The sequence below is a fragment of the Nelumbo nucifera genome, chromosome 1 (genome assembly GCF_055504915.1).
Source record: "Nelumbo nucifera cultivar China Antique chromosome 1, China Antique-T2T, whole genome shotgun sequence".
Taxonomy (NCBI): domain Eukaryota; kingdom Viridiplantae; phylum Streptophyta; class Magnoliopsida; order Proteales; family Nelumbonaceae; genus Nelumbo; species Nelumbo nucifera.
Window position 1 is genome coordinate 98,311,736 of NC_142649.1, and position 139,790 is coordinate 98,451,525.

The following is a 139,790-nucleotide window of genomic DNA, read 5'->3' on the forward strand; positions in this document are numbered from 1 at the left end:
AAAAAGTATGGACAGACCCAATGCAGATTTCTGAATTCAACTGTAGATTTATAATCATTCAAAATGTTAAAAACCTCCACTTTATACATCAATGCGCTCTGGTGAATTGACATCAATTCCACACTCGCATTCACCCCAGGTGGTTTTGCGCATATGTTTGCTAACAAGGCCGCTCTTTTGGTGGCAAAATTTGCTCTATCTCTATGATGCATACCTGGTCAAGAACTTATTTTCTCACAACCCCATCCCCTCTTGCAAGATTAGCAATCAAGTTCACTTAAGTTTTGGTTTTAATTAATTTATTTGTTGGGTGGGTTTCTTCTAGCTGTTCCTTTTCTGTTTATTTTTTCTCATTATCTTTCTTTCTTATGAATGAATGATTGTTAAGGTGCTTTAAATCCCCATATACAATAGGCCCCTATATATATAATTCTCTCAGGAAATAAACTCCTTATAGTTAACAATGTTTTATAAATAAATAGCCCCTAAAATCTAAAAAGGCTTTGAAGAATTAACATATTTAATACTATATATATAATTAATATACATGCATATAATAAAAAATGTTTCAGTTTAATCTATGCTAGAAGAGATAATTATAGAAGAAACCATTGGAAAAACTATGATAGCCATTAAATACATAAAATACCATTATAGACTTGTATGCCCTTGAAAATATACACATTATAGCCGCATAAAAGGAGTAAATTACTTATACCTTGTCTAGGGTTTTGGTCAAGTTTACCCATTTACTCTTATACCCCTTTAAGTGACAAAGAAACTATAGGAGATTTATTAATAGAAGAGATGGAATCAAGACAGAACTATGTATTTTACCAAAATATCTTCAATAACAAAACATTAATCTTGCCTCCAAAGTAAATATTTCAAAATTGATAAAAGTACCCCCAATCTATAAATACTAAATATAACTTTACCATATCAAAATTTTCTTTAACTCATTTCTGGATTCCACCCTAACGTTACGGTAGAAAAAACTATCTTGTCAAAAAATATAAGTGAAATTATTTTTATAGTTCAGCAGCGCTATGCATTCACTAATATTAGCTGCACATTAAATCCAAATTCCAACCAATGACATTAAATTCTACTTAATTTTCATTGCTTCACATTTCAAAAAGTATATTTCCATGTTTAATAAGGTGTACTAACCATCATGTTTAATCAATCACATCTTTTGCTGCATTCATGATGCAATAGATGTACCATACTAAAATTGATGAGAAGTTAGTGGAGAGATGGAAGAAGTTACTCAGTCCCAAACTATAACGAACCTGAAGGGAGGTATCAGTATTTGACCAAAACTCCAGGAGATTTACAAGTAATTTACCCTAAAGAGGTTCAAAGTTAACACTCTTATATGATTATCTTATAAAAGAGTTCAAAAATAGGAAGAAAAAAACTAAGTAGTTCAATATCACTCACTATTCTCATCTCTTGATTTATGCTGGTTTTAGGCTACTCTTAAGTAACAAGAATTTTGGTCATTACTCAATATCATTGTTTAAAGAGTGATTGAGTGAGAAGAGATTCTTTTTCGTTTAGGATATATTTGGGTTGACAGAAAATAAGAGAGAAACAGAAGGTTGAAATGTTAACTTTTCCCTCCATTTCTATTTTTCTCTTATTTACTTTCAAAGCAAAACATGACCTCAAGGAGTGGTAATTTATTGTTACTTGCCCTTTTATGGCTGTAGAAAAAAGAAAAAAAAAAACATAACATTTAAACATAATTAATGAAAACTAATAACTAACGAAGTATCTTTTTCCACGGTAGTTGTTAGTTATTACTTAATAGAGGGGCTCCATATAATGAGGTAAAAGGCAGTTGGAAGATGTGAATCTTTAATGATATAAAAAAAAGAGGTGATCTTTAACAGGCTTATTTCATCCGAATGAAGCTGTGGGCCGAGAGGCCCGAGACATGTTGCCTAATGATCAGCCCAATCGGTTTCCAGCTTGGTGTGGCTCAGTGGCTCCGCTGTCCGGGTCCAGTCGACACTCGATCCGGCTCATTCGGGTTTGTTCAGTTCTTGTTTATTATAAAAGAAAAAAAATCAACCTCGATAGTGGCGAAATTTAATATCAACTTGTTGAAGTTTTATAATTTGTAAAATCTAGAAAGGGGTCTACTTAACGCCAAAGCTCTAAAATAGATACATCCCAATTAATCCAAGCTAAAGAACAAGGGTAAGATGGTTAATCCGAAAAATAAAAAATTCTGGTTAATCTAATTAATCAATCCAGTATTTTTTATGAAAAACCAAAAGTATCAGTTTTGGTTAATATATATATATCAAACAGTCGAAAAATCAATAATTTTGGTTTGCGGTTTTCAAAAACCAGTGCTATTGGTCAAGGTTTTAAAAACTAATATGGAACTGGAGTAGTTCTAGCTAGCGGTTTTTAAGTCAATGGTTTGACCATCCGGTTCAAACGAATGGCTCCATCCAAATAAAAAAAATGAAAAGTTGATTAAAATAAAAATGGCCAAAACCCATTGAATTGGTCCAGTGGGTTAACGGTTTGACCATCTGGGTCAGCGAGTTGTTCACTAATTCAATGGCTTTTGGCCAAGGGTCATGTTTGAGGTAAAACGAAACTGGTTACCTAGATGGTTCCCGTGTCAAACAATCCGACTGTTTGAGTCAATGAGGGTTCTAGGGATGTCAATTTTCCCCATCCCTGACGGGGACTTAACTTCCTCGACCCCATCAGGTCGGGATCGAGGATGGGGATTGAGGTCCCTGCCCCACCCCGACCCCGATTATATATATATATATATATATATATATATATATATATATTAAATGTTATTAATATTAAACATATTATATATATTGAAACATATTTAAAATATTATTTATAATAAATAAATTTAATTTAAAAAAATTTCAAAAATTTGGATCCTCATAGGAAACCTATCTCCCTCGAGGGATCGAGGATGAAGGACAAATTTTATCAGGAATCAGGGATGGGATTGATTAATTTCAGAATGGGGGTTAATTTTATCCCCGGCCCAAACCCGCCCTTGCCATTCCTAAAAGGTTCACAAAAACTACGTTTTAATAAATAAGCCCACGGTTTGATGAGCACCCTTGGATAACCCTAACATAAAGGAACCCGTATGGCTGCAAAACCCTAACCCGCTTTGCAGGTGGGTCCTGTTCCGGGAAACTACTTTATCCTAGTCCTACTACTGTAACCCTACCTAGATCGGTAAAATGAAATAGATCGCGATAGGATGGTGCCCGGTGGTGGATAGCGACGATGACAGGACGATGGGAATCAGGAGAGAGAGATATTACCTCTCTTGTTAAAATTGAGAATGCATAGGCATCTCCGACCTCCGGAATCGTTGCACTGGATCAGATACGGATCCCAATCCGAATAAGTATAAGATCCTATACGAGGAGTTGAATCAAAACCGAAAAATCATATTTTAATTTTAAGCGTATCAGCAGAGTCGAAGTTGAGACCGATATTTACTCTTTTTCTTTTTTACCGAATAGAGTGAAGACAAAACGAATAAGAGTGGCGCATTTGCTGCTCCCATAATAGACTCCTCATTTATTAAAAAGTTGCGAGCTCTAGATCTCCCGAATCTCTCCTTCAATGTCACTCTCGCTCTCTCCTCTCATTTTCTGTGGTTCCGAGTTTCCAAGAACGAATAGCAGCTTCTTTTTTCGGAAGCTTCAAAATTTTTTCTTTCTGCAGCCAAACAATTAATATAACACAAAGTCTTTGAGATTGGTCTTACTCTTGGGCTCAAACCCATTCAATTTCAGCCTGAATCTACCATTTATTTCTTGTCTTTTGAGTTTTGACTCTCCTCCTCTTCGACAATATAGGAATTTGTATGAAGTGGGAAATTTAGGTTAGTGGGCCTTCGGAAAAAGAGTTTCTGCAGGCTCTCTTCAAGAGTGTTAAGCGTTTGACTCACTGTAAAGTAGGGTTTCAAACGTGTAAAGTCGGAACTTGAAAGGAGTAAAGACTTGTGCTTTTGAGAATGAAATTGGTTTTAGCATTCTGGGTTTTGGTGGGTTTTATCGGGTGGTGTTGGTGGAAGAAGAAGAAGAAGAAGAAGGAGAAGGAGCAATTAGAAAACCAGTCCGGGATTCCCAAAGGGACTTTAGGGTGGCCTTTAATAGGAGAGACCTTGAATTTCATCGCCTCCGGCTACACTTCTCGACCTGTTAGCTTCATGGAAAAGCGCAAATCTCTGTGAGTTCTTCTTCTTCCTCTCAACTTTGAAGTTTATAGGAGAGACTGCTTTAATCTTGTATGTTGGTTTTTCTCTTTCACTTCTTCTTCTTCTTACTAACTTAAGAGATACCTAGGATACAAAAAAATTGATAAATAGGAGAAAAAAAAGAAAAAGAAACACCAGCTATCTTTCTTTTCTGCAGGTGGAAAATTCTGCCTCTGGAAAAGGATAATTTCTTTCTCCTTGCTTCCTTCAATTTAAGAAGAAAGAGTGCCAAGTAGCAGTCTCCCACGTGAACCTCCGTGAATAAAAGATTTCCCACTTACGTCTCCCTCTTCACTTTTTTTTTTTGTTCCAAAAGTTGGTTATATTACGTGTTCTTTGATTTTACATTCAAAACCACAGCTTTTGGCTCAGATTTTCTCCATTTCAGTGACGGGATCTTCTTTCTGGTTTATCATATGGGGATTTTGTTGTTGCTTTTTAATTTTGTATGGTTTTGTAACTCTATAGTTTTCACTACTTCTCATTATCATCATCTCTCTTTCTCTTCAATTCTCAGATACGGTAATGTGTTCAAATCTCACATATTAGGAATGCCCATCATAATCTCGACCGATCCAGACGTGAACAAGGTAATTCTACAGAACAATGGAAGCATCTTCGTCCCTTTCTACCCCAAATCGATCACAGAACTACTGGGAAAATCTTCTATACTTCAAATGAATGGTAATCTACAAAAGAGAGTGCATGGGTTGATCGGAGGCTTCTTTAGATCACCTCAACTCAAAGTTCGAATCACACGAGAGATAGAGAATGCTGTCAACAAAGCCATGGAGGCTTGGAGGGATGGAGATCTCGTTTACATGCAGGAAGAAACCAGAAACGTGGGTTTCTCTTCATTTCTGTTCATTTTCACTGTTTTCTTTCAAATCTTGATCAAACTTTTCTTCTATGTATCTCAGATTACGTTTCAAGTATTGGTTAGGGTGTTGATGAGCGTTGGCCCAGGTGAAGATTTACAGTTTCTGAAGAGAGAATTCGGAGAATTCATTAAAGGATTGGTCTGCTTACCGATTAAGCTACCGGGAACCAGGCTATATAAATCACTGAAGGTAATTGTTAAGATCTCCATTGTGTTGGTGACTGGTGAATTCTCTGTATACTGATTCTACTCTTCCTTTTTTTTTTCTAATTATAGGCTAAGGAGAGGCTGTTGAAGATGGTGAAGAGGATTGTGGAGGAGAGGAAAATGAGAATGGAGAGTATAGATGAGAGAGGTCCTCTCATGGACGCAATAGATGTTTTATTGTGTGACGCAGGAGAAACAGAAGACAAACAACATCTACCGTTGGATTTCATCAGTGGGAATATCATAGAGATGATGATCCCAGGAGAGGACTCGGTGCCCATGCTGATGACACTGGCAGTCAATTATCTCAGCGAGTCTCCCCTCGCTTTAAAGCAGTTAGTGGTAATACTAATACATCACGTTTGCTTTACTAAACTGACGGTTAAGAAATAGATTCCTTCGGGTCCATCTGATCCAAGGGTTCTGTGTGCCACGTGTACGTTCCCAAGAGACACATTGAATTTTTTTGTTATTTATTAAAACGCCCAATAAATCTATACTATAGTTTGGATTTTACTAAAACACCTCGTAGTTGGCAATCAATTTACTTAATCAAACCTCAATTAGATAACAGTGGAAAATAATAATTTTGACCCTAATTTCTATTTGATAAATTTAATGAAAAAACAAAAATGAAAACATTAATTTTGCCCTTAATAAGACACAAACAACCATGTTACTTGGTTGTATTTGCTCAATTTTGTATTTTATATATAAGAATTAAAGGTAATTTTGAAATAAATAATCATATATTTGAAACTCAGTTTAAGTGATCATATTAGTAGTTTAAAAAACAATTATTGATAAAAAGTCGATTAAATAAATTGATTGTAAAGGTGTTTTAAAAAATCTATAAAAATATAAAGGGTATTCTAATAAAAAACCCTTTTCTTAAGTTTTGACTTTTAATTATGGACGTACTACCATGCTATTCTTCCAATAAAAGAAGAACATACACACGAGTGAGATGGAAAAAGATGTGAAGGGGCCCGCCCCTATTTAAGTATGGGTGCGGTGCGTTCCCCACCGCCGTGCGATCTTGATTGGACGGTTGTCAGATGTAAGGACCACCTCTTTATAGTCTACACTATTCTCCTATCCTATGGACCACTAGCTGTCGATTTCATTTATTAACGGAAAAGTTTAATCTCACATTGAAGTATTGAACATTCACGTGGCTCCACTTACAAATCGATCCGGAACGTTCATCATGTGGTCCCTCTGTTACGATGATAAATGGTTGGCCCACTAGTCTTAGGGTTCAGATCTATCCAAAGGCAGTGGGCCCGGGCACGTGTGAAGGCGTAGTGAACAGTGAAGGAACGTTCACGTCAACTAAAATGCATCAATCTTTTTAGGTTTCATATCCCAAAAAATAAACAAAAAAAAGTTTTTAGATAATTATTATATATCGTTTTTTTTCTGATGCCTTTTGTTGTGTACTGGCTTACTATACCTTCTTTACGCAAGGAGGTATAACTGAATAGTAATTAACATGGAATCGGAATGTACTTTCTTCAGGATGGTTGTTTGTCGTTATGGGTTGCTATACACCCTCCAATCTTCCTTGAGCCGTACACGTGGCTAATCAGACCGTCTGAATCTAGGTATCTACACTGTCCGACCAGTGTACGAGCCCTTAGGTGGATCGTCGGCCAAGGATCATAACTAAATCTTTCTGGGACCGACAGGGCGATGCTCAACCCGATCCGAAATATTCATAGTCGGGTCATCACCATTAACTATATACTCTATAGGCTATAGGCTATACCGCTATAGCTTGCCTTATGATTGGGCCTCCACTATGGTCCGGGTTAGAGATCCTCTGGATCTCTGATTGGGCCTTTACTTCCACGTCGGCCTGGATGTATAGCTCCTCTGTCTTGATTTAAGATGGTGCTCTACCCTACTGCAATTGTATGATTTGGCCTTATTTCATGATTTTTTTTTTATTTGCTCTGTTTGTGTTTGGTGGTAGGAGGAGAACATGGAGTTGAAAAGACAGAAGACACAATTAGGTGAAGATTATGCTTGGACGGATTACATGTCGTTGCCATTCACTCAAAACGTGAGATGAACGAGATGGAACTATATAGTTCAGAGATCCAGTAGATATTATTCGTTTCTTTGTTCACTATTGTTATTAATTGAACTGTGTCTCTTCTGTCTTGTCTTTATCTTCTCAATAGGTGATTAATGAAACCCTTAGAATGGCAAACATCATTAATGGTGTTTGGAGAAAAGTTCTCAGAGATATAGAAATCAAGGGTATGTTCTTTGTAGTGAGTTATTGAACTCCCCCACCCCACCCCACCCCACTCACTTCTTTTAATAGAAATGAACAGAACTTCATTTATGTTATCTGGGCTCTTTTGCAGGTTATTTTATTCCAAAGGGGTGGTGTGTACTGGCTTCCTTTATTTCTGTTCACATGAATGAAGAGAATTATGAGAACACTAACCAATTTGATCCTTGGCGATGGCAGGTAAGTTTTAGTGCAAGGGGACTAGAAGAGAATTGTGCCAAATTATTAGAATTAATTATTACTAGTGTAAGGGAATATGCTATGCACTTATGCAAGTAAAAATGGTATTTGGATTTAACTTTTATGACTAGTATGGAACCCAAGACAAGCATATGCTTTTATATAGTATAAATTTGTATGTGTATTTGTGCTAATCTAATCTTTCAGAAAAACAAAAAAAGCAGTAGACCTAGAACTAAATGGCCGAGTTGTTGAATATTAGTTTAAAAAATAAGAAGAATATCACCATCATTATCATCATTGTCTGAACCTGTCCCAACTTCAGTGCCATATCTATTGTTAAAATTATGGGTACTTGAATCAGTTCTTATTACTTCCATCTCATTCCTTTTTGTCTATTCCAACCTCTACTAGCCAATTAATTCATTCATCAAAATTGCTCTTGCTCAGATAGAACCCCTTGTGCACTTTTTATGTCAATTTGCCAAGGTTGGTGGTCAAAAGTTACTTGGACAATGGTGGGCTTTAATCTCATGACTCTCTCCTTTTAAGTATTGCAAGCATGAAGGTTCGGTTCATGCAGCAGCCCAAAAATGGTTAATACACATACAGCCTAGATGACAATGATGGCAACAATACCGTCAATTCACTTGTGGGCATTTATTGGTTGGCTTTATTGGGCAGAGGGTGATCCTAAGAGCTAGTTGAACATTAATAATAACGAAGCCCATTCCTCAACTTGACACCCAAAGGAACACTCTTGAGGAAAAGTTGGAGGCAAACATGGGTTTCTCTTTCTAAATCATGATATGACTTTTTAGTTCTAGTACAATTTTGCTTTATGCATGATCCAGGACAAAGATTGTGAAAACCACAAACACAAACATGAAGAAAAGAAGGCAGAATCTTGAAAAGTAAAGATTGTGCTTCACTAAGAATGAAACAAATGGCTTAAATGCATCCAATCCTTGGAGGTGTAGAATTGGGAGAGAAGCTGCCCACCAGAATTTGGTATTGTGTTAGATTAGATAGATGGCTTTAGACAGTAGAGTAGGCACTGCCTAATTGCAGTGGTGAGAGGTCATGTCACCCCCTTAGCTTGGCTCCTAACCAATTGAGGTGGAAAGATCATGCCATATTCTCAACTAGTCATGTTAACTGTTAATGCTGGGCCCTGAATTTCACAATCATCCATCATCTCTCACCATAAAAATAAGTTGAGAAGCACCCAAAAGAAATTAACCAGTGAGTGGAACTGCACATGCAATGAACTTGAGGTCTTTGTTTTTAAATGTTGCTTACTTTGTATCTGTACCAGTTAAATACATTGCACTTCTACATCCACATTGAGGAGCATGTGGCAAGTCTTCTTTTGGCATTAGGTAGTGATTATAAAATAGGATGGCCATGGTCTTTTTGAGTGATTGTATCCAAATCATCTTTTTGCTTTTTTAACTGTTTTCTTTTTTTTTTTTTGTAAAATATGAAAATGTTTACGGGTTTTAACTGTTCAGTCCACCCTAGAAATCTTAGTTCCACCTTAGGGGTAGAATGATTCCTGACCGTGGATTGATGCCAAATCCATGGGTAGGATGAGAATTATAGGGGAGCTACTAATAGACTAGGAGGTGACTGTAATTTCAGATTTCTGAGTACAGTCTACTGCTGTACAGGTTTTTCTTGTCTTTATTTATTTCCTTTTAAAAATCTCCTTTGTTATGACAGAGAAAAGGAGGAAACATCAACAATAATTACTGTTTTACACCGTTTGGAGGAGGGCAGCGGTTGTGCCCTGGTCTTGAACTCTCTAGGCTCGAAGTCTCCATTTTCCTTCATCATCTTGTCACCCGTTTCAGGTAATAAAAACAATTGCCCATAAACTTGTTTTTAAATTTCACTTAAAATTTCCAACATTTCGGAATATATATTTACCTGGACTTATTTTAGTCAGAATTTTATAATATTTCAATTGGAATTTAAGAATATTAACTAGTTTTTCACAGTTTCTAATTAATATTCAAGAAATGAATGGTTGTATCTTTTTTATTTTATTATTGGAATTCAAAATTTTCCTTTTATTCCTTTGGGGAAAGATGAAATTACTAGAACCCCATCTCATTTGATGGATAATCGAGTTTGAAACGAGTATGAGTAGTTAATTGAGTTGAAAATCGAGTTTTGTAGTACTCGACTTTAGTGGCTCATGAGCCTAATCGAGTAATTAATAAAATATTATTTTATTTATCATACACTCAATATATTATGCTAATTAATATTTTATGATTCTTTTCACTTAGGGTTGCCTTTTTGCATTTTATTAGTTCTTCGCTTCATTCTTCACTCTACCCCGGCCCTCTATCCTTTGAGCTAACGCTGCTAATCTTCACCTTCCCACTAAAGCCTCTCTCTCTCTCTCTCTATATATATATATCCGCAACTCATTTGTCACTCTCACAGTCACACATGCCAAACTCTAGCAACGACTTCCCTATTTCACCACTCCCTCTTCTCTTTGGCGTATGCCAAGATGTCAAGCCAAGTTGATACTTGAATATGCTGAGTATCTTATTGAGCCAAGTTTGAATAGGAAAAATAAAACTCAATTAAGTTCGACTTTGAGTCTCAAAAGTAAGAGTTGGATCAAATTTGAGTAGTGCAATATATCAACTCAACTCGGCTGGATTACACCCTGGGCCCTTTTTTTGTGTCCAAAACCTGCTAGATACCATTATCCTTTCATAAAAAAATAAAAAACGAAAAGGGTGCAATTTGTTTAAATCTTTGAATTGTCTGAATTGATTGTTTGATGTAAGGTTGGATGTCTGGGTCGAAGAGGCTCAATTATCAAATCTAGTAGGCATTGGATGGGAAGTTTGCCTAGTTAGGTTTGTGTTTTGGGTCTGATGGTACAACCATGGTTTTTTATTTTTCTGAAACTTGATGAAATTTCTATTTTGAAGATCCTAAAAATTTGAACAAATTTAAGCAAATTTGTTAAAATTTCAATGTATTTCGGTCGAAATTTTTGTCCATATTCAAGTACATGAGGCCCTTTCATCTACCAAAAGAAAAGATTGGAGAAATCAATCTGGGTTATTTGTTTTTGCTGAGCTAACCACAAAGCTTGAGCTAGAGTGCAATTAATGTCTGACCAAATGTAAAATGTTGTCAGATTCTGTGGCTAAGCTCCAAAAGATTGAGGCTAGTAGAGATTGGTACGAATTAATAAATGTGTATATCAAAAAAGTTTGGTACGAAGTGTTGGGTTGGGATTCAGTGCCATCAACCAATGCAGCCATGGTATTGGATAATGTGTGGATATATATGTATCTCTCTATCTCATACCCATTCCGCTTATATCTCAACGTAATCCCATGAGAAGTTGTCTTTTTATATTGGTCTGATCCTCTTCGTGTTGCTTGCATGCAGATGGGTGGCTGAGGAAGATTACATCGTCCACTTTCCGACAGTGAAGATGAAAAGGAAACTGCCTGTCTTTGTCACACCCATCTCATCTTAAGAGTTCAACTGCATCTCTTTGCTTTTGCCTATAAATATATAAAGAGAGAGAAAGATGATAAAAGGAATTGAAGATGAAGAGCAGCCATGGTTGGGGTCCACTTGAGAACTGGTGGACTGGACCTCATTTCATGGAGTGGATGTAATGTAAATCAGGAGAAGCTTCCATGGTGAAGCCTGTCAATTGAATTGTGGGTCCATAAACATAAACAAAGTACATGGATAATAAATAAGTAGATCCATGAGTAAATAGATTTGCTTTTTATTTCTTTGCAAAACGGTAGCTCTTGTGTCGCTGTCCTTCGTATTGGCAACGTCCTTTTTAACCTTCCAGCTATAGAGAGGGAGAGAGAGTTTGATTTTAAGAACACTCCCAAAGTCCCATCTGGGTCTCGTCCCCATCTCTGGGTTGGTTTGGTTTTGATGGGACAATGCGTGGAGATAACCAGCACCACCCATGTCTATGATGCCAACCTCCAAAAGTCTGTTTGTACAGGTTGTCCATTGTAACTACTAATTCCTCCCCCTCCCCCCCCCCCCCCCCCTACTCTAGGATTCATCACTCATCAGGCGGCCGGGTTGAGGTAATTGTTATTGCACAACCAAAGTCATTCCTGCTTGCGGTGCTACAGCCAGGACAATGATGATTGCAAGTTGCAACCCTCTAAAGGGAGAAATGGACAGATGGAATACTACTACTCCCTTCTGCTTTCTGCTTTCATTAGAGATGCTGCTTTAGAAAAGAAAATATCTTTGAGCCCCCACATTATATATGAAGTTTATAAATTATATTGCCCTTCATCACATCAAAGGGCTATTGCCTTTTAGTTTGATTCAAGGTTCAAAATATCGCAATGTATCAGTTCATATATAATTTGATCCAAGGTTAAAAGTATCACAATATATCAATTCATATATATCGACTTTTAGGGTCACCCGTGCATGCTCTATTATCATATCCACCGTGATTTGGATGCCTGGTTGAACACTCTCAATATGGATACTTTGAGCCTTCGTTTGATCAAAGAACCCATTTGGATGGGCTTCTGTGTGAGGCACAGTTTGGAACGTGAGAAGCCGTGTCCTGAAAGCCCCTCCCAAATGGACACAAAGACTAAGTGCATCGTGACACAAACGTTTGTTTGATTGATGAGAATTGTTTTCTCTGATGGGTACCAAAAGCCTAAAGCGGAGTATCTCTTGGTATCTCAATGGTTAGGTTAGTCGTTCGTTCTCAGCACAGCTTAGTAGAGACACCAATGGGGACATAGCAAAATGAACCAGGCCCACTGGCCATACTGCGGATTGGAGGCCTCAATCTTGTGTCTCCATTCTAGAAACAATGCTGAGTTACCATCTCAAGTTCTCAACTGCTAGGTTATTGGCCTTGACTTGAGGCCCTTGAGTTATTTGAATGGTGCAAAACCAAAGCACAGTGCTTCAAAAAAAAAAAAAATTGAGTAGAGCAAATCAGCATATGGGATTTTATAACCCTTTGAATTTGAATGACAATGAGTTAATTTTTACAGGGTGCCATGAGCCATCCATGGCCGAAACGACATGACATATTTGATGAGGTAACCATTTTTGTAAGGTTACAGCGTACTGCACTATGACCATGGAAAGTGTACCGAAGCCAATCCAAATGTTTGGTCCAGCCCACGCCTAAACCTCAAGTAGATATAATGAAAGAATTGTCCAAACCCAAAGACTACTAGGAAAATGAATGGTTTCTTCAAAAATGATAGTCAATTTGAAAACAAATCATTCTCCTAATTTTGATGGTGGTTAGTTAACTTGATAAACACCAAATGGCTGATAAATATCTGTTTACTTCAAGATTTTAATCCCAACAAATCCTCTAATTTGTGAGATGACTAGTGGAAAAGTAGGAATGTCATCTTCTTACAATTTCTGTTGAATCACTCAAATAATTAAGTCTGCGTTTGTTTAAAATGTAAATGAGAACCGGGATAAACCTTACACCCCAGTTCGATTTTGCAGGCATTTGGTAGGGGTGTTAATATACTTCATCAATCGGTGTAAAACTTTACTTTTCTCTGTTCAACGGTTACCTTGCGTCTCCTCTGTCCAACGGCCTCCCCTGTTCTCTCTCTAAGATTCAACATTATCAGTGAGCGGTGAGACCCAACTCCGTAAGATTCACTGCATAAGATTACTGCCGGTGTACACATTGAAGCATTGCGTAAGATTCACTACGTTGTAAGATTCACTGTGTAAGCATTGCTTGGATGGGGTCATTCAATGCTTACGCCTGGCAGTAAGCATTGATGAGCGGTGAAAGCAGAAGCTGTTGCTCTGTCGATACCCAGTTTTTATGCGAAAAAACTTCTCTGGTGTGTTGGGTCTCACTGTCTCTAGTGTGTTTTCCGCCGAGACCCAATTTGTTCACCTTTAATCAAATAGTTTTTTAATTTACACCTTAGACAGCCAAACATGATCGGTGTAAATTTTCAAAATCAACCGGTCCCGATTTCCATCGATCACTAAATTGGTTCACATTTTTCCATCGTGTAAAATTTGAATTTACACCTTACACAAATGCAGCCTAAGGCGAAAAGTAAAATAGCAAATTGGATCAGCATAAGAGCCATAACTGCCGCATAGCCTAGAGGTCCAACCACCGGGCAGGGGATAAGGTCATACAAACGAGTGACCTACCCGTGGAAACCTGCTATAAGTTGAAGCAATTACACAAATCATGAGGCTCATGAAATGCATTTCCTTCACAACTTTGATGCCAACATTGCCAAGCAGAATACTAGTGCTTCATTTAAGTCATAATTATGCATGATTTAGAACTCAGCTGAAATCAGGAACACAACTTTATGTTCTGTTCAGCAATGAATCTGAATTTGCAGAGTGCAATTTAGATGGGGAATAAATAGGAAAGCTTAGTTCGATTTGATCTAGGGAATGCTGATGTGGAGAACACAGGGGCATCTAGGACCCTGCCATAACCATTACAGGATCTACCTGTAAAAGGACAATGCTTTCCAATCACTTTTGCTGAAATTTCTTAGGTTGAGGCAAGATTACAAGAAACTCACAAGAACATTTCACAGAATACAGCAGGGACTCCTTGTAAATGCTAATCAAGCAGTATTTGCATCCTTTTCTCTTCATTTTTATCTTTTCTTTTCTTTTAATTATTGATGGTGACTAATCTAATGCAGCTCCACCTAATGTTTGAAGATCCCATGCTATTATATGTGCTAAATCTGGCAATTTCTGAACTACTGAATTCAAATGAGATGGTCCAGGGACCAAATTAAACCTATTTCAGAAATTGAAGATACCTAACAAAACAAACTACAATCTTTAGTCTTAAGGAGGCCAGGAATCACCTATATTTCAGTTCTAATGGGAACTGAAATACTGACTTGTGACAAGTTTAATTAAGGAGGCCAGGAATCACCTATATGGAACAAAATAAAATGATAAATGTATACACATTCTATAATAAATAGTTAAACTTAAATATTATCTAATTGTATATTAAGTATAAAATATGAATCTACAAATTAAATCAATAAATAATTAAATAACTGGTGATAAAAAAAATAATTAAATAACTTACAGCTGATTTTAGAAAAAAATTAAAAGATTTCCCAGCAACCTCCTTGGAGCAAAAGTAAAACCAGTGTTGCATGGACATGGACATGGACATGGGGATCAAAATCTGATTAAATCAATAAATAATTAAATAACTGCTGATCGAAAAAATAATTAAATAACTTACAGCTGATTTTAGAAAAAAAATTAAAAGATTTCCCAGCAACCTCCTTGGAGCAAAAGTAAAACCAGTGTTGCATGGACATGGACATGGACATGGGGATCAAAATCTGATGTGTCTGGAAATCTGACTCAGCAAAGATGAAATCACAAGGACTTGCAGACATGTCTATAGAAAAGTATAAACTGTTAAGAAAGTTTGGAAAGGAAAGAAAAGAAGAAAAATTATTGGATTAGAACTGTGCTGCAACTCTTAGTTTTGAAGCACTAAGTTTCTTAAATTTGTTTTTTCTCTTTATATTCCAGCCTTCCTGGATGGTAACAATTCCACCAGCTAGTGAACATTTCCAGTCTTAAGGACCCAGTAACAGCCTGTAAGAACAAGACAAATGAAGAAAATCATCCACTGTACCAGAGGTTGGCGCTTTGCTTCCTTTACCATTAAAAGGGAACCATTTCAACAAACTGGTACCATATGGAGAAGTCATATGTTACTGCACATAAATGCATGCTCACGATAATTACAAGTCTTGTGTCTAACTAATTAATCACCAAAGATGTAACAAGTTCTTGCAAGAGCCTAAATACCCAACAAAGAAAAAACACATGGATCTCATGAAAAAAAATCGAGAAGTTGGTTTTCACATTCAATCAAGACAAAAAAAATGGTAGTAGGAATGTAGGATCACCAGGAAGTATCTATCAATCCATGGTTCTTTTCTTCTCCTCCTCAAGTTTCTGCAGCTCTGCTAACCTCTGAGCCCATGCTCTTTCTCTTGCTACCGCAGCCATCTTACGCTCTATCTTCTTAATATTTTTCTTCCTTTTGGCTTCTTGCAACTGCGCTTTTCTTTTCTTTGCTTCCGACTATCATGTGGACAATACAGTTCCAATGAAAACATGTAAAATTGAAACCAAGTGAGAATGGAGTGTGTAGGAAAATGGTATACTTACCAATAAATAAGGAAAATGCTTGCATTGGAAAGAAAGAAAGCAAAGAGAAACATAATGGAACACAAATAAGGGTATCAATAGTATGCTTGAAAGCGGAGTTCGGGTAATCAAAATTTTCTGGTAGTATTGGTAGTATTAATTTAACAGAAAATGCAGGTCTGAATATGATAAGTGAAGCATCCCGATCTAAGTGGTTCAAAAAACAAAAGGTAAGTTATGGATTACCACCCTGTACTTGGGGGTAATGACACTTAGCCCCCCGAATTTTCATTTGCAACAAAGACTCCCTAATCTTTCAGACCCCAACAATTTGCCCCCTTCATTAGCATTCCATCAGTTAACCTTGAAAAAGATTATCATGTAACTGTCAAGTGCTTGTTAAACACTTCTAAATCCCCAAACTATCATTCCCTTAATTTATAGGACCATTTTGCCCTTTTCTTACAATTTGTTTTATTAGGGTTTAGAAGCAAAGTGGGTGAGAAAGAGAGAGTGTCATTTGCTCTGCTAATTTTTGTCATTTTGAAATGTTGTCCTCTTGCCCATACGAATCTTGAAAGGGCATTTTAGTAAATTAACTTCCTCCAACAATCCAGTTAACAGAGAGGGCGCAAAGTGTTTGAATCTGAAAGTTTAGGGGGATTTTTGTTGCAATTGAAAATTCGGGGGGATAAATGTCACTAACCCCAAAGTACAGGGTGGTAAACTGGTAATCTGTAATTTACATAAACAACAAAAGCCAGTTATTTACCAGGTAATTAGGTAAACAATTAGGGAATCCAAATACACAAGCCTGAAAGAGTGAAGGCATGATACTAAACCTCACAGACCTTCATTACAGAAAATTCATGGAAACAATTTACAAAAAAAATAAAAAAAAGAAAAAACAAAAAAAGGACAGGGAAGGGATCAAATAATGCCGAGGTTATTTTATCAGCAATGAAACAGGAATTTTATTAATATTTAACACCGGGAAAAAGTACAAAACCTTATGGTACATCCCTCCTGATTACTCTTCAACCAGTTTGTGACTACCTTGGAATCCCCTCCAATGATAACATTTGTACAGTTCAAAGAATCTGTTTTTCTTAAACCAGTTAGCACTGCCATGAGCTCTGCCCTAGTGGAGTCTCCTGCGCCAACTGGTCCTGAAAATAAAGCAATTATATTCTCTGCACTGTTCCTCATCAATCCCCTGGCATCCCTGGATTGCCTAGGCTGCATCCACCTAAATTCAGCTTATAGAAGGAACATGGTGGAGGTCTCAAAACAGCATATTATTTCTTTTTCCAGTAGAAGACTAAGCCACTATTTTCCACCTTCTGCGGTTATCATGAATGGAGAATTGAACAAACAAATCTGACGTTTTGACCCAATGAACAACCTTGATTATGATAATGACCTTGAAACTGTTTTCCTTATCCTTAAATTTCTTTCTGCTCAAGCACACTGCAAAACTGCTGCCCTTGTACATCTCCATGGGATTTTACCCCTATTTATTGCCCTAGAGGATGCCACCTACAACTTGTGAATAATTCGATTAAACCTAGTTCAGTCCTAGGTCTGAAGTAAGTAAGAAAAGAAGAAGAAGAAGAAGAAGAAGAAGAAGAAGAAGAAGAAGAGAGAGAGAGAGAGAGAGAGAGAGAGAGAGAGAAGGAGAAAGGGTTCGGTTTGAGAAGAAGAAAAGTCACCTCTCTCAGTCGACCCACTTTGTATTTATACTCTTTGTATTAGATTACAAAAGACAAAGTTGTCCCTCATTAAGTATGGGACACACAACTTAAACCCAGACAAAGTAGACAACTTAACCTTAATTAGATAGTCAAAAAACTTACCTACCCTTGTACTGTCAATTCTAACACTCCCCTTCAAGCTAGAGAGTATATATCATATAGTCCCAGCTTGTCACATATGCAATTCACTCTTCCCCGACTCAGCCCTTTTGTAAACAGATATGCCCACTGGTTTCCTGAACTTGCATGAGCTATATTTATCACATAATTGATCACCTTTTTTCTTACAAAGTGGCAGTCAACTTCAATATGCTTTGTTCTCTCATGAAAGACTGGATTAGAAGAAATGTGGACAGTAGCTTGATTATCACAATACAACCTCATGGGCCTGTCAATTGAAAACCCAATTTCCTGCAAAAGATTTTTTATCCACACTAGTTCACATGTAATATGAGCCATAGCCCTGTACTTGGCTTTTGCACTACTTCTTGACACCACTTTGTTTCTTGCTCTTCCAAGTTACCAGATTGCCACCAAGGAAGGTACAATACCCTGTGGTGGATCCCCGGTCAGACACAAATCTGGCCCAGTCAGCATCTGTATACCCTTCTATCTCAAGAGTTCCTCCACTTTTGCATAAACTGACTCACCATGCTTACAACAAAGGATATATCTGGCTGGGTAATAGTCAGGTAGTTCAATTTTCCCACCAACCTCCTATACCTTCTAGGGCCATCAAACTCTTCACCAGCATCAATACTCAACTTAACATTCGGTTCCATGGGTGTTTCAACTGGTTTGGCACCCAACAACCCTGTTTCTTCAAGTAATTCAAGAACATACTTCCTTTGGCACAAGTTAATTCCATGCCTTAACCTTGTAACTTCAACTCTCAGGAAATATTTTAGTTTACCCAAATCTTTTGTGTGGAAGTGATCTTGTAGAAAGTTTTTCAACCTGTCAATCCCATTGTTGTCACTACTAGTTATGACAATATCACCCACATACAACACTAACAAGATTTTCCTAGCTTTTGATTCACAGTTGAACACAAAATGGTCTACTTGACACTGTTTCATGCCAAAGTTCTTCACTGAATCTGCCAAACCATGCACATGGAGATTGATGCAATCCATAAATTGCCTTCTTAAGTCGGCAAACTTTACCATCCTCCCCCTGAGCAACAAACCCTAGTGGTTGCTCCATATATACTTCCTCAACTAGATCACCATGTAAGAAGGCACTTTTTATGTCAAGCTGAAAGAGAGGCCAATCATACATTGTTGCTAAAGAAATCAACACCCGAACTGAACCAATCTTAGCCACAGGAGAAAATGACTCCGTATAGTCAGCACTATATAATTGAGAATAGCCTTTGGCCACTAACCTGACTTTCAACCGTTCCACACTACTATCTGGACGATATTTTACTGTGTAGACCCACTTACATCCAACGACATGCTTACCAGGAGGGAGAGTGGTAAGTTCCCATGTGTGGTTGTGTGCCAGAGCAAACAATTCCTCTTCCATTGCTTGTCGCCACCCTGGAGAGCAATAGAAACATAATGAGAAATAGGATGACATGTATAACTACGTTTACCTTTCCACAATGCAATAGGAAGATCAATGTCAGAAGGAGGAGGTGCAACCACAGGATCTGTCGACTCGGGCTGAACTGGAGGAAGGGCCGATGTTCTTCTGTGAGTATACACTTGTGTAATTGGTGGCCTCTCAATATTAACCTGCACTGGAGAAAACAGTGACTGAGATAGAACAAGAACCATAGGAAGAGGGTCCTCAATTGGGATTGGAAGTGAAAACATAGGAGCAAGAGGAGGGACATCAACATTCGAGAAGAATGGAACCGACTCAAACAAAGTGGCATCAGAACACACAAAGGACCGATGAGAGCTGAGGTTATAACACTTATACCCTTTCTAGGTTCTGGAGTAACCAAGGAAGATGCATTTTGTAACACGTGCATTTAACTTGTCTAGTCCAGGCCCTAAATTTTGAACAAAACAAAAACAATCAAAGACTCTAGGAGTAAGAGGGAATGGAGAAAGAGTACGAAACAAGATTGAGAAAGGAGATTGACTTCCAAGGATGGACATGGGCATCCAATTGATGAGAAAACATGATATAAGGACAACATCACTCCAAAAACGCTTTGGAACATTCATATGAAGCATAATTGACTGAGCAATTACAAGTGAGTGTCGGTTTTTCCGTTTAGCCACACCATTTTGTTGTGGGGTATAAGAACAAGAAGTTTGGTGATATACCCCATGGTGCTCAAAGTATTGCTGAAATGTTCCAAAGCGTTTTTGGAGTGATGTTGTCCTTATATCATGTTTTCTCATCAATCGGATGCCCATGTTCATCCTTGGAAGTCAATTTCCTTTCTCAATCTTGTTTCGTACTCTTTCTCCATTCCCTCTTACTCCTAGAGTCTTTGGTTGTGTTTGTTTTGTTCAAAATTTAGGGCCTGGACTAGACAAGTTAAATGCACGTGTTACAAAATGCATCTTTATGAAACATAATTGATTGAGCAATTACAAGTGAGTGTCGGTTTTTCCGTTTAGCCACACCATTTTGTTGTAGGGTATAAGAACAAAAAGTTTGGTGAATTACCCCATGGTGCTCAAAGTATTGCTGAGGTGTAATCTTTTGCATTATCCGAGTGAAGAATTTTAATATGAACTCCAAATTGGGTACGGATTTCAGCATAAAATTTTTGAAAGATAGAGAACAATTCACTTCTGTCTTTCATAAGATATAGCCATGTCATCCCTGAAAAGTCATTAACAAAAATTACAAAATGCTTATAACCATTGTATGACACTACTTTGTTTGGATCGCAAACATCTGAATGGACTAAAGAGAAAAGACTCAAAACACAACTATCAACTCTAGGACTAAAAGAGACTCTTTGGTGTTTCCCAAGCTACGAATCACAATCCAACGATGGAACTTAAAGACGGGATTAATAACTTCAAAGCCTTGAGCGACGGATGACCAAGCCTATAGTGCCACTGGAGAGGAATAAGAGAGGACTGAAGAGCTACTTTCGGACCACCACCATCAAGATAATACAATTCACCTGCCTCATACCCTCCACCAATCTTCATCCCCGTCTTAAGATCCTGAAAAACACAAGATCAAAAGGGAACTTGGTTAATCTACTAACAGACATAAGATCAAAAGGGAACTTAGGTATAAGACAGAGGATAAAGATAAGAAGGTAAAATCAACATCACCAACACCACAAATGGGAGAGGTAGAACCATTACCATTAGCAATGGTAACTGTTTGGGATGTAGAAGACTGAGAAAGTGAAAAAAACATATCTAGAATCCCAGTCATATGATCAGAGGCTTCAGAGTCAATGATCCAGTGTGAAGGTTTGGAAGCCAAGCAAACCATACCTGAATGTGCAAGAGTAGTTGTGTTTTGCTGAGAGGATGTCTAAAGAAACTTCTCATATACTTCACGTGGGACACTCACCATTTCCTTCCTAGAAGCACCAGTAGATGTGGAGGGAGTCTAATCAGCTTGCTCGTTCTCACTAACTGTACCACCACCACTAGTCATAGCATGATTTAGCCCAAGTGTTGGGTGGACCATGTAAGTCAAAACAAAAGTTAATAGTATGTCCCTCTAATCCACGGTATGTGCATTTCCTAGTACCAATACTTCTTCCTCTACCATGACCTCCCCTTGACTCTCGACCTCCACTGCGGCCACCAGTACAATTAAACATAGGACCACCTCGGGTCCCTGGAAATCCACGACCACCTCCACCACCTCTATTTCCACGACCTCCCCCTCTTGTCACCACAAAACCAAACCTTTCCAAGAGAGAGGAAGACTCTATAGGGTCAATGGAAATCCTCCGAAGTCGGGCAAACACTTCCACAAGAGAGGGGAGAGTAGATCCACCCAATATTTGTGCTCGAAAAGGTTCATATTCAAGTTTTAAGCCCACTAAAAACCTTGTCACATCAAGTTGCTCTCGTTGTTGCTGCTAAATCTGAACACCTGGAGTTAGAGGGTGATACACATTAAGCTCATTACAGAGGTTTCTCATGCTTGCATAGTATTCTTCTAAGCTTTGATTACCCTGCTTCAGATTAAAGTACTCTTGGTAAAGTTGGTACACTCTAGTGGTATTATCTTGGATAGAATAGAGTTTCTTAGCATGGTCCCAGATTTCCTTAGTTGTATCCAAGAACATAAAATTCACACTAATTTTAGGTTTCATGCTATTCCACAACCAGGTCATAATCTGTGCATCATCCTGTTCCCACTCACTAAACCCTAGAGAATCAGAAGAAAGTTTCTCCTCTCTCACATGTTTCACCTTTTTCTTGGCTCTCAAAAACACTTTCACAGATTTAGTCCATAGCACATAGTTCTCACCATTTAATTTGATAGAAGTCATTTGAACATTCAGGTAATCGGGAGAAATCATAACACTTGTCTTATTATCACTACCCTCTCTAGTTGTTGCCATCATAACAAAATCATCTCACACCACAAAAGAATTCACTTATGGTAAGAAAAAAATCGCCCTTTACTATTCAGCACTACACCACACACCACACAATAAAGTACTATTATAACCACATTGTTGTTGCCATGGGTTCAGCACCCGAAAACCCTACTATCACCACACATATCTAGGCATAACCAGAGAAAAAAAGTTCATATGCATACCTACCAACCAACACTGCCACATGGATGAAATCCAGCCCAAAGGAAAGAAAACACACTCCACTACTAGTTGAACTTCTAATGACAAATAGTTTCTGTTTATATTCTATTTCTGTTCACCTTTTGCCTTATCCATTTCTACCAGCACTAGTTCCTTACTAAAAGTTGTAGAAACTGAACATTTTAATTGTTTCCTTACTGCATGAACACAGACACACTAGCAATGAGTCTCAAGGACATAGTATATGACTTTGAGAAGAATATGAAAATTCAAATTACGATGTTAACTCAGGGGACTGTTAACCCCAACAATCGGTGTTAAGTTTCAGTTGATTAAAGAGTTTGCTAGTCCAGATGTTTTGTAACTTTCCTCCCAGGAATTCTTCTGGTGGGAAGAGGAGGTGAGAAGCAAGTAACTAGTATTGAAGAGAGGAGAAGGATGCGAGGACAAGGGCCAACTCCTATAGCAAAGCGGTGGTGGCAGGAGCTTGGCCTGGTTTTGGGGTGACGGAGGTTAAAAAGTATGAGGATAAATTGGTAGTTGTTACAAAGACAAAGGCGGTGGAAGCAAGAAGAGAGTTTTTGCGCAATTGTTTGGTTGGAAGATTTCGGCGGGGGTGGGGATTAGAGAAGTGGAGATTTGGGTGAGTAGAATGTGGAGGGAGGTGGGGGGAATTAGAGTGAAGAAGATGGCAGATGATATCTTCTTGTTCATCTGCCCATCAAGAGCTGAAGCGGAGTGGATTTTGCATAATGGGCCTTGGCATATGGGAAGGAACTCTCTCTTGCTGGATTGGTGGGGTGCGAGTGTGGGGTGCTTCTACCCGGATCCTTTCTCTGAAGGTGAGGGTACGGATTTGATCTGGATTAGGGTGTTTGGTCTTCCCCTTCTTCTCTGGTGTCCAAGTGTGATTAAAGCCATTGGAGATGTTTGTGGGGGATTCATTGAGACAAACGATTCTCCTCCAGAGGTTGCTACCTGTGAGTGGGTCAAAATGCTGAATAAGGTCAAAATTGTTGTGGAGGAAGCTTTGTTCTCCGTCCAAATCTGGTCAGAGATTCTGCTAGTAGTATGTAGATGGAAAGGGAGAGATGGGAAATTCCAGAAAGAGGGGAGAGTGGTCTTAGACTATTCTAAAACATTAGTCCTGGAAGATGTTGGTGAAAGTGTTCAACCCTGTACCATTGTCGGGGATATTCATCAGGAATTCCGTTCTCTGCTGAGTTCTCTGGCGGCCGTTGCAGGAGAAGATGGTGACAGACTTAGTTCCAACCCGAGTCGTCCGATCTTGGATGGTTTGGAGGGTCTAGATGAGTAGGAAAAGAAATTGGAGATGGGGGATTTCAAAATTCAAATTTAGGGGCGAATGGGTAGACTTTGGGAATCAAAGAAATTAAAAACCTCATTAAACAATGTTTAATCGAGATGCATGTGGCATCCATGGACGAATTCTCGCCAAAAAGCTATAGGGAACACTGACAGCCTCCTGTTCTCAACAAGAGCTTGGCTCAGGAGAATTTAATAAGGGCTAATGAGCCCATACTGACCATTCTAGCCCAAACTAGGAGACCTCCCTAGGGATTGGGTAGTGGGCCTGGGCCCAAAGCAAATAGTGAGCCCAGGTTTCCCCCTCGTCGAAGTAAGCCATGTAGCCCGAGTTACAGGGTTCTTGGGTGGTCTAGCCAGCCTCCAAAGAATTTAGGAGTCAGCCATGGAATGCAAGACCAGAGCCAGGTCCCCCAGCAAGTGGCATTGAAGGGTAGCGATGGTGTTCAGATAATCCAACCTCATTCTCCCAGCCCATTGTTTCTGCCAGCTTCATCTCTTAGGGAAGAATCACGGACGGAAGTGCATCACCTTGCATTATCGAGGGTGGAAGATAGCTTGATAGATGTTGATCCTATTGTAGTGGTGGGTTCAGTGGTATAGCTCGAAGACAGGGGGGAGGATCACTGCCAACATAGTGTTCAGGAGGAGGAGAGAAGAGGAATTGAACTAAGAGAGGTAGTTGGAATAGTAGAGCAGCCGAGTATGAACTGTGGAAAATCGACGAACCTGTCGCTTCAAGGAGGTAAGCAACCTAATATTTCTGGTGCTTCTTCTTGGGTGTCCTCAAAACTTTTGGGGTTGGGTAAATTTTTGGGGATCTCAATAGAGGGGATGGAGGAGGAGACAATTAAATTCCTAGAGGGTGTTGAACAAAGAATTCTCCTAGAGAGAGGGAAGGTAGCAGCAAAGAAAGGGGGAAACAACTCCAAGAGAAGTAGAGAGATGATGAGGCTAATTTTTGGGGATCTCAATAGAGGGGATGGAGGAGGAGACAATTAAATTCCTAGAGGGTGTTGAACAAAGAATTCTCCTAGAGAGAGGGAAGGTAGCAGCAAAGAAAGGGGGAACCAACTCCAAGAGAAGTAGAGAGATGATGAGGCTAACGTGGGGTTTAAATGATAAGGCAGGCAGCAGTGAAGGGGGTTTGGGGGGCAGGGGGGGGGGAGAAAAGTGTACATTAAATTTGTGCTTTGTTTCTGTGGTTTTTTAATAAAGTTAAAAATTTTATCTTGGAATGTAAGGGGTTTGGGCTCAGGAAGAAGAAGATTAGTGGTGTGTGAGTCCCTGAAGAAGTTGAGGTCGAAGATCATTCTGTTGCAAGAAACCAAGCTGGAAAGTGTGGAGGCTGCAATTGTTAGAAGCATCTGGGGGGAGGGAGAGGTCAGATGGAAGACTAAATTGGCAGTGGGGAGTGCAGGAGGGCTGTTGAGTATGTGGGGATCCTTCTGTCTATAGCTTGATCTCCTCTTATATTGGAAATTTTTTGGTTTCCTTAGTTCTGAAATTTACAGATGGCAATATTTGTCAAGTCACTAATGTATATGGTCCTATTGATCGAGATCTCCGTGAGGAGTTTTGGGAGGAATTGGCTGAGATGAGGAGAAACCTGTCCTACCCTTGGGTAATTGGAGGTGATTTTAATGTTACTTTGTCTGCTGAAGAGAAAAATTCCAGAGGTAGAAGATCCAGGGCAATGGCTCAATTTGCTGATTTTATTAACAGGTTTGAATTGATGGATTTACCTCTCCATGTTAGTCGATTTACTTGGATTAATAATCAAGATATTCCCACCCTTGTGAGACTGGATAGGTTTTTAGTTTCTTCTAATTGGGAAGAGCTTTTCCCTGATTTTAAGCAGATTGCCCTTCCTAGGCCAGTTTCAGATCATATTCCAATTCAGTTAGTTTGTGGTTTCAAAGATAGAATCATAGCCCCATTTAAGTTTGAGAATGCCTGGTTTGAAGATGATAATCTCATTCCCTTGCCGAAGATTGTGTGGAAAGATATGCAGGTAGTTGGAACCAGCTCATTCATCTTGGCAAAAAAACTTGGTGACATTAAAGCGAGATAAAAAATCTGGAAAATGGAGAAAAACATGAATTCAGAAACTGAAAAGAGAGCTCTTTTGAGTATTGTTAAGGAGATTAATTCAGCAGAAGAGTTTCGTCCTTTATCAAAGGAGTGCAGATTGAAGAGATCTCAGGCGAAGATGAAGTATGATAAGTTGGCTGTGACTGAAGAAATCAAATGGAGATAGAGAGCTGAAGTGGTTTGGTTAAAAGAGGGGGATAAAAACACACATTTCTTCCATAAAATGGCAAATGCAAGAGCTAGAGCTTCATCAGTCAGTAGGTTGGAATGGGAGGGAAGAGTGGGGGAGTCTGAGGCAGAAATGAAGACAGTGGCAACCATCTTTTATAAAAATCTTTATAAAGAATCCTGGACCTTCAGACCATTTCCTAGGTTCCTTCCCTTCAAACAACTGAGTGAAGATCAGTCCACCTTCATTGAGAGACCCTTCACGAAGGAGGAAATAAAAGCAGCAATTAATATGTTGGCTGATGATAAATGTCCTGGGCCAGAAGGACTTACCAATCTTTTCTACATTAAATGCTGGGATTTTGTGAAGCAAGATATCCTGAATGTCTTCCAAGGTTTTTATGATAATGCTTCGTTGCAAAGGAGTTTAGACACTACTTTTATTACCCTTATTCCAAAGATAGGAGTAGTGAATATTAAAGATTTCAGGCCGATCAGTCTTCTGCACAGCTTTTATAAAATCCTACCCAAAGTCCTTTCTGAGAGAATGAAAGGGGTTTTAGGTAGTGTTATCTTAAACAATTAAAATGCTTTTGTACCGGGAAGACAGATGCTTGATTCAGTTCTTATTGCTAATGAGTTGATTCACTCAAGAAGAAGAGAGGATGTCCCAGGTTTGATTTGCAAACTTGATATTGAGAAGGGTTGTGACCATGTCAATTGGAGGTGTGTTGAACTTGTCTTGCAGCACATGAATTTTGGGCAGAAATGGAGAAACTGGATTAAAGTGTGTATTACCTCTCCCAAATTTTCAGTTTGATTAATGGGCAGTCTGCAGGTTTCTTTGATAGTTCCAGGGGTCTTAGACAGGGTGATCCCCTGTCTCCATTACTCTTTATTTGTGTAATGGAGATTCTCACTCTATTTTGTAAGAAGGTTGCTGAGTCTGGTGAGTGGGAAGGTTTTGCAATTGCTCCGGAGGGAGAGAAGGTTAACATTCTCCAATTTGCAAATGATACATTATGTTTTGTGGATGCTTCTCCTCAGGTGGACTTGGTTCTTGGGATTTTAACTTGGTTTGAGGTGATCTCTAGGCTTAAAGTCAATTGGAATAAAAGTCAAATCATTCCAGTGGATCAAGTAACCAACTTAGTTGAATGTGCGGAGGTTTTGGCTTATCAGATTGAATCCCTTCCAGTAAAATATTTAGGTCTTCCTTTGGGGGCGAGTTGTTTGCTTTCTTCAATTTGGGACCCGGTTATTGAAAGAATGGAGAGAAAATTGGCATCTTGGAAGGCAAGATATCTTTCTTTTGAGGGTTGGGTTACTTTGATTAAGAGCACCCTATCCAATTTACCTACTTATTTCCTCTCGATTCCTTATCCCTAATAAAGTTGCAAGAAGGCTTGAAAAGTTTCAAGGAAATTTTCTCTGGAGGGGTTGGGATGAGGAGCAAAGAATTCATCTTGTTAATTGGGACCAAGTTTGTCTCCCTAAGGCTGAAGGTGGTTTAGGCATAAGGAAGTTGAAAAACTTTAATTCTGCCCTTCTTTGTAAGTGGATCTGGAGGTTTGCGGCTGAAAGTGATGCTTGGTGGAGATCACTCATAGCTGGTAAATATGGGGTGGAGTGAGGCAACTGGAGTTCTAGGGATCCTCCTCCAAGTTGGGGAAACTCTCTGTGGAAAGGGATAATGAAGAACTATTCTGTTCTAGTAGATGGGATTTCAATTAAGGTTGGTAATGGTAATAAAACTAAGTTTTGGAAGTACCCTTGGTGCTTGTATGGTTCTCTTGTTGAGTCTTTTCTTCTTCTTTTTCAGTGTGCCTCTAATCAAGAGGCATCTATAGCTGAGTGTTGTAGCTTGACTAGAGATTCTGTCATTTGGACCCCTCTCTTTAGAAGGAATCTCTTTGACTGGGATCTTGAAGAGATAATGAATATTCTGACTATTCTCCAAAATCAAAAGGTTGATACTCTCTCAGAAGACAAGTGGTGCCAGAAGTGGAGTCCGGATGGTGCTTTCTCTGTCAATTCATTGGCTTCTAAGCTTTGCAGAAAGGGTGTCACTGATTTCCCAGGTTCTCAGGTGTGGAATCTTTTTAGCCCATCTAAATGCAACTTTCTGATTTGGACTATGGCTCTGGATAAATGTCTTTCTAGAGCTAACCTTGTGAGAAGGGGCAGTAATTCTGAATCAACTGACCATTTGTGCATTCATTGCCCGTTTTCTTCTCAGTTGTGGGACTATTTTCTCATAACCATGAACATCAGCTGGACTATGCCAAGATCGATAAAAGAGCTCCTCTGTTGCTGGAATATCAAAGGTCTAAGCAAGAAAAGGAAATTAGTGTGGAAGACTATTCCTAGAATCCTAGTGCTGTCTTATGGTCCATTTGGGTTGAGAGGAACAATAGGTTTTGCTGTAACAAGGCCAAGAGTCCAGAAGACTTAATTCAGAAAGCTGTGGGCAAGTTATTCTCTTGGGTGTCAATTTCTGAGTTTAGAAACTTTAATTTGTTTGTTGTATTTCACTCTAACTCCTGGTGGTAATGTAATTGCCGTGTCAATCAGATTGCCTTTCTGGGTCTGATCACAGCTTGTATGTGTTGTTTTTGAATAAATATTACTTTACCTTTTTCCAAAAAAAAAAAAAAAAAACTATTAGTCAATTAGAGATTTCTATTCACACCTGTCCACAACCAGCCCCCTTCGTGTCATCGAGTTGAGGGTTTCTAGCAAACCACCACAACAACTGGAGGCATATTTACCTCCCAGAAGGAAAAACGACCACTCCTTTTTGGTCCCTCACCAATCCTCCAATTCGTTTAGAAGTTACTTCAAAGAAAAGTTTTGATATGGCAATCTCAGGAGGATGAAGGGAGAGAAAAGAAAACTGAGTTCTAAACTGATTTCCTAGAGTTCTAATACCATGTGAATAATTCAATTAAACCTAGTTCAGTCCTAGGTCTGAAGTAAGTAAGAAAAGAAGAAAAAGAAGAAGAAGAAGAAGAAGAAGAAGAAGGAGAGAGGGAGAGGGAGAGAGAGAGAGAGAGAGAAAAGAAGGAGAAAGGATTCGATCTAAGAAGAAAAAAAGTCACCTCTCTCAGCCGACCCACTTTGTATTTATACTCTTTGTATTAGATTACAAAAGATAGAGTTGTCCCTCATTAAGTATGGGACACGCAACTTAAATCCAGACAAAATAGACAACTTAACCTTAATTAGATAGACAAAAGACTTAACTACCCTTGTACTGTTGATTCTAACACAACCAAAACATGAAATGAAATAATCGCAAATAACAGTAAAAAAATAAAGGAGATAAGCAGGTAGAAAGTGCTTTCACCAATAGCTTTACACAAAAACACACATGTGGGGAGAGACACAGCTAGGTCTCCTTTGCAGTGTTTCACAAGAATTAATTTTATTATGGAAGACTTCCCAACAAAAAGTTGGTGGCACCGGACCCCTCCAAATTTCATTAATGGGACAAGGTGCACTGAGATGAGGTTCCATGGACAGACCAATGAAATGAAGTAAGAAGCACAAGAAAAGTGGCCAGAGGAATTAAGGGTCCAAATTCTAGAGTCAGATTTGTTTGGGTCAATACAAAACTCCCTCTAGAACATTAGTAAGAGATATGTCTTCCATGGGTTTCAGCCTCTTATTTCCCTTAAGCTCCTTCTTGGCCCCAGATTCCAATCCAAAACAAACTGTTATAATTCAGGTCTGCCTTAGAGTTCGGCCTGACTGAGTTCAGTTATGTAGAAGAAGAAAAGGTGATAAAGAAAGAGAGAGAGAGAGAGAGAGAAAAAGAGAAGAGAGAATTCTGGTTTGAACTGACAGAGTCAACATAACTTCTCCCAGTCGGCCAGTAAGAGCACATGTTCCAACACAACATTACAAATCATCAACATCAATCAAGGTATAAAGACAGAAATACCCCTACGCTAACACTCCCCCTCAAGCTGGTGAGTATATATCATATACTCCCAGTTTGTTACATATGTAGTCCACTCTTCCCTGACTCAAGCCTTTTGTAAATAAGTCAGCCCACTGATTTCCTGTATTAACATGTGTAGTGCCTAGCTCTCCATTTAGCACCTTCTCCCTCACAAAGTGACAGTCAACCTCAATGTGCTTGGTTCTTTCATGAAACACTGGATTAGAGGAGATATGAACTGCAGCCTAGTTATCACAATAGAGCTTCATTGGAGTGTTAATGTTGTACCCTACTTCCTGTAGAAGGTTCCTTAGCCACACTAATTCACAAGCGATGTGCGCCATAGCCCTATATTCTGCTTCTGCACTACTTCTTGCCACAACCGTCTACTTCTTACTTTTCCATGTCACCAGGTTACCTCCCAGAAACGTGCAATAGCCTATACTAGACCGCCTATCAGACATAGAACCGGCCCAATCAGCATCAGAATACCCTTCTACTTCAAGTTTTCCCCCACTCTTGTATATCAGACTACGACCCGGAGCCCCTTTTAGATACTTCACAATTCTCATAACCGCATTACAATGAGGAATCAGAGGTTTTTGAATAAACTGGCTTACCACACTAATTGCAAATGAGATGTCTGGTCTGGTAATGGTTAGGTAGTTCAGTTTGCCCACAAGTCGTCGGTATCTGCCAGGGTCTTTAAACACTTCACCCATATCACTGCTTAGCTTGGTATTTGTGTCTATGGGTGTTTCATCTGGTTTGGCACCCAACAAGCCTGTTTCTTCCAGCAAATCAAGCACATACTTCCTCTGGCACAAGTTAATCCCATACTTGGATCTCGCTACCTCTATCCCCAAGAAGTATTTCAGTTTACCCAGATCCTTTGTCTGAAAGTGATCCTGCAGATAAGTCTTCAACCTGTCAATACCAATGTTATCATTCCGAGTAATAACAATATCATCTACATACACCACCAACAGTATTTTTCCTCCCGGAGAGTCATGACTAAATACAGAATGGTCAACTTTGCACTGTTTCATACCAAACTTCTTTACCACCTCACTGAACCTACCAAACCATGCTCGAGGAGACTGTTTAAGCCCATATATAGCCTTCCTTAGTCTGCACACCTTACCATCCTCCCCCTGAGCAACAAACCCTGGAGGTTGCTCCATGTAGACCTCCTCGAGTAAGTCACCATGCAAAAAGGCATTCTTGATATCAAGCTGATATAGTGGCCACTCATACATGGCTGCAAGAGAGATCACAACACGAACTGACCCTATCTTAGCAATCGATGAGAAGGTCTCTGTGTAGTCAATGCCGTAGGTTTGGAAGTACCCTTTTGCAACTAATCACGCTTTCAGGCGTTCAACACTACCATCAGGCAGATACTTAACCGTATAAACCCATTTACAACCAACAACTTGCTTCCCAGGAGGAAGAGCAGTGAGGTCCCAAGTATGATTATGATGAAGGGCTGAGAGTTCTTCCATGGCACGACACCACCCTGGAGAGGCAAGGGCTTCCTGGACATCTTTAGGAACAATAACTGATGATAACAAAGTAACAAACTGGCGATGGGAAGCGGAAAGGTGAGTAAGAGAAACATAATTAGAAATGGGATGAAGGGTGCAAGTACGTTTACCTTTCCGCAAAGCAATGGGTAGATCAATCTCAGATGCCAAGTGTGGGTCTGGTGCCAGATCCGTCGACGGAGATGTAGCCGGAGGAGTAGTAGCTGGTGCACGTGGGCGATGTGTATAAACATGACGGATAGGTGGGCATTCAACAGGCGGTGGCACCGGAGGCAAAGATTTGGTCACGACTGGAACAAAGGGACGAGGATCGACAACGAGAAGTGGAAGAGGAGGTGATGAGGAGGAAGAAGCATCACCGGACCCCAAAAAGAACGGAGTAGACTCAAAGAAACTGACATCAGCACACACAAAAGACCGTCGAGAACCAGGATGGTAACACCTATACCCTTTCTGGGTCCGAGAATAGCCAAGGAAGATGCACTTGAGAGAACGGGCATCAAACTTGTCGTTCCCGGGACCCAGATTATGGACAAAACAGACACCCAAAAACTCTCGGCGTAAGAGGGAACGGAGACAAAGTGGGAAACAAGACCTGAAACGGAGAATGACCATCAAGGATGAACGTGGGCATCCGATTAATCAGAAAACAAGAGGTAAGCACTGCATCACTCCAAAAAGGTTTGGGTACATGCATGTGATGCATTAGGGATCTTGCTGTTTCAAGGAGATGGCGATTCTTTCTCTCAGCCACCCCGTTTTGTTGTGGGGTGTAGGTACATGAAGTCTGATGTATAATGCCGTGTTGGTCCAGGTATTCTTGAAATGATGAGGTTAAATATTTGCGGCCATTATCAAAACGAAAAATTTTGATATGGGTACCAAATTGGTTACGAATCTCAGCATATAATTTTTGAAAAATGGTAAATAATTCACTTCTTTCTTTCATTAAATAGAGTCACGTCATCCTTGAAAAATCATCCACAAAAATGACAAAATATCTGTATCCATTATATGACATCACTTTATAAGGACCCTAAACATCTGAATGAACTAAAGAAAAAGGACTCGACACACGATTATCAACCCTAGAACTAAAGGGAACACGATGGTGTTTCCCAAACTGACACGACTCACAATCCAAAACAGAAAGCTGACTCAAGGACGGAACTAAGAACTTCAAGACTTTTAGCGACAGATGACCAAATCGGCAGTAACACTGGAGAGGAGAAAGAGATGACTGGAGAGCTATTGAAGTTCTACCACCACCACCGTCAAGATAATACAGTCCACCTGCTTCATGCCCTCCACCAATCTTCATCCTCGTCTTGAGATCCTGAAAGACACACATAGAAGGATAAAAGGTAATAGAGCAGTTAAGTGATTTGGTCAGCTTACTAACAAACATAAGGTTAAAAGGCAATTTAGGAACATACAGAACTGATGAAAGGGACACAGGATCTAGGTCAACATTACCAACACCACAAATTGAGGATGTGGAACCATTAGCAAGGGTGATAGATTGTGATGTTGAGCAATGAGATAAGGAGGAAAACACACCTGGAGTTCCAATCATGTGATCGGAGGCTCCAGAGTCAATGATTCAGGGATTGGGTGTAGATGCCAGACAAGCCATACCTGAGTGAGCAAAAGTCGTCGTGTTCTGCTGTGATTGGATAAACCTCTCATATTCATCACGTGTTCTGCTGTGATGGAGGACCATGTAGATCATAACAATAGTTGATGGTATGTCCATCCATACCACAATGAGTGCACTTCCTCGGGCCTGAGCTACGTCCTCTACCACAGGCTCCCCCTGAATCTTTGCTCCCAGTACGACCACCACCACGATTATGAGTAGACCCACCATTGCCACTTCGGCCATATGCAGAACCACCGCCACCACCACGGCCAGACTGAGCTCCCCGAGCTCCACCTCTACCACCACGGCCTCTCGATGCAGCAAAGGCAGATCTATCTGAGATATTAGAGTTCTCAGTAGATCCGATAGAAATCCTACGAAGTTGAGCAAATACCTCTTCTAGGGACGGAAGAGCTGATCCCCCTAATATCTGAGCCCGTACTGGTTCATATTCAGACTTTAGTCCTACCAAAAATCTAGTCACATCAAGTTGCTCTCTCTGTTGTTGCTGAATCTTGACATCAGAAGTGAGAGGATGATAGACATTCAACTCATTACGTATGTTCCTCATGTTGGCATAGTACTCCTCAAGACTCTGATTGCCCTGTTGCAGGTTAAAGTACTCTTGATAAAGCTGATAAACTCTGGTTGTATTGTCCTGCCCCGAATACAATTTCTTCGCATGGTCCCACACATCTTTGGCAGTATCAAGGAACATGAAGTTCACACTAATCCTGGGTTCCATACTGTTCCACAACCATGTGATGATCTGAGCATCCTCTCGCTCCCAGTCTTCATACTCGTGAGAGTCAGAGGAGGGTTTCTCCTCTCTGATGTGTTTTACCTTCTTCTTTGCCTTCAGAAAGACTTTAACGGATTTAACCCAAGGCACATAATTCTCTCCATTTAACTTAATGGAGGTCATCTGAACATTCAGGTAGTCTGTAGGCACCATCACACTAGGTTTATAATCATTATTGTCTCCCATTATGTTATCACCAATCTGCACACTTGCTGAATTCTATTATCACTGAGATTTGCACACTACACACCACTAGGTCACACCTGTCACACTGATTGCAGCACTAATTGTTGCTGGAATGTGTGCTCTTTACACCACACCCTATATCACACCTATCACACTGATTTCAGCACTTGTTTGCTGAAAAGTGTGCTCACACCACAAACCCTACTCCTACAACTATATGATCATATCTCTTCCTTCAAAAAGCACAAAGAAACCAACATAAACCCTAGCACTTACTGGCCGAAACCCTAGCATATGGTCTGAAACACACCTCCTATTTAATCCATAACAGATATCATGCACTGAAATCTCTTACCTTATCGCTTAAGTAACACCCATACGAGCAGGAGAGCAGTCCACACACAACAGCCGCTTCACACACAACAGCCACTGCCCACACAGTTCGGCCCTCTATTCTTCCTCTACTAGGAGAGGGCGATCTCAGAAATCACAGCAACCGACCACATACGACCTGACTGGAAGCATAGAGACCCCCAAGGGAAGAGGGCGATCACTCCTTTTCAGCCCTTTCCCTTATCTCCAATCGAACATAGAAAAAAAGAGGAAAACCCTAGATAGGGTGCGCAGAGAATGAACCCTAGGCAAGCAGAAATCTAGGCAGATTTAACCTAGCTCTGATACCATGTTATAATTCAGGTCTGCCTTAGAGTTCGGCCTGACTGAGTTCAGTTATGTAGAAGAAGAAAAGGTGATAAAGAAAGAGAGAGAGAGAGAAAAAGAGAGAAGAGAGAATTCTGGTTCGAACTAACAGAGTCAACATAACTTCTCCCAGTCGGCCAGTAAGTATTTATATTATTATTAAAACATGACTGAAAAGACATATGTGCCCTTACTTAAGTTAAGAGCACATGTTCCAACACAACATTACAGATCATCAACATCAATCAAGGTATAAAGACAGAAATACCCCTACGCTAACACAAACTGATTGAGAGAAATACAATCAATGATTAGACTCTCTTTATTATAAGATAGAGGAAAAAGCCCGAGAAAAGTGCCTTTAATAGTACCCCACCACCACTAGAGGTGTTAATTGGATGGATTTGATCCAACCCGATCCAGTCCAATGTGAGTCTAGTTACAAATGGATTGGACCCAATCTAGTCCAAATCTAATACAAACCAAATCCAATCCAATCCATTAAAATGTAAATGGATTGGATTGGATCCAATCCAAACCGAATGAAATATCAAAAATAATATAAAAGTAATTTTGGCATTGAAAAAGCACTTTTGTAAAAGTACTTCGATAAAAGTATTTTCATAAAAGTGCTTTTACAAAAGCACTTTATCGAAAGTACTTCGCAAGCACTTTTAGAAAAGTACTTCCATAGACTTTTATAAAAGTACTTTTGTAGAAGTGCTTTTGTAAAAGTACTTTCGTAAAATTGCTTTAGTAAAAGTAATTTTGTAGAAGTGCTTTTGTAAAAGTACCTTTATAAAAGTACTTTCGTACAAGTGCTTTTGTAAAAATGCGTAAAAGTTCTTTCGTAGAAGTGTTTTTATAAAAGTGCTTTCATAAAAGTACTTTTGTAAAAGTGCTTTCGTAAAAGTTCTTTCATAAAAGTGCTTTTAAAAAGTGCTTTCGTAAAAGTGCTTTTATAAAAGTACTTCTATAAAAAGTGCTTTCGTAAAAGTACTTCCATAACAGTTTTTTTGTAAAAGTGATTTCGTGTAGAAGTACTTTTATAAAAATACTTTCATAAAAATACTTTTGTAAAAGTGCTTTCTGTTATAATTCGGCCTGCTTTTGAGTTCTATTAGTCTGATAACAGTCAAGAAGAAAGAGGAAGAAAGAGGGAAGAAAGAGAGAGAGAGGAGGAGAAAAAGAGAGAAGAAAAGTCTGGTTCGAATTAGGGAAAAGTTACTCTCCCATTCGGCCAGACATGTTTTTATATTATTAATATAATGGAAAAGACACATGTGCCCTAATTTAAGCGAGGGACACTAGTTCTAATATAATATTACAGATCAACAACCTCAACATAAGTATAAAGACGGAAATACCCCTACACTAACACTCCCCATCAAGCTAGTGAGTATATATCATATAATCCCAACTTGTTACATATGTAGTCCACTCTTCACCGACTCAACCCTTCTGTAAATAAGTCTACCTACTGGTTTCCTGTGTTAACATATACAGTGTCTATCACTCCATTCAGCACCTTCTCTCTCACAAAGTGACAGTCAATCTCTATGTGCTTGGTTCTTTCAAGAAACACCAGATTAGAAGAAATATGAACTATAGCCTGATTGTCACAATAGAGCTTCATTGGAGTATTAATGTTGTATCCTATCTCCTGTAGAACATTCCTTAGCCACACTAATTCACAAGCAGTATGTACCATAGCTCTATATTCTGCCTCTGCACTGCTTCTTGCCACGACTGTCTGCTTCTTACTTTTCCATGTCACCGGGTTGCCCCCCAAAAAAATGCAATAACCTGTGATAGACCGCCTATCAGACATAGAACCAACCCAGTCAGCATCAGTATACCCTTTTATTTCAAGTGTTCCACTACTTTTGTGTATCAAACCACGACCAGGGGCTCCTTTTAAATACCTCACAATTCTTAGAATTGCATTCCAATGAGGAACCAGAGGTTTCAAAATGAACTGACTTACCACACTAATCGCAAATGAAATATTTGACTGAGTAATGGTTAGGTAGTTTAGTTTACCTACAAGTCGTCGGTATCTGCCAGGGTCTTCAAACACTTCACCTATATCACTGCTCAGCTTAGTATTTGTTTCCATAGGTGTTTCAGCTAGTTTATCACCCAACAAACCTGTTTCCTCCAACAAATCAAGCGCATATTTCCTCTGACACAAATTAATACCGTGCTTAGACCTTGCTACTTCTATCCCCAATAAATATTTCAATTTACCAAAATCCTTTGTTTGAAAATGTTCCTGTAGAAAAGTCTTCAACTTGTCAATGGCCATTTTATCATTCCCAGTAATAACAATATCATCTACATACACCACCAATAGTATTTTTCCTGCCGGAGAGTCATAACTGAAGACGGAATGATCAACTTGGCACTGTTTCATGCCAAACTTCTTTACCACCTCACTGAACCTACCAAACCATGCTCGAGGAGACTATTTAAGCCCATATATAGCCTTCTTGAATCTGCATACCTTACCATCCTCCCCCTGAGCAACAAACCCTGGTAGTTGCTCCATGTAGACCTCCTCGAGTAAATCACCATGCAAAAAGGCATTATTGATATCAAACTGATATAGGGGCCAATCATACATAACTGCAAGAGAGATCACAACACGAACCGACCCTATCTTAGCAACTAGGGAGATGGTCTCTGTGTAGTCAATACCATAGGTTTGGGAGTACACTTTTGCAACCAATCGAGCTTTTAGGCACTCAACACTACCATCAGGCAAATACTTAACAGTATAAACCCACTTACAACCGACAGCCTACTTCCCAGGAGGAAGAGCGGTGAGGTCCCAAGTATGATTATGAAGTAGAGTTGAGAGTTTCTTCCATTGCACGGCACCACCCTGGAGAGGCAAGGGCTTCCTGGACATCCTTAGGAACAACAACTGAGGATAACAAAGAGATAAACTGGCGATGGGAGGCGGAAAGGTGAGTGAGCGAAACTTGATTAGAAATAGGATGAAGGGTGCAAGTGCGTTTACCTTTCCGCAAGGCAACTGCCGGATCCTATTTCTAATCATGTGATGCATGAGGGATCGTGCTGTTTCCAAGAGATGACGATTCTTTCTCTCAGCCACCCCATTTTGTTGTGGGGTATAGGTACATGAGGTCTGATGTATAATGCCATGTTGGTCCAAGTATTCTTGAAATGATGAAGATAAATATTCACGGCCATTATCAAAACGAAAAATTTTAATGTGAACACCAAATTGATTGCGAATCAGCATAAAATTTCTGAAAGATGGTAAACAATTCACTTATTTCTTTCATTAAATAGAGCCACATCATCCTTGAAAAACAATCAACAAAAATGACAAAATATCTATATCCATTGTATGGCATCACTTTATAAGGACCCCAAACATCCAAGTGAATTAAAGAAAAAGGACTCGACACACGGTTATCAACCCTAGAACTAAAGGGAACACGATGGTGTTTCCCAAACTAACATGACTCACAATCTAAAATAGAAAGTTGACTCAACAAAGGAACCAAAGATTTCAAAACTTTTAGCGAAGGATGATCAAATCGACAGTGCCACTAGAGAGGAGAGAGAGATGACTGGAGAGCTGTTGATGTTCTTCCACCACCGTCAAGATAATACAATCCACTAGCTTCATGCCCTCCATCAATCTTCATCCCCGTCTTGAGATCCTGAAAAACACACACAGAAGGGTAAAAGGTAATGGAACAATTAAGTGACTTGGTCAGCTTACTAACAGACATAAGGTTAAACGAAAATTTAGGGACATACAAAACTGAGGATAGGGATACAAGGTCCAGGTCAACATTACCAACACCACAAATGGAGGAAGTGAAACCATTAGCAAGGGTAACAGATTGTGATGTTGAGCAATGAGAGGGAAGAAAACACACCTAGAGTTCCAGTCATGTGATCGGAGGCTCTAGAGTCAATAATCCAGGGATTGGGTGTGGATGCCAAACAAACCATACCTGAGTGTGCGAAAGTAATCGTGTTTTGCTGAGATGTGGATTGGACAAACCTCTCATACTCATCACGTGGAACACTCGCCATCTCCTTCCCGGAACCATCTGTGGATGTAAGAGGCATCTGATCAGCTGAACGATTCTCCTATTTGAAACTGGAACTGGTGTCATTAGTCATGGCATGATTGGCCCAGGTTGAGGGTGGACCATGCAAGTCATAGCAATAATTAATGGTATGTCCATCCATACCACAATGAGTACACCTCCTCGGACCTGAGCCACATCCTCTACCACAGGCTCCCCCTGAATCTCTTCCTCCAATACAACCACCACCACGGTTATATGTAGGTCCACCACCACCACTCCGGCCATATACCGGACCACTGTTACCACCACGGCCAGACTGAGCTCCTCGAGCTCCACCTTTAACACCACGGCCCCTTGACACTGCAAAGGCTGACCTATCTAAGACATTAGAGTTCTTAGTAGATCCAATAGAAGTCCTCCAAAGTCGATCAAACACCTCTTCTTAAGAAGGGAGAGCTAACCCTCCTAGTATCTGAGCCCGTACTGGTTCATACTCAGATTTCAGCCCCACCAAAAATCGAGTCACGTCAAGCTGTTCTCTCTGTTGTTGCTGAATTTTGACATCAGAAGTGAGGGGGTGATAAACATTTAACTCATTACGGATGTTTCTCATACTAGCATGGTACTCCTCAAGACTCTGATTGCCCTGTTGCAGATTAAAGTATTCCTGATACAGCTGATATACTCCGGTTGTATTGTCTTGACCAGAATACAACTTCTTAGCATGGTCCCACACATCTTTGACAGTGTCAAGAAACATGAAATTTACACTAATCTTGGGTTCCATACTATTCCATAACCACGTGATAATCTGTGCATCATCTTGTTCCCAGTCTTCATACTCATGAGAATCAGTGGAGGGTTTCTCCTCCCTTATGTGTTTCACCTTCTTCTTTGCCTTCAAAAAAACTTCTACAGATTTAGCCCAAGGTACATAATTCTCTCCATTCAGTTTAATGGAGGTCATTTGAACACTTAGGTAGTCAGTAGGTATCATCACATTAGATTTGCTATCACTGTTATCTCCCATTGCTGAATTCTGTTATCACTGAATTCGGCACACTGCACACTGTTTAATCACACTGGTTTCAACACTTGTTATTGTTGAAGATTGCACTCTTTACACCACAAACCCTACCCTACGACTACCTGAAATCTCACCACTATATGAGCACCACTCCTCCTTCAAATCACACAAAAAAAACAGCATAAACCCTAGCACACTATAGTCTGAAATTCCATCATACGATCTGAAACATAATTCCTATTTGATTCATAACAGAAAATATGCACAGAAATCTCTTACCTCATCACTTGAAAGACAAACCACACGAGAAGAAAATCAGTCCACACAAGACACCCACTGCATCACACAAATCAGCCCTCTTCTCTTCATCGATTAGGGGAGGGCTTCTTAGAAACCACAACAACCGACCACACAAGACACAACTGGAGGCATAGAAACCTCCAAGGGAAGAGGGCAACCACTCCTTTTCAGCCCTTTCCCTTATCTCCAATCGATGGCAGAGAAATCAAGGGAAAACCCTAGATTGAGTGCGCAGAGAACAGAAATCTGGACAGATCCGAGTTGCTTAGTTGAGCTCTGATACCATGTTTGCCTTTGAGTTCTGCTAGTCTGATAACAGTTGAGGAAAGAGGAAGAAAGAGGGAAGAAATAGAGAGAGAGAGAGAGGAGGAGAAAAAGAGAGAAGAAAAGTCTAGTTCGAATTAGGGAAAAGTTACTCTCAGATTCGGCCAGACATGTTTTTATATTATTAATATAATGAAAAAGACACATGTGCCCTTATTTAAGTGAGGGACACTAGTTCTAATATAATATTATAGATCAGCAACCTCAACGTAAGTATAAAGACAGAAATACCCCTACACTAACACTCCCCCTCAAGCTGGTGAGTATATATCATATAATCCCAGCTTGTTACATATGTAGTCCACTCTTCCCCGACTCAACCCTTTTGTAAATAAGTCTGCCCACTGGTTTCCTGTATTAACGTAGTGTCTATCACTCCATTCAGCACCTTCTCTCTCACAAAGTGACAGTCAACCTGAAATTTGGTTGGTTGTCTTAATCAGGTTTATTTGGATTCAAAGCAAATCCACTTTGTTTGGATTTGAGTGATAGACACTTTGTGACAACATGGTGTATAAACTTTGTTTGGATTCAAAGTGACAGAAAGGTGCTCTGGATTTGCTTTGAATCCAGAAAGAGTGGATTTACAAAGTGACAGTCAACATGGTGCTCTGGATATTATAAACTTATAACTATCTAGATCCAATGATAAGTTTTATTGTATTTTGTGAAGAACTGAGTATCCCACGTTTCTCTCTGTAATTTGGTATGGCATGGTCCATATAGGGAGATCATGTGGATTTGCTTTGAATTTTCTATACCAAATGTTGTCTAGTATAGGGAATATTGCTTTTTTCATAAGATTATTGAGATCATTAGAAGTATCTGGTAGAGGTTTTATGCAAAATTTTGATTACAATCTTCTTTCAAGTGTCACTGTGAATATCAAGTTGCAGTTTGGAGAAGCTTCAATTTTGAAAATAAAGGATAGGGGATTGTACATGTTCAATTAAATACTTAAAGGATTTTCTGTTAAGGTGACTCTTTTTTCATGTCTAAGAGTTATTTACTTTTACTTGTTCTTATGTGTCATTCGGGTACTTGATATGTTAACGTTTCAAGTAGATTGTTCCTTGTATTATCATACTTATAGTTTGTTCTCTATTAAGTTGGAAGTGTATCATTGTTATTGGGGAATCTGCTGAGAGATGGATTTTTTTTTTGAAAAAAAAATAAAATTTCATTAAAAAAGAAAAAGATATTACATCCTATCAAGGTGTTAAGGCAACACCCACAAGCCAGCAACTCTAACAGAACCAAACTAAAATATAAAATAAAATCTAACTATCCAAAATACACAGTTAAGAAATCCATGCATTTCCAAGCTTATCCCCAAAGAATCTTGAAAACTTGAATAAAATCTGGGGAGACTCGGACCCATCCTGCAAAAATTCCACCCTCTCTCCTTCATTCGGCCCTTCATATTTGAAATGCCCCCACCTCCATCCCGTATGAAAGCCAGACTCCCGGAAAACCACTACATTAACTTCTGCCTCTTCCCCAATACTGGACCCCAAACATTCAATCTTCATTCTCAGCTCAACCAATCCCATCTTAGAATCTTGCAACGTCACCATCTCTAGATTGTGATATCTCAAAACATTCCTTTCAACTATTCCTCTTCTTTCATTTCCTGGGCCTCTGACCATCCATGATCAATTTTCATCTTCAACTTTAACTCCAAAACCACCCCCTCTTAGCTTTCAGCATTCTCCCTCTATTCTTCATCAACTATATATTTTTCTTCCCCCTCCTCTCCTTCCGCCTATGCCTCACCCCCTTCTCCAATGAACCTCTTTTTGTTTTGTTCTTCTCTTCTACGTTTCTCGAATTGTTTGATTGCCTTCCTCACTACCCCTTCCCCTCCTAGGAAGAATAAGCCCAAGGACTTTCCAATCTCCACCTATCTATCCCCCAGGAAGAATAAGCCCAAGTGCTACCATGAGTGACATCAAGCCAGTTGAATTCATGTGGGTGTGGTGTAGGAGCTAGTTGCAACCGTGATGGAATCTTCAAATTTCCTTGTTCAAGAGAAGCTCTAAAAAAAATCAATTTGTCATGTTGCTACCAGTGTTATAAGGGAATGTTGTTGTATTCGGAATTTCAGATTATAAGGTGTATGAAGAGTGGAGTTTTCTAGGAAGAAAAATTTATGGTCAAAGACTTTAATGTATAATATCAACCCCACTGGGGTTTTTTCTTGTACTTTTGGATAATGCAATATTAATATAAAGAGCACCTCTCATTAGAGAGATACACTAGCATGTGGCATTCAGATCAATGATATCTACTCTTCTCTCTTCTCTTCTTCTCACCTTAAGCACAACAAGAAAGGTCTATGGCAAGCATCCTAGTGTCAGAACAATTGAAGATAATTTGGCACGAAATATGAAAATGTCTAAAATAGAAAAACTAGGGTTGTTGAATTGATAAAAATTTTTTGGTAAGTTGATGGATGTAATGGCTTCTTGCAGATTAGAGAGAAGATAGAGAGAAAGAGGTGAAGAGAAATCCCCAATGATTCCTACAAATTAAAAAGAAAAAGAAAAAAGAAAAAACTCCCAATTGAAAGCCAAAATAAAAGTCCCATGCAAGAATAGGACAAGATATTCACAAGGTGTCATTTTCAAATACTGTAAACCGGTGATAAGAAAAGAGAAAGTGTGCATGGATGACAAATGATTGCACCAATGCTGTCAAGACTGTTGGAACAGACCAACAGAAGGCAGTTAGTCAGTTTTACAAGAAGAGGCCACATCAGCTCAACTAACCAGCCACTTGTAATAACTACCATCCACTTGTAACAACTGCCATCCAATTGGATTGTCAAGACTGTTGGAACAGACCAACAGAAGGCAGTTAGTCAGTTTTACAAGAGGAGGCCACATCAGCTCAACTAACCAGCCACTTGTAACAACTGCCATCCACTTGTAACAGCTGTAACAGTCAAGATTGTAACACTATAAGTAGTAGAGCAGAAAAGGAATAGAAGAGGACTCTTTCAGCATTAAACTCTCTCTCTCTCTCTCTCTCTCCTTCCCAAGAATTCAAGAGGTTGGCCCCTCGAAGAGCCCTGAGTTAGGCAAGTTCCTAACAATTTGGTATCAGAGCCAGCATGACCAACACAAGAAACACATCAATAGACACCCGAGTGGATCAGATGGAAGTCGATATCCATCGAATGTCTTCAGATCTCAAAGAAATGAAGGAAAGTTTCACTGCTCTCCCCCTTCGACTGGAGCAGGGGGCAACGAACATTGACAAAGGAAGCCAAGAAGAGCGCAGCAATGAAAACAGCCGCAGAACAGGGGCGGCAACAAGAATAGCCAAAATCGACTTCCCCATCTTCTCAGGCGGCAACCCAACTACCTGGATTCTCAGAGCAGAAAGGTATTTCGATTACCATGAAACACCGAGGCAAGATAGGGTAGCTCTGGCTTCTGCGCATCTTGAAGGGGAAGCCATCCTCTGGTTTCAATGGTACCGATGGGGGCACCCTCGTCAAACCTGGGCAGACTTCACGGATGCCATGACTGTCCGTTTTGGATCATCTGGGTTCGAAGATCTTGATGAAAATTTGGCAAAGCTACGGCAAGTGGGATCAGTAAAAGAATGCCAAGTGGAGTTCGAAAGGCTAGCCGTGAGAGTCCAAGGGTGGACAGAGAAGGCATTGGTGGGAAGCTTCGTCGGCGGCCTAAAAGAAGAACTGCGACTGGAAGTGAAAGCGATGCAACCCACTTCGGTCATCAATGCGGCAGCACTAGCAAGATTGTATGAGGACAAGTTCAGTCAAGCAAGAAAGGTGCAGCGACAATGGGATCCAGAAGCAAGAAGGGAGCAAGAAAAGACAACAGCACCAGACAAGGAGGAAGGAATACTAGGCCCAGGCCCACTGGTTCCTTTCAAACGGCTGACTTGGGCAGAGATGCAAGCCTGCAGAGACAAAGGTCTCTGTTACAACTATGAAGAGAAATTTGGGTCGGGCCATCGCTGCAAGAAACAACAAGCGTTTCTCCTCCAAACAGATGTCGAAGAGGAAGACGACATCCCTGGGTGTGGAGAATCTAACCCAGGATGGGAAATACAGTCCAATGGCACGCCTGAAATATCCTTACAAGCCCTTACGGGACTTGCGTCCCCTCAAACAATGAGAGTTGCAGGGCTGATTCTAGGACGCCAAGTGTCAATCCTCATAGACAGTGGCAGCTCCCTTAACTTCATAACTCAAGTCTTGGTGAATAAAATGGGACTTCCGATGCAACCAACAACGACCTTTACGATTCATGTGGCCAACGGTAACAACCTCTCTTTCAATAGCATTTGCATGGGCCTACCACTAAAGATTCAGGGTCATCAGTTTGCGGTGGACCTATATCCTCTCCATCTCAGTGGAGCAGACGTGGTGTTAGGCATTCAATGGTTAAGGCAGCTAGGACCCGTGGTCTGTGACTGGGCCCATCTCACCATGGACTTCACATCAGGAAACTCTACAGTCCATCTACAAGGGCAGACATGCAAGGGCCCAAGGCCCATCAGCCTTGCAACACTAACAAAGCAAAGAGGAGACCCAGATCAGCCCATATTCATGCACATGGACTAAAATTTTCCTACTAGATCTGCAATCAAATTTCCTACATTAGACCTTGAGGGCAAGGTCACTCTAAAGGAAGGGGGGATTGTCAAGACTGTTGGAACAGACCAACAGAAGGCAGTTAGTCAATTTTACAAGAGGAGGCCACATCAGCTCAACTAACCAGCCACTTGTAATAACTGCCATCCACTTGTAACAACTGCCATCCAATTGGATTGTCAAGACTATTGGAACAGACCAACAGAAGGCAGTTAGTCAGTTTTACAAGAGGAGGCCACATCAGCTCAACTAACCAGCCACTTGTAATAACTGCCATCCACTTGTAACAACTGTAACAGTCAAGATTGTAACACTATAAGTAGTGGAGCAGAAAAGGAATAGAGGAGGACTCTTTCAGCATTAAACTCTCTCTCTCTCTCTCTCTCTCTCTCCTTCCCAAGAATTCAGGAGGTTGATCCCTCGAAGAGCCCTGAATTAGGCAGGTTCCTAACAAATGCAGAATGATTTGGTGCAAGTAGAAAGTGTAAAAGAACAAGAGAGAAGCCAAAGAAGGCATGGATGGAAGTGGTAAGAATGAACTAAGGACTTGCAGTCTGACAGAAAACATTGCCCTTGATAGAGCAGAATGGCTAGACAGGATTATACTCATTGGATCTGGTTAAGGCTGGTAGGTTTGTTTAAAGTAAAATGGTGTTTCGCAGCTGAAGTGAAGGGTATCATTGAGGCATGGCATCTAGAAGGTCTAAGTAGAGCAGGAAAGGTAGCATGGAGCATAATTCCTTCAGCAGTTTTATGGGCTGGGTGGAGTGAAAGAAACAGGAGATTGTTTGAAGGGATTCAGGCTTCAAATGAAGTAATCTTACATAAAATTCTGAGGATGGTTCATTCTTGGTTGGCAGCTCACCCTTTGTTTAGAAATAGACATCCTAGTTCTTTCTTTGATTGGAATTTCTTTTTGTAAGGAAAAGTTAATTGTTTTGGGCATTGTTGGGCTGTAGGGAGCAGAATTGTATATCCTCTGATCAGGTTTCTCATTGAACAGGGGTTCTTGGTTGGCTTTTTTTATTTAATGAAATATTTTACATTACAGTTCTCCAAAGAAAACAGAATGGCTAGACAGGATTTGTGTAGCGAACCCAAATAGTTGGGGTTACAGCTGAGCTGAGTATCTTCAAATCAGTTTTGCATGGACTCTCCTAATTCCTAAATATATTCTTAAGGACACTTCTACGTAACATTTCCTTTTTATCTCCTAATTAAATTGACATAAATGAACAGTTAATGTACAACATGAATGCCATTTTCATATCAAATGTTACTTGGTAAGAAAAGCAACATTTTAGATCCTTTTTTTCTGGTATATAATGCTAGAATTCAAAAAATGTGAACTGTCTTAATAGTATACTTTTCCACATATATTCTGAGACCATGTTCTCTCATCTTCCTGAGTCACACTCTTGGACATGCATTAGATTCCAACTCCCATGTCCATGTCCATGCAGCACTACTTCAGATACAATAAGCCCAGTCTCCCCTTCCCAAGTGTTTGCATGATATATTTTGATGTGCACAGATGACATTGATGATGAAACTCCCTTTTCTATGAATAACTGAAAAAAATTTACCCATGAAAAGGAAAGAAGCTATACAAAAACATTTTAAGGTGTAGGCACAACATCCTACAAGAAGATATACTCCTGGATGCATAGACAAGTTTTTATACATGATTATCCATGAGAATGTCTATATGTATCTCTCTCAAGTTCATTTCCTTGCACCTTCTCAAAATTTACAAGTAACAACACCCAATCAAGAATAATGGATCATACACCTGCACATAGCCATCTAAAAACATTGGATTTCCTGAACTAATAAGCATAAAGACTCAAAGGCAACATATGCAAATAAGTCAATGTTAATCAAGGCTTGGTGTACATTAAGGTTTGCACATTGAGACTTTGTTAGTGTGGATGAATACGGAAACAAATGGTGGAAGTTAAATGAAGTAACGAAGTCAATTTCAAACCAAATCATGTAATCATGAGTAAGATAATGTGAATAAATTTCAGCTTGGAAGTGGAATCCATAAATAGAAGAACTTAAAACCAACCAAAGAAAAAATCAATTTCTACTCATCAGATTAGAAGCTAGTAGGCGTTTGAGAAACAGAAACACAGACCAGTATAAACGCCCTCCTCAGCCTCATGCGTTTTTTCTGATTCCTTCCCTTCACGCTTCCTTCGTTGGGTCTGCTTACAGGTATCGGCTCACCAGGTGTGTACTGAACCCAGGCATATGGGCCTGCATTACTAAATAAATCAGGATTAACAAAATTGAGAACTTTGTAGTATCGAATAAGAACACAAAATATATCGGAAAAAAGGCCATTACCCAATGTTGGTCTGGTCCCAGCTACTGGGGCCTTGGGAGGGGTGGACTGGATACAGACCTAACCTAAACTTTGGCATTTCGATACAAACAAATGTCTACCAGAAGAAATAATGAAAACTCAAACTCCATGAAACAAATCAAACTTAGGTACTTAAATACTAGAGCTAATCCATTCCTGGTTCATGCTCTCTATTGAGTCCATTTTCTCAATTGGTTTAATTCAAAGTGTATGCGTTGAGACAGATAAACCTGGTGGTCTTAAGCTGGCCCTTTTCCTTCGAGGTTTGTCACTGGGCCTTCTCTTCGGGAATCGAGTATCTGTCAAGCTATGGAAACCACTCGGCACCAAAACCCATGGCGCCAGCTGCTGAGGTGATCCAAAAACCCACCGAAACTTGGTTGTCGGAGCAGCAGGTGTACCGGAAATCGCCGGAAAATGTAACATTCGCCGAGCAAGGACTGTTCTCGCCAAAGGACGAATAGCATTTCTCAATGCCCCCAATCCCATATCCAAGTACCCAAGTCGCGCTCGCTCACTTACTCCCTCTCCCCGTCCAGCAGAAGTGCAGAACCAACGTCGGAGTGGTATAGGAATTGGATTTGCGGCCCAGTCGTACTCACCATTGTAAGTTGTAAGTTGTAACGGTGAACGGGGGCTAGGGAAGGAATTTTTTCGTAAGAAAGGGACAAACATGTGGAGAAAAATATTACATATGGATGGGCTTATAACCAGCAGAAAGTAGAAAAACCCAAAAACTACTGAGCCCTTTACGGTGTGGCACGTCCATGGTCTACAGTCTACTACCCCAACGGCCCAACTCAAGTATACCTCCACTCACACTTACGGATGTAAACGAAGCGAATTCGAATCGAATCGGCCTTGATTCGAATTTGAAATCGATTAAATATAAAGATATTCGAATTTGATTTTATATCTAACGGTTTTTTGAAATAATACACCATATTTGAATTAGTTGGGATAATCGAATATTTGATTTTGATTTGAATTCGAAAAAAAGTTTCTCCAACTTCACCTCAGAGGAGGAAGAAGAAGAAACTTAATTCGAAGATTATTCTCATTCTCTATCTATCCAACTTCCAAGAAACAACGAACAACAAATTAAAAAAAAAAAAAAAATGAACCATAACCATCTATTTAGTGTTGCTACATTGACATGCCCTACAACAACTGTCGCTGGTGACGTAATCTACAACAGAGAAATCGCTGATTGCCTTCTACAATATGCACAAGAAAGAGGGATAGAGATAAAAAAAAGAAAGCGATTGAAAAATGAAAATTCAAATAAACTTAAATTCACAAAATAAAAGTAAAAAATAAAGAATGGAAAAATGGATGCTACCGATTAAAGTTTTGGAGGACTTGTCGGAGAGAAATGTTGAGACGATGCGAAGAGAAATGCTGAGACGATGAACGAAGAAGAAGAAAGAAAGTAAAGTTGAAGTTGTTTAAATCAATAAAGTTACAATCTAATTAATGAAACCTGCACATTTTGATAAAAAATATTAAAATATTATTTAAAAATTAATCATCATAAAAGTTGTCTTCATTCAATCTTTTATTTAGTTATTTATTATTTTTTTTTTTGAAAAGAGAAATAAGAAAAAGAGAAGAGGGAAGAGATGAAATGCTAAAATCTAGAGAAGAAGAAGAAGAAAGAGCCTCTTGAGCTAGCCAAAAAATATGTTGATAATGAAAACTTCCTTCGAACAGATCTCTCCTCCTCAAACAGCTTGAGATAGTACCTTTCAACTTTCAAGGAATATCCATCTTTCTTTTGAGGCAGGAGATGACAAGAGACGAATCTCCCTCTATGATGATAGGAAATGCCCTGTAGTTTGTAACTTGGACATGGGCTTCCCATGCAGCCCAAGCTTTAGCCTAGTTGATAAAATAGTACCAAATTTATATGCTTTGACCACTAGTACCTTACCAAGATGGTTCCAGACTATATAGCCCACTAAACATTTTCCATCACTCTTGCGAAAGGCATCAAAATTTATTTTAATATAACTATATTTTGGAGCAATCCAACTAATTTGTTTCCAAAACTTGCGAGATGTGGTAGAGGTACTAAATTTATTCCCATCAAAAACTTCCATAAACATATTGAGAGCTCTATCTAACATTATTGAAATGGGAGTAATACCATCATTAAAGATTTGGGAGTTCCTATTTTTCTAGACCACCCATAAAACAAAAACTAGTTTTTCCTTTACAAATAGAGCTTTGCTTTCTTTTTTTAATGCACATTCTTGTCCACCAATCACTTAGATTTTCATTTTCATTTGGGCCCTCCAAGGGTGTGTTTAAAGTAAGCCAAACTTGCTTTGTGTGATCATAAATTTTAAAAATATGTTCTGTATCTTCCTCAACCCACAAAAACTACAAGAGCTATCAATATTAAATCCTCTTTTCCTCAAATGGATTTTAGTAGGCAGTCTATTATTAAACAGACAAAATAGCAATAATTTAATCTTTGGAGGGCATTTCAAATTCCAAATGCTATTCAACCAATTAAAGTTGCCAGGTGGGTTTGATAATATATAAAAGAAAAAAGTAGTCAAAAGTCATCATTCGTTATGATATATTTATTTATACAAATATAATTGCATCACTAACACTAACATCGATGTACATATATATATTGAATTTATATATTTACAATATAATTGAATTGAATAGACTTCTATTCGAATTTGGCCGTTAATAATATTTAAATAATCCAAATTTGATTCGAATATGTCGAATCTCAAATTCAAACTTGGATTTTCGAATATCGTTTACACCCATACTCACTGTTTTTTTATGCAAAAAACCAAGGGCATTATTATATATTACAATGGAAGATACAAGGATCATCACACCTGCTTTCTTTACATACTTCTATATTATACTTACTAGCATTATATGCCAAATCATGAACAGTTGTATTATACTGCCTACTTATATACTTTATATTAACAAAACGCCCAATCGACCCCAAGATGCAACACCCAACAAGGACCAGAACCTCAACTTGACTTGAATTGAGACGGCTTTGATTCACCTTTCACCACATCGGAATTTTGTCATTGCTATATTTTAGCATCCAGTTTTGTTAGAAAGTTTTGTATGCCCTTAGCTCCAATCAGTTTTGATGTACTTTTGATATTTAATGTAAATAAATAAAGTACATGTTTAATTCATGTTGTGTGGTATGTTTTTGTGTAAAACCCTAAAACTGGACACTTAATGAGACTTGTGTTAATTTTAAATGTTCACAACCGTTGGATAAATCTGGGGAGATTTATCCTACCAAGGCTGACACTGGTGTGCTGCCAACTGTTGGGGTGGCTTGTCTCAGCCGCCAGGGTGAGACCCAAGGCATACGTAGTGTAGGATTACTTGAACCCTTAAACCGGACTAGATTTCCAGTATTGATATGGACCTTAGAGATTGATGGGCAAAACTGGAAAGTTACACCTGACCCCTAGACCCGATTATAGTATTGTACTAGGTGTCGGATTGGGCTGTCTTTGATATGCCAATCAGTGAGATCCTTAGCGGGGGTCAAAACCTGGGTATGTTGGGACAGTTTGAAAATTCATCTGAGTGGGTGATCATAGTGACGGGATCAACCTCTTTGTTGGACAAAGGTAATGATCGGGGATGCACTCTCTCTGATGGAAACCAAACTGTCGACAGTTGATTTCAATCGTTGGAATTTTGTTTTGCAAAATTTATATCTATGATACATATTTATGTATGGTTTCAAAATGTTTGCAAATGCTTTTAATTCCCGGGATCCATGTGAGTAGAGAGTGCAACACTGCTCATTGCAGCCGAGGGAGAGGTCCTCTCTTGTCGGGCAGTGCTTGATCATTATGAGCTGAGAGGTTAAGTGTAAGGCCATTTAGGATAATACCTGATGGACTAATCTTGCATCTGCCCACAGTCCCTGGGTTTTTATAAGATGGCTTGGCCCAGGGACCACTTAGTGTAAGTGTTGGCTTTCTAGTGAATTCGGCTTGGCCTTGTAACAAAGGTTGGGCCGAACCCATGTGGCTGATGTGGAGATCAATGCTTGGGTCCCACGCCATACAAATAAGCCCAACTGGGTAGTAGTTTGGAAACTTATTGACCACTATTTATTTATTGGGCCTAAAAGCCCATTTCAAACTGGGTTGATATGATCAAACACTTAAGGGGGTGAATCTACAGATAGGATTGAGATTAACCTCCTGATGAGATCAGGAATGGGCTGATCTAATCTGCAAATAGGATTAAGATTATCCCCTATCCAAATACAGATTTGGATTGGGATAACTCCTAATAGGATTAGGAGGTTTCTTAATCACTAAGAAAGGAGGAAACCCTAATCAAGAATTAGAAGAATTAGACCTAGGGTTTTGTAGTTAACACTCTCTATAATCTGAGATAGGATCTCATCTTCCCTAAGCTGAAAACTGCATTCATGCCACTTTCAGCCTTAGGGACCTCTTCCAGTCGCCGCCACCTTTGCTGAAAGGCTGATTTGATTTGGTGCTCATAGTCTCCAACGGATTCTTGTGAAGAGTTCGGTGCATGGGACGCACACTGCTGGTTCTGCTCTACCGTTGCTGTGTCATCTTCAGTAGGAGCAGATCTTGGACCTCTCTTTGGGCATGAACACCGACGTTGGGAGATTTTCATTCTCCGTATCAGGTATAACCTTTCCTTTAATCTTTGGCTAAGATCAGGTCTGGTTTGGTTCAAGTATGATCATTGAATTTTGATTCTAAAATCAGGGAATACGATTCCCAGTTGGAAGAAAGGTAGGAAATTTTTGAAATTCACCCACCCATTCCTGAACCTTTTTGGCGTCCATACGATGGATCCTACCATTCTCAGTGGTATCAAAGCCACAGGTCGAATCTTGAACCAAGAGATCAGATCTAAACCTGTGCAATTCGGTAGAAGCTGTTTTATCTGGGTATTGCGTAGTTTGCAATTTTTGTTTCAAGAAATTGTTTCTTGTAGGGGCGATTGATCTGAAATTAATTTTTGTTAAATCTGAAATTTAATTTAGAATTGTTCTTATTTTATTTCTGATTTAATGGATTGTTCGTACATGGAGTTCGAAGGTCAATTTTAGCGCAGAATGTCTACGCACCTATTATTTGTAGTTTCTATTCATTCTGGTTTGTAAAATAATTTTTTTTTATTTTTCTAGACTGAATGTATGGGATTCAATCAAGAATGTAATTATTTAATAGAAATAGGATTTCTGTTTTTCTTTTATTTTCTTGATTGAGAAGGCGACGACGCTGGAGATTCGCAGATGAAGAGTTTGCTATCTGCGTTTTTGCAGTTTGGAAAATTGCAACCCTAGTTACTAACCTATGTTTTGCAGGTTGTACGAACAATCTAGATCTATTTTTGATTGTCAAAACTTAGAATTTTAATTTCAGATCTTTCATTGAATTGTTTCTTGAATTAAAAATTGTTTTTGGACCGTTTCGGACCAGATTGGACCAAAACTGTTTGGATCGAATCTAGGGTTCGAAAGGGACTGTATTCAGTCCTGTTATTTCCCACTTTCAAGTCTGAAATCAATTTTTAATTGGAAGAACCAATTTGGCCCAACCTGTAAAGCCCAGTTTTAAGAGGTTAAAACTGCAAAAGCCCATTTTGTGTAAAAGCTATATGGGCCAAACTGCTAACTGTGATTCAACCCATATGCCTAGATGGTGTTACTTGTTAATGTTGTGTTTTTCAAATGGGCTGATTAATGGTTTTTGCAGTGAGTAATTGATTGGATCAATTCTTCCATATCATGTGATGTTTGGATGTTTGATGTGCTGCGACCATGGGCCATAAGCACTTGGCCCATTATGATTCGTTAGTGGCTCTTGCACACACCATGGCTGAATGCACATCATTGCCATGGTATCCCCTAAGGTCATTGGTTGACCCATTCCTTTCATGGTGGGCCCCACGACCCTAAAAAGGGACGTGTGCGGAAACCCTAGCCGATTTGGGCCACCATAAATCTGACTTTATGAAAGTTAGTGGGAGCCACTCTGGTTTGACCTAAATTAACTAGGGCATAATTTTTATTCCCTTAAGCAAATATGAGTGCATGTGATAGGGAGATCCATATGATGGGGAGATCCATATGATGGACTCTCTAAAGGCCTTCCATCATTAGCACGATGATGGGTCCTTCAGTAATGAGGAAACGCACCATAAAATTGGGCTATCTATTTGCTGTTGTGTCTATCAGAGTGTTTCATAAGATGATAGGGGCATCATAAACTGATGTGGGAGGGGCTTCACCAGAAAATGGGAACTCTCTCACGGTACCTTGGCGTAACCTGAATATGATGGGTGAGCACTCACTAGACAGAAAGGTTTACCTGAAAATGGCTATGAACCTTGTTTGACAGAGGCTAAAGGGAAGCTCATATGATGAGTGGATATGATCCGTCACAGAAAGGTGGTGGGGTTATGCAGCTGAAACAGTTGACTCCACGCACCCTATGTGATTTCCCACATTCCCAAAGACATTTCGCCGTCTCCGTCACTGAGATAGGAGGGAAATCTCAGAGATGAACAAATGGAAATGGAGCATAGATTAAAAGCCTTATCTATGTAGGTAACATGAATCAAACTATGGTTGTGGACTAACGTTTTTCTATTTTATCAGAAAATGGCAAACAGACAATTTGCTAAGTTGCTTGACGACAATAAGCTTAAGGGCCCAAACTATGCCGACTGGTACAGAAACCTTATGTTGGTCATGACTTCAGAAAAACTAGATAAAGTGGCAAAGAATCTTGCACCGGATCGTCCGGGAGATAGGGCTTCAGAAGCCCGGAGGAGGGAATACCAAGAATGGGAGGAGAAAAACTCCTTAGCCCGCTGCTATATCATAGCCTCTTTGGATAATCCGATATAGAGGCAGTTCGATCAGATCAAACTCGCCAAGGACATATTGGATAGCCTAAAAACTATGTACGAAGAGTATAACCATTCTACTCGACAAAAGCTCCTGAAGCAGTTCATGACCGCGCAGATGACCAAGGGGCAGCAAGTTCATGACCATTATCTCCGGATGATGGGTTACATTAACGAGCTGGAGGCCCTTGGGTCCGGGCTGGATCTGGTCACACAGATAGATGCCATTCTTAACTCCTTGTCTCCGTCCTTCAATCCGTTCATAATGAATTACAATATGAACAAGCTGAATGTCAACATTCAAGAGCTCAACAACATGTTGCAACGGGCCAAGGAACTGATTAGAAAGGATGAGCCGATAGCCATGCTTGTTGAAGCTGGCAAATCTGGCAAGAAGATGAGGGCAAAGAGGAAACCCTAGAAAAAGGCCACTAAGTCTAAGAAACAAAAGAAAGACAAAGCATCCTATGCCTGCCACTTCTGCAAACAGGCCAGCCATTGAAAAAAGAACTGTCCTGCCTACCTGGAATTTAGAAAAGGTACTTTCGAAACTTGTGTCATTGAGACTAATTTGTTAATCACTTTTGTGTCCTGTTGTGTTGATTCCGGGGCTTCAACTCATGTGTGTAATTCACTGTAGGGGTTCAAAGTAAGCAGAAGACTGAGTGAAGGGGAAGTGGCACTTTTCTTGGGAATGACTGCAAGTGTTGCAACTGCGGCAATTGGAACCGTAGAACTAGATTATGACCTCCTTAATCCTCTATTGGTTTAAAAATAGAAAATATTCATAAGTTTTTTAGTGCACCTGAATTTCTAAACCAATAAGAAAAAGTAGACACCACTACTGGAATATATGTTCCCAGAGGCTATTGGGTAGAGGAGGTCCTAAGAAAATGCCTCTATAACATATTAAAGACGACCGACTTTGTTTCGGTTATTATAGAAGCGTTTTCTGATGCCATTATATTGATCTTTTTATTGGCAGAAAAAAGAAAGAGTTGTCATTGAGGTTAATTTGGCGCCCCAAATTCATTCGCACCAACATTCCCAAATCTCTTCAAGAAAGTTGTTCTGTAGGTTATGTTTGATTGCAACATAAGTAAATATGCACTGATGCAAAACTATGGCAGTGTAAATGATTTGAATATAAATTTTAATTGTTTTATGTTTCAATATTTAATTTATCTTGTTTGGTTGCAGTACAAATAAAGTAAATTAAGACATGAAGCAGCATAAAATAAAACTCAAAATAAAATTAAATAAGAATTTGTATTTTTTTCATTTGTGCTCTTATACATTTGTACTAATACAAATAAAATTAATTACACTGCAAACAAAACACAGCCTCAGTCTTTTCTAAGCAAACCCTTCTTCAAAGAACCCTTCTCTGAACGATCATCTTCCTTCAAAACCTCCTATGCCCTTTCCTCCTTTTTCATCACTATCTCTTCCCTCTATCTTCTCTTTCCGATATTTCCATTCGTTAGAACATTCTTTGTCTTCTCGCGCTCTCTCATTCTTGCCATGCTTACTTGGATTCCAATAGACGCTTCCAAAGGTTTGGCTTCATTACTGGTTGAAATCAAACTAACTTTTTTTTTTTGTTTTTTTCTATATATGGGGTCGGCCGTCGACATTGTCTCTGTTGGATTGGCAAAGCTTGCCATGTCTCAAAAATGACAGTATTAATTCTTGGCTTTGGCCACTAGGCAACTGATCTAGCATCCTATGATTTATTTATTTTTTGCTTCGTTTTCCTCTATTTTGTGGAAACATTCATGTTCCATAAAGACTTTATTCTCAACTCAAAACATACAAGTCAAGACATTGCTAACAAGTAACAAAGGATATTGAATTTCACCAATGATACTAACGGTTCTGTAGTAAGGTTTCCTTTCTTTTATAAACTGTGACTTTATTTACAGAATTGATTTACAACATGAACAGTTGTATTCAGTTGTCTTATTTTTTTTCTTCTATTTACCTTGTCTAAGATATGTCTAATAGCTATTGGTGCACACGCGTATATCATTGGTTCCCCTGTGCCTTTTAAGTTTTAACATGCAATTTATTATTATTATTATTATTATTATTATTATTATTATTATTATTATTATTATTATTATTATTATTATTATTATTGTTATTGTTATTGTTATTATGGTTCTTAAAACCAACCGGTAACCGAACTGGTCAGGGTCCGATTATTGGTTCAAACGTTCCAACCGTTCGACAACGGCCCGTTCTGACAAAAAATTAAAAAATAAAATAAAAAGATTGAAAAATGGTCAAAGTTGTTCGAACAGTTAACTGGCCAGTTCAGCAGTTTGCTGACCAAAATCAACGATTTTAGGGAAAAAAGCGATTCTGGGGGGAAAACAGAACTAATCAAGTGACCGGTTCCCAGTTTTTCTGGTCCAATCGTCTGGTCCGGTCCAATTTTTAAAATCATGATTATTATTATTATTATAGCTTTTTTTATTGTCGTTTAATGCAATGACCTTAAACAATTTTGCCTAATTTTGGGAATAGGATTTTTGCCTTTTTCTTATAGTTTCTAAGGTTTCTCTATTTCTCAATGTTGCTTCCTATTTAGTAGTGATGAGGGCAGATTTGGCCCTCCAGTGAAATTGTGACACCTGGCACCTCATGCCAACTAAGTGTAGCCTCTTGACAACTAGGCAGCTCGCCATAGGCAGCTTGCCATAGGCAGTTCGCCATAAGCAGCTCGCCATAGGCAACTTGCCATAAGCAGCTTGCCACAGGCAGCTCGCCATAGGCATCTCGCCATAAGCAGCTCGCCATAGGCAACTTGCCATAGGCATCTCACCATAAGCAGCTCGCCATAGGCAGCTCGCCATAGGCAGCTCGCCCTAGGCAGCTCGCCCTAGGCAGCTTGCCACAGGCAGCTCGCCACTAAGCAGCTCGAGCTCGCCACAGGCAGCTCACCCTTAGCCTGGCAACTTAGACAACTCGACATTGCATAGGCAGCTCGCCACTAAGCAGTTCGTCCCCAAGTATCGCAGGAAGATCTCCTGCCTGACAACTTGGCCTAGACACCGACCCGCCGACTGACACAGGCGCCGACCTGACAACTTGGCCCAAACACCGACTCACCGACTGGCACAGGCGCCGACCTGACAACCTGGCCCAAACACCGATCCGCCAGCTAACACAGGCGCCGACCTGACAACTTGACCCAGACACCGACCCGCCGACTGACGCAGGCACCGCCCTGACAACCTGGCCCAGGCGCCGACCTGGCCGCCTGACACAAGCGCCAGCCTGACGACCTCGAGGAGTTCAACAATGCATCCCGGTTCTGACGGGATGTGACGAGTCTTACCGTTTGGAGGCTTTTCACCCACCTAACCGGCGAGGACTCCGGTATATAAAGACCTCACCCCCCAAAGGGGAGGGGGAGGAAAGAAAGGAGGGCAACCCCTGCTCTCTAGCTCTCTCATTTCTCTCCAAGCTCTCTGCAATCAGAATGCTAACTTAGGCATCGGAGAGTCCCCGCCGGGAAAGTACCCCCGGGTCCTCTGATTCAGTTCTCGCAGGTCCCTCAGCTCCCGCCGCCTACAAAGGAGAGGAAATCACCTCACGCGAAGGGTAGTCGGGTTGCGCTGCACCAGGGAGCTCCACCATCCTCTGAGTTGTAGGCCGCCTAGGAGCAAGTCAAGTGACGAGTCCACCAGGCAGTTCGCCACCAGAGAGTTTGCCACCAGGCAGTTCGCCACCAGAGAGTTTGCCACCAGGCAGTTCGCCACCAGAGAGTTCGCCACCAGAGAGTTCACCACCAGGCAGTTCGCCACCAGATAGTCCACCCCCAGCCAGTTCGTCACCAAGTAGCTCATCACCAAGGCGTCACCACCAAGTCAAACAACGAGGTACTTACTCAAAAAATTTTATACATCACAAAAAATGGTACGTGACAAAAAACGATTACATCAAGTAGTATAAATAAGTAGCCATTAAAATTGGGTTGATATGTTGTGTAAACAGTGATCCCACCAAGCTTTGTATATGCATGTAGTGTGTGCAATGAAAAGAATCATAAGAAAAATAACTGTCCCAACAAGCCATTGCAGTCACACATCAGAAACATCTCTCCCCATGAATGATGAGAGATTCCTAATACTCGGCTGCAGTGACCTGTTGGAACAGTATTGAGAGCATTTTGTTGGTAGCAGTCGCAGATCCCCACCCAAAAGAAGGGATCCCACTTTTCTAACTTTGTTAAAATTGTTATAAGGATATTAATCAATGGTTATGATTGATGGCAATTATAAATTAGTGGGCGGCGTGGGCCCAGTCAAAGATTACGATATTTTTGCCTAACAAGTGAGAGTATTTTAGTCATTTTAAAAAAGACCCATTCGTGACTGCATGGGAAGTGGGTTTTTATGTGATTTTAGTGTTTCATTCAGTTGGATCGGATTGGACCCAGTTTTATGTGATTTTAGTGTTTCATTCAGTTGGACCGGATTGGACCCAATTCAGTTTATTTATATTTCAAAACGGATCCATATTAAGTAGGATTGGATTGGACCAAATCAATTAAAGTCCCAACACATGTTGTCCTGCCAACCCAAGAACTTTCTAATGCAGTTAATCATATGGGATGTTAAAAAATGGAGCGCTGAGAAAAAGCACCGACCATAAAAGGAAAACGGTCTCCAAATCTGCAATCTTTTGCCTTTACTTAGGAATAGGTCGGGTTTACACTCCTTGATATCAAAAGTCCAGCTAGATTGGAGTAGATGGTGACGTTAGGTTTGGCCCTTGACCAAGGCTCTTTTGGATGGAATCTGAAAAAAGGAAAAAAAGAAAAAAAGAACCGAAGACAAAATCATGCACAGCGGATTAGGCAATTTATCATGAATTAACATGCCAGTATTCCATATATATATATATATATATATATATATAAGGTCCAGGTGGAGCAACACCTTATACATATGACATGTTCATTCGCAGGAGGTTTTCTAACCTACTGCATTTGATTTTGTCTCCAGCCAATCTGAACCCTGGACTCAATACATTCCAACACACTCACACACAAGAAAATTAATATAATGGAACTGGTAAATTCAGTAGGCCTGTTTAGAATTAAACTTTTACAAATATATTATGTATATTCTAGGAAAATATTAAGGAATCAACTTCATTCAATAAATTATAGCTGACTAATATTATCTAATACATACCTGCAAACTTAATATGGTGTATGATACAACGGTGAGTTGAAGTCTCAAAATTTGTATTTCTTTTATCGCATTGGAAATTGGAAAGTATGGTGTTTTGTACATAACTCACAAGTAGACACCCAAAATGGAAAGAACCTTTTGTCGGAGGAAACACCGAAAAACAGTTCCTCCAAACACTAGGGCTATAAGATGGGTTACTTGACCTAAACAGTTTCAACTACATTTGGGCTTGAATTTTAATTCAAGCCCATTAAAAAAATTAGCAAATTCCAAACCCAACCCAAGTTGCACCTCTATCCAACACCCCCCATACACATAACCCAATGTATATAGACTGATACAAAATGTTTGAACCTGAATCTACCAGCAAACATAATTCTAAGATGGGAAATTCAAAATGCCTACATGATACTTATATATGTCAAAGGCCAAACAGAAATGCATGTTATGGACAGAAAAATACCCTAAAACAATGCCCTTGCAAACTTGGTTCTTGGTCATATCCGATTTTCAAAACATTACTTACAGTAGAAGCAAGCTATTTTTCTCGGGCCCCATTTGATTTTCGGTAAGTTATTTATCCGGGTAAATGTAATTACTAGGGTACGTTTTTCCTGTGAAACACTTACCCGGGTAAGTGCATTTATTCTTGTTCTTTTATTTCTTGGGTAAATAAAGTAATGACCATTTTAGTCATAAAAATCCATTAAAAGGGGCATTTTTGTCCCATTCAAATGTTAACAACTTTCATCCTAGGTGGGAAAGTTATTTACCCACCCAGGAGATGGGTGTCACTTACTTGGGTAAGTGATACCAAGGAAAATAAACTCTCTAATCCCCACATTAATCTGAAAAATGAATATGGGATTCTTGATCAATGGGAACCAAAATCCCATTGACCAACTTTCTCTCCTCTCAAAATCCAAAAAAAGAACCCCCCTCCATGGTGAATTGATTCATAATAAGAAGCAAATGTTGACATTTAAACAACCCAACACATGTATATCTACAACCCAAAGCTTGTACTATAAGAAAGTGCACCCCTCTCTCTCTCTCAATCTCTATCTCTCTCTCTATATATAGTCTACTAGTTACTGTTAAGGGCCAACGAAGTTTGAAGAGCTGCGTCCTATGAATACTATATTTTTAGCAACATTTACTTACTTTTATCAAATCTGAAATATTATATATTGACAATGACCTACGAATATTATATATTGCAACATTTACTTATTTTTAGCAACAGATAATAAAACAAACCATTGAAACTCTAAAAATTAGAGAATTTATGATGCACTCCACTTAAGAGTTCATAACTTCATCCTATTGTTTGGGTCAGTGTCAGAAAGATGTCAAAGAATTCACGGGGATGGTGTTTATAGGTGGAGTTATCTAAATACATTGGGAAAATAATTTCCCTATTCTGAGGTGGACTGAACCATAAAATTTTCAAAATAATTTAGTCTTGACAATGACTTGTGAATTATGACCACTGAAATAGGGGTGTCAATCGGACTGGATTTGGTCCAATTCGGTTCAGTCCAATGTGAGTCCATTACAAATGGATCAGGTCCAATCCAGTCCAATAAATATTTTGGACTATTTTGGACCGGTCCAAAAACTGTTCAATCTGTTAAAATTCTTGTTAATTTAAATTAGTTTCAATTCAAACCTGATCCATTGACAATTATATTCTTATCTTCTATCAATGGACCAGATATTGACTCAATCCAGATAAATTTATTATGGACAGACCAGGCTCAATCTAATATATCTTATTGGTCCGTCTAATCCATCCAAATATATCGGTCCATTGACACCCCTATACTGAAACGATCATTCTAATACTACTTTCCATCAACATGACTAATTACTAATACATTTTGCAATATATATTTTTTTATAGATTGGGTTGATTGATCGTCCTTTAACCTTTTGTCCATGAGAAATTTGGATGGGCTCTCTGAATTGATCAACAGTTGCCCAACATTACCAGCTAAAGTTGAAAGTTGAATCTCCTTAAACTGATAACTTTGAGAAAAAGAAAGTAATGAACAGATTAAAACCCAACTTAAATTCATAGAATAGTTCATACCTAATTTTTTTTTCTTTCTTTACATGAACGAATGGTTTGGAAAGAATAGTCAGAAGTGAGAATTAGAGTTCGGCTTCAATCAGGGCAAAGCCCATTTCGAGCAGCTTTTACTGCTTTGCATTGAAAATATCTCCGTACTTATGTGCTTTATTTTATGGAGGGATATTTCTAATGTAAGATTACAAAAAACTGTTAGAATGGTGTGGGCATAGATTTGCCCTGATAGAAGCTGATACATCCACCAACTTTTACCAGCTGAGCAAGCATCCAGCCCGCCACCCATCCGTTTCAAATACCAACCTTCAACAGCTGAACCAAGTTCTCTCATACTACAGCTTTTCCCAGCCATCTTCAAGAGGGTTTTGAACCAAGAAGTTGAGAGGCCTGCATCATTCCTCTCTAGAGATTCTTTTTCTTCGCTTTATTGAAAGAAAGAGAACTTTTGAAGGTTGGAGTTGGAATTTTGTGGTTGAAGGTTGAAATTGGACAGAACTTGGTTGTAGCGGCTGAAGGTCAGAGTTGGGAGAACCCTAAACAGCAAAAAGTTTGAGAGAATCTAATAAGTTCCAACACGTTTAGGTTTTTCTTTTTTTTGTTTTTTTTTTTTTATTTTAGTTATTTTAACAAAGATTATAAGATAACGAATAATTCCTGTCTAATGGAGCAAAAACATTTGGATGAGAATCACATTAACTTGGGGCAAGTGTCAGACAACCATTAGGTACTCACTCATTATGCTTACCTAACGTGCCTCCTAGATTTGGACCCGCTCGAATGGGCTTTGCCCTGACCAAAGCCAAACTCGTGGCATACACGCCAGACTGATGCGGTTGTTAAGAGATACTCATGCAAAGTGAACTGTCCAAGTCATCAATTGGACGAATTGAGAAAGTCACAACCCTAACCGATCTCCAAAATCATTGATTGGGCTGTTCAATGAAACCAAATTCAGTCACCTCTTAATTTCTCAAGGGTGCAATAATCCTAGCTATAGCTAGCCACGGTTTAATTCCTAGTTGGTCCAGATTTTTAATGGTACATAATATCTTCCCACTGTACAAAACTACAAATTACCAATTATATCTCACATCTTTCAATTGCAGTTTCGTTTTGAGTTGATCAATACAAATTTGTGAGAGAGATTTTTTTTTTATCTAAAATGTCTTGAAAACGTTTAGATTAAATAAAATAAATTGTTATTTCTATCTAAAACATTAAATTTGTTGTTTTAAATGATTCATCATACATGCATTTTTCATATATGATGTGACAATACATATTTCTCACATTTGTATTAATCAACCTAAGACACAACTGCCATTATACCAAACACCCCCTAATGGTATATATAAAATTAAAGATTAAAAAAGAAAATTGTTAATGTGAGCAAAATCACAAGGGAGAAGCAGGCATTACCTGCCAAAACCCTGGTTTGGACATTGGTAAAGGGTGACCCGGATCTAAATTATAGGTAGGTCAATGGAATTAATCATTTTTGGAAGAACAGAACCTAAACACAAAACATGTTTAAACATAAATAAAGAGTGGGTGTAGGCATGTACACAAGAGGTGAAGATGTGGTAGCCCCATGGCATATCTTGTCAGCTAAAGCCACTTGCTTGTTGTGGATGGATTTGTCCAAGTTTTAGATTGAGACGAAACGGTTCAGATCCTTGGTTTGATTTTGGCCATGACCATCCAAAACAGGTCATGGTCTGATAGGTGCTTTTTTGGGTAAGGTTGCTCATTTCAAAGAAAAGCTCCAAGCCGAAAGCCAGCAGCCCAGCACCGAGCAAACCTTTTAATTACATCATGGGACTCTGTCACTAGGCTTAGATGCTGGATGCTTTTCTTAATTCTTAATTTGGTGATAATATTTTGTAACGTTTTTAAAATTGAACTGAACAATGAATCGATCAGGGTCTGGTTCTCAGGATGAACGATCCGATCATTCGAATCAAATGGATGGTCCATTCTAACAAAAAAGTTAAAAAAAAAATAAGAACTGATCAAACCGTTGGACGTTTCAACTGCCTGGGTTAATGGTTTGCTAACTAAATCAACGGTTTTTGGTTTTGGAATAAAACAGAACCAGTCAGGTGACTGGTTCTTAGTTTTTCTGATCCAACCATCTGGTCTGATTCGATTTTAAAAATCATGATATTTTGCTTCTTAATTGTTGAGTCTCATGTCTCATTTTCATCATATAATGACAATTTGTTTCATTAGAAAAGGCCAATTTACCACTAACCTGAGAACTAATGAGCATTTTAGCACCCATCAGCTATTGATGACTGCATTTACAGAGTCCAAGTTATTCTTCTCCTTTGGGTGGGTTGGGGGAGGGGGAGGATGAAGAGATTCATCATTCATCAACTTATTGACAAGAATCACCGAGTTCTGCTCATTTCTGTACTAATTGTCTTGTAGTTATAGTTATGCATATTGCGGATTTGATAGGAAATGGACCCCCTTGGCCCCTTGTATGGGAGGGCACTCAACAAATGTGGACAATCCCATATGTATGCCCGTTTGGATTAGAGGCATTAGAGCCATCCATCAGCCACAGACTACTCTAAGTGTAGGTCGTTCCCTGGCCAAACCTTCATGCATGTGGATCGTATGACTGTGTAAACATTGTTGTTCAAATTGATCAATCAATCTTTCAAAGTTCCCATCAATCTCTCTTTCAATGCCCTCAAATGTCAGGAAGTAGGTGACCCACCAGAGAAGGTGAAAGATGGAGAGAGAAACCTATCTCTATATTAGGTTGGGAAGGAATAAGACACAAGCAATGTAGCAAACATGTTGGCAAGAAATGACCCGGCTTTTCGGGGTCCAATCCCCTTTTGTCCTTACAACAAAGTCCACTGTATCCCACATGGCTTAAGTTTCCTTGCTTATTAACATGGATAATACTGGAGTCAATCTATCTATCCATCCATCCACCCATCTACCTTTTAGGTTTCCCTTGTCCCACCAATAGCTATTTAAGTCTATTAATTAATCTTCTTTTTCTTCTCTTTCATATTGTCTTCTTCTTCTTGTTCTTCATTTTTTTTTTTGTTTTTTCTGAAAAAAATATATGATGCCAGAAAAGCATAATATTAGAAAGGGTTTGATCAATTAAAACCCTTCTATGAATTTTGATAAAAATCCATCTGATTGGTTAACACTCTTATAATGCTGCTGGTTGATTAGTTATCAGTTTTTCGAATATCATGTCTTTCCAACATCATAATCATCAAAGTTTTTATTTTTTGGGTTGCAGGAAAAGTCATTACTCATTAGCCATACCATATTTCCATATAAGAAGATTTCAACAATGACCCGATCTTTTGTTGGCTTGCTACGTATGGTGTCCATCAGTCCATCTCAACTTAGGAAATCAAAATCTCAAATCTTAACTTTTTCAGGAGAGACCCCCCTTTGTCCCATTTCACCATATTTTCCAGTTGGAAGGGAATCAATCCCAACATTCACCATATTTTCCACATTGTATAACCTATGCCCCACCACATATAAATCTTTGCCATAAAAATCGTTGGACCCACCTTTAATTAGCTTTGCAGAGTTGATGATAAGCTGAAGAATAGTTCTTGATATCCTAATTTCCCCATTCATTTCTCTGTACAAAATCAAATATTCTCATCAGCCATTGGGTTTAGACCAAATCCGGTTTCGGGCCAAAAGTGACTTGTTGGTTGGATACATATTTAATTCCCCTGGTCATGGTCAACATTCGGCAATATTATTAGGGCATGGTATCCGGCTAAAACCCGCAGTCTATTCAATTATCAAACCCTTGGATTCGAATTGTCCGACACGGATTAGATTGGGATTTAATTTGCATCCACCTTATTGTATTTAAAATGATAACATAAATTAAAAAAGTTTAAAAATTTAATTACTTTTAACTTATAAATATGATATACAATATTAAATAATTATATTATATACATATATAATCATAATTTTTTACCATGCTTGAATTTTATTGGATTCAGATAGGATGAGATTAAGAGGATATTTGGTTGGGCGTTTTTTCAATAAACGCCACCACAAACGCTTTGATTTATGTGAATGGAGCCGTTGGGGGTAGGTTTAAATTCTCGATTTCCACAATGGTCCGGCATTTCCCGAAACGCATATCTTACGTGGTGATGAAGTGGCTGCTGAGCTGGTGTGGTGTGATTATGATCCGGTGCATTGTGGATCACCATTCCAAAAGAAAATTGCTACCTAAAACCCTAAAGCCAACAACACGCTTCGGTCTCAGAGGATATCGTAGAGGTATAAATCGGGTTGTGTCGCCCATGGTCCAGCATGACCTGGCCCGAATTTGGACCAATTCAGCACGACATGGCACAATGGCATGCAGGTTATGCCAAACACAATGGTCTATGCCATGCTAGGCCTGGGGTTCCAGGTCCACGGGCTGGCACGGCACAACACGATTGTGTGTGCTGTGCCGCTTGCGACCCATGTGTCGACACAGCCCAGCCTACAGCACAACATGCAGCATGGCCCGCGGGCCTGTAGTTATATAGGTTTTTTCTTTTTTTACAAAAATACCCCCAATAGATATAAATAACTATATAGGGGGGTATTTATGTATTTTGGTTGTGGGAGAGAAAGAATGACACAAATGCCCCTCAACAATTATATAATAGCTAATTTGAGGGGCATTTTGGGTAAAGTGATAAATAATTTTATAATGGCCAAAATACCCCTCCTAACAACTAAAAAATGGGTAGTTTTTAGGGTATTATGGACAATTAAATTATTTTCAATTTCTATAAATAGCCCTATCCTCCACCATTCTCATCACACCAATTCAATAATTCCTATAAATAGCCCTATCCTCCACCATTTTCAATTCCTACAATGATCAAAGTCAAGAAAGAAAATGATGAAGTCAATATTTTTTGTATACTCAATAGTTGTATAGCATTTTTTTCAAATTATTGTAAATTTTGTTTTAATTTTATTTGATATTTTTTAATAAGGTAATTTTTTATTTTCAATTTATAACTATATTGATTTTTATATTTTATTAATTTATTCCATTTTCCAATTTTTGGATTTCATCCATCCAACCATTGTATGCTTTGTATCATTCAAATTTAAATGAAATAAAATTCCTATTTTTCTTCCAATTTGTTATTCACTTTGAATCTTTATCTCTTTAACTTCTTATTTGATTAAATATTTTTTATTTCTTTGTTAGATTTTTTATTTTTTTAAATAGTTCCAAAAAGAAAGTTAAATATTTTAGTTTTACTTAACAAAGAAATAAAAAATGACAAAAAAATAAAACTAATCTAGCCCGATTCAGCCCATGCCCAAGGCATGGCCTAGGCCACAGCACGACTTGCAGCCAAACAGGCTTGGGCCGTGGGCTGTACCGGGCTGACCCTTCAAATTATCTCTGGGGAGGGTAGCACGGCCCAAGATGGCCCACAGGTCGGTACGACACAGCCTACACTTTGTGCGAGCCACAGGTTTGTCCAACACGACCCATTTTACACCTCTAGGAGATCGTCATCAGCCTATTAGAGAAAGCTTCTTTGCACAACCTTGCTGTGGACGCCGGTAAGTCCGCCCTTGTAGAAAAAACGTCTATGTTTCACGCAGGCAACTTTTTTAGACATGCTTTACTTTCTTCCTCTTCAATGGCTTCTCCCTTCGCTCTTCCGCCTTCCGCCCTATTCTTATCTCCTCCCATCTATTTCTCTCCTTGTTTTAGAGCAATTCAATTCAAGATTCAACATTGGGATTTCCTTCCTTTAGAATCGAGGATTGAGCCTTATTTCGGACCATATTTTGATGTTTGTCTCTAACTCCAGGAGTACCGGTTTTAGCAATATTCTTTCGTATCTACTGTGCCTGCATCAGGATAGTGAGTTGGATTGTGTCTATCATGAAATCCTGAACAATTTGGATAAGGTCATACAGAGAAGGAGCCAAATCTCCGCTCCTGTTCTGTCGATGGACCAATACAACAACTCACGATCAACTGTTCGGTGTCCATCTCCACCGGCGAATTTCTCAGTTGCAGTCAATTTGGACGGTTAGATTGACTCATGGCACTCAAATATCAAGAGCATATATCACAATGTAACATTCATACAAATGTTTCTTGAAATGTCACACCAAACACCCAAACTACAAGAAACGCTTATTAATGCTGTGGTGGAAAGTAGTTTTATGGGTTGTTACTTGAAACACCCACAAAACACCCAACCAAACAACAAAATAAAAAAAAAAAGAGCAGCGTTTTTCATATAAACGTTTTTTAGATAAACACCCCCTCAATAAACGCCAACGGAATCAAAGATCTGTATCCGATCCTGATGCGAGTTTTAACATCCAAATGCGAATGTTAAGCCTTCAAAAAAAAGATTTTCCCAAAAAGAAAAAAAAAATACGACTGTTAAACTTTTAGATTCAGTTAACAACCTTATCCCGCATGCAGCGAGATCCACCATTTTCGCAGCCTTCTACAGCCGTATATTAGGAATATCTCCATATATGCGTTTTTTCGTGGAAAAACATTCCCGATGCAAGGCTGCAACAAGATACTGTGCGAACGGTGTGAGCAAGATCCTGTGAGTACCAAATCAGAAGGTAAACTGTTCTCGGTCAACACTTGATACTCAACAAGTGTCACATTAGAAATGTGTGCATCGGAACTGTATACGCGTTGGGCCCAGGAAACCCGAAAACGAAAGCCCACAGACTGGAGGATTCGATCCATTTGCCTTTTTCTTTTTATGAGTTTTCCTATTCCAATTTACAAGAGAGTGAGAGACTATCTTTGATTCACTACTGCACCATATCTCCGGCCACCACTTATCTGCGTGTCGAGTGTCGACATTCTTGATATGGTTGGTATCCGAAATGATGCCAAAGAATCGGAATCAATCATGTATCTGATATCTTACCACTTTACCAGTTACCAAGCTAGAGATCCAACGGTTAAGATGCCATCTTAGAATGTTACTATATTTACCTAGGTATTCTATAATAAAGCTCTTGATACTTCCGGCCTGCCCTATTTTTGGCACTCGTTGTTTTGCTATGAATCCAGCCACTTGGATTGTTCGGCCGTGGCAATTATTTGGATTTGGATACCGGACCATTCCTTTGGGGACATCTAACGAGTCTCGACTGGTCTACATGAGTGCCATGTGTACAATACGTACGCATGAATGTGATTGATTGTGCTGTCCCTCTGAGGAAGAGATCCGTGCTTATCTTAATAACAAACAGCAAGATACATCTTATCCCCGACGACACGTCATCATTTTTTAAGCCATTTGATCAGCGGGTAAAATGAGTGCGATTGATTTAGATTAGGACAAAAAGTGAAAAAATAAAACCTTAATTACAGCGACAAATTGATACAGTACAACTAATTATATGAAAAAATGAAGAGGAAAACATAAAACAGTAATTCAGAAAAATATGGGGATGGATGGATGGATAGATGGATGGATGGGAGTCCAACCAGCTCATCTGTGAAAACTGAAAAGACAAGATGCGAAGGCAACGGTCGACTTGTCTGGGATCACGGGCGCTGCAACATCATAACATGTGAAGGAAATGACGATGGGCCCCCACCAATCATCGTCACACAGCCGTTCGATATTTAATGCGCCAGGCCTCTGACAACTACTGCTCAACCATCACCACCGTAATTGACTAATCCATAATTACAATAACAAAACTGAACAAAAAATGATTTCCTATTCTTTTTCCTTTTCCTGTACAAAAATATTCTGCGGTTTAGCTGCTGGGCTGGACCAGAGTGTATAGTGCGGAGTGCAGACACGAGACACCCGTCAGTCCGTCACTAAGAGGAAGACGTGGAGGAGGTTAAGCCAGGTTGGAATATACGTTGGCCCGTGGCTAAAATGTGCTTGGGGTCGAACTCCATTTTCCTCTTAACAATCAAATCCCACTTATCTCCGAAATGGTCCTTCCATTCCTCTTGTGTGCTGAGATTGGGTAGGTACTGCTTCACCTTGATCCCTGTCTCCTTACAGAATCTGAGTATCTGACGGTTCTGATTGCTCAAGTAATCCAACGTTTGTGTCTCTTCCCCAGAATCCAGTGCCGATCGGAGCAGCGCTACAAGGTAAAATGTGTCCTCGTCTGGGGTAACCACTGAGCTCCGCTGGTTCCATCTACATCATAACAACAACACGATTTGGATTTTAGTTGCACGATGGTTGGAATTTGATGGTCCGGAGGGAGTTATGGGGCCCACCCCTGTTGGTCCGGTTTTAACTAAAAAAAAATTTCTCCCAAGCTTTTTATATGGTTGACATGTACCAATTGTCGTGTTATTTAGATAACGGGGCTCGTAGCCCTCGTAATATTTAAGTACAAATATACAGAAACAATCTGTGGGCCCAATATCTTGGAGATTTCATGAATCAACCCAATCGGATGATCTCATCCGTCAGACAAACTCCAAAACAGCTTAAAAGGCTATATGGTTATGTCATCATCTTATCTAGATGATCATAGTCATCTGAGCATATAAGCCACGTGTACAGTAGATCAACTGTACTATTTTTTCCAAGTAAAAAAGAATGCGTTCTGATCCTATATTTGTTAATAAGACGATAGAAACAACAAGAACCCCTTCAAAGGACAATTTTGTGCTTTTAACGGGCTCATCCACCGTACGATCAAGGACCCACATTTTCAAATTCCCATCATAAACAAGTTTGGTCCAAGCCCAACCTTTATCTTTTTAAGTATTATTTATTTTTTAAGAGAATTAAGGCTGTGAGACGGCCACGGCCAGCACACTTGACTGTCTACGTGGGTGAAGCGTGTCCATTGATCATACGGCACCAACACGGAAGCTGGGAGACACGTAATGTAATAGACAAAGGGGTTGGAGAGTAGAGAGACTGGCTTACTTGTTTCGGTTCATGGGGTAGATTAGAATAGGTCCACTTGTCTTCTTGTTTCCCAAAATGCCCTTGAAGACACCTTGATCAAAATCGGCAATCCTTGACTTGGGGACAAAGAGATTCAGCCACGGATGGGGAACATCCCACAAACCCTTGGCCCGGAGCTTCAACTCGGCCTTGTGGACCCGGTCCAAGAAATCCACATAAGGAATATCGGTTGTGAAGACCGATGTCGGTATAAAATCCAGCTTCTTTAGCAGAGCCTCCACTTCCTGCAGAGCAATGGAATCCCTAATTAGTGATTTAATTAACATCTTAAGCAATCAAAGTAAGCATAAAAAAGGTTGATAACCGGACATCTCTTTTTGTCAGGGCAACTTGGATTTGGATCAATTTTAAAATTATTTCTCTGGAGCAGAACTTGAATTTTAAATAATTTGGTGGGTGGACGGATGAGATTTGGTAAGGAAAGCACAAGCTCCATCCTAGTATGAAATGGGATAGATTACACAAGATCTTCCCACGTTGTCATGCGGATGTCCTATTGGCTTTTATAGTATAAGTTATATTACCTCTAAGAGAATAATATACCTGCTCAGACAAATATAAGTTATATTCTCTTATAGACACCTATAAGAGAATAATCTTACCTCTAAAATATTACCTTACCACCACGATCAGACAAATAGAATAAACTATTCTCGGAAGAAGTTAAATATACCTGATCTACGGTATCTGAGGATGATTCATCGTAGTTCTTTGTGATCTCCAAGCAGTACAGGACACCACCATTAGCTGCAGCCCCAAGAGAGCTGATCTTAACGGGGTTGCGTGGGGAGAAGAAAGAGGATCTCCAATTGTTGATGAGCCCTTCATCCACGATAACAAAACCTTCGACATAGTCGAAGCGCTCGCTCGCAGGGTGTCCATTCAGGGAGATGAGATACTCCTGGTCCTTGGTGAAAGCGGAGAATTTGGAGTATAGTACCCGAATCCACTTCACCTACAAGGCCCATGGCCCAACCCAACAACAAGACAGAAGGCAGCAATTTAGAATTAAGAATAGCTGGATAGGAGGAGGGACACGTCAACAATATTGCCACTGCCAGCAATCGAATGCCGAATGGGGGTTTGATATAAAATTGGGATTTTCGTATGGGCCCCGCCCAACCCTAATCCCAACTCTTTTTTAGTATTGGCTTTTTAGGTTGGTTTTTTTTTGCTCATTAAATTAATGGGTTAAAAATTGAAAAAGTTCAATGGGCTCCAGCCTCCAGTCCAGTGGACCAAACTCCCAAGTTTGTTTCCAACTTCCAACGAACGGAACATCGCCCATTTCATATTTCATATTTTCATTCATCTGTTTGTGTGAGAGAGGGAGGAGCTGAGAGCTGAGAGCTGAGTAGTACCCTTTGTGGAGCCGGTTCTAGAGCGATTCTAGCCCTTGTTATGATGCCAAATTGTCCTAACCCACCAAGAACAGCGTGAAACAGTTGTGAATTTTGTTCATTCGAACATGTTAAGATCTCTCCCTTCCCTGTACCAAAAGAAATATATAATAAGATCTCAGGCGAATGAAAACAAGACAAATGTGATAGAGGGCAACAACTATATACTAAAAAGAAGAGAAAAGGTGAAGGAAAAATGGTAAGAAGATAGATTATATATTGAAAAGAAAAGAAACCAGGCCATGTGAAAATATATCCCGAGAAGGCAATCGAACTAAAACTAAAAGAAAGCAATTCAAAAGCCTAAAGTTGGATAAGTAAAAAAACCAAATGGCCATGTGGATATAGTAAAAGGTTTGTCAATCCACCGTAACCCATGTGAGAAAAATAAAGCCCTGAAACTTGGAAAAATTCAAACGAGTCGAGACTCTCAAGTCTCAACCCATTTGAGAAAACGCATCAGCATGTGTTTGCAGAATTAACAAGGAAGGACCGTGGCTACAGCAGTTGAACCAACCTGTGACAACGTCGAGCTCATAGACATTGCTAATCTGAGGGCCGTGATGGAAGGCTTGTCCACTAATGCCAGCATTCGAAAGGGTTCCACCCACGGAGAGATACAAGTAATCGGTCCACGACCTTGGTGCAAGCCCATGCTCGAGCGTCGAGTTCAACACATCTATCCACAGCTCTCCACCCCAAACGTCAACGTAGCTGGACTTGTGTCCCAGACCCAGAGAGAGAGAAGGGCGAGTGAGACGGTTTCGCTTGGAGATGGAGCTGCTCATCGCAATCACAACGCCGTTGGCAGCTTGTGCCTGCCCGCTGATCGAATGCCCGTGTCCTCTGGCGGAGACAGTGAATCCCTCAGGTGACTCGTAAGCGGTTCGAATCAAGCCGGCGATGTCGTCGGCCGAGGACGGGTGTAAAACGGCCAACGGCTTGACCTGGGTCATTCTACCAAAATCAAGGGAGGCGGTTTCGACATCGGCGTAATCGAAGCTGAGCTGACGGTATAAACCAAGACGGAGGAGCCCGTTAGGGTCCACAGTCAGTCCAACCGTGGAGATTAGACGACAGATGACAAATGATAGGAGAAGAAGCTTAGTAGCCATTGTTGTTGTCACACAACTCGATCGTAAGACAAAAGAAGAGAGAAGTAAGGCAGCGTGTCTTGCGGTTGGTGTTTGGGATTTTAATTTATAGAAGAAGAGAAGCGGCGGTGAAGGATAGTAAAACTACGCATCCCGGCGAAGGAATGAGTGAGGGGGATCTACTTGGGGGTGAAACTTCTGGGAGGGAACAAAATCTTGTGGCAGCTGCGTGGGAAGTCGTGGTGCTAACGTAAGCCGGATTGCGCTTTAAAGATTTTCTACGCAACATGCACAGATTCGCTCTCTCCCGCTTTTTAACGTTTGCAGAGCGAAGTGAATAGAAACCAGGAGGTCCAGGACTCAGGACTCTCTCTCTAAGCTACTGCACCTTTCTCTCTCTGTGTCAAGTATTTAAGCTACAGGTTTTCGATTTATAGGACAAAGCCGGGAAGAGAAGAGACACGTGGAATTTATACATGTATGAGATGGCGTGACACGAGTGAAGAGAAGGAGAGGAGGTGAGTGGGCCACACGTGGACATAGACGTAGTACAGAGGTAGGGACCACTGGTAGATACGGAGGATCTGTGTGGGGACGCGGGCGAGGGAACGTTCACGTGGGTGCAGAGAAGGCGACGGTGTTAAGCTAAGCCGAACCAATAAAGATTCTCTCTCTCTCTCATCGGTCAGCAGTCAGCTAGTGATCGTTCATCGGCTCCGAAGTCCAAATCTGACCGACGCCATTCCTGAGCTTTTCTAATTAAAATCAGTATCACTGGATTTAATCAATTAATTACGTTGAAGTTAAAATGCAGGATAATTACAAAACATACCCTGACGAGTGACGACGACGACTGATGTCATTATCCATATTCAAGATCGAGTTCTCAGTAGTTCCCATCCTTTTGCGATTGGGAGGAGTAGATCTTGTCTTTAGTCTTGACCCAACTTCCATCCATGATGGAATCGAAGCTTTGGTCAATTGGGTCGGATATACCTGCACCAACATAACTCAATGGGTTCGATCCGATCCATTTCTGACTATATGGCTGAGATTTGTTTGTCGTTGACATACTTATTATTACAACTTACAACCTACAACCTACAACGAAAAGAAAAGTAAAACCTTCCAAACACCCCTTGGATCGGTGCTGGGTGGATAAGAGCTAGCTCAACCGTCTGGACTCACCGCTTCTCTGTTTAGGAGCCCTAATATGGACCACTACAACATATTTCCCATGCACGTTGTGGAGATAGAAATATTACTCATCCAGTAATAGATGATCTGCTTTTGTTTTTAGGCTTGCTTAGATAGTTGGATACCCCAAATCCGAGTAACTTGATGGGTCTGATAAGATTGTTAGCAGCAGCCAGCAGGAGCAGGTGAAAACAATTTTACCATGCTGAAGCTGAACTGGCTAACTCCATGGAGATGACCTGGCTTGTCAGAGTAGAATACTCAATCACAGTCGACACGGAGAAGATTATAGAGCTAAAACAAGGACAGAGAATATGAAAAGCAAGGCAACTAGTATGACAGATTTAACTTGATTCGTTGGACTCTGACTTCCAGGCTGGATTTGATGACAATGGTTAATACTATAAAATCAGTGGTTATGAAGCTTTCTTAGAAAAAAAAAGGGGGCTAAAACTATATATAGCTCTTAGCAATTAACTGTTGAACCACCAAATTTGTGGTTGGGACTTGGGAGAGAAAATGAGAAATCTATAATACAGGGTCCCCATCCAAGGTATATATGGTCATATAAATTTATAAACCTAAACCATTGGATTATTTTTTCTGTTTTTTCTTTTTACCGGGGAGGTTCAACTGTTGAAGTTCCATCTTTATTAAAAAATGGGACCTGCCCAAATCAGTACCCAAAAAAGGAAAGTTGATCATCTGAATTCTATGTATGAATTCTTGTACAATTGTACATCCATCCATATGATGATACATATACTGTTTGTATACAGTGTTTAATGTTAGAGTCAGGCTTTGAGTCACTGAATCTTATTTTTCTGCAGAAGACCCGCTTGGCTTGGCAGCATATGAAGAAACCAGTCTCCAAATACCGTTGTGACTTTCAGGGGGAATCATTGAAACTTCCAAAATTTCACCCTCACCCAAGGGAGAGAGAGAGAGAGAGGAGGTTGAGTCAGTCCACGCATATCTATGTTGCTATAGCATATCGTTACAGGAGAACAAAAACAATAAACAATTAAATGTCTGTACCATAATTACAAACATTAACCCATATTAAAAGTATTTTTATAGTAGAACTTTGATCCATAAGAGAAATTATTATGTAATCTGATATTGCACTGCTATTACTCTATTTGTTTTGTTGATATGGGCAAATTAAGATCGGTTGATTTGATTAATTAGACACTTGTATTGATCTGGACTCTTCTATTTAAAACTTGTTCATGATCGTAGGTTTTATGTCTACGTTAGTTTTATATTACACATACATACGTAATTGTTTAATTTCTTAGTTTATTGATATCTTCATCTAGACCCTAGAGGATAGCAACGTGATGATCATATCTTCGTCTAAAGATCTCTTCTCTCTTCTGGAGTTCCATTGTTTCTCTTGGTTTGAAGTTATTATAGAGAGACACCATTTTCTTCTCTACTGATAACTAATTAGACAGCCTTCTTCTATTTAATTTTTCTTTCAGTTTCAACAGTTGTTATTGCCTTTCTCATGGAGGGGATCGGAATTAAATAAGAGCAAAGCGTGACATAGTTCGAAGAATATTCTACCTATATGTGTAATACGATTACGACTCTAACAAGTTGGGCAATAGTTTTTTCTGTGTTAATGACAGCAGCAATTGAAGTATATATTCAACCAACTGCGTTGAACACTACTGCTGTGAAATGGATTTATATGACCATATATACCAGATGAACCCTACTGCGTTGAAGGGATTTACATGGGGTTTAATTAATTTGCTTCCGGTTCGATGGATGCGTTGTTGCACATAGGATTCCTCGTGGTTCATTATTTTGATCCGTCTTTTCCTGCAAATGCAGACCGGTTTGTGTGTCTCGACACCCAGAAGAGCAAAAAAGTTACTGGAGTAAATAAGTAGATGAAAGGCCACTTGTCATTAGGTTTTATATGAGTACCATTTGGAACTATACAAGACAGATGGAATCCTGTAGGTGAGAACACACAGAGGGCAGGACAGAGGGAGAATGGCGATGATTGGCTGGTCAGTGGGGTTGGGGGGCTCACCATGGTCCATGGCTTGACCACTACTACAGACTACTTCTCATACCAGGAAGCTCTCTCTAGCTACTACGTACACTCTCACAGTCACAGGCATGAACCTAGACACACTACTTCCCTCCTTCAATTCATCAATTCCCTTGTAGCTAGCTAGCTTAATTTGGCCACTAATTAATCAAATTGGGTTCTCACTTTCAACCATTAGAGCTAGCGCCCACAGATTAGATAGCAAAGAGACGCGTTGAGGGTCTGTGCTTCAATTCCTGCTGATTGCAGGGCTTACCTTACGTTGCTGTAAAATGTGAAGAGCTAGCTCATTTCCCCTTCCTAGCTCATATATAGGATTAATTTAATAAGCCTAGATCTCTGAGTGCTGATACTAATAACACAGAGCTTGGTCCCCCCATTGCCCAACCAACACAACACATTGTTGCAAGCAAGTAGAAGGGAACCCACCATCAAGAAATATATCAGTTCAGATTGAGAATGAAGAAAAGTCTATGTTGTGAGCTAAAATTGTCTAGAAAAGGAGGTGGTAGTTGCGGTAATCAAGTAAGTTGGCATCATATGCCAGTGTCGCCATTTTCCTGCTTTATTCAACACACAGTGAATTCTGAGATAAATAAATGCACGGGAAGAAATTAATAGATGCCTGCTGCACTACTAAACACTGTTGATGATTTGATGTGAATGTTATTTGAATGATTTGTAAGAGGTAAGAGGGCATGTGCCCTGGGCTTTCCCTCTGAATTTATTCATCCCCATTAAACAGAACACCGAGAATTTTGTTTCTGGTCGGTGTTTGATTTACCTTAGAAATTAAAGTGGGGTTCTCTCTCTCTCTCTCTGGAGATTGTTTTGTTTTTCTATTGCTTTTCTTCCGTATCTTTTTGTCTTTGTTTACATAAAAGTTAAAACCCAAGTCTTTTTTACACAGCTCAAAGTCCAATCTTTTATGCTGGTTCAATTGGCCCTACAAAGCCACTGTGGAAGAAATAGGCATTTTTCTGTCAGTCTCCTGGGAGAAAGAATCATTCTCTTTTCTTCTAATTCTAACTATTAAATATATCACTATATCAGAGCCTTTCTTGCACCAAACATAAAAAGAAGAAGAAGAAGAAAAACCCTAGATTCTTTTTAGGTTTCTATAGGCTTAATGTGATGAGATAGTGCTTGGATTTTGAGAGAGAAGAAAGGCTGCTTTGTTTGCTAAACTTTTAATTTCCTCTTCTTTTGTTCCTCTCCACAAGATTTCCTTAGCTCTAGCTAGCATGCATGGGAAGTAGTGATCATGTCGCATACATATACATAAAATGTTGTATACATACATACACATGTATTAATGAATTTGTTATTCATTTGTTTTTTGGCTACCCAATGAATTTATTATTTGAAGTGTAACTACATGCTTGCATGCATGCATCTAAAGATACGTACATACTCATGCATCCATCCACACACATCCATATAAACATGTATGTAAGGAAGAATTTATACTTTTATAGTATGCATTCATGTTGTCGATATTTGAACCTAGCATCAAATATTAATTTTAACATTCATCAATTAACAAACATAGTACATTAATTCAACCATATATTCAACCTTGAATTGTAACTATCATCGATCAGAAAGAAGTAATTAGATTTAAACAAATAGATTGATAGATCATTCATGTTTATATATATGCATGAATATGTCAACCGTATACAGATATAGCTAGAGATAGATTGACAGATGGATATAAAGATGCTAGATTTAACCAACCTCCCTTTGTACTATCTTAATTTGAATTGAATTAATTGAGTCCGGATTTCCTGCACTTGGTTATGTGTGTGCTGTGGTGCATTCCTAATTTACATTGAAACACGTCAGACTTTGCATGGTATCTCAGGTCACATGTGTGAGTCATTTAACGGGACCGTTTGCATTTTTTTAATGTCTCAATTTTTTTAAACTAAAAATTTAAAAGAAATAATAAAACTAGATACTTTGACCGTCCAACTAGATAGACGGTAAAAAATATAGAGAAAACTGTTCAGACCTAGCCCTTCCATGGAGCAGATGCCATTAACGAATGATTGCAGGGGAAAAAATTCTGGTGTTGAATTGTTTATACTGAAGTGCTAGCATAGCTCCTCCATGGTAAACTTGCTTTTTCTAAGTCAATGTTCAGTGTTTCTTATTCTGCAAATGAGAACTGAAGCAACAAACCGACAAATCTTGTTGTTTTGATGACTTTATAGTGCATACTCTATGCAATTGATTGAGGTAAAGATTTCAGAAATCTCCAAGTTGAGATAAGTTCAAAAGCAAAATTAGTAGACATTAATTACTCTGTAACATGCTTCCTAATTTGTGAAGTCTCCATTGTCTTTCTGTTCATTATTTTTTTCTCAATATCATCATTAGAAAATAAAGTTGACATTTTATAAATTTGACTTAAAAAGGGAGTCATTACCGAATCCAGATCATAATGGGTTGCAAGTGTTTTGAAAAAAGCAGAGTACTCAAGTGAATAAGAAACGATGGGCACCTGAAACAATTTCTTGCAAATGACTTCCACCCTTATTTGGTCTGCAATCGTTTATCAATGCATCGGCACCAGGTTAGAGCTGGTTTGGTTTGCAACAGTTTTCTTTGTTTTCGTTTTTCAATACTCATCAGTCAAGATTTCATATGCTTCACTAACCCCTTGATAGTTTTCTATAGCAATGTCTTCATCTGTGGAGATGGGCATTCATGGAGTGATAGATTTGTGCCCATTGTCAATAAACTTTTCTATTTTCTTCATCCCATGTTTCATGAGATATGTAGAGTAGAGTGTATATCTCTCTATTTGGAGTAATGATTTTTCCTTCATTCTCTGCTAAACAAGAAAAAGGGATTAGGGTTTTACAGACAATATTAAAGTTTGTTATGGAATAGTTAGAAGCAAACTGTCCGTTTAAATGACTCGCATATTTGAGTTGGAATGCTATCCAAATTCTAACATATCCCAATTTCATTGGGAGTGCACCCTTGCACACACAAAACCAGGTGCAGGAAATCAGAACTCGAATTAATTGCGACAAGGACAACAGCGTCGGCCGTCGGAGTGCAGAAAATATTTGATGGGGTCTAGTATTATTGTGGTTCATGGAAACTTGCCAGTAAACCAGCCTTGTACCTTAAACGGATTGACCCCATCGATTGCGACTCCTGGTCTTCTGGTTCTCTCCCCAGAAGACCCAGAAGACCGTGAACGCAGAACTCTTTCTGGGGTAGAGTCAAATTTTGTATGAATGAATTAAGCTTGGTTTTTCTTCATGCTTACCTGTTCTTACCTCACTTTGTCCCCATCTCGGGATCCAAATCTGAACATTATGTGTGTTTAAGGAAATGATTGAACTTCTCCTTTTTCTCTCTGGTTGCTATATACACGTTTATAATGAGTAAACAAATGAAACAAAGGTTTCATCAGCTTCTGTATGTGGATGGGAAGAAGGCAACGAAGCATGAGAGGGACATGCATGGGATGGAATCAGATGGACGCATCCAACCCATGATGCATGGCGGGTGCATGCATTTTATATGTAATGCTGATGACAGCACAATGTATATTCTAGGTGTTGTCACATGTTCAGACCTTGACTCTGAAATTTGCTTATTCACAACTAGTTGTAAACATATATTATAACATGCCCACCTGCTTTATTTGTATGTATTTATGTATTTGCAGCATTGATTCCTCCAATATGCATGCAATATACATACATACATGAGAACAGAATCATGTAAGTATCTTCATCCTCATCCATTATTAGGAGACAATATTTGTCGACAGATAAATCTTATATACTAGCTAGTAGCCACATCAAGATGGGGTGATGGGTCCCATGGAATGATCTCCCAAGAATGATTCCATCACCTAGTCTAGCTAATTATCCACCAAAGCCTACCACATTACAATAATCATTCAGTTCCCCATATAGTTGGGTTTCTTTTAATGCATAGAGATATAGTTTATTAGTATAAAGAAGAACAAATTGTTATGTGTTGTGTTATGTGGAGAGATGACTTGAGTTTGTTGGATGGAGAATCGGTACCAATGTTGGCTACAATATATGATGTAACCATGTAAGCTTTGTGGGTGTATAAGACTCCTGCAGACTCCAGTTGGAATTGTCTTTCTCGTAGCTCAAACATGTATAGAATAAACAGGTTGCCTAAATATATATATATATATATAGGCAACCCAAGTGGTATTTGTTTTTGTTATCATCATCATGTAATCAATATTGTATCAATGTCCACTTTGGATGCCTAAGCAGATTTTAAAAAACAAACTACTTAATGCTTTTCTTTACTTCTCCCTTTGGAATTTGACTAGTCTTATTTCATGTATATTTTCTGTAAATAGTTGCATCACTTTATCTAATTTAATATCAATGAAATCAGTTAACCCAATAAGAAGCCTTTGAATTTGATCGAGGTAACCCAGAATGAGTCAACTGGAAATTCATCCACCAACCCGGTTTCTGCAACCCTCCTGGCACATCGACTGAGGGAACGTGGTTTCAGCAGCAGCAGCAGAACTCCAATCTCATTAAGGTATACTTGAAATTCATGATCGCAACAACTCATTAGAACGTCATATGTCGATTTTTTTACTAAAAACATTTAAAACACTATCTCTGTGCAATTTTTCTTTCATTTATTTATTATTATTATTATTTTTTTATCTCATGCATAATGGTTAGTCAGAGGCGTAGGTATTCAAAAATCTGATTTTGAATTTAAGGTTGGATGTAATAGAATTGAATTCAAATATGACTTGATTCAATATCTATCTATATATATCTATTAACCTATTTATATAGATAAATATACTTTGTAATTTGTATAAATAAAATATTTATTTTATATAAGTATTAATTACCAAAAATAATTAATCAGTCCAATTAGAATCGAATTCTAGATCTAATCGAATTCGAATTCATTCCTTTTACACCCTGCTGATGATGATGGTGCAGTAGAAGAATCTGATTGAGCATTCAAAAATTTTAACAAAAACATGAAGGCGTGGTGGATTCATCATCCACCGTTAAAAGCGATTATTTATACCTACAACTTAAAAGGACCGAAAGTTTTGTTTTCGTGTCAAGCAAATCCAGCTGGACTTCAGTCAGGGACCATCCTATTCTCTATTATGATTCGGATTTTCTACGTAGGCCGGTTGATGAGTTTGGTTCTAATTCTAGGCCGACACATTTTCTTTCATAGAGAGGCCCACACTTTAAACTAATGGGGCCCAATAACTAATACAATACTGCCGACGAACAGCTAATTCAGTGATAGGTGTAATTCATTCAGTGTGCTAATCAAATCTCTTTCTAATTCTACCAGGACCAAGGTCATGTGCCACGCACGTGGTCTGAATGGGATATTGGTATTTGACATCGTCCAAAATAGTCGATTCATTAATTAATAACGAAAATTTGTCTGCTTCTTCTACTTGTAAATCACTAATTGGCCCCTAATATCTACACTTGTGCTTTTTTGCCTTTTGTGAATTCTTTTGTTTTCTAACGATTTTGAAACCAGAGGAAGTCAGGAACGGGTAGAGCGCTGTTAACTGCTGTATATTGTTTTTTCCCTCTGACTGTTTTTCTAGCCAATCAAATTGGTGGTTTAACTGTAAACTACTGGGGTTTGAGTTTGACGTTCAGATACAAGACAACTCCAATCCACCTGCCACCATGTGAAAGTGAAAATCCTGCTCCCTCCAAAAAGATAGCCATGACCCATGAGGGGTGACAATTGGATTAGGCACGGATTGTATTCATTCTAAACCACCTAACTCAACAGTCAACACCCATATATCAGAGTTTTAATGGACAAAACCCAACCCAGACCGAATCAATGTCGACCTGCCCAACCGAACTTAGGCTGCCTTAAAGTTATCTCCTTTTTGCTGTTAAAAAGGAGATAAGTCAATGGGAAATGCAACCTTAATTGATTAACCTGTTTATTCACTTTGAGGTGTTTTTGAGTTTGGAGTGCCAAGGCTTGTTGCCATGCTATGTGTGACAATGGGATTAATTGAATTCCTTCAAACAACAAAGGGCTCACGGAACCTTTGAGCTATATTATGGGCCATGTGCACTTGGGTTGATTTTATCTAATTAGTGACATGACCAATGACTTTATTTGAATGCATGTATGTGTATGAGAAAGAAAGTCTAGATAGGATAGAAATAAAAGTAAGGGATCTATATATATTCAAGAATTAAACCCGCCATCTAATGTCTTGAGATTTTGATTTGAAAGTAGTGTTCAGCTCTTGTGTGCAAGTCACACATTTAAATAAATTCCTCAGTATTTTTTACTACCTTTAACAAATCAAACATAATATGACTTATTCAGCAACTATTTAACACGTTTTCACCAAGACTTTTTTTAAATGTTATCTACCCTAATCGGTCACGATTTTTGGAGTGGTTTTTGAATGGGTAAAAGGCCCAACCCATTTTAAGAGTAACCCAATGGGTACATGACCTGAAAATAACCCATGGTTAAAAAAGGAACGCAACCCGTAATAAATGGACGGGTTGAGTGGGTTAAAAGGGTCCAAATACATAAAATGGTAACTACCACAATAAAATGGAATTTCATCATGTTGTTCATAATGGAGTTTTGATAGAGCTTTTGTTTTGTGGTCTACACCACATATACAAGGAAAAAGGTACACACCTACATTGTTAAGAGTCATGTTTGAGACACCACTAGTCCACTACAATTAACGGCATTTTAAGATCACTAAAGGCTATAGGGGCATTTTCAAAACATCCCATTGATTACCAATGTTGGTAAAGGTTTTCGTAGCATTTATATAGACTAGTAAGTGTGTTTGTGCTTTGAAAGTAACAATTCTAGATGGTGATAATGATAGCAATAATGTATACAAATATTTCTATAAATATGCATTTTTATTATTTTTTTTGTTTTTTATTATTAATTGGGTGCATATTGCAATATTCAAATGTGATTATATAAACACACATACAAATATGTGATATTCGGATTGAGTTGTCAAGTTTCAAGCATCATTGAAAAGCCTAACTACTTGGCTATATTCTTTTTTTTTTGTAATGATTTATCTTTTTTTTTTTGTTCATTTATCAAAGAAATGTAAGATTTAAATAGAGAGAATTGAATGAGGTGAAAAGTAGTAGTTTAATGTACAATTTAAGCCTCACAATTAAATAAGGACTAATTCAAAAATGAATACTTTAGTCAAAAGAAAATTCCACAATTTTATTCATAGTAAATTTTAATAATAGTGTAAACATAGAATTATAGATGTGTTCAATTTTTTCTATAATTTTTTTGCATATATGTATAAAAATGATTATGATATATCACACTTACTTATTTATGACATTAAATGTTAACACATTTGACCAAATGTTGAATTATTGATCTTTGTCAAACAGTGAAATAGTTTCATTTTTGGCCAATTCTAAAGTTCTTGTTTATTACACTTATTTTTTTAATTTGATTAACAAAAAGTATCATAAACATGTATAATTTTTCTATTTTTTGTAATTTTCTATATTTATTTTTATTTTAAAAATTTATTACCTAACTATGACTTCATAGGTTGATTGATTTAATTTAAATGGTTGAATTATTTAGCCACCCACCACTTGGATAAAGAATGGCTTTGTTTTTTAGTCGTTTTCAAATATATGAGTCTATATTATTAAAAATATTGACATAGATCTAACTAGTGGCATTTATTTGTGAAAATAACTTAAATATTGGATTTAATAAGAGAAAATGTGAGTTAATACGTTAAGTATAAAACTTAATGAGAGGGGACTAAATGAGGTGAAAAGCAATAATAGAAGTTTCATTTTCAATTCTTACAATTAAAAATCGAACAAATATGAGCATTTTAGCAGTCATTAAAGCTAGCATTAAAGTTGTTATAAAATAACTTTTATACCCTTTTTCAAACAAAGAAATAGAAGATAATTTCAGTCCAAAAAAAAAGAGTTTCACTCTATAGTCAAGTTTATTACCACATTTTAGTGGTAGTTCTCAATGCCACTAAATAGCAACCTCAAATTCACCAGAAGACTCAGTACAGTAATATACTGACATTTATTTTTTTCCTATAACGGCATTTTTACATGCCTAAAAAAGTTTCACTTTATAGTGACACTTGTAAATGCCACTAAAAAGTTATCATCAATACATCTATTAAGGCTTTAGTGATGTTTACAAGTGCCATTGAAAGTCAACACATTAATAAATGCTAAAAATGATAAAAGCAACAATAAAAAATGTTAATTATTATATAATGGTAAATGAACCTGCATTAATAAATATTAATTTCACTATACTTTTTTTAATAAAATGTGTGTGTATTTTCATATAAAACAAACTCATTATAAAATATTTACAGAAATATCACAGGAAATGCACTTGAAAGCTCAATAAGAGTAACCAACAGTTGTCTCTATGCTTTCCAAAAGACTGCATCAAAGCTAAAAATATCTTTAATGTGACATGCCAACAATTTCCTGAAAAGCAATTATATATTGTTAAAAAATTAATTAATTAACATAAAAATTGCTTGTTAAAGGAGTTGTTATAAATTATTAATCATTATATATTTATAATAAGAAAATAAAAGGAACTATTTTTAAAATAAGAACAAAATTGACATAAAGAAAGAATGTAAGCTATATAAATAGATCAAAGGCCTAATCAATTAATCTTCAGTACCTTGCATTGGCATTTCCCCACCCATGCATGGAGGCAAAAAAATAAACGAGAAAGACTTCCATTGCAAGAATAGCAATGGAGATGCTGCAAACTTCATCCAAATTGAGAGTCATCAAGATATTTCCAATTCAAACACATGGAGTTGCGCTACTGTTTCAAAATATTTTTCTCTAGTGGCTACTATTCACAATGTATGGACCATGATATGTGAATATTAGCGTGGCAATCATGCTATCCAAGTAATTCCATCTTTGTAGCTGATCAGGAGCTAGTATTCTTTTTTTTTTTTTTATCTTTACTTCCAACATCATGGCTCCATAAGCAAACATGACTCATGAGGCAGACTATAACCCACTGAGATATGATTCAAAATATTCACACACACACACACAAGATCTCATGCTAAAGAGATTGGCCCAGGGCACCTCCATAAGAAGCTTTGTAAGTTGCAAACAACAACCATATCAAGCTTGCTTGGCCTGCACTCCCTGTATTCTTTGGGTGGTTGGATGTGGTTAATGCACTTTATTAAGTTTATTAAGGTGTTGTATTGGAACACCACTGGCACTGCTAAACTTAATCTATTTTTTTCTTCTTTTTTACTTCATTATTATTACTGGACATGCTTCCTAAATACAAAGAAACCCATCCATTATCAACTAGCTCTGGTTGGTAAGGATGCCTAATTAATTACACAAACCCTTTCAAAATTCTTTTTACCAATCTGACTTCTTTGAATTTCATCTTGTCTAGGAACTCTGGATGTTTTGCCAAGTCAGTTTTACCTTTGTTTTATTTTTGTAAGACCATTTTGTCAAAAAAGAGATCTATCCATAAATTATGAGCAAAACACAAAACTGATGCAAGTTTGGGAGTAGCTTGGTAACACTACCTATATGATTCAATCTGTAAATATTCCTTGCAAAATTTTCCCTTATTTTGTTTTGAAAGCTAGCTGATTCCATTGCAAACTTTATTAACTAATGGTGCTATATTACCTAGAGAACATTTAGAAAGTGCTTCACGTTGATATTAACAGTTGGTAAGATTTGCCAAAAACTTGGAACTCTCTTTTAGGAGGGAGCTTGCATAAGCATATAGAGAATGCAAAATAAAAGTTCTCTTATAAATATAAGTACAAACCATAAGTGCAAAATTAAAAGTGGGTTGCTTTTAAAGAATCAAAACTCTGGTCCTGTGATCACTGAAAGGAGAAAAGAAAAAACTAAAATGACACTACAAGAAAAAGGATTTATAGAGGCAGGTGAAACTGCCTTTAAAATCTAAAGAAGAAAGGCAGGTTGCTTCCACCAAATGTTCTAGAGGCATTTGACTAGTTTTCAGAAGCATACACGTTAAGTGCCTCTAAAGGTTAGCAATTGAGACACTTATTATTGCCTCTAAAAATATGACTCTACGAGGCAATTGAAAATTCCTCTAATTGTACCCAACTGCAAATGCAACAGAATAGCAAATTTCTACAAGCTAAGCAATGCTAGTTGGCAGTTTTCCTGAGCTGGCTGTCATTCCCTATTTCTTTTATACATTTGTTAATTTTCACCTAAATATAGTGATCAACAAAGTTTTTAATTAAACATTTCTCCTAAATATAGTGATCCCACCCTCCTCAGGTTTCGATTCCCCTTCTTGGTTGCCAATCACTTTCTCTTGTAAAGAGCTAGAATTGTCATGGCAATCTCCATCATCCAACAATCTTCCCCCTTGTTTCAACTGTGGGGTAGAGGCAGTGTTTTAAAAGCACAAGGAACAAAAAAAAGCGCAAGGGCCAATACGCGCCTAAGGCGCAAGGTGCAAGGCGAGGCGCGTGCCTATTTAAGAAAGGCGCAAAATTACAAAAAAAAAGCTAAAAAATAAAAAAAAGTCGGAAAATTTTTAAAAAATGCAAAAAATTCAAAAAATATTAAACATAATGTTAGTAAAAAATATAAACTTAAATTTTAAAATAAATGATTTAAAAAACCTATTATCTAAGTAAAAATCTGCTGAATTAAAAAATATGAAAGAAAGTAGTTTCTTGAAGAGAGAAGGAGAAGAAGAGAAGAAGAGAAGTTGAAAGAAAAGAGAGCAATAATCTGGCCGCCCCCTTCACTTATTATTTATACTAAAATAATAGAACCATACAAAGACAACTATGCCCTTATAGGGCAGCAAAACATAAAACAACATATATAACACTCAAAAAACATAATAAAATTTGAACTCACATAACTACTGTGGTCCCCACCTCCTATCTAACAACTAACATAAAACATCTACTCAGAAAAACATCATAAAACTAATTAATCTTTAACACTCCCCCTCAAGTTGGGAGTAAATATCACACATTCCCAACATGCGTAGATCATGTTCAAGCTTGTTCCTTGCCACCCCTTTAGTGAGAACATCATCCAGTTGCAACTTTGAAGAGACATAAGGCAAACAAACTTCTCTGGTTGTTACCCTTTCTCTTATAAAGTGTCTATCAACTTCAATGTGTTTTGTCCTATTATGCTGAATTGGATTGTGGGCAATATTGATTGCAGCCTGATTGTCACAGTATAACATCATAGGTTCATCTACTTTCACCCCAATCTCACTCAAAAGAGATCTAACCCAAAGAAGTTATGAGACACCATGAGCCATGGATCTATACTCAGCCTCTGCACTTGACCTTGCCACAACCGCTTGCTTCTTACTCTTCCGGGAGATCAAGTTTCCACCTACAAATGTACACACTCCTGATGTAGACCTCCTGTCATCTAAACATCCTGCCCAGTCTACATCTGTATAGGATTTTAGCTTCAGATTCTCATGATTTGAGAAAAGAATGCCTCTGCCAAGGTGCTTTTCAGATATGCAAGTATTCTCTCAATAGCTTCCCAGTGCTGAACCCGAGGTGCATGCATGTACTAACTCACAACACTGACAACATAAGAAATACCTGGTCGTGTCATACAGAAATACAACAGTCGACCCACCATTCTTTGATATCTCCCCACATCCTTTACTATTTCACCATCCACAACATTAATTTTGTGATTTGGATCAATAGGAGTGTCTACTGGTTTGGTCCCCAACTTCTCAGTCTCTCGCAGTAGGTCAAGTACATATTTTCTCTATGAAATGAAGATCTCATGCTTGGATCTTGCAACTTCAATCCCTAAGAAGTATTTGAGCTCACCAAGATCTTTGATCTCAAATTCTTGCTGCAATGATTTTTCGAGATCATCAATCTCCTCCAGATCATTTCCTGTCTCCACTATGTCATCCACATACACAATCAGAATTGACACCAAAGCATCTCTCCTCTTCACAAAGAGGGTGTGATCAGATTATGTCTGTGTGTATCAAAAACGGATGAGTGCCCCTCTAAACCTATCAAAACAAGCCCTAGGTGATTGTTTCAGTCCACACAGAAATTTTCTGAGTCTGCACACCTTTCCTTTACCAATATTTTCATAAAAGCCTGTTGGAATGTCCATATATACCTCCTCCTGTACGTCACCATTGAGGAAAGCATTTTTTACATCAAGCTGGAACAAGGGCCATGAATAGGTGGCTGCTAGAGATAAATGGATACGAACTGAATTCATCTTAGATATTGGTGCAAAGGTTTCCAGATAATAAACACCATAGGTCTGAGTATACCCTTTTGCTACCAACCTTGCCTTATACCTCTCTATCTTGCCATCGGCCTTATACTTCACTGTGAATACCCATCGACATCCGACTGTCTCCTTGTCTGGGGGGAGATCAACTATTTCCCAAGTTTGGTTTTTGACCAAAGCATCCATCTCATCTTGCATGGCTGTTTTCCACTCAGGTTTGGAGAAAGCATCAATAACATTCATGGGTATAGACAAAGAATCCAGGGAAGAAATAAAAGCATGATAGGAGGGTGATAAGGCACTGTAGGAAAGATAGTGTAAAATGCAGTGGGCTGTACACTTTTTCTTCCCCTTACGAAGTGCAATGGGAAGGTCAAGGTCAGTGGGATCAACTGCAACAATGGTGTTAGGGACAGAAACATTATCATCAGAAAACATAACAGGCTCAGGCTCAAGAGGAATACCTGGAACTGTATCCGTCGAATCTGGAGTTTTAGAAGGATTGATAGAGAGTGATGTGGGTCGAGGATGTGTGGAGTCAACCATCATCTGCCGGCGCTGATATTGTTGTGAGGCTGCCCGTAGTGGCTCAGATAATGAAATTGGTGGTGCAGGTGCTGGCTGAACTGATGGTGCAGGTGCTGGCTGAACTGATGTAGATGTTGGCTGGACTGATGAAGGCACCACAGAAACAGGAACAAGAACAAATTGTGAGTTCTCCTCCCCAAAACTCTCCCCCTGAGAACCACTTGAGAAGAAGAATGTGGATTCAAAAAAGGTAACTTCCAGTGACAAATCTGCTCCTTGACATTGGGTCATAACAGCAATACCCCTTTTGGTTCTAAGCATACCCAAGAAAAACACATTTCTTGGCCTTAGGATCCAATTTCTTGCGATGAGGGCCAAGAATGTAAACAAAAGAAACACAACCAAAAACCCTCAAAGGTATATGAAATATCTCTCCATCTGGAAAAAGGAGGCTAAATGGCACCTTAAACCCCAAAGTCCGTGAAGGAACACAATTAATCACATGTATGCCTGTAAGAACTGCATCTCCCCAGAACTGCACAGGAACTGAAGCACACACCATAAAACTCCTTGCCACCTCCATAATGTGTCTGTTTTTCCTCTCAGCAACTCCATTCTGTTGCGGTGTATATGCACAACTGCTTTGATAAACTACACAATGTTCTAAGAGATACATGGTTAGGTCCTTTCCAAAGTACTCTCTGGCATTATCTGATCTAAAAACCTTAGTTCTCACTCCAAATTGTGTGAGAACCATTTGGTGGAATTGTCATACTAAGTTAGGAACCTCATCACATGATCTCATCAAATATATCCAAAAATATCGTGTATAATCATCCACAAACAAGAGAAAGTAACGGAATCCTCCAATAGAAGGGATTTGATATGGCCCCCATACATCAGTGTGAACAATATTAAAAGCATAAGTACTTCTTTTATTACTTGGTTTAAAAGACTGTCTACAATGCTTTCCTAACTGACAACTCTCACACTCCAAAGTAGATAATTGAACAGACTCAAACAACTTTGGGAAAAGACATTTCAAAGAACTAAAAGAACGATGTCCCAAGCGATTGTGCCAAAGCATAATCTGATTTACTGACTCTAACCTGCTACTACTGCTGCTGCTAACATGATAGCCCTGATGTCTCGGAATCTCATCCAGAAGGTAGACTCCATTCACCTCATGACCACTCCCAATCATCTTCTTTGACTCTAGATCCTGCAAAACACAATTACCAGGAAGAAAGGTCACAGAACAATTCAAATTTTTTGTCAAAGAACTAACAGACAGTAGGTTGGTATGAAGTCTACGGACATGTAAAACAGAGAACAGAGTTATATCATTGGTCACTCTAACTGCCCCCTTCCCAGCAATGGGCATATGTGAACCATCTACTGTAGAGACCGTCTCTACCAGAGCACAACTGATAGGAACTGAAAATGGTAGGGGCATAAGTCATATGCTTAGATGCTCCTAAGTCTATAATCCAGGGAGGTCCCTCCTTACCTGAAATTGATGCAAGTTTCGCAGTTGCATATGAGTTACCTGTATGTGCAAAGGAAGTGGTGTAGTTGGCTCCTACATCCTGCTACTGTCCATCTAGAAGGCTAGAGCTGGGTGAATCTTTCTTACTCATAAGCTGTCCAAACCTCTCCAATTCTGTTCTCACTGCTGCTACTGCAATGGATTCCCAATTAGTTTGGAAGAGGGGGGCTAAAGAGTCTCCTGTAGTGGCTACATTTGCATTTCCCTTCTTGTTTCTTATCCGAGCAGGCATAAGATTTGCATGTGTAGAGGAGATGGGCCGAATGGCCCATAGGCTATCATTCTATGTTATGTTTATGTTTTCCTCTGTAATGGGCCTTATTCTGGGCCTATACTCATATATTCAGTTTTTGTAATTTCTTGCCCACCCAAGGGCCTCTCTGTAATAATTCAAAGATTAACTTAATAAAATGTTTTAGAGTGTTAGAGGGAGGTTTAGTTCGAACCTCTCACTCTCTAACTCTCATTGCCGCCAACTCTCTCTCTCTCATCTTCTTAATCTTCTCTTGTTTGTTTTCTGGTTTTGCATCTAATCTCAAGCAGTTCTATACTTCAAGAGGGTTGTTTTCAACTTGGTATCAGAGCAGGCCAGAGCTTGGTGTGACCCTCATGTGGTTCTAGTCCAGCCGACTGCATGAGGATGTTCTAGGGCTGGAAGTTTAAAGTCATTCGCCTGGTTCTTGGAGGTCATTAGAGGGTGCCCAAGTCTCTACCTACTTGGAGAATAGTTCGGTGACCAGGAAGAATCAGAAAGAAAGGTTTTCGGCCTGATTTGAAGCTCAAATCAGAGATTCACATACTGTAAGTTACCGCAATTATTGCTGGGTTATTTTCTTTGCTTGGGAGGGTTGTTAAAGTACTCGAAACCCTCCTCCATTCTGCCCTACTGTTCAGCTGTTGCTGGACTGATTCAACTCAGAGATTTCTGGGCTATTTTGGGGAGCAGTTCGACTGTTGTTGGACTGTCAAGTTGCTGAAACTAGTTTGGACTTAGTGGTATTAGTCTCTAATTCAGCCCAGCCTTTTCTTGGACCTATACGAAATACTATTGAAGTGGTTTCTACTAGTTATCAGTAGGGTGTTAACTACTGCACACAGAGTGTTTGTTAAAAGGCCTCTTAAAGACTGTGGACTGTTATTTCTTCTCTTTGGGACAATGGTTGTTGGGGACCTGGAATACTTGGTGTTTGGAGGTCTGCTGGTTGCCCCTTGAAGGCTTCAATAGTATTTCTTCTTCTATAAAGAGCTGCCACCGAGCTTGGCTGTCACAGTTGTCAAGACTGAACTGATTTTGTGAGCTGTGTGGTGTTGCCGATTCAGCTCAAACCAAGTTCATCAAGAATCCCTGCACTTTGAGAAACTTATTAAAACCCTAATTGGAACCTTTTCATGATGGACTTCTCAGACCTTGAAAGCAAGAGTGTTGCTGAATATGGACAGACTTTGGGAACCCCAACCAATTCTATGTTGGCCGTAACTACAGTTAAACTTGATGGGACCAACTACTTGGCATGGTCACAATCAGTGAAAATCCATATTTGTAGCAGAGGAAAATGGGGGTTTGTTTCTGAGAGCAAGAAATCTCCCCCAGAGGACGATCCATCTTATGAGAGATGGATGCAAGAGAACTACACAATGATTGGGTGGCTTGTGAATTCAATGCAGCCACAAATTAGTCAAAACTATCTTTGGATTAACTCGGCTAAGGAAATCTGGGATAGTGTTGCAGAAACCTACTCTCAGAAATTGAATGTTGCCAGAGCCTATAAACTGAGGAGTGATGTGAAGAATCTAAGACAGGGGGAGAAATCCCTTGCGGCATACTTCTCAACCTTGAAATCTTTATGGCAAGAGATTGATCTGATAGAGGCTGTAACATGGGATACCCCAATGATGCTAAAACATACAGGAAATTAGTTGAAAGGAACATGGTCTTTGAGTTCCTAACTGGGTTGAATCCTGAATATGATATCACAAAGCAAAACATTTTGTCCAAGGAAAGTGTTTCATTGTCGCAAGCATATGCTTTGGTCAACAGTGAAGAGAGTAGAAGACAAGTACAGGTTCAAGGAGTTGGCATCAATGATCATTTTACAAATACGGGGGTTAAACCCAAAGGGGTTATAGGGGCTCCCAGTGACACAGGAAAGAAGGAGGTGGTCTGTGAATATTGCAATAAGTCGAAACACACCAAGGACAAGTGTTGGAAATTGCATCCCAGTCTTGTCCCTGTTCGGTTCCAGAAGAAAAATGATAATAGAAAGACAAGGAGTGCAAATGCAGCCATGGGTACAAATACAGTTGAGTCTGTCTGTGCAAAGTTGGCAGCCATGAAAGCTGAGTATGAGAAGTTTGGAAAGATGATCAACCATCTTGAAGGTGTAACTTCATCATCCAACCCTTCTGGAAATTCAGCCACCACTGCATTTGCTAACTCAGGTATAAGAGCTTCTGCTAACCATGCATCCACCTCAGGTAATCCTAAGACCCCTTGGATCATAGACTCAGGTGCTTCTGATCACATGACCAACCTTTCCACTCTGTTTGTTTCGTATGATTTGCTTCCTAGTCAAGACAAAATCACCTTAGCTGATGGTTCTCTTGCCTCTATTTCTAGCAAGGGAATTGTCAAGGCTACAGACTCCTTGACAGTTCCACCCTTCATGTACCTAAATTAAATACCAATTTATTATCTGTAAATAGCTTGACCAAGTTATTGAATTGTTGTGTAACCTTTTTCCCTTCTCACTGTGTGTTTCAGGACCTATAGTCTCGGAAAGTGATTGGGAGTGGCCATGAAACGAATGGAATATACTTGCTCGACACTCCTGGCCAATGCTTTGATCATCCCAAGAATGCTGCCTTTGGTTCTACTTCTTCAGAGTCTTTCAGTCGAATTATGTCGAGTCATTGTCAGTTGGGTCATTTACCTTTTCCTGCTTTAAGTCATTTACTTCCCTAATTGTTTAAGGGAGTCAGTGTATCCAGTCTCAATTGTGAGTCATGTCAGTTGTCAAAGCATTGTAGAAACAATTACCCTTTGAGCAATAAAAGATCTTTTCCTTTTCACATTGTGCACTCTAATGTGTGGGGCTACAGATATTTCATCCTGTTTATTGATGACTTTTCTAGATTCACTTGGATATACCTAATGAAATCCCGTGATGAAGTCCCAAGACTTGTGAGGCAATTTCATGAGCTTGTTTTAACTCAATTTGATACCGGAATTAAGGTTTTCAGATCTAACAATGCAAAAGAGTATCTTGAGAAGAGTTTATCATTGTATCTCTTTGACATGGGAGTTATTCACCAAAGCTCCTGTGTTAGAACCCCTGAACAAAATAGAGTTGCTGAAAGGAAAAATAGACATATTGTTGAAGTTGCAAGGAGCCTTTTGTTTGCCTCACATATTACCACAAGATTTTGGGGTGATACTGTTCTTACTGCTACCTATTTCATAAACCGTATGCCATCCAAGGTCTTAGGGTTTAAATCCCCCTTCAGTCCTCTTCATCCGGACAAGGATCTCTTCCCGATTCCTCTTCGTGTGTTTGGTTGTACCTGTTATGTTCACATTCCAAGTGCCCAATGACATAAGTTTGAACCAAAAGCCCACAAATGCATCTCCCTTGGTTACTCCCCCACACAAAAGGGTTATTGTTGTTTTGATCCAAAGACTGGCACTCGACATGTCTCTATGGATGTTACCTTTGATGAGCTTTCTCCTTTTTATGGTTCCTCTCAGGAAGGACATTGTCGACAGGGGGAGAGTCTGTCACAAGTATTTGCTCTTCCTCTTCCTGTCCCAGTTGAGTCACTTGACAAGCCTGTATCCTCACCAAATGAATCAAAGGAGGATCAACCACTTCATTCCTCTTGCCCTAGTGCCCCTATTTCTTTACCTCCTCGTCCTACCCATAATCCCAAAGTGTATCAAAGGCAAAGATCCAGGAATGAGCAAGTTGTTTCCCTTACAACAGATGAGACTCATGCATTCCCAATCACAGATGAGATAACAGGTACTGCTTCAGCCTCTTTGGAACCATCTTTCTCAGATCTTGATGCCCCCATTGCTATTAGGAAAGGAAAGCGGAAGTGCACTGCACACTGCATTTCCAAACACCTTTCTTATGATCTACTTTCTCCTTCATACTTTGCCTATCTCTCTTCAGTTGCTTCTAACCCCATTCCTAGGTCTGTGTCAGAAGCTCTTGGGATTCCAGAATGGAGAGATGCCATGAAGTCTGAAATGGATGCTCTACACAAAAATGATACTTGGGAGGTGGTGGATTTGCCTGAAGGGAAGGATCCAGTTGGGTGCAAGTGGGTCTTTACCATTAAATACAGGGCTGATGGGACTATTGAGAGGTACAAGGCCAGACTTGTTGCAAAAGGCTACACACAGACATATGGGATTGACTACCTGGAGACCTTTGCCCCTATTTCCAAGATGACATCTGTGAGGGTTCTCTTATCTCTGGCAGCTCACTTTGATTGGCCTCTTTATCGGTTGGATGTAAAGAATGCATTTCTAAATGGTGACTTACATGAGGAGGTCTACATGTGTATCCCTCCAGGAATGTATGGGAAAGATATGGAAGGAAAGGTATGCAAATTGAAGAAATCACTTTATGGCCTCAAACAGTCTCCTAGAGCCTGGTTTGAGAAATTTAGAGCTGCACTTGTTAAATTCGGCTATGTTCAGACATAGTCAGATCATACTCTCTTTGCGAAGAAAAGTGAATCTCTAGCAGTGTATCTCATTGTGTATGTTGATGACATTATAGTGACTGGTGATGATGCCTCAGGCATTCGGGCCCTTAAGTCTTTCCTCCGTACATAATTTGAGATTAAGAATCTGGGGGAGTTGAGATACTTCCTTGGCATAGAAGTTGCTAGATCCAAGGATGGGATTCTTATTTCCCAGAGGAAATATGTCCTTGATTTGCTATCTGAAACTGGAAAAATGGGTGCTAGACCAGCTGCAACTCCCATTGATATGAGTCACAAACTTTCAGCTTCGGATGGAACATTGTTGGAAGACAAAGGGGTCTTTCAGAGACTTCTTGGGAAGCTCCTGTACCCGTGCATGACTCGGCCAGATATTGCGTATGCTGTCAGTTGTATTAGCCAGTTCATGCATGCTCCTAGAGATACTCGTATGGCAGCAGCAGAACAAATTTTGTGCTATCTGAAAGGCTCTCTAGGAAAAGGAATTCTATTTACCAAGCATGGTCATCTGAAACTTGAAGCCTATACTGATGCTGATTGGGCTGAAAATATTGATGATAGAATATCTACTTCAGAATATTGCAGTCTGGTGGCTAGTAATGTTGTCCCTTGGAGGAGTAAGAAACAATCGGTTGTGGCCCGATCCTCCGCCGAAGTAGAGTATAGAGCCATGGCACATGGAGTCTCTGAATTGTTGTGGCTAAGGTCCTTAATGGAAGAACTTGGGATTGATCATGACAAACCCATGATGTTGTACTGTGATAATCAGGCTGCCATCAACATTGCTCACAACCCAGTACAACATGATAGAACCAAACATATTGAGGTTGATACACTTTATTCGAGAAAGAGTCTCTTCCGGTGAAGTTCCATTCATAACTTCTGAAGGACAATTGGCAGATTTCCTCACCAAGGGTATTTCCAAGGCAAGGCTTCAACATGACACTAACAAGCTGAGCATTATTAACATTTATGCTCAGCTTGAGGGGGAGTTTAGAGGAGATGGGCCGAATGGCCCATAGGCTGTCATTCTATGTTATGTTTATGTTTTCCTATATAATGGGCCTTATTCCGGGTCCATACTCTTATATACTCTGTTTTTGTAATTTCTTGCCCACCCAAGGGTCTCTCTGTAATAATTCAAAGATTAACTTAATAAAATGTTTTAGAGTGTTAGAGGGAGGTTTAGTTCAAACCTCTCACTCTCTAACTCTCATTGCCGCCAGCTCTCTCTCTCTCATCTTCTTAATCTTCTCTTGCTTGTTTTCTGGTTTTGCATCTAATCTCAAGTAGTTCTATACTTCAAGAGGGTTGTTTTCAACTGCATGAAACTTCCAACAAGTGTCCCCATATGCTTAGGCTTCTTGCAATAATCACACACCAAGTCTTTCTTATCTTCCCCTTCTAGTCTCACTACTCCCCCTGTCTCCATTCGGCTTAGGTTTTGTTGTACCAACCATAGTTGACTGGTCAATCCCAGGCTGTCTCAGCATTACATTCCTCCTACTCTCCTCTCTAGAGACAAAAGCATAGGTCTGAGAGAGTGTCACACCCTCCCCAGAAAGAATATGCTGCTTAGCAATGTCAAATTCAGGATTCAACCCTACCAAGAACTCAAAAACCTTATTCCTCTCTACCAGTTTGTGATAAGTTGCTGCATCATTTACACTTTCCCATACCACAGTTTCTAAGTGATCTATTTCCTGCCATAGGGTTTTCAGCATGGAGAAATACACAGCAAGAGGTTTTTCACCCTGTTTCATACTTATCACCTGATTTCTTAACTGATAGGCTCTGGCTTCATTTTGCTTCTAAGAGTAGGTTTCAGTCACTCCATCCCAAATCTCCTTAGCAGTATTAACCCATAGGAAATTTTTTGCAATATGAGGTAACATAGAATTACACAGCCAAGACATTACCATGTAATTCTCTTGCACCCATCAGGAAGAGTCTGTATCAAGTTTCTTCTCCTCCCTAGTGAAATACCCTAATTTTCCACGGGCACCAATAGCCATCTTAGCTAATTGTGCCCACTCCAAATAATTTGTACCATCAAGTTTTATTGTAGTAATGATCCCAGACCCAAAAATATCACTACTACCTCCAACACCCAGTCCCACAGTACCGATAGATTTCATCTCGGTATTCCAACTCTCCATTTTACTTCAAATAGTTTAAAAGAAAAAATAGATTGGAGACCTTCAAACAATAATTTAATACCACACACAAAAAAACCAACCCTTCCGGAAGAAGAAAACCCTAGCTGGAGGGAAATCTCTCTCCTCCCCACGCCTCCCAACAGAGAGAAAAGTGAATCGATCACTTCGGGAGGCCTAGAAAATTTTAGAAACCAAACCTCCCTCTTCAGAAAATCAAAAGAAAACTAACAATACCTGGGCGCCCAAGATCAGATCAAAAACAAAAAATCCAACTTTTCTGGGACGCTTCCCCGTACTCCAGTTCTTCCTGATTTTGATGCCGAACAGTAGATCACCTTCCTGATGTCTAGATCCCACCAACTTCTATAGCAGATCAATCAGCCCTTTACTACTTCATGCAGTCGACTGATCTAGGGCTGCACGAGAATGCTTCAAGAAACCCTAGCCGATGCTTTGGTTCCAAGTAGAAATCTGCTGAATTAAAAAATATGAAAGAAAGTAGTTTCTTGAAGAGAGAAGGAAGAGAAGAAGAGAAGAAGAGAAGAAGAGAAGAAGAGAAGAAGAGAAGTTGAAAGAAAAGAGAGCAATAATCTGGCCACCCCCTTCACTTATTATTTATACTAAAATAATATAACCGTACAAAGACAACTATGCCCTTATAGGGCGGCAAAACATAAAATAGCATATATAGCACTCAAAAAACATAATAAAATTTGGACTCACATAACTACTATGGTCCCCACCTCCTATCTAACAACTAACATAAAACATCTACTCAGAAAAACATCATAAAACTAATTAATGTTCAACAATCTAAAACTAAAATACATAAACATAACATGTAAAGTGTATTCAAATGAAAATTTAAAAATAAAAGCAAACATATAAAGCATTTCCAAGCATGTAAAACCCACAATTCATTCATGGTAAAACCAGTGTTGACAGACCTGAACCTGAATGGGTAGTTGAACAGGTAACTCATGAGCCTTCTGTTCGGGTTATTTGATGGTTCTTATGGGCTGAATGTTCTAATAGGTAACTAAACCAGTAAAACCAAGACTCAGTGAGATTTCCGGTTTTTCATACAGTCCATGTCTGATAACAAAGAAAGAAGTCTGTGTGCATGGGACTAATACCTGGTGTGAATATGCATTGGCCAGAGACCTCTCTCTCTCTCTCTCTTCATGACAGCTTCCACCTTTCTTCACAATCTTGCATCTATTTCCTCTATTGTGAGCAAGCTATCATCTCATTCTTGTTGACCTGTTTCAGGTTACATGATAAAGTAGAATTTTAGTAATTAAATTCATCTATACAAAAGAATAGATAAATAAAATACAAATTAAACTGTCGGAATGAATTAGTAACCATTCTGATTCCCATGGTTCAGAAACAAGCCCTTTCTGATCCTTCTAATTAATAATAGAGTTTTGTTTGAACAGTCATGACATGCAAGGATCATAATTTCATACTCCTTCCCATTGCGATGTTCTATGTTGTGGGAGCCTAACCAGGATGAGGCAAATTTAGGCTTGGAACATAAAGAGGTAGGTGCAATTGCAAACAGAGATTTTTGAAAAAGAAGACCTACTACCGGCTCACCAACAAGATGATTGGGTCTCTGGTGGGGTCATGAAACCTAGCCCATGAAAATCTCATTGTTTAAAACAGAGACTTAAGCCCAATACTACATCCTTACCAATTGAGCTTCAGTTTTTACAGAAAATGCAGGTATAAAGTGGGCTGGGCTTGGATGCTCATGGATGCATCCTAGGTCATGCATACCCCTATCCATGAATTGTACATGCACGATTCTAGGTAAAAAGCAGAATCATTTCTGGATATTTCACCCTAATTCTAGCAGCCTCATCAACCTCTTCTCTAAAGCCAAACAATCAAGAAAATATCATTCCCATGACAATGGAAATTGTGAAATCCCTATTCGATTCTAGGTTAAAGTAGAGAAGAAGAAGAAGAAGAGAAAGAAAAAGAAGAGAAGAAGGGTTCAGCCAAATGAGGGAAAATCAGTTACAAGAAAAGACCATATTGTCCCTCATAAGTGATGGGACACATAACTTAAACTTAAATAAAATAGACCTTTCACTCTCAAATAGATAAACCCAAATGACCAAAATACCCCTGATTTGTGTATTCTAACACTCCCCCTCAAGCTGGAGAGTATATGTCATATAGTCCCGGCTTGTCACAAATATAATCTACTCTGCCCCAAGACAAACCCTTTGTAAAGAGATCTGCCCACTAATTTCCTGAGCTCACATGAGATGTGGTTATCACTCCACTTTTCACTTTCTCTCTCACAAAGTGACAATCGACCTCAATATGTTTGGTTCTCTCATGGAAGACTGGGTTGGAAGAGATGTGAACAGCAGCTTGGTTATCACAGTATAGTCTCATGGGTTTGTCAACCAAGAACCCCATCTCTTGTAGCAAGTTCTTCAACCATACTAGTTCACATGTGGTATGAGCCATAGCCCTGTACTCAGCTTCTACACTACTCCTTGCCACCACTGTTTGTTTCTTGCTCTTCCAAGTTACAAGATTGCCACCAAGGAAGGTACAATACCCTATGGTTGATCTCCTGTCTGATATAGAACCAGCCCAATCAGCATCTGTATACCCTACTATTTCAAGAGTCCCTCCCCTCTTTGGTATAGCAAACCACGACCTGGAGCACCCTTCAGGTACCTAACAATCCTTAGAACTACTTCCCAATGAGGAATCCGAGGATGTTGCATAAACTGACTCACCATACTCACAGCAAATGATATATCTGGTCGGGTAATAGTCAGATAATTCAACTTTCCCACCAGCCTCTTGTATCTTCCATGATTATCAAACTCTTCACCTGCATCAACACTCAACTTGACATTAAGTTCCATAGGAGTCTCTGCTGGTTTAGCACCTAACAATCATGTTTCTTCAAGTAGGTCAAGAACATATTTTCTTTGACATAAGTTAATTCCATGCCTTGACCTTGCAACTTCAATTCCCATGAAGTATTTCAGCTTACCCAAATCTTTCGTATTGAAGTGGTCCTGTAGGAATTTCTTCAGCCTGTCAATCCCGTTATTGTCACTCCCACTTATGACAATATCATCCACATACACCACTAGCAAGATTTTCCCATCTTTTGAGTCATGGCTGAACACAGAATGGTCTACCTAACACTGTTTCATCCCAAATTCTTTCACTACTTCACTGAGCCTCCCAAACCATGCGTGTGAAGATTGTTTCAGTCCATGTCTTTTTGAGTCTACAAACCTTACCAACCTCCCCCTGAGCAACAAACCCTGGCGGTTGCTCCATATACACTTCCTCAATGAGATCACCATGTAGGAAAGCATTTTTTATGTCCAGTTGCACAAGAGGCCAATCATACATAGCAGCTAATGAAATCAACACCCGAACTGAACCAATTTTAGCCACAGGAGAAAATGTCTCCATATAGTCCAAACCATATAGCTGAGAATAGCCCTTGGCCACTAACTTGGCCTTCAATCACTCCACACTACCATCTAGAAGATACTTCACTGTGTAGACCCACTTACACCCAACAGCATGCTTACCAGGAGGAAGAGCAGTAAGTTCCCACGTGTGATTGTGTTGTAGAGCAGAGAGTTCCTCTTCCATGGCTTGCCGCCCCTCTAGGGAGGTAAGGGCTTCCTGGACAGTCTTGGGAATGGAAACAGATGATACCAATGATATAAATTTGCGATGAGAAGCAGAAAGGTGAGCAGCTGAAACATAGTGTGAAATAAGATGAGAAGTACAAGTGCGTTTACCTTTCCGCAGGGCAATAGGAAGATCAAGGTCTGAGGAAGAAGAAGCAATGACAGGATCTGTCGACGAGGGCTGAATTGGAGGAGGGGTCGGTGCTCTTCTGTGAGTATACACGTGTTTGATCATTGGCCTCTCAGTAGTAACTGGCATGGGAGGTGAATCTGCAACTGGAATGGGAACCACGGGAAGGGTATCCGCAACAGGGACAGGAAGAGGAACTATAGAGGAAGGAGAAGAAACCATAGTATCCGAGAAAAAAGGAACTGATTCAAAGAAGGTGACATCGGAACACACAAATGACTTATGGAAGTTAGGGTTATAGCACTTATACCCTTTCTGAGTCCTTGAGTAGCCAAGGAAGATACACTTAGTAGCTTGTGCATCTAAATTGTCTAAACCATGCCCAAAGTTTTGAACAAAACAAACACATCCAAAGACTCTTGGGGTGAGAGGAAACAGAGACAAGGTGGGAAACAACACCGAGAAGGGGGATTGACTTCCAAGGATGGACATGGGCATCTGATTGATGAGGAAACAAGATGTGAGGACAGCATCACTCCAAAAATGCTTTGGAATATTCATATTAAGCATCAAAGACCGATCAGTTTCAAGGAGATGTCGATTTTTCCGTTCAGCTACACCGTTCTGTTGTGGGGCGTAGGCACAAGAAGTTTGATGAATTATCCCATGGTGCTCTAAGTATTGCTGAAATGGTATTGAGGTGTACTCTTTGGCATTACTGGAGCGAAGAATTTTAATATGAACACCAAATTGGGTACGTATTTCAGCATAAAATTTTTGAAAAATAGAAAACACTTCACTGCGATCTTTCATAAGATAAATCCATGTCATCCTTGAAAAGTCATCAACAAAAATTACAAAATACTTATAGCCATTGTATGACATCACTTTGATCGGACCCCAGACATCAGAATGAACTAAGGAAAAAGGACTCGAGACACGACTATCAACTCTTGGACTAAAAGAGACTCTATGATGTTTCCCAAGCTGACATGACTCACAATCCAAATATGAAAGATGACTCAAGGAAGGAAACATCAACTTCAGAGCCTTGAGAGAAGGATGACCAAGTCTGCAGTGCCATTGAAGAGGAGTAAGAGAAGACTGAAAAGCTACTGGAGGACCACCACCATCAAGGTAATACAATCCACTTGCCTCATGCCCTCCACCAATCTTCATCCCCATCTTGAGATCCTGAAACACACAAGAAGAGGGATAAAAGGTTATGGAACAATTAAGTGACTTGGTTAATCTACTAACAGACATAAGGTTAAAGGGGAACTTGGGAACATATAAAACAGATGATAAAGACAAGGAGGAGAGATGAACATCACCAACACCACAGACAGGAGATGTAGAACCATTAGTAAGAGTAACTGTTTGAGATGCGGAGGACCGAGAAAGAGAAGAAAATACATTAGGACTCCCAGACATATGGTCCGAGGCTCCGGAGTCAATGATCCAGGGTGAAGACTTGGAAGCCAAGCAAGCCATACCTGAATGGGCAAGGGTAGCTGTGTTCTGCTGAGATGTCTGAAGGAACTGCTCATATACTGCACGGGGTACACTCACCATCTCCTTCCCAGAAGCACCAGTAGATGTGGAGGGAATCGGGTCAATTTGCTGACTTTCAGTAATTGTACCACTACCCTTAGTCATAGCATGGTTAGCCCAAGTGTTGGGTGGACCATGTAAATCATAGCAGAAATTAACCGTGTGCCCCTCTAATCCACAGTGTGTACACTTCCTAGGGGCATTACTTCTTCCTTTACTACGACCTCCCCCTGAGTCCCGACCCCCACTCCGGCCACTAGCACGGTTAAACATGGGACCACCACGGTTACCTAGAAGGCCACGACCACCACCACCACCTCTATTTCCACGGCCTCCCCCTCTAGTCACCACAAAACCAGATGTCCTCCTGAGACGGGCAAAAACTTCTTCAAGTGAGGGAAGAACAGACCCCCCCCCCAATATTTGTGCACGGGCAGGCTTATATTCAGCCTTCAAACCCACCAGAAACCTTGTCACATCAAGTTGCTCACGCTGTTGTTGCTGAATCTGAACATCTTGTGTCAGAGGATGATACACATTGAGTTCATTTCGGATATTCCTCAGACTTGCATAGTATTCCTCCAAACTTTGACTGCCTTGCTTCAGATTTAAGTACTCTTGGTACAACTGATACACCCTAGTTGTATTGTCTTGTCCGGAGTACAGTTTCTTAGCATGATCCCAGATTTCTTTAGCTATATCTAGGAACATAAAGTTCACGCTAATTTTTTGTTCCATGCTATTCCACAGCCATGTCATTATTTGTGCATCTTCATATTCCCAATCACTAAACCACGGAGAATCAGAGGAGGGTTTCTCCTCTCTCACATGATTTACTTTTTTCTTGGCCTTTAAAAACACCTCCACAGATTTTGCCCACGACACATAATTCTCACCATTCAACTTAATAGATGCCATTTGAACATTTAGGTAATCTGGAGGAATCATAATGCCTGTTTTATTGTCATTCCCATCTCCAATCGATGCCATCTTAACTAATTCACCTTCAAATATTCAGCACAACTTCACGCACTTCCACAAAACTTATCTCACTCTCAGCACCACCAACTTCTTCAAATACACATTCAAATACAAAAACTGAAATCACTCAGTCATTAAATCAAACACCTGTACTGCATATTGCAGAACCATTCACACACCAAATACAAGGGCTGAAGTCACTCAGCCATTAAACTAAACACAGAAATCAGTATAAATACCACCACACGACACAAGGTTTCACTTTCAACTATTCAGAATCACCCACACACCATTCAACACAGTACAACCGCCACCACACCACTGCTGTCGTGAACTTCAGCAGTCGAAAAACTCTACTTTCAGCGCACATATGTGGTAAAAATAGAGAAGAACAAGGCTGATATGCATACTAATCACTTCAAACCTCCAAAAAAAATATATTTTGAACCAAAACACAGCATTTACAGTCCACTATTTGAGCAAAAAACAGAACTGCTCATACCTGTCCACAAACAGCCCTCTTCGTATCATAGAATAGAGGGCATCTAGTACACAACCTCAACGATCACCACCACAGTAACTGGAGGCATACTCACCTCCAAAACCACCAAACAACCACTCCTTTTTGGCCTCTTGTCGAGCTTCCACTCAGGCTAGAAGAAAATCGAAGAAAGCTGAAATAGTTGGCAGCAAACCCAGGAAGAAGACAAACAGTGAGGAAAGAAAAAAAAAAAAAAAGAAAAAGAAAACTAGGTTTTATTGCTCTGATACCATGTGAAATCCCTTTTCGATTCTAGGTTAAAGTAGAGAAGAAGAAGAAGAGAAAGAAGAAGAAGAGAAGAAGAAGGGTTCGGCCAGATTAGGGAAAATCAGTCCACCTCTAGCCGACCCACTTGTATTTATCTCCAATAACATAGTTACAAGAAAAGACCATATTGTCCCTCATAAGTGATGGGACACATAACTTAAACTTAAACAAAATAGACCTTTCACTCTCAAATAGATAAACCCAAATGTCCAAAATACCCCTGATTTGTGTATTCTAACAGAAATATAAGAACAGACAAAACAAGAACCCAGTAGATGACCAATACACAAGGACCAACACATACAAAGGTTATGTTCTTGCCGAGTTCATATCAGCACCCCACAACACATCCCGGCCTTGTATTGGGAATATCTTCCGATAAGCACGGAAGATGATGAGACATCAATAGGAGATGTTCCCAACACAAGGTCGGGATGTGCTGTGAGGCATTGTGGGGCACAGATGTGAACTCCTTTTTGCCATTTCTCCTTGGAACTACAGTGAACTAAAAATTGTGTTTTAAATGGAAAATCATATTTGTGAAAAGAGAGATAAAATATCCAACGACAAGAACAAGAACAAGTAAGAAAAACAATCTCGAGATCCAAAAATATAAATAGATACATAAGAAATGTAAACATCAACACATTAACTAAAAATCACAAAACATCAACCATAATTTAGAGCTTAAACATGTACAGACCTTATTAGCTATACAAAAACAGTAGGTATTGATTCATAAGGAGTATCAATAAATTAATTGGTGAGACACTCATCAATATAAGTACAGCTTTTATGATAAACTGACTCCCTCAATTTGGCTTCCAATTCCATTTCCACCCTAGTCAATTCATTGACTTGAGGAAGACCTTAGTATGCTCACTGCTCAGCCTTGGTTTCTATCTAGACCAAAGGAATTATAGAAACATCATCATCAAAGGTTGATAGGTCAGAAAGCAATGATTATCCAATATTTTCCATACATAATAGATAATGTAATTGTTAGTCAGGTGCCCTAAACCCAATACTGAGACACTGTTAAAAGGGCATTCGTGTACTATTTGCATTTATTTTTAATAAACGGGCATTTTCCATTCATGCCTTTCTTGTTACAATTTATATGAACAGTCCAAAGTATTTATGTCAAGAAAGTGTATTCTTAAGTGTGTTGAGAATTTGAGATACGCTTATCTTGGTATAAGATACTTAAATAGTTCCTAGTTGGAGGATTATCAAGAGGACTTTGATAATCTGGATAGACTGGCACATATTATGCTTGCCTTTATTAGGTGATGAATCTCAAGTCACTTGTGTGGAGACACTAAAGAAAATATGTTGGTTGCTTGTTAGAAAACAAGTTCACTAAACTTGACCAATTAATAGAACCCTTACATGGAATCTCTTGTCAATAATTGATCCTATCATCACAGTTGTGTAAATGATCCTTAGACTTGAGGCATCATAGATACCTTGTGCTATTGTGCATGAGCCCCCATATACTTATACCCTAACTAGGGGATATGAGCATGCACATGTCAGCTATAGTGACTTGTACATGGAGATATGTGAATGCACAAAATGGAATCCACTCTCTAGGATGAGAGAGAATGTCCTATGCATTTGAGATTGAGTTCCAAGTGTCACCATATGAGTCATCATTAATGCAGTGGAACATATGGTTTAGCTAGTAGGGTTTGGCATATTTACCATAACCCTTTGCTCTCTCAGACATTGTATGATAGAAGGATCCTACCGCATGGTAACTATAGATGGAAAGGTTCAATATGCCAAATTCAAATTATTAGGGTGACATGCTGCTAGGTGTCACTCATGACCTATTGAAGCCCTGTGCATAATGGTCAATTATTCACACTCAAGGGAGAATTAAAAGAGTTTTAACTCAATTCAGCAGGAAGGAGTTCCATCTAGGATGCCAAATGAGTTTGGCATTATTTGCCACTGCCTAATAGTGTTGAACCTAAAACCTAGACAGATTGCTAGCACAATCTTGGAGCCACCCCCTACTCTCTCTCTTCCACTTTCTCTCTTGGATCAAATTCTAGGAAAGATTTAGGAGCTTTGATCTACCACTGCTTTATGCAGACTATCTTGGAGGCCAAACAATTGTGAGTGCACAGAAAAAGAACCAAGGCAATTCTCTGGACAACTTTCTTGGAAATCGACCTTCATAAGGGTTTTGTATACCACCATGGACGTGATCTTGGTCTTATGAAGATTCTTGAAAATTTTTAATTTCTGCTGCAAAATAATTCAAAGAAACTACTAGAATCTTTCAGTAATTAACTTACTCTTTGATCCATCTAGATGTTCTTAGAGTACATATATGATAATATGTAAAGTGTAAAACTTTGCATTACTCAAGTGTGCTTGAAATTTTGGCTAGAGCTGATAACAGTGTTTCTATGGAAGCTCAAGGATTCCTAATTAATGACCATGTCACACTTTGATCTTAGGAAACAAAGTTGAAGGCTCTACATATAGAAGAGATTGCTCTGGCAAAAGTTTGGTAAAGGATGAGGTCATTTTGGAATCAGATGCTCAGATAGTAATTACAAATCCTAATCGTCAGCTCAAGCTTTTAAATGAGATGTTTTTATATCTTTTAGTAGATGAATATTTGATTTAATTTGATTCAATATAAAAATATTTCTAACCTATTATGTACCATATTTTAGTAAAAGAAAAACAATGTAATCAAAGTATAAAACTAGATCAATATTTCTACAGTGGATCAATCATGCCAATAAGTGATAGCATCCAGTTCTATTATCTATCACTTTATTTTTTATCTAAAGGCTGAAGCTAAGATTGAACAGAACAAATGAAGAAACAAAACAAGATAAAACAGAACACATGAAGAAACAAAGCAAAAACATGAGGAAATAGATAATGCGAAACAAGGGTGGAGCAGTGGTGAGAGGGATATGGTGAAGGTTTGAGGTTCTTCGTGCAATTTGATAGATTAGAATTTATGGTATAGGTAGAGAAGGAAATGGAGAGAGGCTCACCACTACATTTGCAGGTTAGAGGTTTCTTTGGATTAGGCGGGAGCCCTTCTCACAACCTATGAAGACACGCAGAATTACATGGTAAGGCATGCAACAAATGACACTAAAGAATGCCAGTCTGAACTGCCCCAATCTATACTATACTACTATTAAAAGTAAGAATGTGAGTGTGGAGCTCTTATACGACTAATTACCCCTATTGTTGAATTTGGCCCCTCCCTAATTGAGGGTAGAAATCTAATTTTAACCACTACTTTTTATCACATTCAATTCATTCCCGTTAAGTCTTATATTTAAGGTATTAACTCTTTATTTCTCTCATTGAATTCAATCTTGACTAGAATACCGACATGCTTGAATTTGGTTCCTTTGTTATTGTGAGCATAGAAAATGTAACTTGCACTACTATTCACCTCATTCAATTCCTCTAATTAAGTCCTATAATTAAGGTATTAACTCTCATTCTCTCTCACTGAATCTTATATTTAAGTGGTTCCTTTCTAATTGTGAGCGTAGAAAATGTAATTTGCAGTACTATTCACCTCATATAATTAAGGTATTAACTCTCATTCTCTCTCACTGAATCCTATATTTAAGTTATTTTTCCCACCAATAAATCCTATCAACTAGATCTAATATTTAATGATTTCAATGATATAAAACCCATGATTTTTAAAACAAATCCATTGTGCAGCCCTAGTGATTGGTAAGCAATTAAACCATTTGGGTCAAATGGATCAACCATGATGTCTTAGTCAAATAATATAATTTTTTAAAATAACATAAATATGAAAAATTACAAAAAATAATAAAAAAAATTGTAGAAAAAATTGGGCATCTCTAATATTTTATATGAATCATATTAAAGAAAAATGAGTGTGATAAAATAATCATAGTTTTTTTATTGACGTTGGAAATGGAATAAAAAATTTAAAACTGAGCCAAAAATGAAATTGATTTCCTATTTGGTGCTAGGTCAACAGTTCAACCTCATGGGTCAAATGTGTCAAACCTTGATGTCAAAATTAAATATTAAAAATTTGAAAAAGATAAAAACACAAAATATGAAAAAAGTACATAAATTCATTGATGTTTTATATTAATCATATTAAAGAAAAATAAGTGTGATAAAGAAGAATCGTCTTTACTGATAGTGCAAATGAAATACAAAATTAAAAACCAAGCCAAAAATGAAATTGTTTTCCTATTTGGTGGTGGGTCAATAGTTCAACCTTTTGGATCAAACCTTCGATATCATAATTAAATATAAAAAAATACAAAAAAGATAAAACAAAAAAAAATAAAAACATTTGGGTGTATCTACAATATCATATGTTAATCATATCAAACAAATATACAAAAAAATAGAAAAAAAAATATGGAAAATTTTGGGACAACTCTAATACTTTATGTTATTCAAATTAACAAAATGAAAAATATGTGATGAACAAGAACCATTTTTATTGATGATCCAAATGAAATTCAAAATTTAAAACTAGCCCAAAAGTGAAATTATTTTCCTATTTGGTTGTAGGTAAACAGTTCAACCTTTAAAGTCAAACGTGTCAACCCTTGATGTCATAAATAAATAATATAAATTAAAAAATAAAACCCAAAAAATTACAAAAAAAAAGTACGTCTTATAGATAACATTTGGGCACATCTCTAATATTTTATATTAATCTAATTGAAGGAAAATAAGTGCAATAAAGAATATTTTTTTATTGATGATAGAAATGAAATATGAAATTTAAAACCAACCCAAAAATGTAATTGTTTTCCTGTGTACTAGGTCAACGGTTCAACCTCTTGGGTCAAATGTGTCAACCCATGATGTCATAATTAAATAATAAAAATGAAAAGATAAAAAAACAAAAATTACAAGAAAATACAAAAAATGTAGAAATTAAACATGTGGAAACATATTATTGCTATCATCGTCATCATCATCATTTAAAATTACAAGGTACAAAGCATGTGCACATTTACTAGTAAAGTACATATGCAGGCACTCTCTTCTAAGTGCTTCTAAGAATAGTCACTAAAAAGAACATTTCTAGTAGTATGAAAAACCAAACATCCAATCAGATAAAACCAAAAAACATGAAAAGAACTAATTTAAAAATGTAGAAACACAAGAAGCACAACAAACGCCATTTACAACCACCTATTTTTTTTTACACATTATAAGAGAAAATAGAGAATAAAACAAAACGGAGCTGAAACTAGAAATAGAAGGAACAATAAAAGAAGAAATTCTATAAATATTAAAGAGCCTATTTTTATTAGTAACAAGAGAATTTTTTAATCATGTATTCATTATATAGGTCTGTTTCACATGTTTGTTCCCTTTCCTCTTATTAAATATTTTTATAGACAAAATGTTCCATCTTAACTCCTTTGGTCTATCAACTTTTCTTGAGTCTATCCTTTAGTTCAAATTCAAAATAAAAAATGAATCCAATTCCAATAATGTGGGATAAATATTCCTTCTCTTGCATTGAGAATGTAACCACATGGATGAAATCATTTCACCTCCATTTCCTTTCATGCAGCTACTGAAAATCCTTTGCATGAGTGGCTTGTAATCACTTCTAGTCTGTACAGTTGAGTATAAGAAAGGGAATAAACGTAATTGACCAGCATAGCATGAGTTGAGTGACATTTCTTGACTGCTAAGTGGTCATTGTTTTTAGTTGATTGATGCCTCAGAACATATAGTGGCTATGCTTCTCATACACTTTTTTTATAATCAAGTATGACATATCAGGGACCCAGAGGCCAGAGATGATTTTAAGGGATAACAGAAGCTAGTTCTGTCTTTATTTTAATAGACTTGGTAATTGTGAAATCTCAGGCTGACAAGCATAAGAACACAACTTAATTTGAATCTAGGTGTGGAAAGAATGAAGGGAGAAAGAGACTGGGTGTGTAGGTAACTTTCTATCACTTTTCCAAACTTGCTCTCCTTAAGTCTATCTTTCAACCTAACCTTATAAATGCTTGCTGTCTCACACTCCATTGAACACAGAACACATTTCATGCTATCCAAATGCATGCCCATACCTTGCAAATAGTCACTAGTCAAAAACAAATACAAGTTAAATCCAAACCCACCCAAGTTGCACCTAACTATGGCCTGAACAATTAGGTTGTTATCCAACCTATCCATAACCAATGATAGGAAAGAAGTAGCTTTGAAGACCTATGCATAACCTCAACAACTACGACCTACCTTGCTGTTTCACTCTCTCCCATGTTTGAACAACTTATTTTTTTTTTCTTCCTCAGAAGAGAGGATTTTCTTGGTATATGCTTTAAAATGAACCCTGTCAAATGCAATCAAAGAGGAAAGCGATGACAATCGACTACCACAAGAGATAACCGGCTCAAGTTTTTAATTCCTGTGCTTTTGATTTGAGACTTTTGGAGAAATGGTTGAGAAGTGTTGGGGTTTTATTAGGTTTTGTTAAAAATATATTTGATGGGTTTTCTCTTCTATTTTTAGTTATGATTATGAGATAAAATAAAAATGGAACTTCATCATTTGGCAAAGACTAACCATTTGTTGTTGTTCAAAGTTGCTAAGCAAAAGAATGAACCTAGGTGTTTTACTTTCCCAATTTGATATCTAAAATTCCAGGAGTCTTCCATTTCTTCTTTTAGCCAGAAAACAATAGTTGTTGAACACCAAGGCAAAAAGAAAAAGAAAAGGAAAAAGACTAAGCAACATGGTCAACAATCAATGTTTCTCCTGCAAAACTAAAATGCATTGCATGATACTTATTTTTGCCTTCACAATACTAAGAAGCATGACCATTATATACAGCCTCAGAGATGATAAGAAGGAATCTATGAATCAAAATTAAACTAACCGGCTCCAAGTATAAGAGGACTAATGGTTCATTCACTGGAGAAGAGGCACAGCGTAACTCAACATATCTAGCCTGCAAGAGGTTGAAATAAATAAAAAAATTAAAACAAAAGTTGAAATTAAATAGGCAAAGCAAAACAGAAGTTAAGATTCAATAGAAAAAGTATAATAAGTTACAGATTCAAATTAAAGAGAAGGGAGACCTGATCAGTGAAGAAAGCAATAGCTTTGGATGACCAAATTAGGGTTCTATAGTGGTCTCCAGTGAACCTTTCTTGGCAGAGTAGTAGGAGCATTGCTAGAGAGGAAGGAAAATGCGTGTGGGAAGAAATTGGTATCTTTGCACCCATTTTTCTTATATAATTTCCTTTTAGCCAAGTTGTAAAACATTGATTTTGAAGTGAAATCAATCATCATCATCATCATCATCCATGCCTTATCCGACCTATATGGAGTCGACTGCAAGAATCTGTTTCGCCAATCCATTCTATTTAAAGCCATATCCACTATTAAATTATTAGTGCTTAAACCATTTCTTACTACTTATACCCATGTACTTTTTGGTCTACCCAGAACTCTTCTAGCACCTTCAATTTGTAACAAATCACCACTTCTAAGTTCTAACTGATATAGTTGGTGATTTTCTATGCATGTGCCCAAACCATCTTATTCTACTATCTCATTTTATCACCTATTGGAGCTACTCCTAGGTTCCTACAGATAACATCATTCCTAATCCTATCTTTTCTAGTTTTCTCACTCATCCATCTTACATTCGCATTTTTACTATATTCATTTTCTGGGCATGTTGTTTCTTAATTGTGCAAACACTCTACTCCATACAACATAGCTGGCCTTACAATTGTTACATAGAATTTTCCTTCTAATCTAAGTAGTATTTGCCTATCACATAAAAGTCCAAATGCACCCTCCATTTTTCCCATCATGCTCTAATTTTTTTGAGTGACATCCTCCTCAATCTCTCCCTTGTTACGAATTATTGAACCAAGGTACCGGAAATTGTCACATTGAGTTATCTCTTGGTCTCCAATCCTAAAATGTATCTTGATTTACACTCCTATTACAAAATCTATATATCATATACTCTATTTTAGTCCTACTTATTTTAAAATCTCTTTTTCTAAGGCATTTGTCCATAAGCTTAATTTTGAATTTAATCCTTCATTTCTTTCATCAATTAAAACAATGTCATCCACAAACAACATGCACCATGGAACTTCCTCTTGAATATGTTTAGTCAACTCATATATGACTAATGCAAATAGATAAGAGCTAAGTGTTGAACCTTGGTGAAGACATATAGTAACTATAAAATTTGAGTTTCCCCCACTAGTGTTTTAACATTGGTTGTTGCCCCCTCAAACATATCCTTAACTAGCTCTATATACTTGTTTTGAACCCCTTTCCTTTCCAGGACCCACCATATTATCTCTCTAGGAACTCTATTATATGCATTTTCTAGATCAATGAACACCATATGAAGGTCTTTCTTCTTCCCTCAAAACTATCCTATTAATCGTCTCAATATAGCTACCATGGTTGATCTCCCTAGCCTAAAGCTAAATTGGTTCTCCAATACACTTGTTTCAAATTGTAATCTTTGTTCAATTATTCTCTCCCAAATTTTTATAGCAAGGTTCGTAAGTTTAATCCCGTGATTGTTATTACAACTTTGTACATCACCCTTATTAAATATAGGCACCACACCACTGTTTCTCCAATCATCAGGCATCTCTTGTTCTTTCACTATCTTATTAAATAGCTTGGTTAGCCATAACAATCCTACCTCTCTCATTCCTTTCTATGCTTCTATTGCATTCGCATCAAGTCTTAACACCTTTCCCTTCTTCATCTATGAAGGTGTGTATTATTTTTAATACTATTAGTATTGCAAGATTCTCCTCCATTAACACCCTCTCCCTACTCTTCATTTAATAATTTCTCAAAATAGTTTTTCCATCTTTGATTTTCTCATCTTTTACCAAAACTCTTTGATTTTCATATTTAATGCACCTAACATGGTTTAAATCTTAGCCTTTCCTTTCTCTTAGCTTTGCTAGTTTATACAATCCTTTTTCTCCCTATTTAATGCCTAATTTATGGTAAAACTCATCATAAGCCTTACATTTAGCTTCACTCACTTTCTTCTTAACTTCTTTTCTTATGGTTTTATATTTTTCCTAGTTTTCAACATTTCTATCTTTTTCTCATTATTTGTAGAATGGTCATATTGGTCTAATTATATTTTGAACCTCTTCATTCTACCATCAAGCTTCTTTAGAATGTCATCACTCCCCTTTATATTCTCCTAAGACATCCTATGCTACTTCATATTATTTGCCATTTCAAGCCAAATATCATTAATCTTTCTATCTAAATTCCAATTCCATTCTATTATTAATTTGTTTCTAACTTGAACTAGCTTTTTTCCTTTTAGGTTTTTCCACCTAATTCTTGGTTACCTATTTTCTTCACCAGTTCTAGGGTTGTTCATGACTTTAATCAAAATGACCAATCCAACTAACTCGAATAGGGTTTGACAGGCTTCTTAAATTGTTAGTCGGTTTCAGCTCTTTAAATAGATTAACCCAACATCTCAGATAATTTTCAGTTTGAACCAGTGTTTTAAAAGTGCAAGGTGCAAGGCAAGGCGCGCGCCTTTTTGAGGCAAGGCACACAATTTAAAAAAAAAAAACTAAAAATTCAAAAAAATTGCAAAAAATTCAAAAAATTTGCAAAAAAAATTCAAAAAATTATAAAACATAATATTAATAAAAATATAAACTTAAGTTTTAAAATAAATATTTTAAAAAACCTATTATCTAAAATTAAAATGCATAAATATAATATGTAAAGCATATTCAAATGAGAATTTAAAAATGAAATCAAACATATAAAACATTTTCAAGCATATAAAACTCACAATCTCTTTTTTTCTCAATTGCATCAAGTAGCTAATGTAACATATTACATTCCTAATTCTACGAGCCGCCTTTGTGCCACGCCCCTCAAGGCAAGCCCAAACAAGTTCATGTTAGGGTCTTAAATTCTTAGATTTCACACAAAAAATTATAATTTTATAGTTTTAATTGCTTTTAAGAAGATATTTTATTAAGATGAATGAATGGACAACATTACCAAATAGGGGATTCTCAAAGCTTCGGTGAGCGAGCGAACTAGCGGCCAGACTCAAAAAAAAGGAAAAAGCGGAAAATTTTCAAAAGGTGCACGCCTAGGCTAAGGCACAAGGTGCGCCAGGCGTGCGCCTTTTGAATGGGCTGCGCCTAGGACTTGGGCGAGGTACCTACCCTAAAATGTGCCTCGCCTGAGCGCCTAGGCGCACCTTTTAAATCACTGGTTTGAACATATGTAAACCAATACAAACTAATTATAGACATATGTTAATGTTATATATATAATATTATATATTAATATTATATACATTATAATACATTTCAAATTTTTTAAATTTTGAAAAATGAGTGGGTATGGCTCAAAAAGTCCCAAACATCATAACAAAAATGCGGGATTAAGGAGAGTGAGCATAGCCAGTAGACTAACCCAATTAAACCAAGAAACCGAAGCTTCATGATTGGGTTAGTTTTCCCTTATGGGCGGTCGGTTTCGTCTTTCCTATTCACCAACCCAAGAGGTCGATTCGGTTGGCCAAAATGCTAGCAATTGAACCGGCCCGACTCGACCCATGTACACCCCCACCCATTTCTCTTCCATTTCCTAATACGCACATCTACCATTACTAGTCTATGTTATGTTGTTAAGATTTCTCTCGGAATAACTTTGCAATCTTTACACATCATTTGTTTTGTTCTCCTCATAAGGAAATCAATGATCCAATTAATTGCAGATATAGCGGCATTCAAAAGTGATTTAAAAGGCAATTTAATATATGCCACTTAAAAAGCATATATTTAGTGGCAATCATAGTTTTCAAGGCGCCAAGGCGAGACTAGGCGCCTTGTCGCCTAGTCACCTAGGCGGTGAACTTTTTTAAGTAGAAAAATATGCATCCTAGGGTAGTTCCCTAGGTTCTATAACCATATTTCCCTAATAATTATCCATAATTTTCATAAGAAAAGTATAAACTTCATGTTAACGTGTAGAAAATCAACATTTTCATGAGAAGAAAAAGAAGAAACAAAAGAAAATTAAAAAATATATATATAGGAGCTGAACCCCTATTTTTGTTATAGGAAAAGAAGAAAATAAAAGGTGCAAGAAGAAGAAGAAGAAAATGTGTTGATTAGACAAAATTTTAAGTTCTTCCTTACTTATGGGTTCAGGTTTTGAAGTATTTGAGGGTTCAATATAGCAGTTAGCAATGTATGTGTTGATTAAAGCCTAACAAATAAGAAAATAATAAAAAAACTAATATATAAGCACACAAAATGAATATTCTAGTTTAATAATGTCTACTTTATAATTATAGTCTCAACAAAATTAAGAATATGAAAGTATTTTATAACTCAATAGACAAAACTGCATGGTGATTAGGCGCCCACCTAGGCATCGCCTTGACAACTATAGTGGCAATTATAATATATTTTTAAAAGCGCTTTTAAATAAATACCATTAAATATAATATAGTGGAAATTAAACAAATGCCACTAAATAAACGCCATTAAAGCCTTACTTTCATCCAATAAATCTCCGTGTGGAATCCACTGAATGATCCCAACTATCTCAAGACTGATGGAAATTTATATGGCCCTAAACCCAATCTATGCCCTGCTTGATTAGGGGTGATCCTGCAGTCTGATTGGAAAGAAGAAGGCTTTTACTGACATAGTGGTGACAGCCTACTAATAGTATTAGTAGAGAGATGTTGATATAAATTCATTAAGGTGAATTGCTCGGAGTACAGTCAATCTGAATAACATCAGAGACAAATCCCGGTAATACAAACCAGGTATGCACATGAGAAAATAAAAGAGCCTGTTTTGCAATCAAATGGGACACCTGGTTACATGAACGAGGAATATAAGACACTGAGCAATGGGAGAGACGCCTCAAAAGTACCCTGCAATCAACATTGCAAATCCGCGAAGGAGGTTGAGTGTTAGCCTCCAACAGAGATTGAATGACAACAAGAATGTCTCCCTCGATGAGAACATGGTGTAACTGTAATTCCAAAATGAGTTAGAGTGATTCCTTTAAAGCAAGAAACTCAGTTTCAGCAGCTGAACAAGGAGGAAATTTGAGAGCACGTGCCAAGACAAAATTCCCGCAATGGTCTCTCACCACTACCCATGCACCTTAACCATTATTATTATTTGCACCACCAAATTTCAATTTAAGGAAGTCAGCATGTGGTCTCTGCCAATGACAGATGGTAACAAATCTTTCATAATCATTTTCAGGTGGTTGTGGTAATTCAAAATCTGACAAGATGAGCTCTGAAACGTCATGAATTTGAGCAGATATGGAGTTGAGTACATGATGTATATTGAAAGGGGTGTTGTCCACAGAAAGCTTACACCTCACCTTCCATACCTGCCACAAAACCATAGCACAACGAGCAAACAATGATAGGGACCCTCTCTGCTTAGGATCTTCAATCTCCAACCAGTGAGAGAACCAGTCCACAAGTGACCACTCAGGATGGGAGTCAACATGCAAGGCTACAGGGGAAGCAAACCACACCGTACGAGTTACAGAACATGAAAGAAAGAGGTGGTCGAGAGACTCATCAGCATCATGACACAAGGAGCATGAAGGATCAATGCCAGCACTTCTCTTCACCAATTCCACCTTGACTGGGATGTTGTTAGTAATACAACACCAAACAAACAAATGTACATACAGAGGCATCTTTTTGAACTGCCAAAAGTCTAACCAAGAAACTCTACCAAAAGCCAAATGGAAAGATGAACATTGACAATTACTCTCCATAATCAGTTTGTAGGCTGGTGAAGTAGTAAAATGGCCATGAGGGGTAAGCTTCAAAACCAGGACATCATCCATCTGGTCTTTGTGAGAAGGTAAGGCCATAGGAAATATTGCATTTAAAAGTTCATTAGGAAATATACTGTGAATAACATCTTTTCTCCAAATTCTTCGATTATGGTCGATAAGGGAAGCTACTTTGAGGTTCATCTCAGTTCCAGTAGCTTTAACCATCTTCCGACTCCATCCAAGAATCCAAGGATCTTCTGCAACATTAATATGCCAACCAGAACCGACCACCCAATGCAATCCTTTTTGGACCAATTTCCGACATTTTAACATGCAAGACCAAACTCTTGAGGCTTGAACAGCTTTCTTAATGGTCCAAAAGGACTAACCATGCCGAATATACTTAGATACAAGAACTTCAATCCATAAGCTATTAGGGTCAGTGAGGAAACACCAAATAAGCTTCATAATCAAAGCTTTATTAATAATTTGAACATCTCTAAATCCCAAAGTCCCCTCATCCTTACCATGCAAAAAAGAATCCCACTTTTTCATGTAAATGGACTTCTCTCTATCTAAACAACCCCACCAGAAATCCTCACAAAGAGCATTAATTTTTTCAGCATACTCCTGGGAGATTAAAGAAGTAGAGAAAAAATAATTAGGTATTTCTTCCACAACACTTTTCAAAAGAATACTCCTCCCCACTTGAGATAATAGCTTTGACTTCCAACGCTGCAAATTTTGGCTTATTTTGTCAACCACCAGCTTCCCGTTGTCTTTTCTGTATTGATGAAGCTCAAAAAGGGAATCCAAATACTTCTCATGGTTCACCATAATCTGCACCCCCAGAACAGAAGCAAGGAATTTCCTATTTCTCCTATGAACGTTAGGGCTTAATATGATTGAGGATTTCCTAAAATTAACTTCCTGTCCTGACCAGCTGCTGAAAATTGAAAAGCAATTCTTAATGCAATTAAGTTCTTTGGCAGAAGCTCGGCCAAAGACTAATATATCATCTGCAAATAATAGGTGATTAAGCTTGTATCCTCTTGAGCTAAATTTAAAACCTTTCAAAGAGCCATCAAACAAACAATTTGATAATAGGCGTGAGAGCACATCAAAACATAAAATAAACAAATAGGGGGAGAGAGGGCACCCTTGCCTTTATCCCCGTTGAGGATGAATAGGCTGACATGGAATACCATTAAGAAAAATGGTCATAGAAGAGCAAGCAATGCAATTATAGATCAATTCACAAAAATTTGAAGAGAATCCTCTAAGTTGAAGCACCTTAATAACAAATGCCCACTCCATTCTTTCATAGGCCTTAGAGAGATCAACTTTGAGCAGAAAATCCCCCTGTCTACCTTTTCTCTTCTTCAGAGAATGGAGAACTTCAGATGCAATTATTTTATTATCAGTAATGTGCTGGAGTAAAAGCATTCTGAAGAGGAGAAATCAACTGAGGGAGAATTCCCTTCAACCTGTGAGTGATAATTTTTGTTACAATTTTGTATACCACATTAGTGAGCCCAATGGGCTTGAAATCAGAAATATCTTCCACTCCATCTTTTTTGGGGGTGAGCACCACATTCGTATCATTGATGTCTCTAATTTTGCAAGGATGACGAATTAAATCCTGAATAAAAAGAACCATATCCTCCTGTACATGTGGCCAACATTTTTGATAAAATACAGAGGATATCCCATCTGGGCCAGGTGCCTTCATGGGCTCAATGTCAAACAGAGCCCTGTGAATCTCCTCCGAAGAGGGAATAGCACATAGCATACTGTTATCAATATCAGTGATCCCAAGAGGTGAAACAACATGAGATAATGAGGATAAATCTGGATTAACTGAAGTAAAAAGATCCATGAAGAAGTGTTGGATCATACCTTTAATCTCATCAACATCACCAGTCCAACGACCATTACTATTGCGCAAATGACATTTGGATCGTTGCCTCCGATGCACTTCTTCCATCTCAAGTAACCGCTCGAGCTCAAGAAGAAGATCCCTCTATTCGTCTATATTAACTGCAGTTCTCACACCACTTTGGATATCTGAGAGTCTAGAATTAATAAAGTTAATCCTCGCTTGAAAATCACCAGTGCATTCGCAACTCCAAGAGGCTAGAGAAGCAGTACAACTTCTACATCTCTCAACAAAGTTACCTGTACTGTTACTCCAGGCCACAGGAGCAGCATTCAAGAAATTTGGGTGCTTAACCCAAGAGGCTTCAAAACGAGATGGGTAACAACCCCTCCACCTATCCTTCGTTGTATGAACAACAATGGGGGAGTGATCACTCTCAGCTGTAGGTGGGTAACAAATCCATGCATTTTTAAAGTACTCAGACCATGAAAGAGAAGATAGGGCTCTATCAAGACGCTCACAAACAAGCTCTTCCAGGTTTGGCTATTTGACCAAGTAAATTTGGGGTCCTTGAAACCCAAATCCACAATCTGACAGTTGGTAATAGCACATTGGCTATCATGAACAGAACGACCACCAATTTTTTCATTGCCTATTGCATTAAGATCTCCATCTAGCAGATAAGGGTATAAAGGGCTAGAGTCCAAATCAGAAATCTCATCCATAAAAGGTTCGCATTCGGAGTGTTGCGAGGATCAAAGTACGAATGCAGTATAAAGATTTATCGCTAAACCTAAAATTTTCGTTTGTGCCGTCGGACGTTTGAGCACTGAAAAAACCTTGCTTCGCAAACAACACAATTCCATGCTTTGGTAACGACGATGAAAAAAACTTCTCTGGAGTGAGAAAACCCATTTTTACATAATTATTACTGATGAAGCATAACAGAGGGCGCTAATTCAGCAGTTATACGTGCCGGAACTGATGGACGAATTTAACTGTTCATCTTCGAATCCGTGGGCACGTCAACCTATCGGAATCCAGCAGCTGCAAGAGGAGAGCACTCAGAGCAGTAACTGAATGGCGGGAAAATCGCGTAACGTTATTCATGCGAGAGTAAATAATGGAGTTGATGTTGATAGAATGATACGGTAACGAATCTATTGGGTAAGGTTGCAACTTGAGCGGGTTGGGTCGGGCTAAGGTCATCCCAGGCCCAACCTAATAAATAAATTTCGGGCTCGGGCTTGGCCCAACCAGAGGTCAAAGCCCAACCCAGGCCCAATCCGAGCTTAACCCAGCAATCGGGTTTGATTTGGGCTCGGGTTGGATGGGCTGGTCAGGTTTAAAATAATTTATGGCTATAGTTTTGTCCAGCATCATTTGTTGAGCTTTGTAGCCCAACTTATAAGTAAAATGGATTAAATATGTATAAATTTTGTTAACAAATGTATATACATATTTTATACAATTAGTACCTTTAAATGTGTTTTGCACGTGGCAATAATTTATTTTTAATTATATTATAATTTTTCATATTTTTAAATGTATGAAAATAATTCTTATTTATTATGCTTATTTTTGTTTAATAAGATGAATATATGATATTAGAGATGTACTTGTATGTTTTCTAGAAAACTTTTGTATTTTTCATAACTTTTTGTATTGTTAATTTATACTTTTTTATTTAATATGATTAATATAAGATATTAGTTAGCTTCTGTATTTTATTATTTTTCATTTTTTATCTATTTATTTGTAACATTTAGGTATGACATCAAGGTTGACACATCTGACCCAAAATGTTAAACTGCTAACCTATTACCAAATAAGAAAACGATTTTCATTTTCAGGTTAGTTTTCAAAAAGCATGGGTTTGTATTGTCAAAAGTATTGGATATATATATATATATATATATATATATATATATATATATATATATATATATAATTAGTATAATTTATTTGTGATAAAAGTACCTTAAATATAGGATTTAATGAGACATAATGGGAGTTAATGCCTTAAATATAACTTAATGAAAAGAATTGAATGAGATGAAAAGTAATTGTTCAAATTACATTTTGGACCCAAATTCAAAAACAGAAGTATTTTGATCAAACAAAAATTTTGCACTCTAATTTGTACTTTTAATTAATAATATAATATAATGGGTTTAACTATGATACCAAAAAAACATAATACTGGAAAAAAACTTATAATCAACCAATCGACATCATAATAGTGGTAACCAATTAGGTGGGTTTTCATTAAAATTCACAAAGGGGGTTTGATTGGTCACATGGCATCAGATGTTTTCCTAATATAATATAAATAATACATGTATATACATATAATTAGACAAGACATTTTCTATAAATAAGATGCATATAGGAATGTATTGTTTGAACGGGCTTGGATTGGGTTGGGCTTGAATCAGGCAAGAGTTGAGCTTGGGCAACCAAAGGTCTTAATCCAAGCTCTACCCAAATTTAGGTCAATCATGAATATTCTGGCTCAAGTCTAAATGAAGACCAAAAACTCAAACCCAACCTTTGTAAAAGCTTAGATTGGATGGGGTTTGCCTCTAATTGCAGCCCTACTAGCGTGGGGAAGAGGAGGAATGGAAAATAATATCCATCGCTTTAATCCTTACACGTTTGCAGATCAGTACACTATCATTTGTCAATTAGTGAATGACCTCGTATTAAGTACGGGGGATAAGTAATGTTAAATTTACACTATGGAATCAATAATGTTAAATTTATATTTATTAATATTTTAAATAAATTTTAAGAAATATTTATTTCAAAAAATAGCTTTTCAATAATTATTAAAATATAGATAGTTTTATTTTGTTATGATACGTAGAGAGGGTTAATTATTAACTGAGATTGATAGGATGTAGGGAGAAGTGGTTGTGGATAACCACTTTTGCATTTTTTGCATTTTTTTAGAAATTGATTGAAAATGGTGGTAGTGGTTTGTGGGCTTTAGCAGCAACTTCTCAAAAAATACCACGTGAGAAGGCCATGTGTCTGAATGGTGGGGAGCAATAGCCTAGTAGTGGGTTGTGGGCTTTAGCAGGAATTTCTCAGAAATTGCCACTGTCTACCTTTTTAGAAAAATGAGAAAGTCACTCGCTTAAAAAAAAAAAAAAAAAAAAAACATGTATCTAAATTTGAAAAAGCTAGAATGATGAGGGTTGTAGCCTGAAAGCCTTTCTATATATATATATATATTAGATATTGGATTTTATCCTCACACCATCCTAACAGCTCTTACAACCATGCATTGCAAATATTCCTATGAATAGATACATAAAGTATATATGAAAATGTTATAAGCTCGCATAATCTGTCCCTAGGGACAGAAAATTTCCTATCCCTGCCAATAGAATTTGGACACGTCTCATTCGTTTGAAGCCAGGAGTGAACGGAGTGTCGGAGCCTAGACTTTAACATTATACTGGACTCCAAAAAAATCAAATATCCCACTTCCCACCCATCCCAATTATCAAAACCGTCTTTCTCTCCCCCTCTTCATTCTTCTTCTCCCCACACCTTTGGTTTTCCACCGCTGCTACCGACCATCGGCAACCACTCAGACCGGAGCTCATCCCAACTATCAAACATGTTTTTCTCTCTCCCTCTTCTTTCTTCTTCTCCTCACACCTGTTCCACCACTGCTTTATACCGACCGTCAGCAACCACTCCCACCGAAACCAATCATTCCTCCGCTGCAATAGTTGAGAATAAGCTCATTCGTGGGTTGGGTTTTTTCATGGATTTCTTCTCACATGCTACCTACTAGGTTCATGGGAGGTGCTGCAATTTTCATCGATATACAACAGCTAAAGGGACTACTAAGAATAAAGGATTGGTAGCAGTTGAGAGTAGCCAAGGCTGTGTTTGATTTCGGTGGAAAAATCATCGATGTAAATGTCAGTTTATCGGTTTAAAATTTAAAAAAAGTCAATCCATTAGATGATTTACATCTATTTTTTACGTAAATTTTACATTGAAAGCAAATACATGAAAAAGTGGACCGGGTGTGGAGTTTTACACCGGTCCACTTTTATACTTCAAACAAATGTATAAAAGCAAATTGATGATGGAGTTTTATATCAATTCACATTTATACTAAAAACAAACACAACCTAAAGGATTGAATGGTTGAGAGCAGACCCTGACGGTTGGTACTTGGTAGCAATGGTCTCCCAGACGGGCGGTTGTAGGAGTGGAACCAGAGGTGATCAAAGAGGAAGAAAGAAGATGGGGAGAAAGAAATTTGATTTTTTTTTTGAGAGTCTAGACTGACGTTAAAATCTAGACTCTCTATTAACTCTTGGCTTCAGCGGAAAAAAGAGACGTATTTGAATCCTATTGGATGGGAGAGAAATTTTTATTCCCAAGGAAAAGACCATGTGAGCTCGATGCTATCGATGCATGACTACATGAAGACGGTTAAGGACAAAATCTGAATCCATAACGAATAGCTTTCAAACTCTATGTGTGGGTCCAATCCCAACGAAGAGTCCTGCTCGTGGTAGTTGGACACTCATAGGATCAAACTGTAGATCACTTAATCCAATGTTGCATGAGCCCAATTATTAGGGGTGCAAATGGATTGGATAATGACTCAACCCAATCCTAGATCCGATCCTATTTGGTTGAATTCAGATCACTTCCTATCTGATCCAAAAAGATTCGATCTTATATATAATATATATTTATAAGTATAAATATATATATTATTTACTTATTTATTTATAAATATATTTTTATATTATATTTTTATAAATTTATTATATTATTTATTTTTTATAAAAATATGTATATATATGATGAAAATAAATAAAAATACTTGTATTTTTTATTTTTACTTTACTTAAATTAATATATTCTAATTTTCTTTTAATAATTTATTAAATTTTAAAGAAAACAAATCAGATCGGATCATATCTAAGACCTGACTTATCGATAGGATTCGAATTCAAATTGAGTCCTATCAAATATGATCAGATCTTTGGATCGGATCGGATTCGACATTAACAGTGTTAGACTGGATTCGAATATACCATGATACGAATCCGATCCGATCCGTTTGCATCCCCAATATAAATCAGTTCGGCTCTTCACAAAACGCTTGGCAAATCGTTGGCTTACGGTTACAATGCAAGGAGAGTGTAAGTACATGTATTTCCCTATACCGACGACCACGATAAAGGCATCAAAACTAGGCCCGTGATGAACCTGTAGTCCATTACAGGGTTGCAATGAGCCTGTAGCCCATCACAGGTCTACAATGAGCTCAAAGCCATCATGGACTTGCTGGACTGAAAAGCCACCACACGACTGCAACAAGTCGAAGATGCTCATGACAAGACACCCGACAAATTAAGTGAACACACCGGATTAGTCTTGACGGCATCCACGCCACGTCAACACGGGAAACCAGCAAAGGGAAGTAGCACAATTGCGTCGTGAGAATCCTTGGACAAAAGGAAACTTTGCCCCAAGAAGACCTCACTCGGCATGTGGCAAACCCCCTAGCAGCATCCTCTTGACAATCGACATTGAATCATGGATTCCCTTTCCAAACAGGAATCGAACTCATTTTGGATCCTTCCCCTAGGGCCTCAGGATCTACACTTATAAAAAGGGGGAACAAACCAAAGCGAAGACAAGATTCCATCAATTGGAAGCCCCTGCTTACCTTTGTTACCTGATACCTTAAGCCTTTCTTCATCCTTCAAGGAGACCACCACCCTTAGCCTTACCACCCCACTCACATTAGAATCTCTGATTCAGATCCTTGATCATGGAGAATGGTTGCATGAAGGATCAGTCTTTCCCTAATCCAAGAAGAGTATCACCAAGACCCGACAACTTTAACATAGAGCTTGAAGACCAGGACAACCAAGAGACAATGGAGCAGACGGACATTGCTATTCTATCCCATAAGGTCTACAACATTGAGTCCCGCTTCGACCGAATGGAGCAAATGCAAGCCGAGATGCGAAGCACTCTACAACTATTATTGTAGAGATCAGCAACTCCCGAACACCCTCCCTTCACCTCCATAGAATTGTCCACACCAACTCCCCCTAGCTGCCCTATGGCTTTGGACGAGCGGCACTCACTCGAGGCTGATCATCCATCTACACCCACCGTAGCCCAGAGAACCCATAGCTCTACCTCCGAGCAAGCACAAACAATAGTACACAACCTAGCAATCACCGATGCACCCGTTAGCTGGATGGAAATCAGGGAATACGTACAGGGCCTGATAGAACAAAATCAAAGCAAGACACAAATGACCCTCACCTTGTAAAAGCACCAACCGCATCTTGTATAAGCCTTACCCGACTAACTAAATCCCTCCACAGTAGTGGCCCCAGTATGACAGACAAAAGGGAAGCTCACAAGAAAATGTCAACAAGTTTGAGGATGCGCTAGATGCGTTTGCTCTAGATGGAGACCTGAAAGTCCAAGAGTTCTCCAAATCTCTTAACAGACCGATGTACTCCTAGTTCATCAACCTGATAGCAGGGAGCATTAACTCATGGGAAAAGCTAGCAAATAATTTTTTATCCAAATGGTTCACCCTAGAGCGGAGGCTAACCATGCCTGACCTTTGCAACACAGAGCAATGTGTCGGGTAGGACCTCCTGGCCTACGTCATGCGATTTCAGAAGCTAACCCATTCAATCTTCAACGAAAATGCAACAGAGAAGGGCTTCATAGAACAATGCATACAAGGGATGCACCCCACCTATAGAATCTTTATCGAAAGTGGAAACCTTTAGCCAACTTTGGAAGTGCGCTGAGAGAACAACACGGACAATAGCTTCCCTAGAGCAACTCCTACTACACAAAGGCTACATTACGGCAAGCCCGAAGCATACGCGGTAGAGCGCAAACCTCGAGGCACAAGAGGGTCTAGCCAAGCATTGTACTACCACTGTAGTGGCAGACGGGGCAACTCATTCCCACCAGCGTTCCCCTACAGTAAGGGTGAAGTAATCATGATTATGAACAAGCTAGTAGAGGATCACGTAATCAACTTGCAACCCCTGCAAGCCGAAATTGACCTCGAGAAAGATAGACTCAGACCTTGTTGGTGCAACTTTCACCAATCACCAAACCATGATCTCATTGACCATTTCACCCTGCAATGGCTCTTTGCACAAAAGGCCAAGTTAGACGACTATGTCAAGAGGAAACCCACCTAGGTGGAAACTGATCCCCTCCCATCACACTCATAAGGTGGCAGCGTTAACGTGGTCGGGGCCCCTGCTAGTGGAGATGGAGATATGTTGATCTAGCGCTTTGAATAAAGCATAGAACTCCAACAGTTCTTCAACAAACAAGGGCGAACAACACAGTTTGAAGACTCGTTATCAGGGTCCTCACAGAAGTGTTCAGAAGACCTCTAGAACCACATTGCATGGATAAGCTCAAAGTGGAGTTCACACAAGAGGACATGCTCGTGATGAACCCACACCACAATCGCCCCCTCTACATAACAACTAAGATAGGGGGCTACGAGATGCAACGGTCTCTGGTTGACCATGGAAGCTCCGCCAATGTAATCTTCATCCATACCTTGCAATCGATGAGTATACCTCGCGATGTCGTGAAAGACCTACCATCACCGATTTCAACAGCAACACGTCCCTCATAAAAGGCTCAATGATGCTACCATTAGCCATCGACCCTTTCTCCCATAGAACAAGAATTCCAAGTAGTATTAAGAAAGACTTCCTATCTTGCATTACTCAACCAGCCACTAATACATTGCCCACCACTGGTCCCATCCACATACCATCAATGCATCATAACAAAATAAAAAGGAAGAACCATCAGGATCTCGGCTACCTGCATCCTGTTTGAAAGGCCAGAAGCACACCTCCAAGATGTAATTTATTACACTGAGCTCGCCGAGGATGGAGAAACAAAGGTGGCCAAAGTCAAAGCATTACAATTATCGGAGCAGCAAAACAGGCCTCCCATAGTAGCGGAGCAGAAGAAGTGATCCAGATGCATCACGATCACCGACAAATATGGGAAAAGCTATTACATGATCGTCGAGGAATAAGAAGAAGAAGGTCCTTCCATAACAAAGAAAGTCAACCCGGAGGTATGATTCACGATTAACTTACATATAATAGTCATTGTAATATCTCTTTTCTTACCAATGAATATATCACATCCTTGCGCCCAGAACTACTTTATGAAAAACATGTCAATGGAATTACAACACAATAGTATCGCGATGCTCACATCGCAAACAGAACACAACTCATCACAGAAGAGCATGACAAAATAGAAGGTACATAATACAACACCCACCCTCTTTAAGAGAAAAATAACGAACAATTATGAATAAGATCACTGAAACCCCACCTACAAAAGGAACAACCTAAGGAAACAGTAGAATATTATGATGAAATCCACGCGCCTCGCAAACATATGCAAGATTCAAATAGCATAGTGGAAGAACCATTAGAAGAGATTGACATGGCCACCAAATAAGGAGAAAAAAGGTCATTATACATATCTACCAAATTATACCAGAAGGAAAAGACAAATATGATCGATCATCTGTAAGGTACCAAACGTATTCACCAATCGTAGACCTAGAAATTTTATTAGAAATCTTACTAAACTACCTTCTCCTTTGCAATTGATAGAATTTTAGGACGTATTCGCTTGGGTATACGACTAGATGCCAGGGCTAGACTTGGCACTAGTCAAGCATTCACTCCGCATTGACCCCAAACGCAGACCAGTGAAGCAACCACAAAGGGTGTTTAAACTAGAAGTCGCCATGAAGATCAAAGAAGAGGTTGAACAACTCCTAAAAGCAGGCTTCATAAAACCCACCGCACATCCACAATGGTTGGTGAATGTCGTCTCGGTAAAAAATAAGAACGGCCAGCTAAGGTTAGTGTGCACACCCAAAATCCAATCCATTAGCACTACTACATATAATACGTAACAACTCCTTACATCCTGAATTCCCTAGGTGTTGTGTGGACTTTAGAGACCTCAATAAGGCCTACCCAAATGATGAATTCTCGCTACCCAACATGGAAATTCTCATTGAGGCCACAGTTAGGAACCAATTATTTTCGTTCCTAGATGCTTATAACGGCTATAACCAAATCTACATGGATCCTGTAGATGCACCCCACACAACATTTATAACGTTGATAGGAAACTTTTATTGCAAGATGATGCCCTTCAATTTAAAGAACGCTGGAGCCACCTACTAGAGAGCCATGACAAGCGTCTTCCACAATATGATACATAAGGAGATAGAGTGTTACATAGATGGCATTATCGTGAAAGCTAAGAAAAGAGAGGACCACACTGAAGTACTAATGAAAGTGTTCACACGATGTCGATCCTTCAACCTGAAACTCAACCCTCTCAAATGTGCGTTTGGAGTGCTATCGGGAAAGTTTCTAGGGTACCGGGTCAATCACACTAGAATCCACCCAGACGAAGGAAAAGTGAAGGCAGTCCTAGACCTCCCTCCCCCAACCAATGAATTACAGCTCAAAATGTTCCTAAGGAAAGTGTCCTACCTTAGGAGATTCATTCTTGGTCTTGCACAAGACGCATCTCCCCTCCTCAAACTCACCAAGAAATTTGTAGAGTACAAATGGTCATCACAACATCAGAATGCCTTTGACCAAATAAAACAAGCCTTGGCTAAGGCACCAACCATGTCCCCACCAAAAAGTGGTCAAGAATTCTGGTTATACATCGCATCCAATTCAAAAGCCATAGGGTACTGTTAGCCTAGGAAACAAGGAGAAGGTAGAATGCCCCATTTACTATGCTAGTAGGACATTGAAGCAGTAAAGAAGAACTACTCACACATGGAACAATAGTGCCTAACACTTGTCTTCACTGCCCAGAAGTTCAGACATTACATGTCAGGTCAGAAAGTAGTCTTGATAGCAAGAAACAACCCAATCAAACACTTCATAGATAGACCACCACTTTCCAGACAGCTAGCCAAACGGATGATGCGGATGAGTGAATACAGTATTGAGTACACTTAGCCAAGAGTAATCAAATGTCAAACCGTTGCTGACCTACCGACAACTTTCCCATCTAGTAATGACTTCCCCATCTCTGATGAAATACTAGGTGACCTCCCCTTGGTAGCAACAATAGAAGATGTCGAATGGACCCTAACTTTCGATGGCAGTAGTACCAACTCCTCCACGGGTGCAGGAATAACCTTAACTTCACCCACTAGCGAAACTTCAACATACTCCTTTAATCTACAGTTCCCCTATTCCCACAACATCACAGAATACAAGGCCTTGGTGTTAGGTCTAACAATCATAAGGAACTCTAGAGCAAAGAAAGGGAATGTGGTTGGGGACTCAAAGCTAGTAATAAGACAAATGGGGGGAGACACCATAGTGAAGGAGATGATGATCCTACCATATAGAACCTTGATCCAAAACTTGACTAAGGACCTTAAGGTGAGCTATGAGAACCAAAACAGAGCCAAGAATAGGTATGTAGATGCCTTAGCTACACTAGGTTCTAAAATTCAGTCAAGTGAAACCCTAGTCAGCATAACCATTCAAACACAAAGTGAACCGTCGACATAAAGACTAGCACATTGGGTCGAATGTAGGGACATTACCAAGAAGGGTGATTGGAGACATGCCAACATTGAAAAATTAAGAAACCCCATAACACAAGACAATAAGATGCTATTGCGATACCAATTAGTGAATGGGGTACTATATCACAAAATGGTAAACGGAGTCAGAGCTAGGTGCCTAGGACCCACAAAAGCAGCTATAGTGCTAAAAGATATACATGACACCTACTGCGGAGACATCACGGCCCCACTATACCGCAGACTGTAGAAACTAAGATACTACTGGCCTAATATGAAGAAGGATGTGGCCAAGGCACAGAATGACTGCAATAAATGTGTACATGAGACTGGCAATAAGGAATACATTGTCGTAGGCGGTGTAGACCGGAGAGAATCATACATAGCCTACCTCAGAGACAGAGTCTTTACCCCTTGATCTCCCATCGTAGAAAAATATCCTATCCAAAATCAAGAGATTTTGTTTACAAGACGATCTGCTATATAGAAAGTCTTACACAGGAAAACCATTGTGATGTCTATCCAGCGACGAAATAGAAGAAGCCCTAAAAGCATCCTACAAGCTCTGAGTCAGCCGCTCATCAGGGGCAAATGGCCCCCTGCACAACCACCTACTGCATTTGGGCTTCTATTGGCCCACGATTCTAGAGGGTACTTAGAAGCATGTAAAGCGATGCCACACATGCCAAATACATGACCAGAGAATACATTGGTCGGCCAACAAGCTCCACACCATCATAACACTGTGGCCCTTTCACACCTGGGGTGTCAACCAAATAGGAAAAATTCACCCACCTTACAAGGGATACTGCTTCATAATAATTGCCACTGACTACTTCACCAAGTGGGCAAAAGCCATACCTCTAAGGTGGATTTGCATCGAGAATGTGGCCAATTTCCTGAATCAACATGTCATCCACAAGTTTGGTGTCACAATGAGAATTTTCATCGATAATAGACTGTCAATAAAAAACCAAGAAGTCAATGACTTATTAGGGCAAAACGGGTCACAACTAGGAACCTCAACAAATAAGTTATCTGAAACACTATGGCCATAACACACGTTACTTAGAAAGAGCACACAAGCAACACCCTATTCCTTAGTCTACGGACAAGAGGTGGTCCTACTAGCGAAAATACAAATAGTCTCAACCAGAGTAGTTTACGTGATGGGTGATGGGGAAATAGTTTCATATAGAAGAAATGAATCAACAATTTTGTGATAAGATGGAATTCATAGAGGAATATAGAGAAAAGTCTCAAAAGACAAATTAAATACAAACAACTCATGGCATCCAACTTCAACAACCTAGTGAAACCTTGAAAGTTCAAAGAAGGGGATAAAGTGTTAAAAACAGCCCTACATGTGCGACAAGGCAACTCAATTGGAAAGTTCGCACATAACTAGGTTGGACCATATATCAAGGAAGCACACCTAGCAGGGTATTACGTATTATGGGATTCACACACAAATGAACAAGATAAAACAATGAATGATCACTAGCTCAAATTGTACAATGAATAATGTTGTGATTTCACTTCCTTTCATTTATGTACACCAAATCATCATGCAATTGTTAATGTAGTTTCTTTTTTCCTCAAATATGTATGCATCAAGTCGCCAGAATTTATTTCCTTTTAATCATATGAGACTTCATTGTTCATCTGCGATACTTGACTCATTATATCACAAAACTACTTTTTCATACTAATTATTTGGCGTGCTTGAACTTGTGAATATCTTACATAACTTGGAAACCCCAAGAAGGCCATGGCAACAAGGACGCGATCTTACATACCCTAGCAACCTAGGCGTGATCTTACATACCCTAACAACCTCAAGAAGGCCCTAGCAACCCCAAGCGCGAACTTACATACCTTGGCAACCCCAACTGCGATACTATATACCCTAGCAACCCCAGGTGCGATCTTACATACCCTAACAACCCTAGGAAGGCCCTAACAACCCTAGGCACAATCTTATATACCTTGGCAACCCCAGGAAGGCCCTAGAAACCCCAGGCATGATCTTACATACCCTAGCAACCCTAGGAAGGCCCTGACAACCCCAGATACAATTTCACATACCCTAGCAACCCCAGGCGCGATCTTACCTTAGCAACCCCAGGAAGGCCCTAGCAACCCCAGGTGCGATCTTACATACCTTGGCAACCCCAAAAAGGCCCTACCCACCCCAAGCGTGACCTTACATACCTAGCAACCCCGAGAAGGCCTTGGCCCCCCAGGCATGATCTTACATACCCTAACAACTCCAAGCACGATCTTAAATACCCTGACAACCCTAGGAAAGCTCTAGCAACCCCAAGTGCGAATCATTATTCCTTGATAGTCCCAACAATTTGTATTACATATGAAGCTCTGGGCATTAGCAATCTACCTCATCACAAATAGACACAAATATTGTAGACCGCAAAGCTTATTATAATCAAACAGCTATACAAGAACTCAACATTAATAAGCTCCGATACCGACCATCTCACACCAAAACTAGCAGAGAAAGCACTCTTTCAGTGGATCATTAATCTTTCAGATTGACCAAATTACATATCCCATGCTCGGCACAAATAAAATTGCATACATGTATCATGACTTATGATACTATCCTTACAAGAATATTGGTATGCCGTAACCAAGCAATTGCAACAAGTGCTCAAATCACATCACAAGAGTAATATTATATTGCAAAACTCAACACTTTAAATGGGGTGCCATCTGGCCACCTCTATGCCATATTTTTAGATGAATATAGCATACTATTGAGCTTACCTCACTCAAACAATTGCACAGGAGTGCAACCCATAAAGCGCTCTTCCAGTCAACTGTCGAGATTTCAACCAAACTACAACATGACCCACAACATCGGCATGCTACAACAAAGCAATTGTGATAAAGTGCTCAAATCATATCACAAAGAGTAATGCCATATTCCTCTTGAAACCCTGCACACTAAATTGGGGGGCTTTCCATTACCTTTGCATTGTATTTTCCCCTACCTGATAATTCACTTGCTCGAACAAAAAATCCTAATATTTCAAAACTATCTTTGCCCGGCCCTAATCATTGTCAGGAGTCAGGCAATGATTCATACTCACTGCAAATATCAGTGATTTGTATCTTCCCAAATACAACATTAACATGACACTATGCATATATCTCAATTACTTTGCCACTCATTAAGTGCCACTCAAGCGTGCTAACATTACTTTGGGACCACAACAAATCCCCAACGAACAATAAACTCAACAAATAGAAGTAACAAAGTATATAACACAAAAACACATTAGAGTAGGATGACCCACACAAAGAAAAGGGTAATTAAGTATTATCCACAATTGAGCATTTACATAACAAGAATGATGGAATACAAAACTACCAAGTACAAGTCCTTTATTCAGTAAACCAGTCTTTACACATCTTGGTGATCTCCTCTAAACTCTCTCCGTTCCTGAATCTCAGTGATCTTCTGATGCTCTTCCTGCAATTGCGCTAACACTTGTTGACGAGCAACTTCATCAAGAAGTCACAACGCTAACATTGGGAACTCATGAGAGGGTTAAACCTCCCTTGTACCAAATTGGAGGGAGCAATAACCGCTACAAAAGTGTCAGGGCCCGTAGGCTCCTCCGAGGCATCAAGGGGACCCACGAGCTTGGCAACAGGATCATCAACAAACCCGACGCCTTCTTGCAGTTGATCAACCTAAGGCCCCAACACCTCCAATGGATGTCGCACTAGACAAACGTCACCATCGACCTTTTTCTCCATAGCCTCAGGGTAGAAAGTGCCTATTTTTGTAGCCAGCCACTTGATAAGTGGCGATACGGCGACACACAAGGGGATATAGCCAAAGGATGCCTGAGGGAAACACAAAGTTAGAACAAACAGAATATGCAAAAAACATACACTCGTAACACAGACATACCTCATCAAAGCTAGTACAGCCATCGACGAACCATGGGCCCATGAAATCAAGACACTCATTCTTTACCTCAACCCACTTTAAGACAAAAGGCTACAAACAAACAATAGTGATTAGATACACCACAAATAATCAAGAAGCGATATATGAAACATAACAATGATCGAAGCTTACCAATCCAAAGGCCTTCGATTCTTTCCTCCTGACGCGAGGAGCTATCTTCTTAACCCGTCCACCCATGATGGGGACTGTAATAATTGCGGCTAGTGGCACGACATCCCCCGCTGACTATGTAGACTCCACACCAACCCTCCAAACCGAAAGTCCCACCCACAGCAGCCACCCACACAACCTCTTCACGGGAACCTTCAGTCGAAACCTCCCCCACAATACGTTGATCACTTGGGCCCTGTGCCTTAGTTCGGAATACCTCAACACTCAACACTACACCAGAAGACCCTCCAGGACATAGCATAGAAGATGAAATAGGACGAGCTCGCCTTGCTATCCTTTGTCTTTTAGTTATAGAAGGTTGGTTGCTCTCACTCACCTCAATCGTAGGACACTTACCTTTGGCATCAATGCTCGCATGATGTCGGCTCTCCATAACCATCGGAGGAATGATAATAGCCTTACTTATACAATCACGCACAACGAAACAACCGTCTATGGTCAAATCTGCAGCATGACTCGGTGGCGGGGCCATCACATACCTTGGTCATGGCTCTACAACCATGAGCATCTGGAACCTGCCAAACAGAGCACACAAATATCCAAGACGGACAGAACTAGACACCTCCACAGCCTAAAGCCATCCAAAGGAAAACGTGTGACACTTGGAGAGGCAACCCCGTTGTGGTGTTGCCAAAAAACATCATCCCCGTCAGATTGCAAAAACTGCAAACCCATACTGTCATTAGACTTGTTCATGGGTTGGGCCAGACCAAGCTTTCACTCTTCATTGACAGATTTTTTTAAGGCCCAAGCCCGAGCCTGGCCCTCATAGAAAGCCCAAGCCCAAAGCCTAACACTCAACTTGTTGTCATTGCTATCACTGAATAGAGAGAGAGAGAGAGAGAGAGAGAGAGAGAGGGAGAGGAAAGGGGAATGTCAGCTTGAATAGGGTTTTGAAACTTGGGAGTTCAGATTTTAGAAATTATAAAGAGAAAAAATGTATATATATATTATAATAAATATTATATAAATTAGTCTGGTCGGGCTGGGCTTTTTTGACAAATCCTAAGCCTGGCCCAAAACAAAATCAAGCTTGGTGTTTCGGGCCTAAGGTCAGGTCCCCGTGCTTAACTACATGTTCAAGCCCGATCAAGGTGCGGGTCGGGCTGTCAGGCTACCCAACCCATGAACAGGTCTAACTGTCATACCCAAACTGATGAAGGAAGTAATCAGGGCGATACACAGTTAGCTGCACCTCACTAGAGCAATCTAAATACATGACCACACCAGGCCACAGGATCATATGAGCAGCTCGAACTACAGGATTATCAACGCCTACAACGCATTTCTAATCACTGCCTTCAGGCACACTCATCCCTATACAGCAGGCATAGTATGGCGAACAGGACGCACATAAGGACGAGCTACAAAACTCTCCAAAGAGGCAAACTCCGCTTTTATTTTACCAATGCCAAACCCCTTGTCCCATTTGGCATTATGCCACTGCTTTTCGCGACATACATCCAATGTCACATCCTCAATATCTTTGCTATCCAACATTGCCATGTTGATAGACAATGGAGATAAACGCCGAGGAGTCACGCTTAAAGAGAAGAATTCACAGATGAGCATGAATAAGAATGGGGAAAAACATAGGGTATATGATGCCTGCAACTTGGATCCATAACTTGATGGATCGTGTCATCCATCTACTTATAAAAGATACCCCAAGAACATGGAAGCCAGGGAAAGCTGATGACCACCGGCTGCCAGGACCGCAAGCGGGGCCAACACAATGTGGAGACCATAGTCAGGGTTCCCGGGGAATAAAAATCGTGATGCGACATAGAGAATAAATATTGTGGTGAGGTGGCACTGCCTGTTTGCTTTCCCAACCATGACGTCCAACACGCTCTTGCTCTTGAACCAATAGCTCATCCATGCTTCAAGGGGCCACTTCCCCTGAGCAGTTGTTGCATCCACTTGCGCCATGGAAGTGTCTATCTCTCTCCCCAACTCTGCGTGAAGATCTGACAACGCACTGGGAATAGACTCGACATACTACAAATGATGGGCTGAAACGACACCGACCAATGGCAGAGCAAGTAAAGCAGCCACGTCTTCAACGGTGACACCAAATTCACTGAATGTGCCAACAAACGTATGCATCCGGCAGCACCAATGGGACAAAAGGGGCCACATATAATTCACCCCTTCCCTACTTTGAAGACACATGAAACAATCGACAAACCTCAAGAGTCTAGCACTGTGCAGCAATTGGCGGTACATGGGATTTTCAAGAATGAAAAGAGCCCACGAGTTAAAGTTGACAGAGGATTTGGAGTTGTCAATCCTCAGTTCAGAACACCTAAAGGCAACAATGCACTTTGAGCAACCATACAGACACATAATTACATTCCCCTCCACAGCATCAAGCACATCTTCCTTTCCCTTTGATACTGGCATCGAAGGCCAAAAACCCTTTTCGAGATCACCTACCCTAGTATATTCATATTTAGATAGCAGCCCAGTAGTGTCCACTCCCTGACATAATCAACAAATGAGCAACTAGATCGAGCAACCTTCTTTTGCTTGCGAGATGCCATCGGAATGAAACTAGGAGCTCTTGACGAGGAACACAACAACTAGCACCAAAACCCATAACAGAGCACACGACAGAAGTAAATCCTTGCAGTAAAATGAAACTTAGTGCGAAGGAAGCCCTCTCTTTGGTACCCAGGCATTCGTCGTTCTTTGGTAGCGAATGAAACGTCCAAATATAGAGAAATTTACCGAACTACCCTCATAAAGGCAGGACAAAGGCAAATCATACTTAAATGAAGCCGTTACACAACCCCAACCACTATAGGACTTGATGGTTACACCACGCTCACACAAATGTGTGTGGTAAAAACAGCCCCCCATGATATAGCAACTAGATGCTGACTACTCCCACTCATAGGAGGATTAACCTCTAAAAATATCGCACATCATCCCAGGGAAATACCCATTATAAGTAGAAAGGAGGACGAATTGCACACACTAACATCAAATCCCAAATCACATACCCTTCATTAGATATAGGGGGCTGAAACTACCACCTCCGAATACAAGCACTCGGGGTGTTTCCTGATAGAAAGCACTTTGCCAAGACATAAGGGGGCTGAAAATCCAAATGCAACCAAAGTTGTCTCTTGACAAAATGCTCCCTACCGAGAAATAGGGGGATTAATAAAAACCATACAAAAATCAATCAGTCCTAACACACGACAACCTCCAAATTATGCACCCCAAAAGCAGCATCCTTTCCCAAGACATGTTTAAAAACTTCACGATCCCCACAATAGATGAATAATATAAAAGAATCCTGAACCTCAACGGTTATAGCAACTAGAAGCCTGCATGCGGCGCCTAACTCCAAGAGATAACTGGTGATCAGACGAAAACGAGTTCAAAGTCACATTCCCCCACATGTCAGCCATAATAATCTAACCAATACCAAAACACGCGATGAAAGAAGCAAAATGCAATAAAGGGAGCAAAGAAATTGCACCAATCGCAGAAATGCTTATTGATAAGAATACTCTTACCCAAGGTTCAAAACTTCGTTACGTATCAGCCCGTATCGGTCAATATGTATTGTTTTGGCAGGTTTTCGACACGATATACAGTACTAAATTAAGGGTGTTGTATCTTTTCGTCGTATTGTAGCCGTATCATGCACGTATTGGATCATTTCATCACTGTATCAGCCAATATGCTATCGGTAGCGTATCAACCAATATAGTATGAATTTATTGTTGTGGAAACTTAAATAAAACTCCCTTTGAAAGAGGGCTTCTAAACCCATTTCAGAAGCTCTCTTTCTTCCCCAAACTCTCCAGAAATGTTCATACCATTATTAGAGACTCAAATCTAGCAAAAATCCGCCAAAACATCTACAAGTTTGCAACATTCAACAAGTTTTTCAAGGTTGTTAAAAAAAGAGCGAAAATAGGTATGTTTTCTCAATTTTTTTTGCAGTTTCAGCCAATGTTTTTGTGCTTTTTTTTTGGTTTGGATGCTTGAAAATATCTTTATGTATGTTGATCTTCTATTCTTGTGCAAAAAATCCCACTTATTTTTCTGCTATATGTATATCTTTGTGAATATTCGAAGAAATTCCAGAATAGTAAAAAATCCAAAAAAAAAATTGAAAATTTTAGGTTTCTCTTGTGATCTACCTCTAGAAATTGATTATGTTGTAGATCTATGGATGAATTACCATGTCCATAGATCAATTGAACTTTTTCTAAATAATTGATTTTTTATATTTTTAATTTTTGGAATAAAAAATATATATAATTTCTTCAATTTAATGTGATCTAACCCTATAGGCTGAGACTTGAGTATGTTTTAGAGCTAAGATTGATCTAACATAGTCCATAATTCCATAAGATTGATCTATCATGCGAAAAATTTAGTTTGTTTTTCTAATTTTTTATTTTCAGATTATAAATATTTATTTAGTTCTCTAATTTTTTGCTATGATCTAAATTCTAACAATAAATATTTATAGATTACAGTAAATATATGGATGATCTATTAGTGATTATGTCCATAAATCTATTCAATTTTTCTGCTTCATATTTACTTTTTTAGTTTTTGTTTAATTTCTAGAATAAAAATTGCAAAAAATTATTTGAATAAAAAAATAATTATTTAATTTTTAGAATGAAACATGTAAAATAATCATTTGATCTATTATGTCCATAAATCCATTCAATTTTCTGTTACATATTTAATATTTCAATTTTAATTTAATTTTTGGAATAAAACATGTAAAATAATTATTTGAATAAAAATAAGTAATTATTTAGTTTTTAGAATGAAACATGAAAAATAATTATTTTATCTATTATTTCAATAAATATATTCAATTTTTCTGTTACATATTTAATTTTTTTAAATTTTAATTTAATTTTTAGAATAAAATGTGCAAAATAATTATTTGAATAAAAATAAATAATTATTTAGTTTTTAGAATGAAACATGCAAAATAATTATTTGATCCATTATGTCCATAAATCTATTCAAATTTTCTGTTACATATAAAATTTATCAAATTTTAATTTAATTTTTAGAATAAAATATGCAAAATAATTATTTGAAAAAAAAAAACAAATAATTATTTAGTTT

The 139,790-nt window shown here is 38.8% G+C and overlaps 4 protein-coding genes across 13 annotated transcripts; 1 reads left to right on the forward strand and 3 right to left on the reverse strand.

The window, feature by feature from the left end:
* Nucleotides 1-3,580: 3,580 nt before the first annotated feature.
* ROT3 (Cytochrome P450 superfamily protein) lies at nucleotides 3,581-11,642 on the forward strand. 4 transcript variants are annotated; one of them, XM_010277228.3, is made up of 9 exons: nucleotides 3,581-4,245; nucleotides 4,791-5,115; nucleotides 5,194-5,343; nucleotides 5,430-5,702; nucleotides 7,339-7,428; nucleotides 7,550-7,628; nucleotides 7,739-7,845; nucleotides 9,571-9,701; nucleotides 11,275-11,642. In XM_010277228.3, the coding sequence occupies exons 1-9, from the start codon at nucleotides 4,031-4,033 to the stop codon at nucleotides 11,363-11,365; spliced, it is 1,461 nt and encodes a 486-aa protein (XP_010275530.1). In that variant the 5' UTR covers nucleotides 3,581-4,030; the 3' UTR covers nucleotides 11,366-11,642. The 4 variants fall into 4 exon arrangements, with proteins under 4 accessions (XP_010275530.1, XP_010275532.1, XP_010275533.1 ...); XM_010277230.3 differs by having other exon boundaries at nucleotides 5,430-5,699; XM_010277231.3 differs by lacking the exon at nucleotides 9,571-9,701 and having other exon boundaries at nucleotides 3,623-4,245.
* An 8,856-nt stretch (nucleotides 11,643-20,498) lies between these two features.
* On the reverse strand, nucleotides 20,499-48,354 carry LOC104610556 (uncharacterized). Its single transcript, XM_088889711.1, has 3 exons — nucleotides 47,896-48,354; nucleotides 47,435-47,556; nucleotides 20,499-20,953 (listed from the first exon to the last, which is right to left on the reverse strand). The coding sequence occupies exons 1-3, from the start codon at nucleotides 48,338-48,340 to the stop codon at nucleotides 20,762-20,764; spliced, it is 759 nt and encodes a 252-aa protein (XP_088745837.1). The 5' UTR covers nucleotides 48,341-48,354; the 3' UTR covers nucleotides 20,499-20,761.
* Nucleotides 48,355-69,259: 20,905 nt separating this feature from the next.
* Nucleotides 69,260-73,529, reverse strand: LOC104610555 (cytokinin dehydrogenase 5-like). 2 transcript variants are annotated; one of them, XM_010277225.3, is made up of 5 exons: nucleotides 72,790-73,529; nucleotides 72,234-72,361; nucleotides 71,546-71,827; nucleotides 70,831-71,096; nucleotides 69,260-70,083 (listed from the first exon to the last, which is right to left on the reverse strand). In XM_010277225.3, the coding sequence occupies exons 1-5, from the start codon at nucleotides 73,385-73,387 to the stop codon at nucleotides 69,750-69,752; spliced, it is 1,608 nt and encodes a 535-aa protein (XP_010275527.1). In that variant the 5' UTR covers nucleotides 73,388-73,529; the 3' UTR covers nucleotides 69,260-69,749. The 2 variants fall into 2 exon arrangements, with proteins under 2 accessions (XP_010275527.1, XP_010275528.1); XM_010277226.3 differs by lacking the exon at nucleotides 71,546-71,827.
* Nucleotides 73,530-84,957: 11,428 nt separating this feature from the next.
* Nucleotides 84,958-120,960, reverse strand: LOC148803592 (uncharacterized). Of its 6 annotated transcripts, none has more exons than XR_016077354.1 (5): nucleotides 119,862-120,960; nucleotides 112,030-112,101; nucleotides 104,820-104,991; nucleotides 99,097-99,223; nucleotides 84,958-85,180 (listed from the first exon to the last, which is right to left on the reverse strand). XR_016077354.1 is itself a non-coding variant. In XM_088889733.1 (5 exons), the coding sequence occupies exon 5, from the start codon at nucleotides 89,840-89,842 to the stop codon at nucleotides 88,733-88,735; it is 1,110 nt and encodes a 369-aa protein (XP_088745859.1). In that variant the 5' UTR covers nucleotides 89,843-90,743; nucleotides 99,097-99,223; nucleotides 112,030-112,101; nucleotides 119,862-120,037; nucleotides 120,141-120,960; the 3' UTR covers nucleotides 85,199-88,732. The 6 variants fall into 6 exon arrangements, 4 of the variants coding, with proteins under 4 accessions (XP_088745859.1, XP_088745854.1, XP_088745853.1 ...); XM_088889733.1 differs by lacking the exons at nucleotides 84,958-85,180; nucleotides 104,820-104,991 and adding an exon at nucleotides 85,199-90,743 and having other exon boundaries at nucleotides 119,862-120,037; nucleotides 120,141-120,960; XM_088889728.1 differs by lacking the exon at nucleotides 84,958-85,180 and adding an exon at nucleotides 85,199-90,743.
* Between the last annotated feature and the right edge of the window lie 18,830 nt (nucleotides 120,961-139,790).

Bases quoted from the DNA above. Each gene is read 5' to 3' on its own strand.
- LOC148803592 (XM_088889733.1), bottom strand. From the start codon at position 89,842: ATGCTTAGAACCAAAAGGGGTATTGCTGTTATGACCCAATGTCAAGGA.
- LOC104610556 (XM_088889711.1), bottom strand. From the start codon at position 48,340: ATGTTTGTCCCTTTCTTACGAAAAAATTCCTTCCCTAGCCCCCGTTCA. The intron at 47,557-47,895 runs GTTTATCTGTCT...TTAGTAATGCAG, and splicing joins GGCCAGCTTAAGACCACCAG to GCCCATATGCCTGGGTTCAG. The intron at 20,954-47,434 runs GTCTGTGTTTCT...TGTGTTTTTCAG, and splicing joins TGAGGAGGGCGTTTATACTG to GATCTTAAGACGGGGATGAA.
- ROT3 (XM_010277228.3), top strand. From the start codon at position 4,031: ATGAAATTGGTTTTAGCATTCTGGGTTTTGGTGGGTTTTATCGGGTGG. The intron at 7,429-7,549 runs GTGAGATGAACG...TCTTCTCAATAG, and splicing joins CGTTGCCATTCACTCAAAAC to GTGATTAATGAAACCCTTAG. The intron at 7,846-9,570 runs GTAAGTTTTAGT...TTGTTATGACAG, and splicing joins TTGATCCTTGGCGATGGCAG to AGAAAAGGAGGAAACATCAA.
- LOC104610555 (XM_010277225.3), bottom strand. From the start codon at position 73,387: ATGGCTACTAAGCTTCTTCTCCTATCATTTGTCATCTGTCGTCTAATC. The intron at 71,828-72,233 runs GTACTACTCAGC...TGGGCCTTGTAG, and splicing joins TAGAACCGGCTCCACAAAGG to GTGAAGTGGATTCGGGTACT. The intron at 70,084-70,830 runs GTAAGCCAGTCT...GTTATGATGTAG, and splicing joins TACCCCATGAACCGAAACAA to ATGGAACCAGCGGAGCTCAG.